At 38.1% G+C, this 132,006-nt stretch overlaps 7 protein-coding genes across 12 annotated transcripts; 5 read left to right on the top strand and 2 right to left on the bottom strand.

The window, feature by feature from the left end:
- The first annotated feature begins 3,093 nt into the window (after positions 1 to 3,093).
- On the top strand, positions 3,094 to 5,545 carry LOC106089649 (uncharacterized). The gene has a single exon (XM_013255571.2). The coding sequence runs from the start codon at positions 4,296 to 4,298 to the stop codon at positions 4,809 to 4,811; it is 516 nt and encodes a 171-aa protein (XP_013111025.1). The 5' UTR covers positions 3,094 to 4,295; the 3' UTR covers positions 4,812 to 5,545.
- A 3,630-nt stretch (positions 5,546 to 9,175) lies between these two features.
- On the bottom strand, positions 9,176 to 13,209 carry LOC106089653 (regulator of telomere elongation helicase 1 homolog). Of its 2 annotated transcripts, XM_013255576.2 has the most exons (10): positions 13,123 to 13,209; positions 12,793 to 13,055; positions 11,808 to 12,724; positions 11,418 to 11,740; positions 11,152 to 11,358; positions 10,679 to 11,093; positions 10,365 to 10,613; positions 10,155 to 10,303; positions 9,658 to 10,090; positions 9,176 to 9,583 (listed from the first exon to the last, which is right to left on the bottom strand). In XM_013255576.2, exons 2-10 carry the CDS (start codon positions 12,923 to 12,925, stop codon positions 9,374 to 9,376), a joined length of 3,036 nt encoding a protein of 1,011 aa, XP_013111030.1. In that variant the 5' UTR covers positions 12,926 to 13,055; positions 13,123 to 13,209; the 3' UTR covers positions 9,176 to 9,373. The 2 variants fall into 2 exon arrangements, with proteins under 2 accessions (XP_013111030.1, XP_059223655.1); XM_059367672.1 differs by lacking the exon at positions 13,123 to 13,209 and having other exon boundaries at positions 12,793 to 13,056.
- LOC106089654 (DNA replication complex GINS protein PSF1) lies at positions 13,170 to 14,143 on the top strand. Its single transcript, XM_013255577.2, has 3 exons — positions 13,170 to 13,459; positions 13,526 to 13,590; positions 13,660 to 14,143. The coding sequence occupies exons 1-3, from the start codon at positions 13,370 to 13,372 to the stop codon at positions 14,105 to 14,107; spliced, it is 603 nt and encodes a 200-aa protein (XP_013111031.1). The 5' UTR covers positions 13,170 to 13,369; the 3' UTR covers positions 14,108 to 14,143.
- A 3,280-nt stretch (positions 14,144 to 17,423) lies between these two features.
- Positions 17,424 to 37,205, top strand: LOC106089652 (integrator complex subunit 6). Of its 2 annotated transcripts, none has more exons than XM_013255575.2 (2): positions 17,424 to 17,663; positions 32,960 to 37,205. In XM_013255575.2, exon 2 carries the CDS (start codon positions 33,349 to 33,351, stop codon positions 36,778 to 36,780), a length of 3,432 nt encoding a protein of 1,143 aa, XP_013111029.2. In that variant the 5' UTR covers positions 17,424 to 17,663; positions 32,960 to 33,348; the 3' UTR covers positions 36,781 to 37,205. The 2 variants fall into 2 exon arrangements, with proteins under 2 accessions (XP_013111029.2, XP_013111028.2); XM_013255574.2 differs by lacking the exon at positions 17,424 to 17,663 and adding an exon at positions 17,675 to 18,183.
- Positions 37,206 to 66,530: 29,325 nt separating this feature from the next.
- LOC106089656 (heat shock protein beta-1) lies at positions 66,531 to 118,455 on the top strand. 3 transcript variants are annotated; one of them, XM_013255579.2, is made up of 6 exons: positions 66,531 to 66,615; positions 68,626 to 68,939; positions 101,827 to 101,853; positions 109,332 to 109,407; positions 114,710 to 114,805; positions 117,626 to 118,455. In XM_013255579.2, the coding sequence occupies exons 2-6, from the start codon at positions 68,761 to 68,763 to the stop codon at positions 117,818 to 117,820; spliced, it is 573 nt and encodes a 190-aa protein (XP_013111033.1). In that variant the 5' UTR covers positions 66,531 to 66,615; positions 68,626 to 68,760; the 3' UTR covers positions 117,821 to 118,455. The 3 variants fall into 3 exon arrangements, with proteins under 3 accessions (XP_013111033.1, XP_013111035.1, XP_013111034.1); XM_013255580.2 differs by having other exon boundaries at positions 66,568 to 66,668; XM_013255581.2 differs by lacking the exon at positions 101,827 to 101,853.
- Positions 118,456 to 124,039: 5,584 nt separating this feature from the next.
- LOC106089650 (protein lin-52 homolog) lies at positions 124,040 to 125,837 on the bottom strand. 2 transcript variants are annotated; one of them, XM_013255572.2, is made up of 4 exons: positions 125,741 to 125,837; positions 124,940 to 125,032; positions 124,406 to 124,510; positions 124,040 to 124,317 (listed from the first exon to the last, which is right to left on the bottom strand). In XM_013255572.2, the coding sequence occupies exons 2-4, from the start codon at positions 125,025 to 125,027 to the stop codon at positions 124,172 to 124,174; spliced, it is 339 nt and encodes a 112-aa protein (XP_013111026.1). In that variant the 5' UTR covers positions 125,028 to 125,032; positions 125,741 to 125,837; the 3' UTR covers positions 124,040 to 124,171. The 2 variants fall into 2 exon arrangements, with proteins under 2 accessions (XP_013111026.1, XP_013111027.1); XM_013255573.2 differs by having other exon boundaries at positions 125,730 to 125,834.
- Positions 125,838 to 126,599: 762 nt separating this feature from the next.
- LOC106093350 (N-acylneuraminate-9-phosphatase) lies at positions 126,600 to 131,773 on the top strand. The gene is made up of 2 exons (XM_059367868.1): positions 126,600 to 126,943; positions 130,433 to 131,773. Exons 1-2 carry the CDS (start codon positions 126,812 to 126,814, stop codon positions 131,234 to 131,236), a joined length of 936 nt encoding a protein of 311 aa, XP_059223851.1. The 5' UTR covers positions 126,600 to 126,811; the 3' UTR covers positions 131,237 to 131,773.
- The last annotated feature ends 233 nt before the right edge of the window (positions 131,774 to 132,006 follow it).

Here is a 132,006-nt window from a genome sequence, read left to right as displayed (position 1 = left end):
AGGATCGCCACATCCACATGAAGATGTGGTTACAACAACAACAACCAAGTGGCTTTAATTTGACAAAGTCTAGGCTAATCTAGGTCCCTCCTTCACCTCCGCGGTGGACACTGACCTCCAATTTCCCTATAGGAACTTTAAAAAGTGCTTGAGCGTTCGGGCCAGTAATCCACCCATATAGGTTTAAGTGTAGGTTGAATGGGCAACTCACCATGAAAAGGTAAGTTCACTACGAGCCCAGTCTGACACAACCATTGGTCCTACTCGTCTACGAATACATGATCACGTGTGTAGGGTTTAATCACGTTTCCCCGTCGATACCATCTCGTTTTATGCACGAACCTGGGGAGACTTCCAGAGATATATCTGTAAGATCGAAGAAAAATTGCATCTCTAAGATGGAAAGCCTGTGCCACTTCAGACCCGGACATGAGCAGAGCAAATGCTTGATCTTTTCCTCTTCATCACTACCACGACAGCTTCCGCAGTAATCATTATGCGAGATTCCCATTTGCGAGACCGTACACTAATTTCAGCAGTCTCACCAACATACCGAAATTGAGTGCGAATCCCTAAGATCTTTTCTCGAATCAGTCTGTCCTCCACATCTAAATTCATGGTCGTATCCTCTTTCCTTCAGCACTCACCCTTGTAGAAAAGAACAAATAGTTAAAAAAAAAGTAAGGAGACGCCTCACAGTGTTGCCTCTTTATACATTCGTTGGCCAAAAATACAATTAACATAGAGCTCTAAAATTTTGCACAGATGTATATTTGAGTGTAATCTAGAAAAAACTGAAGTATGATCCAAATCGGTCTATGTTATTGTTGTTGTAGCAGTGTGTTGTACACTAAGTCGGCAGCCCTTGCCTATTAAAGAATCCATCGGACCAATCCGGTACGAACAACCGGGTGCCATGGGATTGCCCAATCGGTCTATATCCTGACATGCAAATTGCAAATTTTTAAGGAACAGGGGCAAACTCCACACATATCAATGAGTGCAGTCTGATTCAAGTTTAAGCTCAATGGTAAGAGTTATCCGTTTGGAGAGAAGTTTTACATGGCATGGTACCTCACAAATGTTGCCAGCATGAGGAGGGGAAAACCACCTCTGAAAATTTTTTCTGATGGTCTTGCAAAGATTCGAACTCAGGCGTTGAGCATCATAGGCGGACATGCTAACCTCTGCACTACGGTGGCCTCCACCCGACATAGCTCCCATATAAACCGATCTTCCGATTTGACTTCTTCAGCTCCTGCATATGGCAATTATTATCCGATTTGGCTGAAATTTTTCATGATGGCCCCTGTTCATGCATTCGTTGGGCAAAAATAGTTAGAGTCAACATAGAGCTCTAAAATTTTGCTCATATGTATATTTGAGTGTAATAGAGAAAAAACTGAAGTATGGTCCAAATTGGTCTATATCCTGACATAGCTCCCATATAAACCGATCTCCCGATTTGAATTCTTGAGCTTCTGGAGAACGCAATTATTATCAGATTTAGCTAAAATTTTTCATGGGGAACTCTGTTATGAGCCTCAACAACTAAAGGATGATTTTTTTGAGGTTAGGATTTTCATGCATTAGTATTTGACAGATCACGTGGGATTTCAGACATGGTGTCAAAGAGAAAGATGCTCAGTATGCTTTGACATTTCATCATGAATAGACTTACTAACGAGCAACGCTTGCAAATCATTGAATTTTATTACCAAAATCAGTGTTCGGTTCGAAATGTGTTCATTCACCGTAACGTTGCGTCCAACAGCATCTTTGAAAAAATACGGTCCAATGATTCCACCAGCGTACAAACCACACCAAACAGTGCATTTTTCGGGATGCATGGGCAGTTCTTGAACGGCTTCTGGTTGCTCTTCACTCCAAATGCGACAATTTTGCTTATTTACGTAGCCATTCAACCAGAAATGAGCCTCATCGCTGAACAAAATTTGTCAAAATTTGAACACATTTCGAACCGAACACTGATTTTGGTAATAAAATTCAATGATTTGCAAGCGTTGCTCGTTAGTAAGTCTATTCATGATGAAATGTCAAAGCATACTGAGCATCTTTCTCTTTGACACCATGTCTGAAATCCCACGTGATCTGTCAAATACTAATGCATGAAAATCCTAACCTCAAAAAAATCACCCTTTACAAGAAGTATTCTCCATTAACGCAAACCGATACATATATATTACGAGGAACCTTTGGCCCTCCAGAGGGTACAATTATTATCCGTTTTGCACAATGACTTCTGCTGTGACTCTAAAAAACTCTGCCAAGTATGATCCAATTCGGTAAATAACCTGATGTAGCCCCCTTATAAACCAATCTCTTGATTTTAGTTTTCAATCATACAGAAGGCATTTACTTTAACGTACAACTTTATCCCTGAATTGTGTTTTCCGTTTCACTGACTTCCGGAGTTTATGTTACGTTTTGGGCTTTGGTGTATTCAGAGAACTATAGTAGAATTTTCCGGCGAACAAGTTTGTAGACTGTTCCGAATTGTTTAAATTCCTTTTTAAAGGCGTTATTAACAATAATTTCGTGGATAGTTCGCATAGTTTTTAACCCTCTTTCTAAAAAAGGAGAAAAGAAAATTTAAATTCTCAAAATACATCGGTTTTGGGGGGTTTTCCATGATTTTTATACCCTCCACCATAGGATGGGGGCATACTAAATTCGGCATTCTGTTTGTAATACCTCGAAATATCCGTCTGAGACATCATAAAGTGTATATATTCTTGATCGTCATGTCATTTTAAGTCGATCTAGCCATGCCCGTCCGTCTGTCTGGAGCTTCTATAGGGCGCAGTTCTCGCCGGATTTGGCTGTAATTTTTCACGTGGTGTTTTGGTATCACTTCCAACAACTTTGATAAGTATGGTTTAAATCGGTCCATAACCTGATAGAGCTGCCATATAAACCGATCAGGGGTCTTGACTTCTTCAGCTTTTAGAGCGCGCAATTCTTATCCGATTTGGCTCTAATTTTGCACATGGTGTTTTGGTATCACTTCCAACAACTGAGCCGAGTACCATTCAAATCGGTTCATAATCTGGTATAGCTGCCATATAAACCTATCTTGGATCCTGATTTCTTGAGCCGCTGCAGGGCGCAATTCTCATCCGATTTGGAAGAAGATGTTTTGTTATGACTTTCAATAACTGTGCTAAGTATGGAGCAAATCGGTGCATAAATTGATATAGCTGCCATATAAACCGATCTGGGATCTTGACTTCTTGAGCATCTAGATGGCGCAATTCTCGTCCGATTCGGCAGAAATTTCGTACAACGGCTTCTTCCATGACTTTCAACATGGTCTGAATCGATCAATAGCTTTATACAGCCCCCATATAAACCTATCTTCCGATTTTGTTTCTTGAGCCCCTACAAGGAGTAATTCTTATCCGAATGAACTGAAATGTTACACAATGACTTTTACAATGTTCAGCATTCATTTATGGTCCGAATCGGACTATTACTTGGTATAGCTTCAGTAGCATAACAGTTCTTATTCAATATTCGTTGTTTGCCTAAAAAGAGATACCGCGCATAGAACTCGACAGATCCGATCCATGGTGGTATGGTATATAAGATTCGCCCCGGCCGACCTTAGCACGCTCTTACTTGTTTTCCTTCTTTTATTTATATTTAGAAGAAAAGAAAATTTAAATTCTCAAAATACCTCGGTTTTTGAGGGGTTTTCCATGATTTTTCTATGTACCTCTTTCTTTACATATCACTCATGCATAGTGTGTGACAAAACGCTGTAACACTGTGCATTCTCTTAAAAAATGAGAATGCTTTTTGACAAAATGCACCTCCAACATGACAAAAGGGCCAACGAACATCATTGTTACATAGAATGTGAAAGTGAAAGGTAGTGTTCCACTCAAGTTGTAGTAGTATCCCATAAAGTTTTACCTCAAATTCGGATAACAGGAAAAATCTATCATCATTGCACACACGTCCTGGACAAATTTATCAATACCACCGCATTATTATAACTTAAAAAAAAGAGAGAGCCAACGGAAAAAATTAGAAAGGAAACAAAAATTGCCTTAAAAGACAAAGACGACAAACCAACACAGCAACCTCACCGTGCAACCTGACCTAACCTTGGCCTAGGCATAAAAAGCACACACACACGCCAAACAACAACAATCATATAAAACCCTATAACCTTGAATTTTTTTTCATTCAATTGCAATCAACGAACGACAAGCAAACAAGCAAGAGCATCAAATTCTTGTGAGCTCCATAAAAAGTGAAACAATAAAATGACTGAGGAAACAAATTGCTTACGGCCCGCAACTGGTGGTGTTCCCGTTCCCGGTGGAGGAGGTGAATATGTTTGGACTCATCGTGAACCCCTATTGCATTTACAAAAATATACACCGTTCTTTCGCCTAATTGATTTTGTCGAAAAAACTCGAACCAAACGTTTCTATGAACCTGCTGAGCGTTTCGAAATCCTAATGTCAGCCTGCATCTTAAGGCATCCAGCACCGTTTTGTCAAAATCGCCGCTTCCCCGATGACTATTGGGCCAATTTGTCTGTGGGCGCTGTGGCCGATGCGTTTGATCGACTTATTGCCTCCTTGGATATACCCAGTCCACAGTTGTTGTCCCAAATGAACGCCCAGGATTGGGATACTTGGAAAAAGAAATTCGATATTGCCATGACAGATATAAGACGATTGTCGTATTGCTCGGATTTGGATAAATTGGCTGATATTGGTATTTACAATCGCGCTACATTTGAGCAACGCTTTAATATGCAATGGCGTGAGTAGGGCAGGGGGGAAATTAAGCAAGGAGGATGAAGGGCACGAGGATTAATTGAATATTATTTATGCTGTTGTCCCATATGTGGGTCAAGTTTAAGAGAAGATGGTGCTGACATAGTAATAGATATAAAGAGAATGTTTATAATGGATTAAAAAACAACAACAAGAGAGAACAAGAGAGAAACAGAGACAGAGAAAACGGAAGTATGTTGCTTACACATTGTTGTCATAGCCTGCCTATGTGTGTGTGTGTGTGTGTGCATGTGTCTTACATAGGTCTGCAATACACAATACTCTGCAACTGCAAAGCTGTCATTTTATAATTGCATTCCTTATTTCTACACATAATAAAGGGCAATGGCTTTTAACATTTTAACAAACTTTTACATGTTTCGTAAATTTTAACTTTCTTCCCCAAAATAAACATACAAATCTACTATACACACGAACGATACGTATTAACATATATTAATAAGAAGATATTATTTTAAATTATTATAAAATGAATATAAACAATACCTACTAAATGATTGTATATCACACTAATCTAATATAATGCTGAAATGGTGGGTCCAAGGTAGGTTTTGGACTAATTAAAGTGGTTCTTCATGATTGATATTTTGATCAAATAAAATAAAAATAGCTTTAAACCTGTTAGTATTAAACATAAATGTTAATCATTATCAATATTGTACATAGACGCATATACATAGAAAAAAATAAATACAAATGCTATGTCTACAAGTGCTAAACGAATTAAATAACAACAATAAATACTATATGAGTTATAAGAAGCAATTTTTGGTTAGTTTTTCTATAAAAAAAAATCGTTATCTTTAGACACCATTTGATGAAAAATAATTTTTTTAAAAAAATTTGTTGAAATTTTGAAGAATTCTCTGAAATTTGGTTTTAGAAAAAAAATAAAGGAATATTTATTTTTAGAGAAAATTTCGTTGAATTATGTATTTAGAGAAAGTTTCACAGAAATGTTGTGTTCACATTAAACTATTTAAATGTTTATGTTTGGAGAAAATTTTATAAAAATTTCAATCAGGGTATATTTCATATAATTTTATACACAATTTGTCTTAACTTTTGAAATTTCGTTTTGAAAAAAATGTTATTGAATTTTTGACTTTATAGCAGTGGAGGGCAAATTCACACACACTGGCACATATTTGTGTACGTTTACTACAGAACAAGCTTACGGACTTGGAAATATTACGCACACTAGCACAAGTGTTCAACGCTGCTTCATAGCAAATTTCAGGAAAATTTTGACTTCAGGAAAAATTTCATAGAAATTTTAACTTTGGGGAAAATTTCATAGAAATTTTAACTTTAGCGAAAATTTCATAAAAATTTTAACTTTAGCGAAAATTTCATTAAAATTTTAACTTTAGCGAAAATTTCATAAAAATTTTAACTTTAGCGAAAATTTCATAGAAACTTTCATGGCAAATTGCATTGAAATTTAGACTTTGGGGAAAATTTCATAGAAATTTTGTCTTTGGGGAAAATTTCATAGAAATTTCATGTTTAGGGAAAATTTCATAGAAATTTTGTCTTTAGGCGAAATTTTATAGAAATTGTGTCTTTGGGGAATATTTCATAGAAATTTGGTCTTTAGGGAAAATTTCATAGAAATTTTGTCTTTTGGGAAAATTTCATAGAAATTTTGTCTTAAGGAAAATTTCATAGAAATTTTAACTTTCGGGAAAATTTTATAAAAATTTTAACCTTAGGAAAAAATTCAAAGAAATTTTGTCTTAAGAAAAAGAATTATAAAAATTTTGTTTTTAGGGAAAATTTCATACACTTTTTTTGGGGAAATTTGCATGTAAATTTTGTCTTTAGGGAAAATTTCATAGAAATTTTGTCTTTAGCGAAAATTTTATAGAAATTTTGTCTTTAGGGAAAATTTCATAGAAATGTTGTCTTTAGGGAATATTTCATAGAAATTTTGTCTTTAGGGAATATTTCATAGAAATTTTGTCTTTAGGGAATATTTCATTGAAATTTTGTCTTTAGGAAAAATTTCATAGAAATTTTGTCTTTAGGGAAAATTTCATAGAAATTTTGTCTTTAGGGAAAATTTCATAGAAATTTTGTCTTTAGGGAAAATTTCATAGAAATTTTGTCTTTAGGGAAAATTTCATAGAAATTTTGTCTTTAGGGAAAATTTCATAGAAATTTTGTCTTTAGGGAAAATTTCATAGAAATTTTGTCTTTAGGGAAAATTTCATAGAAATTTTGTCTTTAGGGAAAATTTCATATTTTGTCTTTAGGAAAAATTTCATAGAAATTTTGTCTTTAGGAAAAATTTCATAGAAATTTTGTCTTTAGGAAAAATTTCATAGAAATTTTGTCATTAGGAAAAATTTCATAGAAATTTTGTCTTTAGGAAAAATTTCATAGAAATTTTGTCTTTAGGAAAAATTTCATAGAAATTTTGTCTTTAGGAAAAATTTCATAGAAATTTTGTCTTTAGGAAAAATTTCATAGAAATTTTGTCTGTAGGAAAAATTTTATAGATTTCATAGAAAATTTCGTAGAAATTTTGTCTTTAAGGAATATTTCCCTTTAATTGTCTTTTTAAGAGACCAAATTTCTTGAATATTTACTAAAATTTTGTGTGGAGAAAGCATCACTGATTGGCGCAGATAGTGTTCCTGTGCTAACGTCTTGGTTGTTGTTGTAGCAGTTTGTTGTGTTCTATCTTTCGTCTGCTTAATTCTGTTGAGTGCTGAGTCGGGTGGGTCTGGTTGTGGGTCTGTAGAAGTTGAGGCGGCTGCATCTGCCGGAACGTAATTGAGCCAGAACTACTCTGATTTGCCGGGGGAGATCAATTTCTTCAGGTGCAATGGGAGGCGGTCATTCTCCGAGGACTACATTCACCCGGTAGCTATTTACCACATCTGCTACCGTGTCTCCATTAATGTTGTCTATGCCTGCTTGATATGCCGCTTGATCTAGAGGTTCTCTCTTGTAGCGCTGAACCTGACGCTCTAGATCATGTAGATCTACCTTAAGGCTTCTGGGCGGTGGATATCTATCAACAGGATGATGATTTGGATGGCCCCTGCGATAACAGTCCAAAAGGTATTGCTTAGACAGCATGTAACTATGTCTTCGCACTGATAGGATCTTTGTCTCCTGATGGAGGTGGTCTACATGAGAACTGAGGAGGCAGCCCATCGCAGTTCGGAGGGCGGCATTCTGACAGATCTGAAAATTATTCCATTGCGTGCCACAAAGCTGACGAGACCACAATGGCGCTGCATAACTTACCACAGACCAGTCAATTGCTTTGTACGTGGTCAACAAGGTTTCTTTGTCTGCACCCCAAGTGCTGCCGGCAAGTGACTTGAGGACCTTGTTTCTACTTTATAGCACTTTGACTTTATTGCAAATTCCTGTGGCATGTGGGAAGAATGTGTAAGAGCTGTCAAATGTGACGCCAAGTATTTTGGGATACTTGATGGTCGGAATCATTTCTCCATCGACCATCACAGTCAGCTCGGTATTCACCTCATGCGTATTTGTAGTGAACAATGTGGCTGAAGATTTGGTGGCAGATACCTTCAGATTTCTTGCAGCGAAATATGAGGCAAGTTCGTTGAGGTAGACGTTCAACCTATCGCAGATGGCAACAATGGGTGGGGGACCTGATGCCATGATCGTACAATCGTCCACATATGTCCCTGTTTCACTCTATGGTGCTTCGACTTCTTATTCCTAAAATCCGCACAATGTTTCAGGCTTGGCTGGAGAACGTATTGGTAATGTCCTCAAATAGTTTGTCGAATGCGTTCAATTGAAGCGTGGGATGATTGAAGACACGGCAAATGCGTGCGGTGATGGCATACAAAGCAGTTGATGTGATGTGCAGTCTTCGAAATCCATGTTGATGCTCGGCGAATAGAAATTCTCCTACGAGGCTCGGGAGGAGAAATGCCTCAAGCGTCTTTGCTACTGGTGAGAGAAGGGAACCTAACCCAGCCTGCACAGCGCAAAGTCTTCCAAGACACAGAGCCCCGACGGTACACGACCAGTCTCCTTAACCTGTCTCTGGACACTCCTACCCTTGCTGATGTGTGGAATCACACGGTATCTATCCGTCCATTTACCAAGCCAATCCTTCTCGACCGATTACTAGATCACTGTGGACGCGCCCCATCCAAGTAACAGAGTTGCTCAACAGAACCAGTAAGGAAATAAAAGTTGATCTGTACAAGTCTGCGACCAAAATTTGCATATAGATTTCTTTCAAATGTTATAACTTTACCCTTTATTAATAATAAAAATGACTTTGTATACCGTACCTATGTGTACATTTTAAATGTGCCTTATTCTCGTTTATAAAATTGTTTTTACTATTTTTTCGCTTTTATTTTACATTATCTGTAAGGATATGTCGTTTACCTAAATCTTAAGATTAGAAGCTTATAAAATAACATTGAAAGTTCATTGAGCTGGCGGATGATGGATTCTATATTAACAAACACATACAAGTTATAAAAACAAAAACAAAAAACACAAAGTTGAGAAAATTAACGATGCTGCTATGAATGGAATGCAAGACGTTCATCAAATTTTGAACGGTGTTCAGTTTTCAGAAAACGTTTCATGCCCCTCAACAGATACATTGAGCTGGGTTTAGCCAATAATCGAAATAATATATTTAACAAAGCTTCTATGTTATCATCACGTTTGTATGCAACCAGTCCGGCAGTGAATGCACTAAAATCCGAAGGCGGCAACAAACCACGTAGCTGTGCCATATCCCAAAAAGAAATACTCATTAGAGAATAACAACAAAGGTGAAGCAATTGTTACCACTACTTACCACTTTTAAAAGTTCCATTCTATCTTCGGGAGCCTTCTTATTATCTTCATCACATGTTGTTAGTTGAGCTTTATGACCAAAGGAAAAAGCATTTATTTTGGAAGTGGTAGAAGCCGAAAGTTGCGATGACACCAAGCTTGAGGTATTATCAATTAGCTTATATTTTTTCTTTTTGCTAAGATCATTCTGAAACGCGCTGCTGGATGAGGAGGACATTTGACTTGAAGTTGGACTTCTTTCACGCTTGTGAATTTTAACCAAGCCTCCACTACTGCTGCTAGATGAAGAATTAAAGTCTATTGCTGATACATCAGAGTCCAGGCGACTCATAAAATCCATAGCACTGGGTAATTTGCCACTATTTGACCGACCAGCAGCCGCTGCATAATCGTTTGGAGACCAAGAGACTATTGAGTTAGTCTTTTCAATTTTGCTGCAAAAAAAAATATTCCAAATTGATTGTTTTGCGTAAAAAGTTTTTTAAATTTAATATTTACATGGCTTGAGTATGGGCATTTTGAAATTTATTTTTAGCTGCCAGCACTTCTTTGGGGTCGGCGAATAGTTTACTGCGTACGGGCTCTTCCACAATTTCACAACTGTCTTGTACTAGAGTTTCAATGCAGCGCTCTTTTGGTTTCGGCATCTGTCGCAGCAAACATTACAAATGGCTAATAATTTATTTATAATAATATTTCAATACACACCGTTTTGTCTGCGTTTCTAAAGAAATCCCTCAACTCCTTAACCACTGGACCAAATGCTGTATTTTTCGGTTGATTTCCCAAAATATCTCTTATCCATTTGGATAGTTGTTGTATTTGCGATGACTGTTGAAAACGCACATCGCACAACAATATAGCACCATAGTCATTGCGGTGACGTATTACACGACCAATTGCCTGATTGACAGCCCTGGTGGCATCTAAAGAATACCAGGCTTGGCCAGATAAAAGCTATGTGTGCGAAGTATGGTAATTTCAATGGATAAGATTGATGATAAGATTGGTGTTTTACAAACCTCATTTTCTTTTGTACGGTTATCCTCCAAATATTTCTTTTTCAATATAACTTTTGGATCTTTTAAGGGGGGGAATGGTAATCCAGTTATAATAACAGCGCGACCATTACGATCCGCAAAATCCAAACCTTCTGAGACTTTGCCACGACAAACAGCCATAAAACAAGCTCCTTTTGAATCCTTTATACTTTGATAGAACTGTTCCATAGTGTTGGTAAAATCATCTTTACTTCTTGGTTCAACGTAAATAGGTTTATGCCGTGAAATATCCGACCATAAACCAGAAGCTTGCCATGAGTTGACGCATTGATTAAGCATGGGATAGGAGGGAAAGAATACCAGCAAACCATCGGGAACTAATCGGGAAACATTTAAAATGGTCGATCCCAAAGAGCTTATATACTTTGGATTATCTCTATCAATATAAAGGAACATATTATAAGCATACACATCATATAATCGTTATTATATACCTATTTTGATAGTTCGATATAAGCTGCTCTCGGTCGGGTCCAGAGCCTATGATTTTCACATATACCTGTGAAGAAGATACAATATGCGGATTTTCAAGACGCTGTGCTACCGGAATGGCCAACTCGGCAATCAGGGGTTTCAATGGGGCCAAGGTTCCACTTGTTAAAATAACACTACGCACATTGGTATTCAGCAATTGCTCCATTCTAAAGAAAAAAAAAACAAAAAATCGTTATATACTAACATGTGTTTTTTTTTAACATACCCAAATCCCGGATTAAAGCACCAGTAATTTATTATTTTCCCTGCCTTGGATGAACTGCTGGCATTTCCCTTCGATAGCCAACCAGACTGATTAGCACCCCTGCTGTTGTGTTGTTTTACTTCTTCAATTTGCACATGTACCTTAAAGCTGCGATATACCTTTTGTAAACTATCTTCCTTGTTTATGAACACGACTGTGAATAGGTCGCTTAATTTTTGATAAGAACCTCCTTTTCGGGCCATACTATTCTGTGATTCAACAGCCATAAACTGAATTAATTTATCCAAAAGCGCTACAATCGCCTTTGAAGAACCATAGGAGATCTAAAAAGAATCGTAAACAAATTTTCTGTAAGCATATACAGCCAAACATATAAACACATCTACTTGCATTCGCTTTTCCTAGCAAATCAAATATGTATGATGCAGGAAAGGTAGCACCCTCCTGCTTATTCTCAACCAGTATATCATCAAAAGCCTTTTCAAGTTCCAGCAACATTTCCTTAAGCAACGCCAAATCATCTATTGTAAAATCTTTTGGTTCGTCTCCTGCTGAATCGAGCATATCCCCGCCGCTCATAGCCTTCATGACGTGAGTTGTATCTTCAATGGCCATTGCCACATCAGATGATTTTATTTGCACAGAAGCAGATTCCTCACAAATCTTTTCAATATTATGAGCTTCATCCAGAATGCAAATGGCATTATTCAATTCAATCTTGTTTGCCTTACGAGCCGTAGGATCTAACAAATAATTATAGGGCATAAATACAATATCCGCATCATCAACTAGTTCCTTTGCAGCAAAGTAGGGACACATTTTAAGTTTCTGGCCTACTTTTACCAGATCCTCAATATCCATGACGGTGGGACCACGAAATTCTGGGTCATCCTTTCGGGATTCAACGCGATGGTGAAAGGAACACGTTCGTGTTTGCACACGCAGCTTGCACATTTGAGTTTTGTTTGCATTTCCTAGTTCTCTCATCACTTCTGGATGTATGCATAATTGGTCTCTAGATCCCAGAACCACTGCCCGCATATAAGAATAAGAGGTTCTTTTTAATTCTTGCATGGCCTGCGTTAGCTGTGAATGTGTACGTGAGGCGTATATAATCTTTGGAAGGCCCCAGTTACCACCTTTGCCTTTCGAACGAGCAATCATTTCCAAATGTTCCGCCAACAAAGGATTATCCTTTAAGTCATGGGGTGAAGGGGTTACTCGTTGAATTTGGTTTTTCATTTCCTCCTTGCGGGATTGCAACCAGGCCAGCGATGAGCACAGCAGACTTAGTGTTTTACCAGTTCCTAGAACATAGTATTTAATTTCACAACCTAATTCCAAGAGGCTTTAAAGCTATTGTTTGCATACATACCAGTAGGTGACTCCAATACTCCATTTGTTCCATCACGCAGGCATATAATCACCTTCTCCATATATGCCCTTTGAACTTCATATGGTTCGAATGGAAAGTGTACCGGCACACCGGCTATAATTGTTTCAGGCATTCTATACTATGTTCAAGTAAGCAAAAGAAAAATATTGTATGCCGCCAAAACTTTTCCACTTTTCGTGTTTCTATTGTTGTGAAGTTTTGTCATTTCGTCAGCTAAATGCACACCTGATGTGGTATTTACACTGAATGATGAAAATGCTTTATAAAAGGTTTTAAGATACAAGCCAATTAAATTAATATATCATTTACCGTTAATTACTTTGATACAAATAATTAGATTTAATTTGTGTAATAAAAAGCAAATAGGCTGTTTATATTTTTAAATAAATGTATTTTGAATACGCCCATGTTCAACACCACGTCTAAACGCACCACTTGCAATTCTTGCCATGTACTCAAAAACAGCTGATATAAATCTTGGCGCCAAAAAAAAGTAAACATCAACAAACACATTAGCCAGAAGGCAGTAAGAAGTTGTGCAAAATTCAACAATAGTATGAGCAAATCAAATAAAATGTTTGCCGATAAGGCATTTGAATTGATAAAAGACTTGGAAAGGTCTTCGCAGACAATACCCCCATTCGATGTAAGTATGACGTTGTTTTATTGCAAAATGATTCCACTGATATCCCATTTTTTAATAAATGCCAAGGATGATGGTGTGCGGCAAGTTTTGGAAGAAATCAAAGCAATATTTGATGAGAATTGTGCACAGGCGTAAGTTGGTAAATCTAGAGAAATACTGTTTCAAAAGACTTACAAATATGTCCTCTCAATGTCTTTTAGAGCAAATTATTCAACTTCAGGTGATCGAACACTGTGGCCTCTTTTGAATTTTCGGCATGCAGCTCTTCAACGAAATAAACGATGCCTTCTCACCTACTTGCACCAACGTTTGCAGCGCATCAAGGCCTTACGTTGGGAGTTTGGCCCCATTATCCCACCAGATATCAAAACAAATCTGTGCGAACCAGAAGTAACATTCTTTAACAAATACTCCAAATCTTTAGCATCATACATGCGTTCAATTGGTGATGGTCAAGGTATTGACCTAACAGGCGATCTGAGGCCTCCAAAATCATTGTACATAGAGGTGCGATGTGTTGAAGATTTTGGCAAATTTGAATTAGAAGATGGTGAAGTCATATATCTGAAAAAGAACAGTCAACATTATTTGCCACGTTCACAGGTTGAGACGTTGGTGCGCCAAGGTATTCTTCAGCATATTGTTTAGTTATATATACAATAAATGTTAGTTTTTTTTATAAATAATAACAGATAACTATAATTTATTAGTTTACGTAAAAGAAAGCAAGTATCCGGTTGATATTATAAAACTTCAACCTTTTATACTTTGATTTGAACATCATAGGATGCATTCTTCAGCGGATGCTGGTCAAGCATTACCACTCCTCAAAGAGATGGCATCTGACCGAATACCAGAAACTTCTGCGAATTTTGGTTCAAGCGATAACTTGTGAACCAGTTCTGGGTATTTATGATATAAACAAAGGCCAAGAACTGCGCAGAGATGGACTGATCCAGGTCGAGAAGGCGATTCGGAGAGGAAATACCGTGAATATGAACAAAGCCGATTTAAAAAGGTGGTCTCACGCGAACAGCTGTTAACATCCGGCCAGGTTTGACGGTATTAAGATGTAAATTTTTTGTTTGCATTGTCTTTGTTGCCATCTTTCTCACACATTCTCTGTCCATGTACGCACAGGTATACACGCACGCACACAAATTTCTTTGTGTGTGTTGGCAAAACGTCGATCAGCTTAATGGCAAGATGACAAATTGCACCATATGTTGTACAAATGAGACCACCATTCATTTTTTCGCCATGGCATATGAATTGGAGTTTCTTGCGCTTGTGGAAGCGAGTGATCGATACAGAATTATCTACTTGGAAAAAATTTTACTGTTTCCACTGATTGCTCTGATATTTCGAACATAAAAACCATGACACCGATGGTTCGACATATGTCGCGTTGGTTGTTAAACTTTGTCTAATATGATTTTAACTCTTGCCATCGTCCAGGAAGTCTCATGATGCTTGTCGACGCGATGAGTAGAGCTCCCGTGGAAGAAGAAGCAGATCAAGAAGATGTAATAGCGCCCGGCACGGGATAGCTGTGTGCACCATACAAGCTGGAACTTTGGGGTCCGATCTGTATAGTGTTCATTGTTATCACGAGAAGCTTAACACCACCGTTTTTAGATTTTGGAAAAATAATCAGCTGTATTTTCCAGACTGACATTTAGATTAATTGCAAAATCAAAACAAAAATTGTACTCAGCTGTTCGCATGACCTCACTTTATAAGTGCATCCTGTGTTCTGACAAAGAAAAGAGTCCGTCGGATATCGCAATAATTTAATAGGCATTTTGCTGTGAATGATGTCAGTACTAGGCTTAACGGAGAATCGTCTTAACCTAGCGCTCCCATACAATTTTTTATATTTTTTCTTTATTATAAACACACGGTACAATTGTTTAAATTACAAAAATTTTGCTTTTGAACCTTTATCCCACTTGCTTATACTTTGGCACATAGCACCAACCATGACATAATTACCAGGTAGTGTGCCGTAAACAGCTGAGTACAAATTTTTTCTCGCGATGTCACTATCTGTCAAGGATTTTTGGTAGTGTGTGTGTATTATAGCTAAGAACTATGACACACAAACAACGAAAAATGGCGCGAACTAGTAACATACTCAAAATCAGAGTTGCAGTGATCACTGATTTTGACAGATAGTGCACTCAATATTTTGTTGTAGGACAACTGACACTACCTGTAAATGAATGTATCTTGGATACAACCCTGTGGCGATGGCGGCACAAATTCCTACTAGGCTGCCAAATTTTTGAACACTACCTAATTTATATTTTAGATTTTATTTGCATTGTCATGTGTAGCAGCCACAAAATCAAAAGATTTATAATTATAAACGCGTAAAGCATAAATTAAAACAATTAAAGTGTGAAAAAAGGAACCAAGTGTGAACAAATTTTAAAATTTAGAAGAAAGCGTAAACAAAGAATGAATGTAAAAAGAAAACAAGTTGACATCCTCAATGCCAAGAACTGCCAAAAATTGTATGTCGGCTGATCGCTTGGCTTAACCTTATTCAGTGAATTCTGAATTTAATTGTGTTGAAGCAGAGTATTCTATTCAGTTTTCGGAATTGTTGCAAAAAACTTTAACATATTTTTTTTTAAACATAATTACATGCCATTTTTATACTAACTGAATCTTACATGCATATTACTACAGGATTAATTGTTATTAAGTGCTCCTTTTAAGCCATTAGCTTAAAGAAGGCATTTATTTATTTCACATATTTTTACTTTATACGTTTTTTATGGAATTTGACAGTTCACGAATACACTACCTTGGTACAATTAGAAGGTAAAGTCATAAGTCCAGCTGATCAAATTTGCCAATTTCAGAGCTGTATCCAAATCCCACTATAACGTCAAATGTACTTTTTTTAGACTTTTTTTCTAAACCAAGCTAATAGTAACAGCTGATAACTGACAGAAGAAAGAATGCAATTACAGAGTCACAAGCCGTTAAAAAAATTTGTCAACGCCGATTATATGAAAAACCCGCAATTACTTTTTGGGCAACCCAATAAAACCAAAAACAAATCCTGTCTTTTTGGGGAATTAAGTGACATGCACAAGCGTACACGATTATACATGAATGTGCATATCACACACATCAATATACAATTCTTGAAAACAGTTGCATATTTTGGTACTTTTATCGATTATTCAGTCAAGAAATCGGGTTCATTTGGGATTTAAAAATAAATCCTGCAAACATTGTTTTAATGTTTGTATGATATAACCTACAAAAAAAAAAAAAACAGGATTAACCATTTAAATAAAAAAAAAATGGAAACGTAACTTAAATCCAAAAAAAGCGATTAAAACCCCGTTTACATTGCTTAATAAATCCGGATTTAAGGCTCTCGTAACCTGATTTTATAAAAGAAAATCAGATGATCGTGGCATTAAATCCGGAGTTAAAGAGCACTGTTAACTGTGTTTTATTTTTGTATGGTAAAACTTGCAAAAGAACACAGGATTGAAAAAGCCAAAAATACGGTTTTAGTGGCCAATGAAAACATACTTTTATGGCTTTTTCGAGATTTAAATGGTAAAGCCTGTGGTTATTGCAGTCTGGCCATATAAAATTAACTCAGCTTGATGACAAGATGGCGGATTGCACCATATGATTAGTGGTTGTTGTACCAATGAGATCACCATTAATGGTTTCGCCATGGAGTGTTTCCTAAAAATCGATAATTTTTTCAAATAATTACGATGGTATGCTGGCATCAACCTATAATGTATTTTTCGTAAATTATTTTCATAAAAACTCAGGTAGGTTTCCGATTCCTAAAAAAAAAATCGATAACAATGGTCGTTGATAATTGATTTCAAATCGATTGCTACGATTTTCGGACCAATTCATCGACAACAATTGTCAAACTCTTGGCAATGTCATGTTCATTCTCAAAAACAGCAAAACAGCGAGGTTGGATGGAGGTTTCAACGGAAAAAGTGATTAAAAGTTAAAGTGAACAATAAGTGATTTGATTTTGAAAAAAATACAAGAGAGAAGAGAAGTGTTTAATAAGCAAGCAAGCAACAACGACGTTGGCGGAGCCCGCAGCAGAATAAACACAATTTCAACTCGGGAACAAAAACAAAAAGAGAAAATTTTGCGTTCTCGGTGCGCTACTCTCCGATTAGTGATAAAAATATTTGTTGTAAGCACAAAAGAAAAAAAAAACAATTTATACAATTCTTTTTTTTTTATTTTTTTACACCATTCTGTGAGCGTATGAGCAAAAGAGTATATTCGACGACGTCGTGATATTGGTTGTTACTTGTATTTGTTGTTGTATAGACTTACTTTTGGTGAGCTGGTTGGTTCGTCCGTCGATTTATTTTGGATGACGATACGAAGTGATGGTGATGATGGTGCGAAGAAGAATGAGCTTCATTGAGTGTGTGTGTGTGTTATGTGCTTGCTATTTGGTTTTGTGAGTAAAAATGTGTTGAATTACTAAACCAACAGCAACAACAACAGCATTGAGTACATTCATGTGGAGCATTGCATTATTATGAGAAATATTCAATTTAAAGAAAATAAAAAAGCACACCAAAGAGAATGACAACAACGAAGACGACCGCAAGAATACAGAGCAAGCAAACCAAGAACCCAAACACAATCAAATTTGTTAGCTTCAGCGGCTTTGGATCTTAAGTGTATCTTACCCCCGCTCGGTAAGTGTTTGTGGGGTTTCCTTGTAGATCGCACACACAGGAATTAAATGGCAAACCATTTTGGGCGGCTTTTAAAAATTAAGGGCTTCAAATTCAAAACAAAAGATACTTGTTAGGAAATAATGTCATTTGTTATTGTGAAAGTTTAATATATTTGTGTAAATTTTATATTCTGCTTAATAACAAATGTTGCCTTTCTTTTGCCGACGGTGTCGTTGACAATTCTAGTTGTGGGCATAACGAAATGAGTGAATTTGACTGGTGCTAACACTCCTTATTTGAGAACAGAAGAGATAATAAAGCTGCGGCAGCGAAAATAAATACGTAGAGTTGGCGTTCATATTGAGGTGTGCGTTTGACAGTTGGTATTTGATTACGATTTAAACACATTGCTGTCGTCGCAATTTTTTAGCGAAAGAACTCCAAGATAATTTTGTTGTTGTTCTTGTTCCCCCACTTTTTCATATGGTGCATTTTGTGAGAAGACTGAACTCGGCGCATCAGTTTTTCTTTCACAGAATTGAGGATGCATTTCTTTTCTGGATGCAACAGCTTTTCTGCGATTATACCGATACAACCAAGGCAATTTAAAAACACATGTCGCTTTTTAAGCCTGAATATGATACAAAATTATGGAACAAAGTTACCCATCAAAAAACGTTTACTACCATAAGTCAACAAATACCTTAGCTACGCTGAGCAACATGTTTATCTATAAACACCCAATTCTGCTTCACCGCCGTCATCAAAAATAATTATTGACGTCTAAAATATTTCGCGGACCACCACAAAACTCAAAGCATTAATCTACCTACCTACCTACCCACCTGCTCACCGATGGTGCAATATTATTTTCTCTTTTTGTTTACATATTTTAATTTCGCTTTCAAATCTTAACGGTGCATACATGGGTTCTTTTAATTCTGAAAATAGTATAGGCTTTTTTCTTCACTTTCGTCTTTTTAATGCGTTGATGTCACAAAGGTTCTCTGCCGCGCTCTCTTGGCAAATACAATTTTATTTATTATCAATTCAAATTTATTTGTGTTACTCGTTCAACCATTTTTTTTTTGCCTTGTTTTCTGTTGTGTTTACAAAACGCAAAATACTCTAATTTAGAGAGCTTCCACGGGATTGTGCGAATGTGTGTGCATATTTCACGTTCTCGCAGTAGTGAATTTGTTTAACCTTGCCAGAGTTGCCATTATTATGTTTTATTAATCCCCATTGATGGGAGTAGTGGCTCAACTAAGGCAATGTGTTTCTCAAGCAAGCGAATGGTATTAGAAAATAAAACATGTTTTCATAGAATTGAAATATTTAAATTTTTATGTAAAAATCGAATAATGAAGAATTTTATTTTTTTTTTGTATATATTCGCCTTTGCAATATACGTAATTGTTATGACATTGATGTCATAGAACTTAGGCGCCTCCAAAGTATTGGATAAGACTGGGTTCGCATGCTGGCGAGAACCCAGGCGTTCAACTGGCTATTTTTGTGAAGTAGGTATTCAGCTGTACAAAACTTCTTTACTAAGAGATGTTGCTCTGCGACACGTCGTTCAAACTAGGCATTACAAATGAGGAGAAGAATCCCAGATGTTCATTTAAGAAATGTTCATAGGCCAATTGGCAATTTTAACTCGTAAAGCACACAATAAGCCGATTACTGGGTTAGGTTGTTATTGTAACCACATATGCATGTAGACGTGGCGATCCTCGCCAAGCTCCTGTTGGTGAGCAAGGTCGTTCCGATCGCTGCGGGAAATTGGGCCAATTTGCAATTTTAACTCGTTGAGCGCACAAAAAGCCGATTACTGACTTAGGTTTTCGTTGTATTCACATTTGCATGTGGAGGTGGCGATCCTCGTCAAGCTTCTGTTGGTGAGCAAGGTCGTTCCGATCGCTGCAGAAACGTGATATCCATTGGTTACTTAAAGGCTCCAAAAAACTCGCCTTGTCATATTGAGCATCATATGCACTCAGTATTTAATCAAGAGCTGTTGCCGCCCTGCCTCTCACTGAGACACTCACTGCACTTGATACAGCTTGTGACTCTGTAATTGCATTCTTTCTTCTGTCAGTTATCAGCTGTAACTTTTAGCTTGCTTTAGAAAAAAAATGTAAAAAAGTATATTTGATTAAAGTTCATTCTTATTAAAAAGGCATTTACTTTCTTTTAAAAAATCCGCAATTACTTTTTGGGCAACCCAATACATTGGGGCGACAGCCCTTGCCGATGAATGACTTCAGAGACCCACACGACTCATACCCAGAGGGATCTGGGTATGAGTCGTGTGGGTCTGGCTGGTTAGGTTAATAGGTGACGTGTGGTCCCTGTTTACAATCGGGATATACATCTTGCACGTCAGCAATCCTTGCTCTGAAGTAGTTGAGGCGGCTGCATCTGTCGGAACGTAATTGAGCCAGAACTACTCTGGTTTGCCGGGGAGGTCAATTTCTCCAGGTGTAACGGGAGGCGGTCGTTCTCCAAGAAATATATTCACCCAGTGGCTATTTATCGCATCTGCTACCGTGTCTGCATGAAAGTTGTCTAGACCCGCTTTATATGCCGCTTGATCTAGAGGTTCTCTGTTGTAGCGCTGTACCTCACGCTATAGATCATGTAGATCTACCTTAAGGCAAGATGATGATATGGATGGTCTCTGCCATAACAGCTCAAAAGGTATTGCTAAAACAGCATGTAATTATGTATTCGCACTGGTAGGATCTTTGTCCCTGATGGGGGTGGTCCACGTGAGAACTAAGGAGACAGCCCTTCACAGTTCGAAGGTCGGCATTCTGACAGATTTGAAAATTATTCCACTGCGTGTCACAGAGCTGATGAGACCACACTGGCGCTGCATAACTTACAACAGACCGGCCAATTGCTTTGTACGTGGTCAACAAGGTTTCTTTGTCAGCACTCCATGTGCTGCCAGCAAGTGACTTGAGGACCTTGTTTCTACTTTTGACTTTATCGCAAATTGCTGTGGCATGTGGGGAGAATGTGTAAGAGCTGTAAAATGCGACGCCAAGTATTTTAAGATACTTGATGGTCGGAATCATTTCTCCATCGACCATTACAGTCACAAACCGGCCAATTGTTTTGAACGTGGTCAACTAGGTTTCTTTGTAAGCATCCCAAGTGCTACCGGCAAGTGACTTGAGGACCATGTTTCTACTTTTGACTTTATCGCAAATTGCTGTGGCATGTGGGGAGATTGTTTAGGAGCTGCCAAATGTGAGTCCAAGTATTTTGGAACACTTCATGGTTCCAAATCATTTCTTCATCGACCATCACTTTCTGCTCAGTATTCACCTCACGTGTATTTGTGGTGAACTATGTGACTGAAGATTTTGTGGCAGGAGGATAGGTAGAGGATAGAATAGGTAAAGATTAAATAGTACCGGAGATATCACCCCGCCTTGGGAAACTCTCTGTTTCACTCTACGGTGCTTCGACTTCTTATCCCTAAATTTCACAAATGACTGGCGACCACACAGATAGTTCGCGGCCCAGCGTTTCATGCCTGACTGGAACGATGTATTAGCGATGTCCTCAAAAAGTTTGGCATGTCTGGCCGTGTCGAACGCCTTCAATGGGTCCAGTGCCACCAGGGTCGTCCTATCACATGGCCTGGACTGATTTAAGCCAAGGCAAATGTGTGCGGTTATGGTATGCAAAGCTGTTGTGTGCTATGTAGTCTTCGAAATCCGTGCTGATGCTTGGAATGGAATGGAAGTTCTCCTACGAGACCAGGGAAGAGTAATGCCTCAAGCGTCTTGGCTACTGGTGAGAGAATGGAGATTGGTCTGTACGACTCCCCTAAATTAGGCTCTTTTCCAGGCTTTAGTAGTGGGATCACTCTGCCCATTTTTCAGGCATCGGGAACTATTAGAGTGTTCAAAGACAGGTTGAAGACAGTAGTAAGGTACTCAATTCCAGGTAGATCCAGATTCTTCAGCATCAGATTTGGCGCAACGGATGACATTCGTAACTTCGCCCACGGTAAATTGTGATGGCTGTCCATCGGCTCGGAAACCGCGGATACGACGAATGGCTCTCCTCCTTGCCTGTCACTCTCGGGATGCACAATAAATTGACGGTTGAACAACCAGGCACATCTCTTCGGATCAGTCACGGTTATTTCGCCAAAAGTGATTGTGGTCCTGTCTTCCTGTCTACGGGCTTCGAGAGGGACTTAACAGTAGACCCCAGCTTACCTAAACCGGTGCCTAAGTTACATTGCTTCAATTGTTCCAGCCACAAATTCCGCTCATGTTCGTTGACTACCCTGTTTATTTCCAGATTCAGCTCACTGATTCTATGGCTAGTGGGATCCGGTACCGTAAAAGACATTTTCCATTGTTAGGGTCAGATCGTTTTCTATATTTTATATAAATGTACCACATGAAATATTGATTATAAATATTTAAGAAATTGGCCATATGTTTTTACATCGTTGACGGTACATAAACAATGTTTGTATATTTTATAATTCTTTCCCCTTTTCAACTTATGGGTTTTGACACACATACACATCTTTAGATGTCTGTTGTTTATCTACTATTCACTGAGTTCTAGCATGTGTATGCGAAATTTTTTGAATGCTCTTAATAGAAGTTTTCTAGCATAATTACTTAATTATAGTGATATAGAAAAATACTGTATCAAAGCACATTTGTACAAAGACCTTAAAACTTAAGGACCAAGATAAAACATTTAATTGGGCACACTTCCAATTGGCGCTGGTCAAAATGGTCAAAAAAGGCACTTTTATATTCCAAGTTTAAAAATTCATTTGTATATGATAAGGTCGGCACTGATTCCTGATTCACATTAAAAACCCTATGTTTTTCACGATCGATTTTTAAACACTCAATGGCTTTTTAATAATAAATGTTTTTTTTTTTTGGTTTAAAATCGATTATCTAAAAAAGTAATCGAACTTAGTACCAGCCTTTGCAATTAAAATTGTGTTTATCGATCAGAGAGTGCCAATGTAGTACGTCGGAAAAATTTGAGTGTGTTATACGATCATAAGGGATGGTTCATTTTAAGCGATTGTCAAAATCGTAATATAGGTACGACAAATTCCAACAAACCATAGGTCTAAAACAGTAATGGGCGCATTAACATAGTTGAAAATATTAAATTGTGTTTGTATAAGTGCCAGTAAAACCTGAAAAATCAAATAAGTAGCTCTCTAAAATAACCGACCTCTCTCTCGACCGAACTTAGCCACCACGAAGTTGCTTGAACTGTATGTGTTCTATTCTTCGTGTCCCGCCCATGGGCATAGGAAACACGGGTGAGTGTTGTTACCCAAAACAGAAGCTCGATTTTGATGTAAGACCCCCTTGGTCTAAAATTTATTGTAGATAACGTTTTAAACAACTGCTGGGTTTGTTTTTTTGCCCTTACAAATTGATCCACCTTAATTAGCATACCCTTTTCTCTCTCATCCCAGATGTATTCATATGAAGTTGTCAAGTAGAAATCATTTATTTTAAACAGATGTCTTTTTATCAATGGTATCGGCGTAACTTTTTTTATTGTATGTAGTAATGGAAGAGGCCATCGTAGCGCAGAGGTTAGACCAGCAGAAAAAAAATTTTCACCGGTGGTTTTCCCCTCCTAATGCTGGCGACATTTGTGAGGTACCTTACATGGCAAAACTTCTCTATAAAGAGGTGTCGCAGTGCGGCTCGCCGTTCGGACTCGGCTATAAAAAGGAGGCCCCTTATCATTGAGCTTAAACTTGAATCGGACTGCACTCATTGATATGTGAGAAGTTTGCCCCTGTTCCTTAGTGGAATGTTCAAGGGCAAAATTTGCATTTGCATGTAGTAATGTTAAAAAGTCACCGTAGCGAAGAGGTTAGTACGTACGCCTATGATGATGAAACACCCCGGGTTCGAATCATAGCGAGAACAATAGAAAAAAAAATTCAGCGGTAGTTATCCCCTCCTAATGCTGGCAACATTTATGAGGCACTATGCCATAAATAATGCCATAAAAAGATGATGCAACATTGAGTTTAAACTTGAATCGAACAGTACAAATTGATATGTAAGAAGAAGTTTGTTAGGAGTGTTCAATGCAAATTTGGATGTAAACAGGGAATAACTATAGGTACTTAACGTGCAAGACAATCATATTTAAATAAATGTTTAAAACAGTTTTCTGTTTAAAATTGCTGGCAAATAATTCATATTTTTCGAGAAGACCAGCCCCAGATCGTCGGTAAAAATTACCGTTCTCCAGTTACTTGGCTTAATGTTACCTCGGATCGATCACTGGCCCTCTGGTCGGTTATTGACCCCATTAGATGTTTTTGAATCTCTTTAACGGTAATGGAGGGAATTTCAGATTTAAACGATTTGTAGCCGACCTTACAGTGCAGGGAGCTAAAATTATGTGATCCCAGATACTCGCCTGACAAGGTCAAATCAAACAAGAAGTTTCTTAAGCTTGCTATATTCTGCCATTATCTTCAAGTTCAGCGTCTTAAGCTCGGTTGCCAGATTTTTTTGAGACAGATGCCTAAAATTCCAAACAAATTTTCCCATAAAATCCCCAATTAAAATGTTTTTGCCCTAAGAAAGTACCATAGTATTGTGTACAGCTTTCCGAATTGCTGCCAAAAACTTTAACAAAATATCATTATTTTTTAAACAAAATTTCATGCAATTTTTTATACTAACTCAATTTTACATTCACATTACACTAGGATTAATTGTTCTTAAGTGCTCCTTTTAAGCCCTTAGCGTAAAAAAGGCATTTCATTCTTTGACGTGAAAGACGTGAAGAAAAACAAGTAAAAAGGCGTTAAGTTCGGCCCGGCCAAACTTAACGCCTCGGCATACATATATACCTCGGGTATATATATAAACCACATTTCGGCATAATCCAATGAAAAATGCATTATTTATGCCCCCATAGCAGCTTTATCGAAATATGGGCTGATCTGAACCATATACGACACCGATGTCGAAAAGCCTACCTTAAGTCACTGTGTCAAATTTCAGCGAAATTGGATTATAAAAGTGCATTCTATGGGATCCAGACTTTAAATCGAGAGATCGGTCTATACACAAATTTGAACCAATCACTGTCCCAAAATTTGACGAAATCGTACAATAAATGCGCCAAATTGAAAAAGAATATTGAAGGGCCTAACACAACTTACTGTCCCAAATTGCGGACAAATCGGTCTATAAATGGGCCTTTTATGGGCCCAAGACCTTACATCGAGGGATCGGTCTATATGGCAACTATATCCAAATCTAGACCGATCTGAGCCAAAGAATCTGCGCAAAGTTTCAGCTCAACATCTCTATTTTTAAAGACTGTAGCTTGATTTCAACAGACAGACGGGCGGACATGGCTAGATCGTCTAAGATTTTTACACTGATCAAGAATATATATACTTTATAGGGTCGGAAATGAATATTTCGATGTGTTGCAAACGGAATGACAATATGAGTATACCCCCATCCTTCGGAGGTGGGTATAAAAATACTGATAATTTTTTTTTTTTTTTATAAAAAATTTTGTTTTATACCCACAATCAAAGGATTAGTGTATATTAATTTTGCCAATGTAAGTAATAAAGAACACTACGTGCAAAATTTCAGCCGATAACAATGTGGCTTACAGGGGCTCAAGATGTCAAATCGGGAGATAGTTTTATTCGGTTTGTATGGGTGCTTTAATATGAGGTTATAATATTTGGCATGTTTCTAAGGGCTTAGCCATCTCTATCCATTTGCACATCACACAAAATTTCAAGGAAATAGCTTCATTCGTTCGACCACTATCGTGATTTCGACGGGGGGGTCACACATCAATATTTCACACATCCTATGGTGGTGGGTATAGAAAGTTATCCCTGTATTTGGATGTCGCGACATTGGACGATCTGAAATTGCAACATTTCCAGCTTTAGTACGATTGATTTCATTGGGCGATCAGTTGAGTTGGTAACGGGCAATTTTGTAATGGAAATGTCCATTTCTGAATTGAATTGTACACATTTTTGCAATTAACTTAGTAGCAGAACATTCAAAACACTGATATCGAATGAAGCTGAAAGAAATTTTACACTATACTAATTTTTATTTCTTCTGGCAGCGCAACTATAGTTGAGTTGCCATCCATAATCGACCTCTAAGCCTATGCTTCCTAATGGACTAAAGCCTACAGCGGTCAAAAAAAGTATTCATCATTAGCAAAATTGATAATAAATTCACTTATTTTGGGTAATTGAAGAAAATTTAAAGTAAACAAATAATGCAGTTTTATGCAATAGTTTATTTTTCGTAATATGTTTTAAAATAAATTCAAAAAATAAATTTAATTAGCGCAAAAAATGCAATTTTATATAATAACACCAAAAACAGAACAAAAAAAGTATTCATCATTGATGTGCTATCATCAAAGTCAAATTCAAATATTATTTGGGAATCCCCCTTTTCTGTTTTATTTAGTAAAGGAGGCTTTGCCCTTGACAGCAAATATTTAATTTCATTCAAAATATAGTTTTTGTCAAAATGGGTCGTAAGCAAAACGAGGTTTCTGATGAGGTAAAAGTTTTGATAATAAAACACCACAGGAATGGTTTAACTCAAAAAACTATCAGTGAAATATTAAATAGACCACGATCTACTATACAATCCATCATTAGAAAGAGGACAGAAACGAAAACTGTTGACAATAAACCAAGATCTGGTCGACCAAAAGCACTTTCAGTTGGAGATGTGCGTTGGCTAGTGCGGCAAGTTCAGAAAACTCCGAAGACAAATGCGACCATTCTTCGTAAAAACACTATGGAATATTTAGGGAAGGAAGTTACTACACAAACAATTCGAAATACACTCAAAAGGCATAGTTACAGAGGAAGAACTGCACGTAAGAAGCCCTTTATAAATAAAATAAACCGAGTGAAAAGGCTAAACTTCGCAAAAATGTATGTAAAACAGCCCGAATCATTTTGGAAAACAGTCATTTTTGCAGACGAGAGCAAGTTTAATCTCTTTGGGTGCGATGGAAAGGTCATAGTGTACAGAAAACCAAATACAGAGCTTGAAGAACGAAACACAGTTGCTACTGTAAAACATGGTGGAGGTGGTTTAATGGTTTGGGGGTGTATGGCGGCTTCAGGAGCGGGAAATCTTGAAATTATTAATGGAGTAATGGATCATAAGTATTACATTGACATTTTAAAGAGGAATTTAAAAGATAGTGCTGTAAAACTTGGGCTTGGTAATAACTTTCAATATTATCAAGATAATGACCCCAAACATTCTGCTTTAAATACCAAGATGTGGATGCTGTATAACTGCCCCAAAGTCATTAAAACTCCTCCTCAAAGTCCCGACTTGAACCCAATTGAACATCTTTGGGAACATCTCGAACGCAAATTGAGAACGCGCAATTTTCGAGCAAGAGTCAAATGCAACAGGTGATAATGGAGGAATGGACTAATATAGACCAAAATATAACCGCTAAATTAGTCCAATCGATGTCAAACCATTTAAAAGAAGTTATAAGACGCGGTGGTCGAATAACAAAGTATTAATTTTTTTAAATTATGTTATTTATTTTTTTGTTTTTTTGCAATGATGAATACTTTTTTTGTTTAATTTTTTGTGTTCAGCTGTAAAATGGCCCTTTTTGTTCCAATAAATACTATTTTTTTCTTTAAAAACAATGAAATTGTGTACATATATATCACACAAGCACTACTGCATCATTAGTTTAATATGTTTTTATTCCAATTGTCTTTTGTAGACTTATTAAAAAAAAAACATTGAATGATGAATACTTTTTTTGACCGCTGTATGTCTATCGTATTCATTTATAATTTCTCCTCTCGGTTTCTATACGCTTCTACATTAAACATATGCTTTCAATTGAATCATACCTAATTCAAGGGTACTGGCCAGCACTAAACATAAGGAAAATTCGTATACTCAAGAAGCCATACTGATGGAATTTACCCCAGAAAATCCCGGATTTTTATTTTGGAAAAAATTGTTCCCCAATCACGAAAAATATCCACTGTTTGTGGCAGTTTCCCCTAATCTGGCAACACTGTTCTCAATGTCATCCAGGATAGGTGACTTCGCTTGTAGTGACTCAAATATTGGGTGACCTACAAGAACCGGGCTTGGTTTTTCAAGCGGAAGATAGAATAGTGATTGGACATTTAGATAGACTTGTTTCGGACGGACAGGTCGGACAAACACAATGTTCGTTATCCTGCAAAAGTAATCGCTCTTGGCTGATCCGAAGAGATGTCAGGTTATTCAACCTTCAATCTATTGAGCATCCTGAGAATGACGGCAAGGAGGAGATCCATTTGTCGCATTCATGACCTCCGAGCGGAGTTACATATGTCATCCGCAGCGCCAAGACATCCAGGTTTATAAAGAAACCTTGTTGACTACATACAAATCAATTGGCCGGTCAGTGTTAAACTATGCAAGACTGGTGTGACCTGAGCGACACGCAGTAGATAAACTTTCATATCTGTTAGAATGACGGCGTACGTACTGCGATAGGCTGTCTCCTCAGTTCTGATGTAAACAACATTCATCAGGAGACAAAGATCCTTACCGTGTGAAGGCAAAACTACTTGCTGTCTAAACAGTATACACCGAAGTCATTAACCGGTGCAGAACAATCCAATTGCTGACATAGATGTAAGATCCAAACCCTCTTTAATCTAACCGAAGCAGTACCTACTTGACTGCTATCCCAAAAACCATCTTTTGGATAGGCACCCATTGCCCAGAGATATCTGGGTGGATCAATCCCATGGTAGCCGGTTGTACGCACCGGAATGATCCGATGGAACTCTTCATCGGCAAGGGCTGCCGCATCAGTGTACGTGTTCGCTTTTTTTTCGTCATGGGAGAGGCACATCCCGGAGTGCCTTCTCCGCATGTTTCTGGTCCGTGCCGGGATTGAAAAGAACCCCGGATCCTGGTTCGGTTCGGTTTGCCAGAACCTCCTCCATCATCGGTCGGTGTCGGTGAGGTCTAACCGGTGCATGAAAGGGGTACATCCCCGATCGTGCTCTGGGCTCAGTTCATTACGGGAGTATAGTCTTACTGGATATGTTGCAACGTGTACATACCGCCGGTTGGTAACTGTGTCCCAATTAATGGCCATGCTTACAACCCCGACTAAGTGGGTTACTATCTGGTTACTATAATCGTCTGGTTCTAGGGGTCTTTAATGCGCATCACACTTCATGGCATTCTTCCCTAGCTAACGACCAGCGTGGCATAGCTGTGGCAGAGCAGATTGAAGGCTCTACGTTTTGCACGGTGAATGAGGATGTCCCCACTAGGATCCCTGTGGACGCACCCCATCTTAGTGGCAGATTTCCTGGGTCTTGACACTCAACGGCAGATCAAGCAGACGAAAGATAGAACACAACAAACTGCTACAAGAACAACAACAATTGATTAATATCCGAATCCTTTTTATACCCTCCACGATAGGATGGGGGTATACTAATTTCGTCATTCTGTTTGTAACTACTCGAAATATTCGTCTGAGACCCCATAAAGCATATATATTCTTGATCGTCGCGACATTTTATGTCGATCTAGCCATGTCCGTCCGTCCGTCCGTCTGTCTGTCGAAAGCACGCTAACTTCCGAAGGAGTAAAGCTAGCCGCTTGAAATTTTGCACAAATACTTCTTATTAGTGTAGGTCGTTTGGTATTGTAAATGGGCCATATCGGTCCATGTTTTGATATAGCTGCCATATAAATCGATCTTGGGTCTTGACTTCTTGAGCCTCTAGAGGGCGCAATTTTTATCCGATTTGGCTGAAATTTTGCTTGACGTCTTTTATTCTTACTTTCAACAACTGTGTCAAATAAGGTTGAAATCAGTTCATAACCTGATATAGCTGCCATATAAACTGATCTGGGATCTTGACTTCTTGAGCCTCTAGAGGTCGCAATTATTATCCGATTTTTGCACGACAGATTCTCTCATGACCATCAACATACGTGTGTATTATGGTCTAAATCGGTCTATAGCCCGATACAGCTCCCATATAAATCGATCTCTCTATTTTACTTCTTGAGCCCCCAAAGGGCGTAATTCTTATTCGAATTGGCTGACATTTTGCACAGGTCTTCAACATATAATTTAATTGTGGTCCAAACCGGACCATATATTGATATCGCTCTAATAGCAGAGCAAATCTTTTCTTATATCCTTTTTTTGCCTAAGAAGAGATGCCGGGAAAAGAACTCGACAAATGCGATCCATGGCGGAGGGTATATAAGATTCGGCCCTGCCGAACTTGTTTGAACCTTACCTAACCGAATCACTACTTGACTGCTGTCCCAAAAATCATCTTTTGGATAGGCATCCATAGCCAAGAAAAATCTAACGAGTAGTCTCGCAAATACGGTAGCCGAAACGATGAAGGGCTATCAAGTGATTGTCTGCCACCTATTGCATCTGGGGAGAATAACATCCCTTGGCAAACGTGAATAGTTCTGGTTCAATTGCGTTCCAGTAGTCGCCTCAACTGCTACAGAGCTAGCATTGTTGTTGTTGTCGTCGTAACCACATTTTCATGTGGAGGTGGCGATCCTCGTCAAGCTCATGCAGGTTAGCAAGCTCGTTCCAAACCGAAGGACTGATCGCCGTGGGAACAGGGTGGTTATTTAATGGCGCCAATAACCCGCCTTGTCATATCGAGCATAATAGGCACTCAGTATTTGTGCAAGAGCCGGTGCCGCCCGGCCTCTCACTGAGACTCCCCACTCAATACTGCTGATTGTTCGCAACTGCAGTTGCAGCTACTACGTCTGGAGCAATTTGTGAACGCGCTCGATAGCTACAAGCTAAGCCTCACGTGATAAAGATGAACCCGCACAAATCGGATCTCAAAGTAACAGTCTATGTGACTTGACCTTCTTTGGTGAATCCTGCTACAAACAATAGAATATTAATAGGCACGGGGTTGCGTAATACCCTGACTTGTCGCCTCTGGCAGGAGAGTGTTGGAAATTGTTAATTGGGTTGCCTAAAAAGTAATTGCGGATTTAAAAAAAAAATTACATGCATTTTTAATAAAACTTAGAATGAACTTTAATCAAATATATAATTGTCATTTTGTTCGATAACCTTTTGCCATCTTCCTGGCAAATTCGGTATTCCACGCTCATAGAACTTCTGGCCTTTATCTGCAAAAAACTGAACCAAGTGCGATTTTATAGCCTCATCATTGTCGAAAGTTTTACCATTTAAGGAGTTCTGCAAAGATCGAAATAAATGGTAGTCTGATGGTGCAAGGTCAGGGCTATAGGGTGGATGCATCAAAAGTTCCCAGCCAAGCTCACTCAGATGTGTGCGGTCTAGCATTGTCCTGATGGAATATGACACCTTTACGATTGACCAATTCTGGTCGCTTCTCCTTGATGGCTGTATTCAATTTGTCCAATTGTTGACAGTAAACATCCGAATTAATCGTTTGGTTCCTTGGAAGCAGCTCAAAATATACCACACCCTTCCAATACCACCAAACAGACAGCATAACCTTCTTTTGGTGGATATCAGCCTTTAAAGTGGTTTGAGCTGGTTCACCATGCTTGGACCATGATCGTTTTCGACTAACGTTGTTGTAAACAATCCATTTTTCATCTCCAGTTATGATTCGTTTTAAAAACGGATAGAATTCATTGCGTTTAAGGTGCATATCACAAGCGTTGATTCGGTTTGTCAAATGAATTGCTTTCAATACATGTGGTACCCATATTAAAATTGACGCCAAACAAACAAATGTAAACAAAATTTCGCGCACTTTTTTTCTAAAGCTAGCTAAAAGTAACAGCTGATAACTGACAGAAGAAAGAATGCAATTACAGAGTCACAAGCCGTTGAAAAAATTTGTCAACGCCGACTATATTACTACAATACTATTGGGTTGCCCAAATTATAATTGCGGATTTTTTAAAAGATAGTAAATGCATTTTTAATAAAACTTAGAATGAACTTTAATCAAATATACTTTTTTTACACTTTTTTTCTAAAGCAAGCTAAAAGTAACAGCCGATAACTGACAGAAGAAAGAATGCAATTAACGAGTCACAAACTGTGAAAAATTTGTCAACGCCGACTATATGAAAAATCCGCAATTACTTTTTGGGCAACCCAATATATTACCGACAATTACTTTTTGGGCAACCCAATACATATCGAGGAAAGTCTCCTTGCATCACTCCTGTCACAATATTATTATTAATATGAAGGTTTTTTTATCTTGTAAAATTTCTTCTTATCAAAAAAGTCTTTATCGATAGTAATACAAATATTACATTGTCATTAAAAGTGGATGCCTATGCCCTCTACAAATGCATGCAGCACTAAGCAAAATAAATATATTTTTTATTTAGATATATGAGATAAATATACTCGTTTTAAGTTAACGTCCATTATCACTATCAATTTATGGGATAATTTTGAAATGCTCACCAGATAAAAACTTCTAATTGTTATACCGCGCTTAAAACTCTTTATCCATCAATGGAACAACAACAATAAAGGTCCCAATTCCAATGCCAATGAAAGAAATTCTTGGGCAAATTTAAGTTTCATTTTGGACTTGGATTCGTAAAGGCAGTGGAAAAATTCAAAATTATTAAAAAACAAAAGTGTATTAAAACATATCAAACCAATTTTCATTAATTGTGTCTTTCTCTCTCCATTTTTTTTTCTCTTACATTTTCAGATGAATTTCAATTTATTTTTATATTTGAGAAAAGAAATGTTTTCCAAACGGCGAAATGAGAAAAAAATGAAAGGGGCGTTGTAAACAACGCTCTCTTTATCGTTAAAACTACTTTGGAATTACTATGCGATAAAACAAAAAACGGAATACAGTAAAAAGTCATTCCTTTTTTAAAGTTCGTTGATTTTCTGACACACAAAAATCATAGACTGAAATTGTAAGGAGCAGACAAGGATAAGGCAAAACGTAGTGCTACGAGCTACGACGCTTAAATACATACAAATATACAAAAAGAAAAGATTTATAGAAAAAAGTGCGAGTGCGGCTCTTAAGTGCATGTGTTTCTAGGGGAAAACTACGGAAAACTCATTGCTGTTGAAAAGTGAAAAATGACAATTATACTTTTCTTGGTCGACACTTCGTCGTCTATGTGCCAAAAAGCCTACGTTAATGGCGTCCAAAAAACCTACTTGGATATCGCCAAGGGAGCCGTGGAAACTTTTCTCAAATATCGTCAGCGCACACAAGACTGTCTGGGTGATCGTTACATGCTGCTGACATTTGAGGAGCCGCCTGCCAATGTAAAGGCCGGCTGGAAGGAGAATCATGCCACATTCATGAATGAACTGAAGAATCTACAAAGTACGGGTCTTACATCGATGGGGGAATCCCTGAAAAACGCCTTTGATTTGTTAAATTTGAATCGTATGCAATCTGGTATTGATACATATGGCCAGGGTAGGTGCCCCTTTTACTTGGAGCCCTCTGTGATAATAGTCATAACGGATGGTGGCCGTTATTCCAATCGTAATGTGGTGCACCAGGACATTATTTTACCCCTTAACACCCAAATACCGGGAACAAAGTTCACCAAGGAACCCTTTCGCTGGGACCAACGTTTGTTTTCTTTAGTGCTGCGCATGTCTGGCAATAGAATGGATGAACGGGTGGAAGGAAAGGTGCCCCATGATGATTCGCCCATTGAGAGGATGTGTGAGGTAACCGGCGGGCGTTCATATCGTGTGAGATCTCACTATGTGCTCAACCAATGTATTGAAAGCTTAGTGCAAAAAGTACAACCTGGTGTGGTGTTACAGTTCGAACCCCTAATTCCTAAAGATCCAAATAATATGACAAACGAAGCACTACAAGATTTAATTTTTCAGCCATTGAAAAAAATGATCTATGTACAAAAGCATATTAGCCAAAAAACCTTCCCCATAGGCTATTGGCCTCTGCCCGAACCATATTGGCCAGATCCCAAGGCACCGACTCTGCCACCCCGTGATGCTCATCCCAAGTTGAAAATAGTAACACCGGCCGTGGAGGAGCCTCAGACAGTGCATAACTTTCCTGTGGACAAGTATGAGATAGAAGCCAGCCCCCTGACCTTGCAGATTCTGCAGAAACGTGAAATGAAGAAATGTTGGCAAGTCATTATCTCGAATGGCATGCATGGCTTTGAATTGCCATTTGGGTATCTCAAGGCCTCATCCACTACATCACAGGTGCATCTTTATGTCTTGGCCTATAATTATCCGGCCCTCTTACCATTGCTGCACGATTTAATTCACAAATACAATATGAGCCCACCAAATGATTTAATGTACAAATTTAATGCGTACGTTCGATCCATTCCTCCCTACTATTGTCCATTCTTGCGGAAGGCATTACTTAACATCTCTGTGCCTTATCCCCTGCTGCAGTTCCTGTTACCGGACAATGTGGATAATTATCTCTCACCAAATATAGCAAATCAATTGAAGCATATAAAGAACACAGCCAAACAAGATCAAGAGAACCTATGCATGAAGGTATACAAGCAATTGAAGCAGCCGAAACCGCCCTATCGTCAGGTGGAAACGGCCAAGTTAAATACTGGTGTGCCACTGCGCAGGGATCTGGTGCGCCATCCATTGCTGCGTGACACTTTTGCCAAACTTCACTCAGAAATCGAGCCGCTAGAAAACTACACTGTAGTCGTGCCCCAATTGACGCGACAACAATCGGCCAAATCATATCGCAACCCCTTCGATATACCAAGAAGGGATATCATTGAGGAAATCGCCCGAATGCGTGAGGCCTTTATGAGACCTCAACCCGCCAGTCTAGTGGCCAAAGATTCTGGTCACTGTTTGCCTATAGCTGAAATGGGCAATTACCAGGAGTATTTGAAGAATAAAGATAATCCCTTGCGCGAAATTGAACCGACAAATGTACGGCAACATATGTTTGGCAATCCCTATAAGAAGGATAAGCATATGGTTATGGTTGATGAAGCTGATTTGAGTGATGTGGCGCCCATGAAAGGTGGAAATGGCGCAGGTCCTTCTGGGGGGCCTGGTGTTAGTGGCATAGGTGGTCCTCCGGGCGGCAAGAAGCTAGACTCTTCGAGAGCCCGAAAACGTAAGGCTGGTCCCATACGCATGGATTTTGTTTTTAGGCGCACATCGACAGACTCAAGGCCACGCACCCCCACTCCTTCGATATCATCGTCTAGTATTTCTTCGAGCACATCTTCAGTATCTTCCCTCTCCGATTTAGAGTCCATAGACTCGGATTCGGATACCTCTTCGATATCTTCGGGCATGTCTGATGATGGAGATCCTGATCGTTTGGTTGTTGCATTTCCCGATTTCACCGACGAGGAGGCCACAGAAACCGAATTCACATTCAACGGTTACGTGGTTGATTTCATTAATGGTGTGGGAGTTGAAAATAGCTGTGATAATCCTAGTAACGATGTCTTGAGCCCAACGGTCTCGAATCTTAATGCCAGCGGACTAACTTCAAATTTGCCCATGGTCAATGGGCAAATAACACCGCCAATGAGTCCACATCATCCATTGATGCAGCCGCCGCCACATCAGTCACCTGCTCCCACAACCAATCCCTATATGACGAATTACGCATCTTTGGGACCACATGAACCTAGTACACCTCCACCTCCGACACTATTAGGCCCGCCAACGCACTTAGCTATCAATGCAATGCTTCATGGCACTGCCTCGCCCCTAAATGGTAATATTTACAGTACACCCAGTAATCTGCCAATCGCTAGTAATGGTGGGCCATTAATAGTGAATAATGCGGGAACATCAGTATCAGCAGCACCTACAAGTCCAGTTACAAATCCATATCAACACCAAAGCCCAGCGCCGCTACAACAGTTGACATCCGTGGTCCACCATGCTGCACTAACACCGCCATCCCCATCCCAGCCTGCTCATCACTTACACGACATCAACGATGCTCAAGAAATTTCCAGAATATTACAACAATGCCACAATGGCAGCATTAACTCTTCGGTGACATCGTCGTCCTCATCATCGGCTACCACAACAATCTCATCCGAGACCACGAACGCCGCAGATTGTGCCTCCAAATCCGATCCTGAGACGGCGCTTATGCCTCCGCCCTCAATGCCTTTGGGCTCAAGTAGCTTCGATTCCCTTAAAAGGGAAAGTGGCAACACCAGCACCACAACTACCATAACTTCACTAACATTCTCAAATCATGTCAATCATTCTTCGTCAGCACCTGCGACGGCGGCGCCCACTCCGCTAACCGATGAGCAAAGAGAACAAGCACGTAAACACAATATGGATTTGAGGGCGCAAGTATTTCGCGATATTCGTAAACCGGGACGCAACTATTCCCAACTACTTGAACATTTGAATCTAATCAAAGGCGATGCGGATATGAAATCAAATTTCATACAAATGTGCATTTCGGAATCGCTGCGATTCCGACGCAAGCAAATGGTCAATAGCATACAGGAGTGGTGGGATAAAAAACAACAAGTACAGGCAACTAGTTAACAATTACTGTAATACTAGATAGCGAAGATTTATAATTAAAAAAAAAAATGAATACTGAAACAAAGGACCATGTCGTCAAATTGGAATCAAACGAATCATTATTTCTTCTATTGTTTTTAGTGTGTTCTTTTCATTCGGAGTTTTCTGTTTCATCTTCTAGTTTTATGAGGCCCCTACTCTGTAAAGGCCCACCATCTTGCAAAGGAGCAAGGGTCTGATTTAGTTGGAAATATGTATTGTAAATAATTGCAGGCCTGTAGTTTCTTGGAATACCCATACATACACATTGAGAGCAGGGGAATAGTATTAATACGGCTTCAAAGCAATGTATGCGAGAGTAGTTTTTAATTTTGTTATTTCTTTACTGATCACTATTTAGTTTTTCTTCTTCTTCTTTTCAATAAAGAGTTAATCAAAGAACCATAGATCCTTTGAAATGTATTTTTTTTTTGTTAAGTTAGTGTGTGTTAAATGCTATGATTGTATGGTTGTACCAAAGGCGTTTATAGTATGGAAATTTTTCTCTTAAATTTAAAGGGTGCAGTAAAAGGTACTTTATATTTTGTACTAGCGGGACCGGGCCCGCTCCGCTGCGCCTTCTTTTACTTTATATGGAACAAATATTTCCTTGAAATGAAATTATTTTCGACAATTAAAGAGCTTTTAGTGAAATACCATGCTACGAAAATAGTATATCGCTTAATAATATCTGAATCCCATATGATCTTTATTGGTCTACGAACTTAAGTTTGGATGTAAGGTGTGTACTCCATTCTTAAAATACTTTATTTCAGCCCGACATTCTCATGATGTCTGATTTAGGGGTGTTTTCGGGGATGAGGTGGTCCTCCAGATACTTGGCGCTGAAAAAATATCAGCATCGTGCTCTCATTCAAACCCCATATTGCCATTGGTTTAGGGAAGTTTACACGATGAGGCGTCCCCCAAACACATGGCCCCAATATAGGTTATCAAATTCGTTTTCTAGTCTCAAATACCTTTCATTTGAGCCACATATTGGCATGGTCGAAAAATTTTTACCCTTTGGGGGGTGTTTTTGGGAAGGAGTGATGCCCTAAATACATGGTCCTAAATTTGGATATCAAATTCGTATTCTACTCCCAAATACCTTTATTTGATTCCCATATTGCGATGGGGATTTTGGGGAAGGAGTTGACCCCCAGAAAATAGGTCCCGAAGTGGGTATCAATTATTGCTCTGCCCCCCACAAAACCTTTCATTTAAGCTCCACATTGACATGGTCGGTAAATATGCCCGATTTAGGGGTGTTTTGCGGATTGGGGTGGTCCCCCAAATATTAAGCTCGGAAAATATATCAGCAACGTGCTCTATTCTCATATATCTATGTATATATCATTGAACTCCATATTGCCATTGGCCTCAAAATTGGATATCAAATTCGTCTTCTAATCTCATTTAAACTCCTTATTGCAAAAGTCAGCAAATATGTCAGGTTTGGGGTATTGGCTCCAAAAATTATAAATATTAAGTTCCACTCTCTTTAAGACCCAAATTATCTTGGTGAGCAAATACGTCCTATTTAGGGATTGTTATGGTAGTTGGACGTCCCCTACACAGTTGGTCCCTAATGTTGATATCAGATACGTGGTCTACTCCCAAATACCTTTAATTTGAGCCCCTTATTTCCATAGTCTGCTAACATGGCCGGCTTGGAGGGTGTTTTGGGGGTGAGTTGGCCTTGAAAATATATATCGCATTCGAGTTCCACTCTAAAAACCCTCTTATTTGAGCCTCATATTGCAATAGTCAGCAAATACTTACTATTTGGGTGGTGTTGTGGGGGTGGCGTGGCCCCATAGACACTTTTCTCGAATATTGATATCAGATTTGTGCTTTACTCCCAAATACCTTTCATTTGAGCCCCATATTGCTATGGTCGTAAATTTGTCCCCTTTGGGGGATGTTTTGGGGAGAGGCGGCCCCCAAACACTTGGTCCCATATTTGGATATCAGATTCTAATTTTTCACTCAAATACCTTTTGTTTAAGCCCCATATTCCCATGGTCAGTAAATAAGTCCAGTTTGGGGGGTATTTTGGGGAAGGGGTGGACCCCCAGAAACGTGGCCCCGCATTTGAATATCAGATTCGTATTCTACTCGCAAATACCTTTCATTTGAGTCCCATATTGCCATGGTCGGTAAATATATCCGATTTAGGGGTGTTTTGGGGGTTGGTGTGGTCCCCCAAACACTTGGTCCGACAATTGGATATCAGATACGTTTTCTCATCCTAAATACCTTTTATTTGAGTCCCATATTGTCGGGATTGGTCTACATATATGTTTGGTAGGTTTAAGGGAGGGGCGGCCCCCCTAGGTACCCCATCCGAAATTGGATACAAAATTTTTGTTTTTAGGGTACTATATGAGAGCACACAAAATTTCGCTTAAATCGCACCACCCATCTCCGAGATCTGGCGTTTCCGAAAATTAGGGTAAGGGGGAGGGTCCGCCCCCCTTTAGATATCAAAAAATGTAGTACCCACGGGATCATTATGCACCATCTGTGAAAATTTCAAGAAAACCGGTTCAGCCGTTTCTGAGTCTATAAGGAAGACACAAACAAACCTACAAACAAACACAAAGTGATTTTTATATATAAGATATACAGTGGCACAGAAAAGTCTACATGTCCCACGGAAAAAAACACGTTTTAGAAAACAAATTTTTTGAACAAGAAGTCTTTCTGTCAAATATCTTTTATTGCTCAAATTTTTTACCATGGTTCCCAGTATTGTAATTAGCTAAAATTAAAAAGGGTAGAATCAAGGCGAATTTAATAAGGTGGTCGCATCGGCGAATTGCTAAAGCAAATCACCTTTTTTGGGAATTTGATTGGTCAAAATTTGTAAACACGGCGAAGAAAATTCTATTCGCCCTGACATTTTAAATTTTCGGCAAATTTGCTTCGACCCATCAGAGCAAGAAGAGAGAAGTTTATGAATTTTTGAGTGTCAAGCTAGAAATAACAAATTTAAAAATGTTCAAAATTCCAATTAGCTCCAGAGGCTTTACCCACAAAACCACCAAGATGGCAGGTTTAAATAGCAGATAGCCGTAGATAGCCACCAAGTGAATGCTGATGTTGATAGGCGGGATAATTAAAGTAAACCAACAATTGGCTCAAATAGGAAGATTGTGATTAGAGCACAATCACCACAAGGAAGGGTTTTATATCCACTCTTTTAGACCTTCGATATCTGTGGGATATTCAGGACATTTGAAAAAGACGGTCAAAGTTTGTGACTACGAGAATGACGTTGTCATCATGGTGTGTGCCCGTTCAGAGTGCATACAGTATGCTGCCAAAATTGGTCAACGGGCTTGACGTTAACTCCCGAAAGATCAAGTTGGTACTATTCACCAATACTAGGTAACTTGGTATATTCAGAGCACCTCTCCAGATGTGATTGAACTGACGCTCTCACTACTGAAAGTCCTAAAAAACCATTGCAATGTCAGGACTTTGACCTTGCGCTGTCCACATGTCGGACTTAAGCTTGATTTGTGGGGATGAGGAGGAGTTACAGAGAGTTGAGCACCTATTGTGGGACTGCCCTGAAATTGCGAGAGTAGGTACAGTATTATGGCTACACCAACACCTATAATCCTGTGTAAATTGTCTCCGTGCAATAAATCTTTCACCATTCGTGACTATTATGCAATAGCTTAAAATGGCATATTGGAGGGAAGTTTTCCAGACCGCCTGGCCATGTTGTTATGCATATTGGCTCCGTATCTTCTTCATTCTAATGACTGCCATTGTATGAGGTAAATTTTATCAATGTTCTTCTGCTATATAATTTTTTGATATCGGGAGGGGGGCGGACCCTCCCCCTTACCCCAAAAGTACTACCCAAAAATAAAAGTGGACCAATCGAGACAATATGGGATTCAAATGAAAGGTATTCAAGAGTAAAGTACGAATTATAAAATAATAAAAGTTGGGTCCAAGTAACTGGGTTTATTTGACGATCATGACGGTATGGGATTCAAATAAAAGGTATTCGGGAGTAGATTACAAATATGGTCAGAAAAAAGAAATATGCTTAATAATTTGTTGATATCGGAAGGGGGCGCACCCTCCCCCAAAATACCCTTACCCCAAAAATACCAACCAAAATCACAAGTGGACCGATAAAGACAATATGGATATCGAATGAAAGGTATTGAAGAGTTGACTACGAATATGGTATTAAAAATTGTGTCCAAGTACCCAGGAAGTCGGCCTAACCCCAAAAGGTCTAAAAACAGATAAATTGGTTGTCCATATCAATATGGGGCTTAAATGACGGGTATTCGGGAGTAGATTACGAATCTGGTATAAAAAATTAGATCGAAGTGTAGGGGGTCACCCACCCCTAAAAACTCCCCATATGGGAATTTGTTTGTTCCGTAGAATCAACATATAGGTTACAAATTTTGAGATATCGGATGGTGGCTGACCCTCCCCCTTACACCAAAAACGCCACCCAAAACCAAAAGAGGACTGATGGGCACAATATGGGTATGAAGTGAAAGGAATTGGAGACTAGAAAATGAATATCATATAAAATTTTGGGTCCAAGTACCCAGCGGTCCGCCCCAACCCAAAAACTCCTTTAAACAGAAATATTCGACGTTCCTATCAATATGGGACTCAAATGAAAAAGCATCCGGCAGTAGATTACAAATATGGCATAAAAAATTAGGTCCAAGTAATGGGAGGTCACCTCACCCCCAAATCGGCATATCAGCCGACCATGGCTATATTGGATTCAAATTAAAGATATTTGGGAGTAGATTAAAAATATGACATTAACATATGTGTTCAAGTCAAGGTGGCTCTTTTCCTCCTAAAAATACCTCGAATAGATTAATTGACCCATTATGGCAATATGGGACTCAAATGAAAGGTATTTGAGATTGGAAAACGAATTTGATATCCAATTTTGGGGGTATGATCTTAATCACCCCTTAAACTGAACTTTTTTTCGGACTAGCAATATGGAGCTCAAATCAACGGTATTTGGAAGTAAAGAACGAATTTGATATCTATTTTCAGGGCAAAGAGCCGGTGGCCTCCCCAGCCACAAAACACCCCCAAAACGGTTCATACTTACCGACCATGACAAAATGGGATTCAAAGTAAAGGGATTTAAGAGTGGACATGAATTTGATATCCATATTTGAGTCGAAATATCTCCCCTTAAAATCACTTCTCATTACCCTAATTTTAAAAATACCCTTTCTCGGAGATTGGTAATGCGATTGTTTGAAATTTTTTGCACTCTTACAATCACCAAAAAAGACATGGTTGGGGACGGATGCCGCAGGGACAGCCCAAAACCCGTCAAATGGATATATAGACCAATCGCGACAATATAGAGCCATGGGTTTGGGGAGCCGCCCAACCCCAAAATACCTCCCTATTATATAAAAGCTATTTGGTTTGGAAATTTATTGATTTTCGGGAAATTTATATTCATTTTCGGGGCAAAACAGCTGGGGTCCACCCCACCTTCAAACACAACTTATTTACCGATCATGCCATTATGGGACTCATACGAAATGTTCCTGAAAGTAGAGCACGAATCTTATTTTTACTTTGACCACCCTAAATCCGAAATATTTACCAATACGGTAATATCGGGCTCAAAAGAAAGGCATTTGGGAGTGGAGTAAAAATTTGCTCAGAAACCGAGCAGGGGCAAACTTTTCATACATCAATGAGCGCTTTCCGATTCAAGATGAGTTTATCAACGATAAAGGGGCCTTTTTTTCTAGCCGAGTCCGTACGGTGTGCCGCAGTGCGACACCTCTTTGGGAAAATTTTGTACATGATCAGGCCTTTTTTTCTAGCCGAGTCCGTACGGTGTGCCGCAGTGCGACACCTCTTTGGGAAAATTTTGTACATGATCATGCATGGTATGACGAAGTGTCCCCACCCCAAATAGATATAAAAGAGTTAAAGAAGGCGCAGCGGAGCGGGCCCTGTTCAGCTAGTTAATAATAAAGGTTAATTGGGTAGCCCATCGAGAAAAGGTGGTCAGTCTAACCTGTTGTGAAAAAAGTCGAAAAAAGTCGCTGTCGTATCCGCTAATCCATGTTATCACTATGTCGTGAAACTGAGGTCTATTCACGCATTCCACGCACTTCGACCTCACAGTACTATAGCCCAAGGCTTTGAAGGCCACTGATTTCGACCCGACACGCGATGAGCGATCTGAGCTTCAATTCGTTTGGTGTTAATCGTCATTACGAGAAGCTTAGCTGAGAGCTACCTGTAACTAGCCTTCCAGAATTTCTTTTGCGTCTATCGTTATGGCACATTGCTCTCCCCGAAATGTTGTGTGTGTCGCAGTAAAGTCTCAATCCAGTCCCTGTCTTCTGAAACCCTCCTCAGTCCGCCCACCGCATCCATAGTGTCCAGAAGGGAAACTTGGCCGTATTCTGTCTTCCCGTGCGGCTCAGGGCGGTGACTGTGGACCCATATCCTCGTTGTTAAATGCCCTCTCAATATTCGAGAAGGCCGCTATTGCGTACTCTTTTAGTTGGAGAGACGTCTCAACTTCAAGCATCAATGCGTGAAGGGCCGTCTTCTTCGACGTCAGATCTCTCTCACCTTCAAGTCTATTTTTTGTTAAAAAAAATTGTTTTGTTTGAAATGTCAAATGCTACATTTGATGATAAGCCTAATTGCCTCTTTACATTTACGATACATTTGATTGGGTTGCCCAAAAAGTAATTGCGGATTTTTTAAAAGATAGTAAATGCATTTTTAATAAAACTTAGAATGAACTTTAATCAAATATACTTTTTTTACACTTTTTTTCTAAAGCAAGCTAAAAGTAACAGCTGATAACTGACAGAAGAAAGAATGCAATTACAGAGTCACAAGCTGTGAAAAAATTTGTCAACACCGACTATATGAAAAATCCGTAATTACTTTTTGGGCAACCCAATACATTTACACTACATTTACGAGATCATAACCAGGCCTTTATCCTAACAACTTTACTGTCAGTTTGTGTAACTGCTATTTATGAAAAGGTATGCAGACTTATCTGTGGGGTAGCGATGTAGAGTTAAAAAATATATCAATGGTGGTGGACTGAACCAAATTAAAGGGGTTTTTTTTATTTGCTTATAGATTTTTGAGATCTAGGTGTAAATGTAGTTCATTTGCATTTGGAGTACATTTACATCTACTACAAATATTTACCAAAAAATTTTGAAATTCAAAACTTTACATACAATAGTTTTTTTATTTAGAGTACGAACTACTAATGTATGCAGCAACATTTAACTAGAATTTGCTTTATTGACTTGAAAATCAATAATTTTCGTAAATTAATGCTAATTGCTTGTTACAACATAAGGGAGAGTTGGACGCAAGTCTCAATGTACTACATTGTCAAGTTGAGTAATGGGCCTCATTCACAAAAAAGAAATACAATTAAAATTTAAAAAAAATATTTTTAAATTTGAAATGAAAGAAATAAACCTTGCAATTATTTATTCACTTAAAAAAGACCTCAGTTGTTTCCAATATAAATTATTTTTTATTGATTTTCATTGCTTTTTTCGATTTATACAAATGTAAATTTGTTATTTTTTTTTTTCTTTTTATAAAATCCACAACAACACAAAATATAATAATGTTTATATTAGAAGTAATCTTTACAAAATATGATTTAAGCAAAGAAACAAATACTTGAAGTAATAGTTATATTGATGAAAAAAAAAAACAAAAACATAATTCTTAAACTTATATATAGATTTTTAGTAGAGTTTTTAACATTAAGGTTTGAAAAATATAAAATATTTAAATAAATGATTTGCTAATTTAGAAAAACTCTGTGAAGAAAGAGCATTTGTTACAAAAAAAAAACGAAAACATTATACACTTGCATAAACAATTGTAGTTTAATTTTGATGGAGATTTTTAAGCACATATACAAATATTATTCAACGGCGTTTTTATTGTTGCTAAGTTTAAATTTTTCATATATTGGACTTTTTTTTAATTTTGAAATCTCTTCAAAATTATATACAGGCATGTTCCGGTTTCCCTAAAAAAAACAAAAAAATGTTCTCTGCATTATTTCTTGCAAACCTTGTCATGATGCTTCAACGAATATTTTAAACATATTTCTATCGAATAAGAAGAAATTCAAAATTCTCTAAAACTTTAACAAGTAAGAGCGTGCTAAGTTTGGCCGGGCCTAATCTTATTGGGTTACCCAAAAAGTAATTGCGGATTTTTCATATAGTCGGTGTTGACAAATTTTTTCACAGCTTGTGACTCTGTAATTGCATTCTTTCTTCTGTCAGTTATCAGCTGTTACTTTTAGCTTGCTTTAGAAAAAAAGTGTAAAAAAAGTATATTTGATTAAAGTTCATTCTAAGTTTTATTAAAAATGCATTTACTTTCTTTTAAAAAATTCGCAATTACTTTTTGGGCAACCCAATATGTACCCTCTACAATGGATCGCATTTGTCGAGTTTTTTGCGCGGTATCTCTTTTTAGGCAAATAAAGAATAATGGATAAGAATTGTTATGCTATATCAAGTTATGGACTGATTCAGACCATAAACGTAATAAATGTTGAAGACCATAGTAGACCATAGCAAGCTAAAAGTAACAGCTGATAACTGAGAGAAGAAAGAATGCAATTACAGAGTCACAAGCTGTGAAAAAATTTGTCAACGCCGCCTATATGAAAAATCCGCAATTACTTTTTGGGCAACCCAATATATCAGGTTATTAATTACTGAAAGAAAGCAAGAAGGAGGTCAGTGTAGCTATGCTTTCATAACGAGCTCACTTATGTAAAATCGGTGCGGCTAGTGATAGCATGTGTAGGGCAGGCGGGAAAGATGATGAGACGTTGGAGCATTTCCTTTGTTATTGCCCGGCTTTCGTGTCTAACAGATACCGGCACTTAGGTGGAGACACAATACCAGACATGAACCAACTCAGGGGAGTGGTATTGAAAACAATTACGGATTTTATAAGTAGCACGGAATTCCCAACTTAAAATTTCCTTTTTAGGGGTTAGTTTATAGTTTTTAGAGCGCACAACAAGTCGATTACTGGCTTAGGTGTATGTCCATAGTGGCATGGGGCGAATTAATATCGGCACCCTCTTTTCAACCTAACCTAACTTAACCATATCAGGTTATGTACCGATTTGAGCCATAATTGGCACAGTTGTTGAAAATCATAATGAAACAACTCATAAAAAATGTCAGCCAAATCCGATAAGAATTGCGTCCTTTAGTGGGATCTCAGTCAAGGGATCAAGAAGTCAAGATCCCAGATCGGTTTATATGGCAGCTATATCAAAGCATGGACCGATTTGGCCCATTTAGAATCCCAACCGACCTACACCAATAAGAAGTATTTGTGCAAAATTTCAAGTGGGTAGCTTTACTCCTTCAAAAGTTAGCGTGCTTTCGACAGTCAGACGGATGGACGGACATGGCTAGATCGACTTAAAATTTCATGACGATCAAGAATATATATATACTCCTCCTATGGTGGAGGGTATAAAAATCAGGAGAACGATTTATATAGAAGCAATATCAATGCACAGATCAAATAAAACCAATGTTAATAAAGACAGTTGGAAGTCATGAGAGAAATCATTGTACAAAATGTTAGTCTAATCGGATGAAAATTGCGCCCTCTATAGGCGTAATGTATCTTAAAAGATACATTCAGTGTCGGATTGCTTATATTTGTTTAGTTTTGCAAAAAATTTAACTTTTCCGATAGTATCCTTCGGGAGGATTTCAATCGATATTCAGCCAAAACATTAAATATCGATAGTATCGATTGTGCCATCGATATTAGGATTTGAACCCTGGCATTCAGTGTCATAGACGGACATGCTAACCTCTGCGCTACGGTGGCCTCCTCGATATTTTGCCAACTCTAATAAAACCGATCTCCTGATTAGACTTTTTGAGCTTCTAGAGGACGCAATTCTTATCCGATTTGCCTGAATTTTTTTGCACTTATCGTATTGGTATGACTTCCAACAACTGTGCCAGGTATGGCACAACCTGATATAGCTGCTAAATAAGCCCTGATATAGCTGTCAAATAATAATATAACCTGTTATAGCTGCCAAATAAACCCATATTGGGTCATGACTTCTTGAGCTACTAGAGGACGCAATTATTATCCGATTTGGCTGAAATTGTGCATGAAGTGTTTTGTTCTAACTTCTAACAACCAGGCCTGAGACGCTGGGTCGCGAATTATCTGTGTGGTCGCTAGTTATTTGTGGAATTTAGTCGAAGCAACGTAGAGTGAAACAGGGGGTTCCCCAAGGTGGGGTGATATCTCCGGCACTGTTTAACCTCTATGTATCCTCCATTCCACCCCCTCCAGACGGCATAGAGATCGTATCATATGCGGACGATTGTATGATCATGGCATCCAGGCCCACCACTCATTGTTGACATCTGCGATAGGTTAAACGTCTACCTCAACGATTTTGTCTCATATTTCGCTGCAAGAATTCTGAAGATATCTACCACCAAATCTTCAGTCACATTGTTCACTACAAATACGCGTGAGGTGAATACTGAGCTGACTGTGATGGACGATAGAGAAATGATACAGACCCAGATACCTGTGGAACCACCCCATCTTAGTCGCAGAGTTCCTGGGTCTTGATACTCAACTCAATCAAGCAGACGAAAGATAGAACACAACAAACTGCTTCAACAACAACTTCTAACAACTGTGCCAAGGATGGCCCAAATCGGTTCATAATCTGATATAGCTCCAATATAAATATTGGGTTGCCCAAAAAGTAATTGCGGATGTTTTTAAAAGAAAGTAAATGCATTTTTAATAAAACTTAGAATGAACTTTAATCAAATATACTTTTTTTACACTTTTTTTCTAAAGCAAGCTAAAAGTAACAGCTGATAACTGACAGAAGAAAGAATGCAATGACAGAGTCACAAGCTGTGAAGAAATTTGTCAACGCCGACTATATGAAAAATCCGCAATTACTTTTTGGGCAACCCAATAATAATAGGGAGATTGCTATTAGACTTCTTTAGCTGCTAGAGGGCGCAATTTTTTTTGTTTTGTTTTTATAGATGCCATATAAACGGATCTCTCAATTTGAATTTCTGAGCCTCTTGAGGGCGCAATTATTACTCAATTTGCCTAAAATTTTGGGGGTGATATTTTTTTATGACTTGATCAATTACTTTATATAACACATACACGAGGGATGCTTTTTATATTTCGGGATTAGAGAAAATAAAAATAAATAATTATCATAGAAAATCGCTTTATTGTTTTTTAAAATATTCCCCATTAAGATTCAGGATTCACTAATAGAAGGCAGGATTCACTAATAGAAGGTTAGGTCACATGCAAAACACAAAGTGGATAGGCCCCATAAACATCATTAAGGATGTCAAATCTGACGATTGAAAATGTCATCATATAGGAGAAAACGTAAACAAAGAATGAATGTAAAAAGAGAACAAGTTGACATCCTCAATGCCAAGTACTGCCAAATATTAAAAAAAAGTATATCGGCTGATCGCTTGGCTTAACCTTATTCAGTGAATCCTGAATAGAAGGTTAGGTCACTTGCGAAAACATAAAGTGGATAGGCCCCATGAACATCATTAAGGATGGCAAATCTGCCGATTGAAAATGTCATCAAATAGAAGAAAACGTAATGAATGAATAATGTAAGAAGGTAACAAGTTGACATCCTCAATGCCAAGTACTGCCAAATATTAAAAAAAATTCGGTGAATCCTGATTAAGATTTATACACTTTTTTCCATGCATTTGAACCAATTGTCGAAGCACTTTTGCCACTCTGATTGAGGTATCTCCAAAACATGCATTCTGATCGCATCAACCGCTTCTTCAGGTGTCGAAAAACGTTGACCTCTCATTGATCTCATATCTTGATATAGCCCCCATATAGACCGATCCGCCTAATTGGGGTCTTAGGCCCATTAAAGCCACATTTATTATCCGATTAAGCTGTAATTTGGGACGGTGAGTTGTGTTAGGCCCTTCGACGTCCATCTGCAATTTGGCTCAGATCGGTCCAGACTTGGATATAGCTGCCATATAGACCAATCTCGCGATTTAAGGTCTTGGGCCCATAAAAGGCGCATTTATTATCCGATTTCGCCGAATTTTGGGAAGGAGTTGTGATAGGCCCTTCGATAGCCCTCTTCAATTTGGTATATGGTTCAGATCGGTCTATATTTGGATATGGCTACAAAAAAGACCAATATTTTGTTCTACAAAATTAAACAATGACTTGTACTTATTAGACCTCTCAATAACCGTTTCGAATTTGGTCCAAATCGGAACATATTTCGATAAAGCTGCTATGGGGGCATAAATTATGCATTTTTCACGGGATTATGACGAAATGTGGTTTGCATATATACCCGAGGTGGTGGGTATCCAAAGTTCGGCCCGGCCGAACTTAACGCCTTTTTACTTGTTTGATGGTCAAATGTTCATAAAATATTGAATGTATGCTGGTCCCACTAATGCCTAATGTTGTCTCAATCAACGATAGGTCACATGATGACCTTGCAGTTGGCGCACAGCATCAATGGTTTTTGGAACAACAACTGATTGTGGACGGCCTCGGAAGAATTCACCATACCATCGATAAGTACTGGTCCTTGATGGAGCTTCATCGCCAAATATTGAATTAAGTTCATCGATGCACTGTTGTTGAGTCGAAAGTTGAAAAAATAATCGCATGAAAATGTTCACGATTTAATTCCTTTTTTTGGGCGAGATGAATCTTTTAAGTTACTGTAAACAACACAAATAGCGCTCGTATGTCAAAACGTTCTGAGTACGTATAACCTCAAAAATGTCACGCTTTACGATAGAGTTATCAGTAGGCAGATTGCAACGCAAGGGTTGCCCAATCTCGAAATATAAAAGGTAACCCTTGTATATATTTGAAAAGAACTTGACAAATGCGATCCATGGTGGAGGGTATATAAAATTCGGCCCGGCCTAACTTTACACGCTTTTACATTTTTTATTTAAGTTTAAGTTTGAAATGGCTTGAGGTTCCCATTTTATAGAAAATAAAGAATAGAAACCGGAACATGCATAGGTAGTAATAAATTTGGATTTCTTTTCAGATATACCCGCTTGGATCTGTTGGAATTGTATTTTTATATCTTTCAGTTCTCGGAATGCGCCGACATCATGTATGTTTATGCTTTCTATTTTATTTCAGTTTTACAATGGTGGCTGTTTTACAATATTTAAATGGTAAAGTTTGGTTTATGTGTAGCAGTTAATGGGGTCGTTTGGGGAAGTCAACCTCACCACCTGTTGGTGAGAACATCTTCGGAGAGGCTTTGCTTTTCTACTGGTCGCATACCGACGATTAGACCTCACTTTCTTAAGGATACATTAAGGGAAGGAATTAAGGGAGCAATGTAATGTGCTGTTTGAGTAATGTTGGGTGCTTGACTGAATGAGCCAAATATGTGGTAAACTGGAAAGTAAATCTCTATTCTTAGGTGTGAAGGCCAAAGTGCAGTTAACGGGGAAAATCGCAAAAAAAATTAAAACGTGCTTCGAGGCACCCAAATGTCCCTGGCACCTCCTATGTTCAATGACACTGGCTATAGGGAATATGGTATTCCAATTAAAAGAACACGTAGAACACGAATACCCTTCTTGGGTATTGGCTGAACGTTCGCAACCTTCCGATGCGCCGGGAAGACTCCCGCACGGTAGGTAAGGTTGAAAAGGTTGCGTAATGGACGAGCAAGCGTCGAAGAACACTTGCGCAAGATAAGTGTTGATGGCACCTCCTAAGTTAAATGACACTGGCTATAGGGAATATGGTATTCAAATTAAAGAAACACGTAGAAGACGAATATGACAGAAAAAAGTAAACAAAATCCACTCCAGTGTTTGGCAATGGGCCTTTCAATATTAAGAGCCCTATTTTAACCCACCCAAGTGAAATTGTAGCCAATATGATAATCAAAATAAAAGAAATGTTGCATAGTACACGAATACAAAAAACAGTGCAACACCAAAATTAGAGCCCTATTTTGGGAAGAATTTTTAAAAATGTAAAATGATGTAGTGTTTATTGACATTTGTCTTAAATCTCTGGGTGTCAAAGTGAGTGGGAAAAACATTAGCCGGAAGACGATTCCACATACGAACGGTTCGGGCGAAATAAGAATTCTCTCTATAATGCATTGTGCGGTCCGCTGGCCAATCAATTACAAGCTGGTGTGAGTTCCTCGAATGTCTAGTATCTCTGACCAACATCCGCCTTCTGCGTCCTCGTCGTCAGACTATGTGACCCCCCGACCTCTCCCGTGCGGCAATATAGGCAACGGCAGCATCCCAGCCCCAATATTGCCAGGCCAGTGCCGAGAAGTGCATCATTTTTGCAACTAAATGCTCCTTTTATAGGCTCATTATACAATATCGGGAGATCGGTATATATGGCAGCTATATCCAAATATGGTCCGATCTGTACCACATAATGGGTAGGGGTCTACCAGAACACACTGGCAAATTTCATCGAATTCGGGTAATAAATTGATCTTTTATGGCCTCGTACTCTATGTCGGTAGATGGGGTGGTCGGTCTATAGGGCAGCTATATCAAAATATAGTCCGATCTGAACCGCAGAAGTGTGTAGGGGTCAACTTGAACTCATTGTGCCAAATTTCATCGAAATCGGATGACCAATTTATTGCCTCAAGACTTTAAGTCTAAAGATCGGTGTATATAGCGGCTATATATAAATAAAATCGGGTTTTATGAGATCAGAAGGTCAGGTTTATATACAAAGAATACATAATCATGCAAAATTAAAAATACCCAAAAACGGTATTTATAGGGTATGTACCCAATAAATACCCAAGCGTTGGGTATTTACCCGGTAGAAACCCATCTCTATCCATACGGAGTAGCTCCAATGACAGTCGCGGACAATCAGCGGTATCGAGAGGAGAGTCTTAATGAGAGTCCGGGCGGCACCGGCTCTTGCACAAATACTGAGTGCCTACGATGCTCGATATGACAAGGTGAGTTATTGGCCCCTTTAAATAACCAATGACCATCCTGTTCCCACCAATGGCCATCCTGTTCTTTGGATCGCCACCTCCACAAGAAAATGTGGTTACAATAATAACATCAACAACAACAACATTATATAAATGTATGTATGCCGGTTTTTGGTTTTTTTTTTCTGGATAGGCCGGCTTCTCAGACAATATATTTGTACTCTATTTTCAATGATATGTTATTTGAATACCATATTGTCTCGATCCATTTTATTGGTTTTTGGGGGTTATTTGATGTGGGGTAACTCTCACACACTTGGTCCCTTATTTATATACCAAATTCATAATTTATTCCCGAATACCTTTCAATTAAGTCCCGTATTACCATGTTCGGTTCAGCCCCACTGAGACTTTTTATATAAGTTTCACATTCTTCTCTCAAATACTTTTCATTTGAGCCTCATATTGTCCCAGTTTGTCCCAATATTCCTTTAGCCATTTTGAAGTTTGAGTTTGTTTGTCATATCATACGAGTTTAAGAATTTTTAATTGGGTATGCAATAAATTAATATTCGCTTTGCATTATTTTTACACAGGTATGTAAAAAACTTTTAAGGCATTTAGACCAAAATAAATAGAAGGAATTGAAATACAAACAGAAATATTTAGATAGATTTTTTATTAAATTAATTTAATTTAATAATATTTTAAAATAACTGATTAACTGATTTTATGTGTTAGCAATATTTTTGTTGTTGTTGTATCAGTGTGTTGTATACTGTGGGGAGGACTCCACCAGATCAGCAACGAATAGTTATGGTGTTGTTTAATTTTAATAGCTCCTAAAAATATGCTTTAAAATTTAATTAAAATTAATTGATACAATTTGAAATCCCTGTACAATTCTGAATTCATTATTAAATTGATAAATTGTTCTGTTGAAAGAATTTTTATCTTTGTGAGGCTTATGTCTCCGCTTAGGGAATTTTAAATGGGTTTGACTTGTTTAGAATATGTTTAGACAACAAAATGTATTTTTTTTGATGCATAAAAAATCTGGGTTTATTTAAAATTGTTTGGCTGTTTGCACCGGTCATGCGACTAGCTGCAAAAAGGTCATGCATTGGAAGTAAACACTACGATCATTCTGTCAAAATTCAATAGAGAAAGTAACCATAAAGCTAATCTTTGACTTTGGTTTAAACACTTATAAACAGGACACAGAAGACCAACCACACCTTTGGCGACTAGTTTCTTCGTCAAATTCGATGGTAGGAGTACGTATATACTCAACAAAACAACATCGGGCTTATAGCATTAAAATCCCCGGCACGGGATAGCTGTGTGCACCACACACGATGGAACTTTGAGGTCCGATCTTAACGGTGTTCTTTGCTGTCACGAGGAGCCTAGCTGCGGATAGTGGAATGCCCTTTACGGAGTAGCTGCAACGGCAGTCGCGGACAATATCGAGTGGAGAGTCTCAGTGAGAGGTCCGGTGGCAGCGGCTCTTGCACAAATACTGAGTGCCTATGATGCTCGATATGACAAGGCGAGTTAATGGCGCCTTTAAATAACCAATGTCCACTCTGTTCCCGCGGCGATCGGTCCATTTGGGCCGGAACGAGCTTGCTCACCTACAGAAGCTTGACGAGGATCGCCACCTCCACATGAAAATGTGGAAACAACAACAGCAGCATTAAAATCCGGGCTACTTTTTTATCTTAAAGTTAAGATTCGGACAATACAAATAAAGTCGGCAAATGTTGCTGTTTAACAGAAAATGGTAAACTTTGATTGGGTTTTAGTAGCAATCTGCCAACAGATTTTCTTAGACATTTTAGTCCATTATGATACCAAAGGAACAAAAGATTGAATATGCCTTCAACTTCCTACCCTTGAGTCCTGTTTTATAGTTTCCTCTTTCTTTAAGTATTCACAGCTTCTGCAAAAATCTTTACTTGCAACCTTTATCTCGGTGAAATAGCTAATATACCGCTAAAGGCATACCCTCAGAGTTCAGTTTCCCAGATATATTTAAGGTAGTTTCTAGTCTTGAAAGCTCTTCTGTGTTCATACACAAACAGCTTTTTGAAAAGGCTAAAAATCTGGGGATAATTTTCAGCAACTCTCTTACATGGTCCGATGATAATATTTCCACTACTGGAAAAATATTTGGAATGCTAAGGACTCTGTACTAAACACAATCGTTTACGCCAAAACACATGCATATCCTGCTGGCTAAATCGTATTTACTTTCTGTACTCTGCTATGGAAATAAACTGTTTAGTAAACGTGACTTTAAGAGCACTAAACGACTGAAAACGTTCTCCTGAGTTTTTTATTATCAGGCACGGGATAACTATAAGCACCACACAGTAGAGCTGGCAAAATATCGATGGCACTATCGATATTTAATATTTTGACTAGGTTAGGTTAGGTTGAAAAGAGGGTTCAGATATTAATCCGCCCCATGCCACTATGGACATACACCTAAGCCAGTAATCGGCTTGTTGTGCGCTCTAAAAACTATAAAGTAACATCTAAAAAGAAAATTTTAAGCTAGGAATTTCGTGCTACTTACAAAATCCTTAATTGTTTTCAATACCACTCCCCTAAGTTGGTTCAAGTCTGGTATTGTGTCTCCACCTAAGTGCCGGTATCTGTTAGACGGGAAAGCCGAGCAATGACAAAGGAAATGTTCCCATGTCTCATCATCTTCCCCACATGCTATCACTTGCCGCACCGATTTTGCATAAGTGAGCTGGTGTCCTGTTATGACACCAGAAGCTATACTGACCTCCTTCTTACTTCCTTTCAGTAATAGACTCGTCCTCTCACGATCCGGATCCCCCCATAGGATTTTCGCCGTCCTACTGACTGTTTCGCTGTTCCACAGCGTTTGTCGTCCACGCCCTCAAATCGGACTAAGTGGACCCGAAAGGCTTCGGGTTAAACAAAGTTTATTGACGGCAGTTTTCTGGCCCTCGCTGCCAAATCGTCTGCCCTTTCATTTCCCCTTACTCCGTTATGGCCCGGCACCCAAAAGATGCGGATTTTGCCACACTCAGAGAAGGTGCAAGACTGTTCGTGACCCTCTTAGTTATAATTGCCCTTATGGTAATTTTACTATCCGTAAAGATATTCACACTCGACGTCCTCGCGTTTGTGCCACACCACCTCACGCATGCCATGATCGCCCGGATCTCTTCCTGCAGGACCGTATTATGGTCAGGCAGTCTAAAACAGAGCTCGGTCCCTGGGGCCCTCTCTGTCAGTCTGTCCCTCAGGCTCTCTCTGTCCCCTAGCTTTGATCCATCCGTGTAACATGATCTTCCAGAAGGCAATACTAGGGTTCCGTCAGTCCAAGATTGTGCCGCTGACAGCAGTGCCTCGTACTCGACCTCAAGTATCGTCCCGGTATCCGATCGGAAACCTCTTCTCTTCCTTCCAGGTTTCCTATCGTCGCCTCGATTATACCGCGATGGTATGAGCTGCTCCCATTCTCCCATCGCCTTGAGTTTCATAGCCGCAGTGGCTGCCTCACATTTAACCTGTATGCCAATGGGTCGGATATCTAGAATAGTCTCCAGTGCCCTAGTGGGCGTGGTCCCTATCGCTCCGCCTATGCCAAGACAACATGTTCTCTGAACCTGTTGTATGGTCCTTATGTTGCACTTATTAAGTATTGAACTAATCACGCTCCTGTAGAGCCAGTGGACTATCCTCGGATTCAGGTCCTATTTCGAGCCTACGAGCCCGTCTACAAAGTGCCCAACATCTGTGAGCCTTCTTAGTACGCTCCTAAATGTGACACTTTCAATTCAGTTTACTGGCTAAGATCACACCTAAGTATTTGACCTTGTCAGATATCGAAATCGTCTTATTGAGGAAACGTGATGCGTTAAATTGGCCCACCTTCGTCTTCCTCGTGAACAGGCATATTTCAGTCTTCTCTGGGTTAACATTAAGACCTCTGGGTTTAGCCCAGTCATATGCCATATGCAAGACCCTTTCGGCCCTTCTGCATAGCTGTTTCTGATCCTTACCCCTAAGAAGTATTATAACATCGTCTGCATAGCAGACAAGTTCAAATCCCTCCTCAGTCAGCATCACCCAAGGAGGTGGCGATAAAATGCTCCCGTGGCGTGCCCTGTGCCACATTCTCCCTTATATTTATGTCATGGGACCCGCAATTTATCCACCTGGCTTTACTTTGTCGAAAGTTATTGTGCTTTTGAAAGACAGACGGACGGACATGTCTAATTCGACTAAGAATGTCAAGACGATCAAGAATATATATACTTTGTTGGATCTCATATCAATATTTCGATATGTTACAAAAGGAAAGTCGAAATTAGTATATCCTAATTCTGTGGTCTGTGATATAATAAAAACTCATTAAAATAAAAATATTAACAAGTCCCTTGAATGATTTGGATATAGCTCCCATACAAACCGATCTCCCGATTTGACTTCTTGAGCCCTTTCAAGCCGCCCTTTTTTGGCCGATTTGTCTGAAATTTTACATGTAGTGTTTTGTTATGACTTCCAACATCTGTGTTAAGTACGGTCGAAATCGGTCTATAACCTGGTATAGCTCCCATGTAAACCGATCTCCCAATTTAATTTCTTGAGCCCCTGGAAGCCACAGTTTTTATCCGATTTGTCCGAAATTTTGCATATAGTGTTCTTTAATGATTTTTAACAACTGCGTCAAGTACGGTTTCAATCGGTCTATAACCTAATATAGCTCCCATATAAACCGATCTCCCGATTTGACTTCTTGAGCCCCTGGAATCAAAAAATTTTGTCCGATTTGGCTGAAATTTTGCACGCTATGTTATGTTTTAACTTTCAACATCTGTTCGGTGTAAATCTGTCTATAACCTGATATAGCTCCCACATAAACCGATCTTCCGATTTGTCTTCTTGAGCCCCTGGAAGCCTTAATTTCCATCCAATTTGGCTGAAATTTTGCACATAGAATTCTGTTATGTTTCTTACAAACTATGCTAAGTACGGTTCAAATCGGCCAAGAATATGATATAGCTCCCATATAAACCGATCTCCCGATTTAACTTCTTGAGCCCTTACAAGCCGCGATTTTTATCCGATTTGGCTAAAATTTTGCATATAGTGTTCTGTTATGATTCTCAACAACTGCACCAAGTACGGTCTAATTCGGTATTTAACTAGATATATCTCAGAATCCATGGTGGAGGCAAGATTCGACGCGGCCGATATTAGCATGCTCTTACTTGTTTAAATTTATATAAGCTATATCAAGGTCAGCTTAGGACTCAAGAAGTCAAATCAGGAGATCGACTTATATAGCGGCTATATCAAGTATAGACTGATTTGGACCATACTGGGCATAGTTGTTGGAAGTCATACCAAAAAGACATCTAGAGGCTTAAGAAGTTTAATGAGGAGATGGGTTTATATGGCAGCTATATTAGGATATGGACTGATTTAGACCATACTTGACACAGTTGTTGGATGTCATATCAAAACGATATGTACAAAATTAAAGCCAAATCGGATTAGAATTGCGCTCTTTATGAGCTCAAGAAGTCAAGACCCAAGATTGGTTTAAATGGCAGCTATAATAAACCATGAACCGATTTGGCCCATTTACAATCCCAACCTGCCAACATCAATAAGAAGTATTTTTGCAAAATTTCAAGCGCCTAGATTTACTTCTTCTAAAGTTTGCGTGCTTTCGACAGACGGACGGACATGGTTAGATCGACTTAAAATGTCATGACGATCTAGAATATATTTATATACTTTATGGAGCCTTTTTCGAGGTGTTACAAATGGAATGACGAAATTAGTATACCCCCATCCTATGGGGGAGGGTATAAAAAAGTATCAAAGCATTACTCATTAGACTCATTGATTTAAAACATAACTTAGAATAATTGATTGACATCATTTGACACCCCCTCTAAGCAAGGCTACTTGGGCAGTCGCTTTGTTTAAAAATAATATTTTTCATAGAATTTTTGTTTTCTCATTTCTTTGTTTATAACTTTCTGTGAATGCTGCTAATCATCTCATTGGCTTAGCTAGTTTACCTTGTACGGCATTACAATATTGAAATCGTAAATTTTGCTTGTACATTTCAAAATATTATTTACCTGTTGGAAACGTTTTCTCTCGTTAATGAGTTGATCAATTTAAGATTCATATTCTATTTATATATCGGTCATCAGTATTTCGATTGTAGGTGTCATTTTTGTAGGCATTTCACAAAGAATTGTTTATAAACAAAATGATTGGTTTGTGACACAAAACAAAAAAACATGCACAGTGTTTAGAGAATTGGATTTTATGAAATCTGGCGTAATATACGTATACGAAATGGCACAGGCATACCTCCAGTTCAAATAAATATGACAATCTGTTAAAAAATAATATATGTTGATATTCGATTGAAGCCGTTACTAAGATATCTCCGAAACAATCCCTGACAATCTGATTGAGTTTATACCTCACTGACAGAATCGAGTCAAAGTAGCATGATCCCTGAAAATGTAAGACCCCATAAAGTATATATATTCTTGATTGTCATTCAGTATTCACTTATAGAAGGTTAGGTCACTTGCGAAAACATCAAGCGAATAGGTCTTATGAACATCATTAAGGATGTCAAATCTGCCGATTGAAAATGTCATCAAATAGGAGAAAACGTAAACAAAGAATGAATGTAAAAAGAGAACAAGTTGACATCCTCAATGACAAGTAGAGCCAAAAATTAAAAAAATTGTATGTCGGCTGATCGTTTGGCTTAACCTTATTCAGTGAATCCTGATATTAATGTAGGTCGTTGGGGATTGTCGCCCGTCGCAGTTCGAAGGGCGATCTCAATATTATTCCACTGCGTATCACTGAGCTGACGAGTCCACACTGGCGCTGCATAACTTACCACAGACCGACCAATTGCTTTGTACGTGGTCAACAAGGTTTCTTTGTCAGGATAGGTAGAGGTTAAACAGTGCCGGAGATATGACCCCGCCTTGAAGAACTCGCTGTTCATGGTGCTTCCAATTCTTATCCCTAATTTCCACAAATCGCTGGCGACCACACAAATAATTCGAGACACAGCGTTTCAGGCCTGGCTAGAGGGACATATTGGCTATGTCCTCAAATAGTTTTGCATGGCTGACCGTGTCGAATGCCTTCGATAGGTCCAGTGCCACGAGGACCGTCCTATCACATGGCCTGGGCTGATTGAAGCCACGGAAGATGTGTGCGGTGATGGCATGCAAAGCAGTTGTTGTGCTATGCAGTCTTCGAAATCCATGCTGATGCTCGAATGGAAATTCTCCTACGACGCTCGGGAGAAATAATGCCTCAAGCGTCTTGGTACGACTTCCTCGTAGTAAATGGATCTTTTATAGCCTAATGCTGCCCTTAGACCGAAAACCTAAGCTATATCCAAATATAGTCCGATCTGATCCGCACATCACAGAAATGATTGGGGGTCTACCAGAACTCACTGTGCCAAATTTCATCGAAATCGGATGAAAAATTACCAATCGGTCTATATAGCGGCTATATATAACTAAAATCCGATTTTATGAGATTAGAAGACCAGGATTATATACAAAGAATACGAAATCATCAAACATTTTTTTATACACAAGATATCTGCAAAATTATAAATACCCAGCTTTTGTATATAAATGGGTAAATACCCGGGTATTTACCCAGTTTACCGGGTAAATACCTTTTGGGTATTTACCCATCGCCCATCTCTACGGATACACCGAATGGCTCTCCTCCTTGCCCTGTCACCCTCGGTGTGCACAATAAATTGACGATTGAACAACCTGGCGGATCAGTCACGGTTAATTCGCAAAAGTGACAGGTCCTGTCATCCCGTCTACCGGAGTTCGAGAGTGACTTAACAATAGAAAACAGCTTGCCCAAACCGGTGCCTAAGTTAAATTGCTCTAAGTGTTGCAGCCACAAATTCCGCTTATGTTCCTTGACTTCCATGTTTATTTCCAGATTCAGCTCGCTGATCACGCTCGTCTGCGACTACCATGCCTGCGCTGGGAAATTGGGACGCACTTGGGGTATTCGACCGGCGGGTATGAAGCGAGCGGCTGCTGCGTTAATGATGTCTCGGAATTTCCTCTCGGCAACTATCACAGGCGAGGGGGTGTCAGTTCACTGAAGCGGTGATTGGTATACTCTCTGAAGCCAATCGGCCTTCTTCTGATGGGGAGGTGGTCTGGTTCCCAAGAAATGACGGCTTGCCAGGATACGTCACTCAGGAGATTAGGCGATGCAATGAAAATGTCTGGCTAGCTGCTACACCTCCTCGTAATCTTAGTGGAGGTATCCTCATTCACCGTGCAAAACGTGGAGCTTTCAATCTGCCTACTTATGTCGGGCTTGTAAACTTGGCCATTAATAAGAACACAGCTACCAACCGGCGGTATGCACACGTTGTATAGCTCATCTCGGCCCAGTCCCAGACGTAACTCCTATCCCGCACATGCGCAGACGAGATGGGTCTATACTGCACGGAATGATGTATGACGAAGGCCAATCCACCGCATCCATTCCTTGAGCACATTGTATCCGTGAATCTGTGCAAGCCGCAGGAGTTGGTCAGCTTTGTCTCCTGGATCGCTGCAACCAATATGTTCTTGCGACTCATATAATTCACAATCTCGTCGATCAATTTCAAAATGATACACTTCCCGGCACTAGCCTGGATATATTGGGACTTGGATACAGCTGTTGGGTATATTGCCGAACGGAAGAGGTCGGGGGGATCAAATAGTCCGACGACGCGGAAGCAGAAGACGACGCGGACGCATAAGGCGACGAGGCCGCAGAAGGCGACGAGGCCGCAGAAGGCGACGAGGCCGCAGAAGGCGACGAGGACGCAGAAGGCGACGACGACGACGCTTGTGACTCACTGCTGTCTATGTTCGCACAGCACCTTGCAGTATGTCTATACTCTCATAGTGATGTAAGGCCAGAGCAAGATCGGAAATGTACCCACTTCAAGCACCGGTTACACCACACCGACCGATGATGGAGGCGGTTCTGACAAGCCGAACAGAGTCAGGTCCGGGGTTCTTTTCAATCCCGGCACGGATCAGATGTGTGCGGAGAAGGCACTCCGGGATGTGTCTCTCCCATGACGAACAGACGGCGGCCCTTGCCGACGAAGAATTCCATCGAGTCAATCCGGTGCATACAACCGGCAGCCATAGGATTGCTGGCTTCTACCGAATCTGCAGTGCTTAACGACGGAAGAAAAAAAATATTGAGACTACTCTTTGCAAGAATACAGGCTCTGTGTCTCCAGTTCCCCGTACCCTTGAGTAGTTTAAATCCCGGAATTCTTAGTCCACGAACCATTCCTCTACACACCCATGTTTCCTGAATAAGAACCACGTCAAATTCCCCTGCCATCAGGAGGACCTTTAGTGCCGCCGATCTGCAGAAACCGGACCATAGTCAGGATTCAAAACTTCCACCACTTTTGCTTTGGCCTCGTCTTCTGATTTCGCCAGGAGTTCATGCTCACGAGATTCGTTAGAACTTGCCATGATAAGTTTCCGTACGTATCCAGGGACAGGTAAGAAAGAAGTGAAACCACTCTTCCTCAGGACATTGGACACTTGTGAACTATTCCTCCTTAGATGCTTCACTGACTGCTGCTGTCGATGTACTTTTTGAGTGCTTCTCCGCGGGCGAACACCTTGAGCCCAGTTTAACCGGATGACCCACCCACATAGGGGTTGTCGGGCCACGTTTTGATGCCTTCCCCTCCTGTCTCGGTCGTAGCAGGGGCATTTTCAGTCTCCTGCAATCCGCCAGACTTTAGCGGTGTGGTCGATAGTTCCTCAGGCAAGTGATTAGCAACAACTGTTGAATCGTCTCCTGATTCCCTAACCCAACCGCTTCAACAGACCTTCAGTTTCAACTTGTTGAATCCGTAGTAGATGACTCCTTTGGACTTTTTGACAGCCGGAGTTTAGTACGGATACTGCATGTCTCCGGTCACCATAAGCCTCATCCAATCTTCCAGTCGGTGGTTGAAAGATTTGGATTACATTCCTTTAATGTTCCAAGTATGGATTCAGGATTTGAGGGAATCCTTGGTATCAAAACATGCGATATTGGTCGAGAAGGAATGTCTTCCTTCTTGACTAAATCTAATGCTGAACCTGGCCAGATCTCATCAATCTTTTTTAGCGCTCAACGATATATTTGAATTGAGCGTTGATCGCCGAAGGCAATTAGTTTGTATCGGCCTCGATACCAGCCTGCATCGTCACAAACTGGAGGAGACCCACAAAAATTCCGCAAGCACATTGGAGTATACTGATGACAGTCCATTGACTGTCCCACTCCAATTATTCTTAGGTATGCAGCCCTGTTCTTCTCCCTTGTCGACAACTGCCATCACCAAACTGTCCCTAGCGACATTAGCAAAGGTTCTTGGACCCATCATCGAATGACCGCAGCCTTTTGGCTGACTGTTTCCGGTACAGTTTTTGGGGGTAGCCTGTGCAGCGAATTCTCAAGCCCAATTAGGGAATCTCTCTCCCTATCAGTGAGAGTCTTAGGATCATTCGCACCAAGCCTCTCAATAAACCTGAGAGCGATGCGTCTTCTATTATTCCAACATCTTAAAGAGCGTGTTGGTTTGCCGGGGAAGGCCGATGGCCTAGGCGGAGATATCCGCTAGGATATCTCCTCTAAAAACAAAAATTCAAAGTGTTTCGAAAAAAATTTGGATAAAACTTGATCTAGATACAAATATCACGAAAATTTTTATAGTTTTAATAACATTTTCTCTGGAGAAGGAATTTCAACACAAATTTTCCCAAAGACCAAATTTCAATGATTTCCCCTAAAGAAAAAAGTTCTACGAAGTTTTTTCAGATTCAAAATTTAAGTTAAAATTTTGCCCAAATGTCAAATTTTCTCAAAGGTCAATAATTTAATGACATTTCCTTTATAGGCTACTTATCACTGAAACCTGGAATCTTCGTATATGTCATTTGTTTCGTTTTCATCCACTGTTGGTGGATTTGGAATCTCCTATGAAATTCCATTGATTTCGAGAGACACCGACATGATAATGACGTATTAATGTCTCATCATGTGGCGCAGCATAAAAGAATACGTTTATTAAAAATCATCACGTATTGGCTACCTACATACACCCACGCTAAGATTATTTGATCTTGTTTTCGTTTTTGTCAAGTGTTACTCATTTCACATTATTATGATTTTTTACAATGTTTTTTGTCTCATTGTTTTTTCCTTGAATTTATTTGTTGGTTCAAAAAGTACATTATTCGGTCACTATGGAAGAAATTCAAGTTTAAGGCCATTGCTTAATTTTTAATTACAAATAATAATATAAAATAAAAACACCACCCACATATTTAAGAAACGACAAACATAATCGGTGAGCAGTCATTCTATTAAAATTTGATTTTTGCTTAAATTTTTTGGATTATTTGGCTACATTTTATTTCTATGGAAAATTTTGTAAAGGTGTTATTGCTACGGAAATTTTTTCACAATTTTATTTTTTAAATAAAATTTGGTCAAAATTATATTTCAATAGAATTTCTTTTCTTTGAGATTCCCCTGCAGTGCAAATAGACAACATTTTAGAGCAATTATATTCTAATAGAAAATGTTATCAACATTTTACTTCTATAGAACACTAGCCGAACCGGGCCCGCTCCGCTGCGCCTTTTTTAACTCTCTAATTTCTAACCCAACCCTAGGTCCTTAAAGACGGGATAAACCATATGCTAAGCAACAGGTGGATAAATTGTGTGTCCCATGGCAGAAATATAAGGGAGAAATTGGCACAGGGCACGGCACAGGAGGGCATTTTAACGCCACTCTTATGGGTGACCACCATAAATGACCTATTACGGATGCTGCCTGAGGAGGGATTTCAACCCGTCTGCTACACAGACGATGTTATAATACCTCCAAGGGGTAAGGATCCGAACGAGCTCTGCATAAGGGTCTTACATATGGCATATGACTGGGCTAAACCCAGAGGTCTCAATGTTAACCCAGAGAAGACTGAAATATGCCTGTTCACGAGGAAGACGAAGGTGGGCCAATTTAACGCACCACGTTTCCTCAAAAAGACGATTTCGATATCTGACAAGGTCAAATACTTAGGTGTGATCTTGGACAGTAAACTGAATTGAAAGTGTCACATTTAGGAGCGTACTAAGAAGGCTCACAGATGTTGGGCACTATGTAGACGGGCCGTTGGCTCTACAGGAGCGTGATTAGACCAATACTTACTTACGCCTCAGTAGTTTGGTAGACTGCTTTGTAGAAAAAGTGGAACATAAGGTTCAGAGAACCTGTTGTCGTGGCATAGACTATTCTAAATATCCGACCCATTGACATACAGATTAAGTGTGGGCAGCCACTGCAGCTATGAGACTAAAGGCGATGGGATAAAGGATTGAAGATGGAAACAGCTCATATATCGAGGCGACGATAGGAAACCTGGAAGAAAGGGAAGAGGTTTCCGATCGGATACCTGAGATGAACATTGAGGTCGAGTGCGAGGTCACCGGCACAGTCTTGGATTGACGGAAGTATTGTCAACTGGAAGATCACGTGATATTCCAGATAGTATTGCCACCTGGAAGATTACGTTGCACGGATGAATCAAAGCTAGAGGCCTGAGTGGGCCTGGGGTTCTACATTGAGAAAAGGGAATGAGAACTGAGACTGCCTGACCATAATACGGTCCTGCAAGCGGAGATCCGGTCGATCACGGAATGCGTGAGGTGGTATGGGCCATAAGGGCAATAAAAACCAGGACGGTAAGGTCACGAACAGTCTTGCAGTGTAAGAAGGAGATTAACACCTTCTCTGAGGATGGCAAAATCCACATCGTTTGGGTGCCGGGCCATAACGGAGTAAGGAGAAATGAAAGGGCAGGTGATTTGGCGGTGAAGGACAGAGACTGCCGTCCATAAACTTGGTTAACCCGAAGCCATTTGGGTCGACGCAGTTCGACTTAAGGGAGTGGGCGACGAATGCGCATGCAACTTTGTGGAACATCGAAACGGTCGGTAGGACGCAAAAATCCTATGGGGCGATCCAGATCGTGAGAAGACGAAGCTATTACTACTGAAAGGAACTAAGAAGGAGGTCGGTATAACTATTGGTATCATAACTGGTCACATAGGACTACGAGCTCACAATGTGTAGGGTATGCTGGGAAGATAATGAGACGTTGGGGCATTTCCTATGTCATTGCCCAGTTTTCGCGTCTAACAGATACCTGCACATAAGTTTCAGATGGTATATATGGGGTTCGGACTCTGTAGGGTTTATATCAAAGTAATTACAATGTAATGGGACTCTATCTTGATATAACCCTACAGAGAACGAACTCCGAACTCAATCTCATGGCAGCCTGTTGTACGTACCGGATTGACCCGATGAACTACTTCATCAGCAAGGGCTGCCGCCTCAGTGTACAACGCACTGCAACAACACCATATTTATCTAAAGATTACGTTTAAAGTTAAATTACATTATATTTGCGAAAAAATAACATTTATAACATTCTGCGCCTCGGTGCAGCTTTTATATATATTTTCCGAAGATTCATTCGGGTATTTCAATAATAATATAACTGGCGTTATAATTGTAAATGTATTCCCCTATGTAACTGATTCACTGATGATGAGGTTGCTGCTGATGATGGGTTTCTGTTTGCATGTGTCCTTGTCAGCTGGAAATGTGAGCAAGCTCGTTCCGGTCCTGTACGGCGTCAAGTTATTGACGCCTTATTTAAAGGCGTCAATAACTTGCCTTGCCATGGACATGCTGAACGATAAATTTGTATTCTAACATTGGTTCTCCAGATCGTCTAAAGTGGCTTTATTTGTTGTGCTGTTTGACTCCCACACAATACAACTATGCGTCAGCATGACTGCTATAACTGCTAGAATTTCAAATGAGACTTTGGTGATGGCAAAATTTTCATTGGCCTTTTTTCAAGCACTAGTACGATTTTTATCTCTCATTTACATAACTAATAAAAAATTTGTGTTGGTTCATTTACCAGTCCAGCGGATTCGCTAGCTTATGGATAAATTACACGCTCTTCCCGCTAACGTTAACGTAATCAGCACTGGAACACATCTGAAATAATCAAATATCAACAAAACAAACCAAATAAATCATTTTAATTTTATATAAATGTTTCTCGGAGTTCATAAATGTGATTTTATTAAAATCCTTAAACAATTTTGCCCTTCTAAAACGTTTAATCATTGAATAGATATGTTGCGTATACCATGTGTTTTAACAAACGGCGAAAGGATTAGCTGCTTAGCTATTAGGAGATAGAAATTTTCTCCTTACAAACTAAGCGAGAAAATTCGGTTAGTGGGGAAATAACCAACTTTATCGAAATATTTGCTTGCTGTGCTTATACATTATTTTGCACAAATGATAATTGCACTATGGCATGAGTAATATATATATATATATTCATTATTGTGATTATTGGCAAAAATTGGCTTATTGTACATTTACAGTTGAGTACCAAATTGTGTACTCTGAAAATGCCAACACTGACAAAGCACTCACAGCACATGCTGTCAAATAAAAGTAAAATGACCGGGTTCTTGTTGAGTTTAATCATAATCGTGTGAAACGTCGCAACAAACGTACTACAAAAAGTAAACTTGTGATTTTTTTTTTTTAATTTTGTCGAGATTCATAGATTATTCAAGTGAATTAGTGATTGAATTGTTAATTTGTGAAGTGAAATTGAGGCATGGTCGTACTTTTGTAAATTTATTCAACTAAAAAAGCTGGAATTGCACTTGGTTGAGGTTATAGAAAAAAATCAGACAACTAACAATATTTTTGCTAATTCCTTCCAATTGTGAAAATCAGAAACCAATTTTATTTGACTAAACTTGTATTCTGCAATGTTTAAGTGCTATAGGAAAAAAGGAATGACAATAAATCTTGTCATTTGAATAAGCTTTGCGTTCTTAGTGGAAAGTGCTGCCATTATTCAATGGTTCTTATTTATAAAGTGCTACAATTGCCGGTCACGGCAAGTTCCGTAAGAGCATTTAGGTTTTTTAAACTGTGTTTTGTTTTAGAAAACTAAAAATTACGAGTAGAATTTCAACGTGAGAAACTAATTTCATCCTTTCAAAAGGCTTTTAAAAATTGTGTTATTTTTTTATTGAATTTGGCTATAAAACTCGAGCCATACAACGAAGTGCACTACCCTTCTAGTGCAATAAGGATAGTTTTAACATTACTATGTGCATTTCTAGAGAAACCCCTGGTAAATGTATTTTCTCTCAACAAGCTGAAGTCAGAGCATGGTTTAGGTTAGGTTTAAGTGACAGTCAGCCATCAGACTCACTTCGACGTTTTCGTCCATTGTGATACCACAGGAACAGAAGTAGGATGATGCCTGCTAGTTCCTACCGTTGAAACATCCAGATCGCTTTAAAAAGCACAATAACTTGCCAATGTTCACATCCTTGGCGATCAGACAGGTTCTCAAAGAAATGAGAACCTAAAGTGGAACTCCTTCTAACTGCTGGTGCGGGACACACACACAGAAGGTGTTCTATAGTCTCTTCTTCCTCGATGTCCCTACAGCTTCTGGAAAAGTCGTTGCAGGCAACCTTCCTCCTTCCGTTTAGTTTGGAACCAATGAGAAAGCTCCCTTAACGGGTGCTCTGAGGATTCTTGCGATAGTCCTCCACAAACATATTGTAATCTGCCGGGAGTACAAATATCACCGGTATAAAATCCAAATATAAATAACGAGTGCCTCCGGACCTGCTGCCATCGGACTTTTCGGCCAAAGAATTGTCATCACGTTCAAAATCCTTGCGATATCTCTTGATATTCTTGACCAGCAAATCCTTGCGTGACAGGCAACTCATAGAGATTGGGGAAGTGATTGTCATTCATGCGATACCACTGTCCACACTGAAAATGTTGCGTCACTCCGGCTCAATAAAAATTCCAACCATCATCGGCACTGACCTAGCTCCAGACTCGTTTTTCAAAATTATTCACCAGCACTGATTTTATCTAAGTCGGTGCAGAAGCAGACCTTCATGCGTTCATGGGCCATATTGTTGTTGACTCCCTTAACGGCAGTGGTCGCTGCAATTTGGGTAGCCACAATGTCCAGAGGCATAAGATGTAGCATTAAATTCAGTGCATCAGATGGTGTCATCCTCAGAGCGGCTGTGATGCACAAACAAGCCATATTTTGGATACTTAAGTCAGAGCATACTTAGCATGAAGACTTTCTCATTTCAATGAGTTCTATTCGATTTTAAAGATCAATGTTAGGATTTCCATACGTTGAGTCGGATGGGGTGCCAATAAGACACGCACCACTTAGTGCAAAAGTTTCTCACAAATGGGAATAATCATCCTCAATTTCTTTTTCTGATGTTTCATCTCAAGATTCGCATTTCCGGCTACAAAAGCTCTTGGAGAGTTGAACTAAAAATACAATTAGATTTTTTTTTCAAGAAAAAGCCCACCTTTACTATATTAGCAATAGTTTTGAAATTTCTAAAGAAAGATTTGACAACTACATTGGGTAAAATTACGGCCATTTCTTTTTCGCTTCACCTAATTAATGAATGTGTATCATTAACAAAACTTATTAATTAACCTAATGGAATTATTGCTTACAGTATCAATTAATCTAGAAAAGAACAACAAAATCGGATTTTAAAAAACCGAGAAGAGATTTGAAAGCAGCAGCGAACAAAAAAAAACTTTTGTGAAATTCTATATACAGTGTGTGATTTTTAACAACAAATACAACAATGGCCGATGCAAACAAGCGTAATATTCCCATCAAATTGGGCGATTTCAGCGTCATCGATACAGAATTCAGCAGTATTAGAGAGCGTTTCGATTCCGAAATGCGCAAAATGGAAGAGGAAATGGCCAAATTCCGTCATGAATTGATGAATCGTGAGGCCAATTTCTTTGAAAGCACCAGGTGAGTTCATCGTCTCAAGTTCTATGCTATTTCTTTTATAGAAAATAATAAAGTAAAGAGAAAACACTGGAAGAAAGTCTTTTGGCAAAATAACGGCTAAGTTAAGCTTTGATAATTCCAATTACAAAGCAACCGGATTTATTTCGAAATAACATACCTACCTATGTCTAGTTAGAATTTCTATGTATTTTTTTATTTGTGGTTTGGTGGCATTTCTTTTCATGATTTATGGTGGTTTCGTTGTTTTGAACTTTTCCCACACACAGCAAAGAAGAGCCAGCCAGCTATCAACCAGTCTTAGTGCTCGCAGTTATTGGTCTCGTTTTTGTTGTTAACAATGGCAGACAAGGTAGTAGTGTCTTTTTTCTATATTCCACTGCTTTCGTCAAAGGTAGTCAACCGGCAAACCAAACATCTTAGTGGGGGAAACATTTTTCTGTGTAGGTATTATTGTTGATAGCGTTTTTCGAGGGAAATGTGCATTGCCAAAGCGACAGCAGCTTTATGATAACAACATTTTCATCTAAAATAATTTATGGAAGTATGGATATAAATACAAGAAAATATCTATGGCAAAACTGTTACAGTAAGCGGCAAGGGAACTAAAATTTAGAAATTTTTGTAGGTATATAACGAACATTTTAAACAACCATATATATGAAGATGTTGTTGTGGGTGTAAGCTTCCAGCGATCTAAAGGCAAATTATTCGAGATAAGCACCAAAGGGTAACGTATGACTGATGATCTCAAATTGAAGGCTATAATCCCTCTATGTTGCAAGAGACTTATTGTGCAACAGCTTTGAAGACATCGGGCAAACTGACTCAGCGGAAGTTAACAATTGTAAAACTTTTTAAAGCCTAGATTGCTTTATTAATCGCTTGTTTAAGGGGATAATTATGAGATAGAGCTGGCAAACTATCGATAATCGCAACATTTGATATTTTCGATAGTTTTAATAATAAATATCGATAGTATCGACGCTATTATTAATTTCCCATCACCTATATTTCAAACAAAAATGAGAATTAAAAATCAGGAGATGGATATATATATATATAGAAGCAACATCAATCCACAGACCAAATAAAACCAAGGTTAATAAAATCATTTGGAAGTACTATAGGGGTCTATCGCTTTTGGACACTCTGTATAGACTAATTACGGGTATTTTTCCAAGTAGGTTTGATAGTTGGGTAAGCCATAAGGGTGTGATGAACGAATTCCAGGCTGGATTTCAAAAAGGTTACTCGACCGTGGATAATATTATTACTCTAACAAACCTGTTACACATTAATTTCAACATAAGAAGAAAAACTTATGCATTTTTTGTCGATTTTTCGGTCGCATTCGATAGGATTCCGCGTAACTCTTTATTCTACAAGCTAACTGCCATGGGTATCTCATGGGTAAGGATACTTCAATATAAGTAAAGTGTGGGACGGTCGTCTTTTATCGGATAGTTTCGTGGTGACTCTGGGAATCAGACAAGGTTGCCTGTTGCGCCTCCTACTGTTCTCACTATTTTTGAACGACATGCCACAAGAACTGCCGTCCGGTTTGATTATTGAGGATATGGAAATCAAGCTGCTTATGTACGCTGACGACATAGTCCTGTTGGCCGAATCTCCTTTACATCTGCAGAACATGATAGATGCTTTCCAAAATTATTACTCGAAATGGGGTCTGGAGGTAAATCTAACTAAATCTAAGATTATGATTTTCAAGAGGGGCACCCGCATCGACAGAGATCAGCAATGGTCATATGGATCTCATCCCATAGAGCTAGTTAATGAATATAAGTATCTTGGGATTACCCTCACCTATAATATGTCATTCAAGAAACATCTTGATAATAATAAAGGCATATAAGTAAGCAATAAATGCCACGTGGGCACGATATTTAACTACAGAATTCAATTTTCGAAGAAGAAGAAAATTTTCTATACGGCAGCAAAGTCGATTTTATTCTACGTTGCTCAGATCTGGGGGTTTCGAATGTTATGAACAAGCGGAGAAACTTTGAGGATTTTTTATTAAGAAGATCCTATTTCTACCTAATAATACCCCAAATTATATGGTTCATCTTGAGACTGGCCTCCCCAGTATGTATTCTGCAACACTTAAAATGGACTGCAATTATAGGGCAAAAGTACTCTCGATGCCTCAGGGTAGGCTCCCCCGAATAGTGGCCAAGAAGATTATTGATACTGGGACATTATGGGTTAGAAAACAGAGGGACTTATCTTCGGATCTAGGGATTGTCATGGACTCCAGCCTTAGAGGCCTAGAGCTAGCTGCATTGCATAAGTCCGTATTAGAGGGTTTAATTTTACGTGAACATTCATTATGGACGGAGAGGGCTACACAGTCTCAATTCCATGACGTATATCCAAATCTCCAATATAACATTCCATCATATTTTGTGGATATGAACTCATTCAAGACGATGAGTTTGATATTTCGAGGCAGAGGTGGTCTACCCAATATTAATGCAAGAGCGTTTAGAAATAATACAGACGGCATTTGTACAATAGGCAACTTGGATGAGTCGGAAAACACTTACCACTTCCCAGCCATCTGTCTAATTTTTGCCCATGAAAGAATAATTTGTTTTGGTAAAAATGTACTCACAACCAATGAGTGTTATGAAATTCTTAACGGTAAAGACTTAAAGACTTAATACAATTACATAAATATTTAACAACTTGTTTGAAGTACAGAAGTTTGATATAAAATGAACTTTCTCCATTAATAATTAATCGAATAATTGAACTTATAAATGCAAATGCAACATTGTCATCTATCAAATACAAAGCCAATCTGACACACAACATGAAGATGTGATTGTTTGTGTATTTTGTTTTTGTACAACACAAACAATCGTTTTTTATCAAATCTAAGGCGTCACAACATGGCGATTGTGAATGAATGGCACTTCAAAATGTAGGCAGGGTTGTTAAGTCCTCTCCTATGCTATTTTGGTGAATATAAATATACCAACCATTTTTAGACTTGCGAAGCTGCATTTGCCTTTGCTTTTGTTTCATTATTGTGATTGTATCAAGTCTGTCATGATCAAAAAAAAAAAAAAAAAAAAAAAACACTATATGCCCCAAATGCAGAAGCATCTCCGCATCGCCTACCTTTTCTTTCTCTTAGATATTTAAATAAAGAAAACATTTCTAATCCACTACTATGCTGATTTATTAGAGAAAAACTCAACAGCATAGCAAATAAATGTGTGGTTTAATACGGTAAAATGCTTTCCTTAACAAAAGACCTCCTACATGGCCATCTACCATTTTGAAGAGAAACCCATACGTTTTACTTCATTACGATGGAGAATGGCAACAGAAAAATAAAATTTTGAAGAAAAAAAAGCTCATCTAAACAAGAAAATCTAAAGATAACAAAACATACAGAAAAAAGCAGGAAAATTCGGCCATAAAAAATGCGCCAACCCGCCAACATTATTTCACTTCACAGATCCACACTAGTATGTGTGTATGCGAGTATGTGCATACAAGATCATTCCACTCACTCGTAGGCGAGCAATGAGTTGGTTTCTTATACATCTGCCCAAGTAGTACAATATGCCAGAAATAAGAACCAAAATCCAAATAACCAAATTTGTATTATATAGATATGTATGTATGTACTCTTAAATTTGTATTATTTATACTTTCTACAGCACATTAGGTATACATTCATACATAGGATGCGCGTATTAATGCACAGATAACTACCCAAAAGGTCTACCAAATATACTCGAATTTCATTTTAACATCAAACAATGAAAGACATGCAATAACGATTGTATTTTAAGATGTATTTATTATATATTATATATACGCACATCTTTGACGGGGATGGGTATGATAGGTGTATATACTACACACATATGTGCTAAGACAATGAAATTTGATGATTAAGAAAAAAAAAATACTAAAGAAACAAAAATTAACACCATTGATTGATGAGTTTGTACCAGATTCTTTAAAATACATATTCAGTAATTAGAGTGTAATTAGCAAAGCCTTCAAAAGTAAATATAACCGGTCATTTTGTAACTTTTTAGGGTTTCTGTTCAACTTTTTGTAAGCAGTATTATGACCTAACAGCGATATCACAGGGGTTTATTTCAAGCCAATTGGCTTGAAACATGATTTGATCCAGTAAAACTTTTTATCAATATCCACGCAGAATATTTAAGGTACTTCTTCTTCAGAACACAAAGCTTTTCTGGCCATAATTTAGAATTATACCTTAATGGATGTCAAGCTCCTGTAGGTAAGTAAGCTCGTTCCGTTCCAAAGGACCGATCGCCTTGGAAACAGAGTGGCTATTGGTTATTTAAAGGCGCCAATAACTCACCTTGTCATATCGAGCATCATTGGCACTTAGTATTTGTGCAAGAGCCGGTGCCGCTCCGCCTCTCACTGAGACTCTCCGCTCAATACCGCTGATGGTCCGCGACTGCCATTGCAGCTACTCCGTATGAAGCATTCCACTATCCGCAACCTGTGGACGCCCCCGGTAGCTCGCAGCTAAGCTTCTCGCAACAACAATGAATACCACAGGGATTGGACCTCAATGTTCCAGCCTTTGTGGTGCTCACAACTATCCCGTACCGGGAACGAGTGCTTAATCATCTGTATTGGTAATTTTGTTTGCTGCAACCATTGTCTAAACAATATTTTTCTGCTCACAATTCGCCATGTGAGATTTAAACAAAATCCATCAATATTTCAATACTTTTGAAAATGTTAAGTAAATATTTGCTTAACAACATCCATGGAGATGAGTGCTCATATAGGTATAAGTGTATTTGCAAAATTATCATATTCACTAAGCAAATAAATTTAGAGTTTATTTAAAAAAAAAACATGCAAATTTTTGAATTTCGATTGACATGGAGCAGACGGAGATAACAAAATCTTAACATATTAATGGGCAATCAATATTTAAAAAGGATTATGGTTTCCCTATGGAAACAAAAAATCTGAACCTTTGTATTTGCCTAGATTAGGGTAGCTAAGGTTGAGTTGAAATCCGGATTATAATCTGCACCATGCCACTATGCTTGTACACCTAAACCAACCATTGGCTTGTTACTACCGAAAAGTAGCCTCGAGATATTTATGTCGGGAATTTTGGTGCTACTTACAATATCCCTTAATCCTTCTTCATTCTACATCACTAAATTGGTCCAAGTTTGGTACTGTATTCCAGTGACAAAGTCTGTTGGCCGGCATTGACATAGTAAATGCTCCAATGTCTCCTGTCACTTGCCGCACCAATTTTGCCTAAGTGTGTTTTCAAAAATGAAACCGAAACCCATACAAACTACTTAGACCAATACTTACTTACGCCTCAGTAGTTTGGTGAACTGCTATAGAGAAAAAGTGCAACATAAGGACCATACAACAGGTTCAGAGTGCATGTTGTCTTGGCTTAGGCGGAGCGATGAGGTCCAAGCCCATTAGGGCACTGGAGACGTTTCCTCAGCAAAACGATTACGGTATCTGACAAGGTCAAATACTTAGGAGTGATCTTGGATAGGCAACTTAAATGGAAGTGTCACATTCATGAGCATACAGAGAAGACTCACAGATGTTGGGCACTATGTAGACGGGCCGTAGGCTCGAAATGGGGCCTGAATCCGAGGATAGTCCACTGGCTCTATAGCAGCGTGATTAGACCGATACTTACCTGTACCTAAGTAGTTAGGTGGACTGCGATAGAGAAAAAGTGCAACGTTAGGGCAATACAGCAGGTTCAGAGAACATATTGTCTTGTCATAGGCAGAGCGATGAGGACCACGCATCCTAGGGGACTGGAGACTATGCTAGATATCCGACCCATAGACATACAGATTAAGTGTGAGGCAGCCACTTAAGGCGATGGGAGAATGGATTGGGGATGGGAGCAGCTCATACCATCGCGGTTTAATCGAGGCGACGATAGGGAACCCGGAAGGAAGGGATAACTGGGATGAACCTTGAAGGCGACAAAATGTCGATGGCACTATCGATATTAATTTTTTTGGATGAATAACTATTGATATTTTTCCGATGGATACTTTCGCAAAAGTAAAATTTTTTGCAAAACTAAACAAAAATAAGCAATCCGACACTGATTGTATCCTTTAAGAAACATTGCGCCTATAGAGGGCGCAATTTGGATATAAGTGCCATATAGACCGATCTCTCGATTCAAGGTTTTGGACCCATAAAAGACGTATTTATTGTCCGATTTCGCCGAAATTTGGGACAGTGAATTGTGTTAGGCCCTTCAACATCTCTTTTCAATTTGGCTCCGACCGGTCCAGATTTGGATATAGCTGCCACATAGACCGATCTCTCCATATGAGGATTTGGGCCTTTAAAAGGTGTATTTATTGTCCGATTTCGCCGAAATTTGGGACAGTGAGTTGCGTTAGGCCCTTCAACATCCTGGCCCAGGTCGGTCTAACTTTGGATATAGCTGCCATATAGACCGATCTATCGATTTAAGGTTTTGGGCACATAAAAGTCGCATTTATTGTCCGATTTCGCCGAAATTTGGGACAGTGAATTGTCCTTCATTGCCCTTCAACATCCCTAATCAATTTGGCTCAGATCTTTTCAGAATTGGATATAGTTGTCATATAGACCAATTTAAAGTCTTGGCCCCATAAAAGGCACATTTATAATCCGATTTCGCTGAAATTTGACACAGTTACTTATGTTAGGCTTTTCGACATCTGTGTCGTATATGGTTCAGATCAGTCTGCATTTGGATATGGCTACCAAAAAAGACCAATATTTTGTTCTACAAAATTGAACAATGACTTGTACTTATTAGATCAATCAATATCCGTGTCAAATGTGGTCCAAATCAGACCATATTTCGATAAAGCTGCTATGGGGGCATACATTATGCAATTTTCACCGGATTATGACGAAAGGTGGTTTACATATATACCCGAGGTGGTGGGTATGCAAAGTTCGGCCCGGCCGAACTTAACGCCTTTTCACTTGTTACTTCTCCTTTTTGGTTTGAATATAGATGATGGGAAATTAGGGGAGGTTAGCTTGTCCGCTATGGCGCTGAACGCCCGGGTTCGAATCCTGGCGAGACCATCAGAAAAAATGTTCAGCGGTGGCTTTCCCCTCCTAATGCTGGCAACATTTGTGAGATAATATGCCATGTAAAACTTCTCTCCAAAGAGGTGTCGCACTGCGGCACGCCGTTCGGAGGCCCTTATCATTGAGCTTAAACTTGAACTGCGCTCATTGATAGGTGAGAAGTTTGCCCCTGTTCCTTAGTGGAATGTTCATGGGCAAAATTTATTTGTTTGTTGTTTGTATCGATATTTATTATTAAAACTATCGAAATATCGAATGTTACGATTATCGATAGTTTGCCAGCTCTATATATATGGGGGGACCACCACATAGCACTGATAAAAAAAAATCCTTTTGTATACTCCATGGTTTTGAGTAGAAAATTCCTAAGGCTTTACCGTGTAATAAAGATAAGCCCTCCACAATGTCTTTGCTTCCAAATTTTAATAATAATTTAAAAATTTTCTCGTTATATAAAGTCATGCTCTTGGAATGTTGATTGGTCAAAAGCAAACAATTTTACATATAAAACTCATGGCGCCATAGATAAAAATCTAAAAATTTACTGATTCCAACTCTATCGCATTATTTGCCTTCAATCAATGCTAATCTCGATATTTTTCAAATTTAATCTATTAGCTTCATAAAATGTATTTCTTGCATTCTTAAGAGATTGGTTCCAAAGAAATTTCTTGGTCAAGACATATTTTTTTTGCATATTTTCTATAAACCTCTAAAACGTTTCCTATTAATCATCAATCCTCCCAAGCAACCATTAATTCAACACAAAAAAATAGTTTAAATTGTTTTCCTTATCCCCAATAACAACCAATTGAAAAGAACACATGTAGTTATACGGCAAGTGCGCCAAAAGTCTAAAAATGTTTCTAGCCAAATTATAAAAAAAGAGCTTTTTATAATGACGTTGCCTAGCAAAAAACACACAACAAAGCAAATTTATTGATTAGATTAGGTTTGTTTTCCCCGCGATTTTTTCCTTCACCTTCTTCTTTTCATATCAAAATAGTAGAAAACTTCTTTGGTAGATTTTAAATTACGCACAGTCACGAAATGTTTATGCTTTCACATGCTTTTGGTGTTTTTGCATTTCTTGGAATGTTGGCCAAGTTTTGCTTTTGACTTTCTGGTAATCGTTAAATATCAAAGTTTAGCTGGCCCTAAGCAAATCTCCTTCTGCTACTGCTACGGTTGGTTTATTCTTTTCATGTTCATAGTTGATTCATTCAGGTTTTTGCACTAAGTTTATAGGTCACCTCTAGCCCTTATGTATAGGGATGATACACATGCGTGAATGATGATTTAAAAAAAAGTCCTTTTTGTATAGCATGGCATGAATTTAGTTTTAGAAATGCTTTTTGTAGATAGTTATTAATTATTACCCAACCTAATGAATGAAAGCAGTTGATAGGAAATGTGTGTCATCGCCCAAAGAAGTAGTAGGCCTTTCGTATGCATATACGTAAATGTTTATGCTACCAATACGACATGTATGTATGCTAGATATATACATACATGCATGCCGCTTCCATTGCTAAAATATTATAAAACAAAACTATAAGTTAAAGTTCTGATATGCATGTCAAAGAATTTAGCAATGAATATGACTGAAATATTGCTAATTACTGAAATTTAAGTCAATAGGACTCACCGAAGACATTTTTATACCCTCCACCATAGGATGGGGGTATACTCATTTCGTCATTCTGTTTTTAACTCCTCGAAATATTCGTCTAACACCTCACAAATGATATATATATTCTTGATCGCCATGGCATTTAAAGTCGATCAAGCCATGTCCCTCAGTCTGTTCGTCCGTCCGTCTGTCACGCCAACTTTCGAAGGAGTAAAGCAAGCCGCTTGAAATTTTGCCCAAATACTTCTAAAAAGTGTAGATCAATTGGGATTGTAAATGGGCCATATCGGTTCATATTATGATATAGCTGCCATATAAAACGATCTTGAATCTTGACTTCTAGAGCCACTAGAGGGCGCAATTCCTATCCGATTTGGCTGAATTGCATACGTGAGGTGTTTTGTTATGATTTCCAACAACTGTGTAAATTATGGTTCAAATCGGTCCATAACCTGATATAGCTGCCATATAAACCGATATTGAATCTTGACTTCTTGATCCTCTGGAGGGCGTAATTATTATCCGATTTGGCTGAAATTTTGTACAAGGGCTTCTCCCTCTAACATACATGTCAAATATGGTCTGATTCGGTCTATAGCCTGATAAAGCTCCCCTATAAACCGATCTCCCTATTTTACTTATTGAGCCTCTAGAGGGCCGATATAGCTGCCATATAAACCGATCTTAAATCTTGACTTCTTGAGCCTCTAGCGGGCGTAATTATTATCCGATTTGGCTGAAATTTTGTACAAGGGCTTCTTCCTCTAACATACATGTCAAATATGGTCTAGTTCGGTTTATAGTCTGATAAAGCTCCCCTATAAACCGATCTCCCTATTTTAGTTATTGAGCCTCTAGAGGGCGCAATCTTATTCGATTTGGCTGAAATTTTACACATAGACTTCTACTGTGGTCTTCAACATTCAATTAGCATAGCAATTCTTTTCTTTTATCCTTTGTTTGTCTAAAAAGAGATACCGGGAAAGAACTCTACAAATGCGATCCATAGTGGAGGGTATATAAGATTCGGCCCTGCTAAAACTTTTGATTTTGAAAACAGCTCTTATTGTACTAGGAGTATTTCGTATCAATTCTAGCTTCGGCACAAAGATGAAAGCATCAGTAAATCTGGCAATATTTGTTAGGTCTTCTTCAGCCATGTAAAAGTTGTGTGGCTTGGCAGCACACCATAAGGGCGCGGCTATAAAAAGGCGGTCATTTATTATTCATATAAAATTTTAATGGATCAGTACTTATTAATATTAGCGAGGATTTTCTTTAACCAGTCATTACATGTCTTCACAGATATCCAGAATGAGGAGTGGGTCAAATAGTTTGAGAGATTGTAACCAAGACTATAGAGGATCATCCAATATTCTGTCACCATTTGCAATGTGGACTGGTCCTTTAGGGACCTATAACTGGCAACTTTGTTGTGCCCACATCTCTCCAGGACCAGGGACAGGATAATTAGGATATGAAATCTTCTCCCTTTGGTATCTCTTTGCTCCCAATTTTCATAATCGAGTTGTTCGCTAGGGAATCACAAATATATTAGCAGAAACTATTCATATTAATGAAACCATTTTTTGAATATTCAAAAAGTGAACATTTCTTTCCCTAACATATATATGGTACTTCTGGGTCAATCGGTGAAAAAGTGTCTATGTCTAAATACAGTCCGATAAGATCCATCTATAAGTTTAACACACCTCAAATCCACAAAATGTTGGATACACCATATTTTTGCCCAAACACCCTATTTTAAACAAAAGACTGACAGAGGGCTTGAAATTCTGTGCCGAACACAAATATATATTAGATTGAAATCAATATTAGAAGGACTGAAATCACAATTTTATGCATTGACTTTCGTGAAGAAAATGATTTAATAATTCAAATTTAGTAGGTTTTGGTTTCTGCTTACGTATTATTGCGTTTTTTTTTTGTTGTCACACTTAAATATCCCATTTTCATTCAACTCTTCAATTCTATTTGTATAAAATTGACCTTGTTTGTTTTTTTTTTTATATGGTGGACTCAACCTCATGGTCTGTTTTGTATTAGGTCATTAGTTCTGTTTTTATCCAATTCACAGTTTATATTGAATGGTAGCCTTTCACATGACTCATATGAAATTGTGAGACGAGACGTTTAATGCTATGAAGTCATGGTTGTTGGTATGACGACGGCAAGTGGCCAACGGCATTTGGTGTGAAGTATTTTGTCTGCTTCCTATTTAATATTCAAACACTCAAAGTTTTAGTGATGATGACTATGAGGAGGATGATTGTTTTGGTTAGTAGGATAGGGTTGAGCCTTTTATTAAATACAAATTAAATTTGATGATTAGACAATAATCGTTTTCAGCCTTGGTGAGATTTCTATGACTGTTTAAAGTATAAATAAATACAATATCAATTATATGTTATAATAGATGCTATATTTAATAATATTCTAAAATAATATGAAATATTTTCAAATCATAAGTGTTTAAAAAATTTTTATTGAAACTATTCTAGGAAAAGAAGAAAAATCTCGAAAACTAAAGAAGAAAGAATAAAACCAAAAAGATTATTTTGAAAAATATTGTGTAAAACATTGTATCATTGAGAAATTGAATGGAACAATACTCATTAACTCATTACTCATGCTAACCTCTGCCATCGTAGCGCTGAGGTTAGCATATCCGCCTATGACGCTGAACGCCTGGGTTGGAATCCTGGCGAGACCATCAGGAAAAATGGCCCTGTTCCTTAGTGAAATGTTCATGGGCAAAATTTGCAATTTGCAATACTCATTAGTATGATCGAAAACTCGCCTATTCCTTAATAGGACTTTCGTGAGAAAGTTCGTGACATGAACGCTACTTATAATGTTGTAATTAACGCTACCTATAACGTTGTATATTGAGGACTAGGTTTAGTTAAGTTGTATTGCCAGTCTGCAAAGAGACTCACTTCATATTTAAGTCCTTACCACAGTAAAGGAAGTTGGGTTCGAGTTTCCACAATTGAACGCTGATCGCTTTATAACCCCGAGTATGTTGCGAATGTTTACATACGTCAATTCAGACAAGCCCTCAAAGAAATAGAAACCTAAAGAAGAACTACTTAACCTAATCTAAGGAAGAACTACTTCTGCAAACAGACTCACATCATATTTAAGTCCTTTGTGATAACATAGGAAAGGAAGTAGACTTCTAGTTTCCACAATTAAACCAACCACTCTTAAAAACCCCAAATAAGTTGCGAATGTTCTCAAAGAAATAAGAACCTAAAGAAGAATTACTTCTTAAAAGTTCTTACAAAGAACAGGTTACTGTTATTGTTGTAGCAGTTTATTGTGTTTAACCTTACGTCTGCTCAATTCTGTTGAGTGTCCAGACCCAGGAACTCTGCGACGTAGATGGGGTGCGTCCACAGGGATCTGGGTCTGAGTCGAGTGGGTCGGGCTGGACTGTTAAACAGGTGACGTGTATCATGCGGTCCCTGGTTATAATCGGGACATACATCTTGCACATCGGCATTAATCCTTGCTCTGTAGGAGTTGAAGCGGTTGCATCTGCCAAAACGTAACTGAGCCAGAACTACTCTGGTTTGCCGGGCGAAGTCAATTTCTTCGGGTGCAATGGAAGGGGGTCGTTCTCCAAGGACTACATTCACCCGGTAGCAATTTACCGCATCTGCTACAGTGTTTTGAAACAGTAAAACAAGTATTATTCTATTTTTTCCACTCCGTCGACTTAAAAAGCTTCTCTAGAAATCGTTATTTACTACTTTTAGTCTATCAGCAAGTTTTCCAATCAGACAATGGCCTATCTTCAAGTTTAGATTGGCCACATAATCTAGCAGCGATCACACCCCCAATGCGTGACCATCTGCGTTTCTTTGCCCTTTGGGCCTTATCTCGAAGAATTAGTTTACTTGTCGCTAGAGATATACCGACTGATTCCAGAATGTCCACAAATATCGTCGGCATTAGCGGAAGATGGACCAATGACCGTGACTGAATTTTTTTATTATTCGTACTCACAGGCGTTCGTTACCTAATTATATTTTTTCGTCTCACCTAACATTCCAAAAATAATTCCTATTTTTTTCACTATCTTTTAAAGATCTCCCATTGTCATTCCATAAATAGGAAGTCGTATAACTTAATTGAAGCAATGCTAATGACCACTAGATTTACAATGGACTTAATTTTTTACGCCAAAACTTTTTTATTCCTTGCTTTTGCTATCTATCTTAAGGTGTATATATTGTTGTAGTCAAAAGCAAAAGAAAACGACCTGTATATCTTTTCTGAGAATATAAAATTTTTAAAAAACCAATGCACGTTTTATCTATACAGCTGATAAGAAATGGTCGCACTTTGGTAATAGCGTTTTTTGTTTTTAACCCGCTGTAGGTAAGAAGTATTAAATTGTATAGTAGGTGTTTGTTAGCTTTGACAACAAGCGAGTTTCATTCAATATAGAATGAATTTTTAAGTTAATTTATTTTTTAACTAATAAATGACACTAAACATATCATATATTCATAATTTTTATTGCAATTGGTATTGGCTTTACCATTTACATTTCAAAAATAATTATATAACTGTTGCCTCGGCTCCGTTTCAAATGGTCCATTCGTAAGGTCCTGGGTTTAAGTGACAGTCTACCATTCGGATGGTTCCGAAGGGGGGATGACACAGGCTCCTGCGTACCACTTTTTCGGACATTTCCGCCTGCATGTTAAAATCGTTTCTGGCTTGTCCACATAGACCACCGACTTCATTTAACCCTTCAAAAATATGCATCGGCGAGTCTTGTACGGCATGCGTCTGTTCTTCACCTCCTTCCATTTAGCCAAATAAAAAGGGTCGTAACTTCAACAGGCTCAACTTTTTTACCCATCATAAGAACTCATTTAAAGATCTTTTTTTTTCTTTGGGCCTATGACGCTGAACGCCTGGATTCGAATCTTGGCGAGACCATCAGAAAAAATGTTCAGCGGTGGTTTTCCCCTCCTAATGCTGGCAACATTTGTGAGGTACTATGCCATGTAAAACTCTTCTCCAAAGAGATGTCACACTACGGCACGCCGTTCGGACTCGGCTATAAAAAGGAGGCCCCTTATTATTGTGCTTAAACTTGAATCGGACTGCACTCATTGATTTGTGAGATGTTTGTCCCTGTTCCTTAGTGAAATGTTCATGGGCAAAATTTGCATTTTGCATAATGTCAGATATCCCGTGCAATGTAGATTAACTGTTTTTTGACAAAAAGTACAGTATAACCATATCCGATAAAATGGTATTACATGCCTGGTAATAGAACGTACCTAGTCTCCCTGCTGACAATGTAGGCTTTTGGGTTACACCCCTAGAGTCCGGATATTTATGCAAAATGAAAACTTTGTCATTTTTTATTTGTCAAATAAGGTGGTCATTTTGATTTTGCCTTAAAATTCCTTAAACCCTAACAAACTAGGACTAGACATATCGATAAGTTTGCCGCTATATATGCCCTATGTTTTATTGTTTTATATTCAAATTTATTTGGGTAATATAACTTATAATATATTATACATATGTATGTAGATAATTATTTATTGCATTAACCATTCCATCTCCCAGCAACAACAAATTTAAATGGTAGACACCCACTAGACTTAACAACTCGTAGCCTGTCATTGGCATTTGATAAGCAAATATATGTGCATACATATACTAATGTGTAGTTGTTTGTGTAATACTTGTAAATTCTAGATAGTACAACAGTAGGGCATTAAAGAGACAAAACTGTTGTAAACACATACACATACATGCAAGCACAAGTATTTGTTTATATTTTACACAGCATGGTCATTAAAAAAAATTGCCCCACAAGACATTAAAAATGGGAACATATACAAAATGTACATGCGTAGGCTGCTTAATAACATTTTTAATGACGTGTAGAATTTCTTCACTACTCATTGGCAGATACAGGTTCGGCGGCAATAATGAAGATCATGTTGATTTTAAGACTTGATTCTTTGATTTTAAGGTTGTATTTGTATCGCACATTCGTCAAAGATTTTTTGGGAAAAAAAGTAAAGGAAATTTTTACCACATACACACACATTACGAAATTAAGGTGCACCGTTTCTTCGTATGAAAAGTGGAGGAAGTAAGCTAAGCAAGAAGTTTCAAAGCAAAGTTACAAATTGACAAATAGAAAATAATGCTCTTATGAAAATGCTCATACACAGGATTCACTAATAGAAGGTTAGGTCACTTGCGAAAACATAAAGTGGATAGGCCCCATGAACATCATTAAGGATGTCAAATCTGCCGATTGGAAATGCCATCAAATAGGAGAAAACGTAAACAATGAATGAAAGTAAAAAGAGAACAAGTTGACATCCTAAATGCCAAGTACTGCCAAAAATTGAAAAAAATGTATGTCGGCTGATTGTTTGACTGAACCTTATTCAAGGAATCCTGGCTCATACATAAAAATTATCTTTTTTTTATCAGGTTTCACTAATAGAACGTTAGGTCACTTGCGAAAACAAAGTGGATAGGCCCCATGAACATTATTAAGGATGTTAAATCTGACGTTTGAAAATGTCATCAAATAGGAGAAAACGTAAATAAAGAATGAATATAAAATGAGAACAAATTGTCATCGTCAATTCCAAGTAGTGCCAATAATTGATCGCTTGGCTTAACTTTATTCAGTGAATCCTGCTTTTTTACTAATCATTATGTATGTGTGCGAGTAGGTTGTAATTCACAGATTTTTCAAAAACGTTTTCTCTTTAAGCTAAAGCCTAATCTTTAAGATTGTTGTGGGTTGATATGTATTCATAAAATTATTCTTACAACCTACTTGTCACCATTACCGGACAGTCACTTTATTAGCTCGCTTGATCAAAAGCTCTTAAAAGGTGACTTAATTATAGAATATAATATAAATTTACAGTATATGAAGAACCGATTAACATTTTCTAATCGAATTTGTAATGCCGCCCTCGTAGAAGTGGACTTTTACCAGAGTTCGCCGACGACAAACGCCAGCCAACCTCGCCAAGAAGACATCCATCCCACTTTATGCGGTAAAATCAACAACAAACACAAAATATAGACGGTCAGCAGCCACCACCATCCTCCGTTTCTCTCACTGCGCTTGGCTATGGCTACGATGGGCTGTGATAATAACGTAGTGATGATGTCATGCTTGATTGGTATAAAAATAAACATTCGAATAAACATTGAGTCGGAACAGCAGCACCACCTCTGCTATGACTGTTATTGTTGGCAACTGAGGCGGCAGCGAAAATTCAAATGAAAGCAAGTAAAAAAAAATTGTGCTGGGAACTTATGAAGACAATGACAGAGACGTATAGAAAAGGAGAGATGAGAAGAGAGAAATGAATGCGCTATATCGAACCGACCTGACAATAATGGCAAACACAATTTCGAACGATTATCTTCGAGAAAGATGACAAAAATGATGCTGGTCGTTGGACCTTCCCCTTTTCTTATTGAGAGAAAAGCGGTTATACGGATTAGAAGGAAGGAAAAGTACAATGCGCCAGTGATTTCAAGAGCAGATAACACGGCAATTAGGAATATGAGCAGAGTTTTCGAGATAAAAACTGTATCTAATGGACTAGAATATTCTATTGAATGAAAGTTTTAGTTTTTAATTATTTGAACCTTTTTTTGCTGTTTCCCTCACCTTTTGCCTTGAATATTACTCTAAATCGGCAGAAAAACGAGTTACAAGCTGTATAATGAAATCTTCCGTTATTATGGTTCAATTTTGTACAATAGCTTAGTTCAGCGCATCTACCGCCGAAGAATGCGGGTATATTCATTATGCCCAACACCACCATTGTGGTACAGGGTATTATAAGTTTGTGCATTTGCTTGCAACGCTAAGAAGGAAAAAATCACTTTCTGATTCGATTTAGCCATGTCCGTCTGTGAGTCCATGTATTCTTGTAATCAAAGTGCAGGTCGTATTTGTTGTCCAATCATCACGAAATTTTACACATATCACTTTTTGGCCCAAGGACGAACGCTATTGATTATGGTAAAAATCGGTCCAGATTTAGATATAGCTCCCATATATATGTATCGCCCGATTTGCCCTTAAATGGCCTTAGTAGCTAAAATTTTCAACCGATCTGCACAAAATTTGGCATGGATTGTTTTGATCTTAACGTATGTGCAAGATTTCATCAAAATCTTATCAGATTTATATATAGCTCCCATATATATATATCGCCCGATTTGCCCTTAAATGACCGTAGTAGCTACGATTTTCAACCGATCTGCACAAAATTTGGCATGGATTGTTTTGTTACTGATTTTAACATATCCGCACGATTTCTTCAAAATCGGATCAGATTTAGATATAGCTCCCATACATATGTATCGCCCGATTTGCACTCAAATGGCCGTAGTAGCTAAAATTTTCAATCAATCTGCACAAAACTTTGCATGATTTATTTTGTTTCTAATCTTAACGTATGTGCAAGATTTCATAAAAATCGGTTCAGGTTAAGATATAGCTCCCATACATATGTATCGCCCGATTTGCACTCAAATGGCCGTAGTAGCTAAAACTTTCAACCGATCTGCACAAAACTTGGCACGGATTGTTTTTTAACTGATCTTAACATACTTGCAAGATTTCATCAAAATCGGTTCAGATTTGGATATAGCTCCCCCATCTATATGTATCTCCAGATTTACACTTGTAAGGCTGTAATAAATACAATTTGTAACCGATCTGCACAAAATTTGGCACGAATTGTTTTGATACTGATCTTAACATATCTGCGAGATCTCATCAAAATCGGTCCAAACTTGGATGCAGCACCCATACATATTCATCGCCAGATTCGCACGTATATGACCGTAGCAACAACAATTTTCAAACGATCTGTTTGAAAGTCGATTCAGATATATATATAGCTCCCACATAAATATATATTTATACATTGCCTGGATTAATAATTGTAGGGTAAGTGTGAAAACTATTTACACCTGCCATCTTGGTAGTTTTGTGGGTAAAGCATCTGGAATTAGTGGGAATTTTGAACAGTTTTTAATTTGTTTTTTCTTGCTTGACACTCAAATATTATTAAAATTTTTTCATCTTGCTCTGATGGGTCGGAGCAAATTTTGCGTAAATTTTAAATGTCACGGCGAATCGAATTTTCTTTGTCCTGTTTACAAATTTTGACATATCAAGTTCCAAAAAAGAAGCTTTGTTGTAGCAATTCGCCGATGCGGCCACCTTATAAATACGCTTAGTATTGCTTTGGTTTGTTCATTTTCTTTCCTTCAAATTTAAGTCATTCTCTTGTTTGGAATTTTTTATTTATAAATTCTCTGTATATATATGGACAAATGTACATGCGTAAATATTGCTTTTCTTGCATAAATTCTACAACATTTGCTCTTAATTCTATTTTTCTGAAGCACCGCCATTTGGATTTTGTAAAACATTGTTTTGTTCTACATAAAGACGAACAAAAGTATATTTACATACAAACACATGTATATATTTATTCACTTGAAAAATCAATAGGTATTTTGTTTAGATTCAAAGTCAAATTTGATTGCAATTATAAATATTGAAATACAAATTGAATGATATCATCGGCATTTAAATAAACACAAATCACACCAGTAAGCAAGTGTTTGTCTTTTTGATCGTTGGCGATTCTAATTTTTCATTTCATCCCAACTAAAAAAAAACCCAAAGTAATACATAATAGATTATTGTGAAAATTGTTTGATTTTGCATTATTTATGCTAGAAATAAATTATAAATTCATATACATACATTTATCTTTATGACTACTGATGAAGAAACTTAAATGAGGTGTCAAAAATTGTTATTGGTTTCTGTGCTAACCCAATACTTTTTAAGAATAATATTTACCTCGAAAAAAAATTTAAGTAAGGAACTCTGTGCTAATAATTCTTTTCATCAGGAGATACAAGTTGCCTATAGTGGAACCTATCTCGTTGGGTGGAGAGAATGTTCCATTTACAGAAAGCGCAAAATACCTGGGTGTTTTCCCGGACAGGAAATTGAACTTCAAATCCAACATTTTGGAAAGAGCAAGAAAGGCCACTCTTGCCCTATACACCTGCAAGAGAGGCATAGACAAAAGTTGGGGATTTAGAACGCGTGTCATGCATTGGGTATATACTGCAGTTGTCATAGCTACAATGCTATATGGTGTGGTGGTCTGGTGGACGACGCTTCAAAAATCCATCTACTGCTCAATACTTAACCGTATCCAAAGGATGGCTTCTTTGTGCATCACAGCCGCACTGAGAACGACACTGATGCACTGAATTTAATGCTTCATCTTATGCCTCTGGACATTGTGGCTAACCAAATTGCAGCGACTACTGCCGTGAGGTTAAGGGAGCATTCTCATTGGTCATGTGGCGTCTAGGGACACTGTGTTTTATCCTTGATACAATATCCGATGTTCCAGGCAGTGTGGATTACACCCTACCTGAGCTGCTTTATGATAAATATTACTGTTACACTATTGCTGATAGAACCGATTGGAACTACTATATCCGTGGTAAAAGAAGTTACATAGACTTCTATACGGATGGTTTCAAACTAAACGACCAGGTGGGCTTTGGGGTGTACTCTAAAGATCTAGAACTGGTCATATCGAAGAGGTTACCCGACCACTGCAGTAGGTATCAAGCAGAGATCCTTGCAATTAAAGAAGTAATGGAATGGCTAAGGTATAATGTCATTACGACGATTGGCATAAATATCTTCTCAGAAAGCCAGGCAGCCATTTAATCCCTGGGGAACGTTTTTCTGAACACAAAAACCGCCGTGGACTGTCGCAGATCTCTCAACAAGATGGCTGAGCAGTTCAAAATTCACCTGTTCTGGGTGCCGGGCCACAGAGATATCCCAGGGAATTCTAAAGCAAACGAGCTTGCTAGGAACTACCTTACACATTCCAGGGACAGAGGTATATGTGGGTATGCCTCTAGCCACATGTAAGCTAAGTTTTCAGCGCCAGATACGAAGGACAACGAATGATAGATGGTTACAAAGAGGGGGCTGTAAGCATTCCAAAACTATGTGGCCTAATCTAGACTTGAAGAGGTCTACTACTTTGCTGTCATTGGCTAGAACAAACGTCTCAGTCATTGTGTCCGTCATGACAGTTCACTGTCTAATCGGAAAACATGCTGACAGACTGAAGGTTCTCAGCAACGACTTTTGCAGAAGCTGTGAGGACATAGAAGAAGAAGAGACTACAGAACACCTTCTGTGTGTGTGTGTCCCGCACAAGCAGTTGAAAGGAATTACACCTTAGGCTCTCATTTCTTTGAGAACCTGTCTGATTAAGCGGATGTGAACATTCGCAAGTTATTGGGCTTTTTAAAGCGATCCGGATGGTTCAACGATAGGAACTAGAAGGCATTTTCCTTCTTCTGTTTCTGTGATATCACAATGGACGAAAACGTCTAAGTCAGTCTGATGTCAGACTGCCACTTAAACCTAACCTAACTTTGTACTACTTACAAAATCCCTAATTGTTTTCCATACCACTCCCCTAAGTTGGTTCATGTCTGGTATCGTGTCCCCACCTAAATACCGCTACCCATTACATCATAAACCTTTCAAGCCTTCATTTTTTCAGGAGTAAGCTGAATGTTCGTACATGAGGTACGTTAATACCTTCCAACAGCTACACAAAATCCAACCTAAGTAAATCCATTTATGTATGAAGCCGCCATATAAACCCCATTTTACTTCTTGATCTCCCAGAAGCCTAAATTTTTGCACAATTTAGAAAATTTGCAATAGCATTTTTCCTTGAAAAATTTCAATAAATCTTGATCTTAAGGCCTGTACGCAGCTCTTAGGAAATTTAGTTTCCATAAGAATTGCATCCTAACCGAAAATCTCGGTTTGCTTTGTGTTATAGGGCGACATTGCATGCATTCATGATTTTTTTTTTTTTTAAATTTAATGAAAAGCAATGATTTGATCATTGTTTCACCATTTAAGTGATTTAATAATTTTAAAAATTGCGTACTTTATCAGCCAAATAAACGATTGTTAGGTATTTTGCCACAATGTGTTTGCTAACGAAAATTTCCTTGTTTTCCTTGTGTTTGCTAACAAAAATTTCCTTAGAGCTGCGTACGGGGCTTTCAGAGAAGATTTCCCCCTTATTCCGGTTGGCGATGGCGTAGTCGAATGTCGAAATTTTTACAAAATGGTATTACAGTTGTTGAAGACGAAAATTCCTTTATATATTTGGTATCACGTAAGTCGAATTGGACTGTCATATTTGACGAAAACGATCTATATATAAGTTAATTGCATTCTAAATTTCATCGGGGCTGTTTCTATAAAGTAGAGGAACGGCTGGAACTAGTTCCATCTCTTCCCTTCTTATAGTTCCATAGTTCCTTTTTCTGCATTCGCGCTTCGATTCATTTTCTTTTCAGCATCAAGACTTAATACTTGTTTAAAACAAAGTGCAAAAAATTAATTTTAAATTCAATTACATATACAGTCGGAATGTTTGTATCTATATGTACAATTAAAAACACTAATTTTAAAGTTCAAAACAAAATTCAAAGCTCTTTTTTTGTTTTGTATAAAGGAATCAAAAAAGGGGATCGCAAATGAAAAAGGAGCTATGGAACTAAGAAAAGGAACTAGTTCCTTTTGTGGAACGGAACTAAAAGGAGCGATCACTAAAAGGAACTAAAATGCCCACCTCTACTCGAAAGAATATGGAACCTTCTTTTAGATATTTTTTTTTATTTACAACAATATTGTTCTATTATCAAATTGTCGAAGGCGAAAAAGTTACAGAATACCACGAAATGTGATATTCGCTTTCGACTACGACTGCTCTCGATTTTCGCCTTCGACAACGGGAATAAGGGTGATTGTAACTCTATTTATACCGAACTTTCGCTTTTAGAGAACTTAAAAATAATGAGAAAATTTCAGAAACATTTTGCTGTTGGAGAACATTTCGTTGTAATTCTGCTTTTCGACATCTACAGATCTCAAGCCTTCCGCAATGGATCTTTTAGTCCACCTTAAAACCCGCTCTTTAATGAAATCGACATAAAAACAAATTTCGTGATGTGATGTCATGTTGAATTAGCCGCAATTCCATGTTGGTGGGTGTACAAAATTTGGCTGGATCGTTTTAATTGTTGTAAATAAATTTAAAATTTCATAAAAAATATGGTGACTTTATTTAATCGATTTGTAATTCTATTTTAAAAATCTCTTAATGCTATGCCAATTTCATATTTTTTGTTCCTTACCATTTATGGTCATGTATGGTTTGAACATTTGTTTTTCTTTGTAAAACGAGATAAATTAAAATGTAAACCCATTCATGTATGTATTTAGAATATTCAATTGCATTGGCATAGATCAACTCTTACAAATTGTATTGTTTACAAACATATGCCACTGATTGTATTGTACTGAAATACATGACTAAACTAATAATTTCAGTTAATAAATAATAATAAAGTGAACAATTTCCATATATTTTGTCATTTTCTATTACACTGACAGTTACCCCTTAATACTCCCCGATATGCAAAGTTCATATAACAAATATCCATATAACACTTTGTGCATATTTATCAGACCAAATAAAGCTTGAAGTAAATGCGTTGGTGAGCATTAATCCCCGGCTACCCGCATAGTTTTTTTTTTATCACACTCCACAAGTACATAGACTCGATGAAATCAAACAAGCGAATGACAGAGCATTACACCATATGAACTTGAAATTTCTTCAAGTCTCACTTCACCCACTCTTACCCAGACACCATATATGATATATGGAAATAATAATCAAATATTCGTTTAACGTGCTATTGAGAGTAAGTGCTAAATATTCAAGACCTTCGCAAGTCAAAACAGATAACTTCCTACATTTTGTTTTTGTTTTAAATGTTCCATCAAACATAAGTTTCTTAAAAGAATTGGTTATGATGAAAATTTAATTTTTATTAAAAAAAAGAAAACAGAAGAGTTTAAGAATTATAATTTAATCTTAGAGGATTTGCATTGGCATACTTCAATTATTCAATTAATCGGTTATTAGGGTTATAAAAACGTATTAATAACACGATATCCAAAACAGCATGACCACATACAATTAATAAGTTTCATTAGAGAATAGAAGATATTGATATTTATTTATCCGTATGAGCAGGCTAATTGCTATAGATTAGAATGGAATGTTGTGTATTAAGTCATGGAGCTTATTTGCTACCATTGCATAGAACGTTTAGAGAAGTGTAGGAGATTATGAGCATCGCGAAAACATTCATATATCGAAATGAAACCAAAATGTATGCTTGAAAACCTCATTCAGTTTTAGTACCCAAGTTATACTCATGGAATTTCGGAACCATATACTTAGGTTATGAGAAAATGCAAGTGTCGGTGATAATATGGCAAGGACATGTATGCTTAATACAATAGATTTCTAGTTTATATAGACTTTAACAAAAATATTAAAACAATAGCAAAGCAAGCATGACCACATACAGTTAATTCAAGGAAAGAAAAATGTTATTAATGACTTTGTCATAACATTTATAAAAATAAAATTTTTAAATACGTCCCAATGAAACTTTTCATAACATTTATGAAAACGTTTCATAAATCTCAATTCAATTAAAAATTTCATAATATATATGAAAATCAAAGTTGTCACAACATTTATGAAAAGCCGTCAATACTTCCAACAGATGCACAAAACCATGTGTAGTACGGAAGAATTGTAATTTGGCTCGAAATCGTTATGAAACCCTCCGATCAATATTTTTATTCATTCATTCATACTGAATCTTCCGTATTTTTTTTTTTAATTTAACGCGAACTTGGCTTTTTTATAATCGTCGCGTGTCTCATAATCCAACCTAACCATACTTCCACTTATAATTTAAAGTTTTTATGGCAAACAGCTGACATTGTTTAGATATTTCTTTCACACTTTGGAAAACTATGCCGTTAATTAAATTAAATTATTTTGGCAAACACATTGAATATATAAGATATGTAAATCAATTAAACAACGTTAGACAGCAACGCTCAACATTATTCAGTGGGAATTCTAACCACAAAAAAAAAAAAAAAAACAAAAATATCAGATGAGAAATATTTGATTTATGAGCTCATTAATTCGCTGCGAATTGGTGACAACAATCATGTTTTTAGCGATAGTGATGACGACGATAATGATGGTGATGTTGACGATGATGAGCACTGAAAATATTTCTTCACAAAAGTAAGATACAGGGCAAATATTGTACACTTCAACAGCCTACATAGATAATGATGTCATGAGTTACGTACGCAATAGGTTTGTCTACTACAAAGAGGGGGAGGGTAGCTTTAATTCTTCTTATCACTATGTTGTGGTATATAGGAAATTTGAGCGTTGTTTTATTGAAAGAACAAACGCACATGGTTATTTGTAAAAATGTTTGTTTATGACACAATAAACAAATGGAATTAAATAAATACTAGTAAGATGTAGGGTATAACAATAAACTGATAACGTTCATAAAGGTATAATGAACTTTTTGTCATTTCAAAAGTACCTGTACATATGTATACCTAATAAAAAATGAATGATGCGGATTAAAAGTTAGTATGTGCTAAGAATTACTGATATTTGTTTATAACAACTTCTTTAATTGAAACGTTTGCATGAAGGTTAGGTTTATGTGGAAGTCTGCTATCAGACTCAGACGTTTTCGTCCATTGTGATACAACAGGAACAAAAGATGGAAAATGCCTTCTAGTTTCTACCGTTGAACCACCCAGATCGCTTTAAAAAGCCCAATAACTTGCGAAAGTTCACATCCTTAGTGATCAGACAGGTTCTCAGAGAAATGAGAACCTAAAGTGGAACTCCTTCTAACTGCTAGTGCGGGACACACACACCGAAGGTGTTTTATATTATCTTCTTCCTCGATGTCCCTACAGCTTCTGCAAAAGTCGTTGCAGGCAACCTTCAGTCTGTCAGCATGATTTCCGATTAGACAATAACCTGTCATGACGTACACAATGACTGAGACGTCTGTTCTAACCAATCACAGCAAAGCGGTAGACCTCTTCAAGTCAAGTCTTCAAGGCCACATAGTTATGGAATGCTTATAGCCCCCTCTTTGTGACCATCTTTCATTCATTGCCCTGGTCCTGAAAACTTAGCTTACATGTCGCTGGAGGCATGCCCACAGATTCCAGTGTCTCTGGCGTGTGTAAGGTAGTTCCTAGTCTCGCAAGCTAGTCCGCTTTAGAATTCCCCAGGATATCTCTGTGGCCCGGCACCCAGAATAGGTGAATTTTGAACTGTCCAGCCATCTCGTTGAGAGATCTGCGACAGTCGAGGGCAGTTTTTGTATTCAGAAATACGTTCTCCAGGGATTTAATGGCTGCCTGGCTTTCTGAGAAGATATTTATGTCAATCGTCACAATGACATTACATCTTAGCCATTCCACCACTTCCTTAATTGCAAGAATCTCTGCTTGATACACACTGCAGTGGTCGGGTAACTTCTTCGATATGACCAGTTCTAGATCTTTAGAGTACACCCCAAAGCGCACCTGGTCGTTTAGTTTATAACCATCCGTATGTAACTTCTGTAACCAGGGATATCGTAGTTCCAATCGGTACTATCAGCACTAGGTTGTAATCCACACTGCCTGGAACATCGGATATTATATCAAGGATTACACAGTGTCCATAGCCGCCACATGATCAATGAGAAAGCTCCCTTAACCTCACCGCAGTGTTCGCTGCAATTTGTTTAGCCACAATGTGGAGATGCATAAGATGTAGCATTAAATTCAGTGCATCAGATGGTGTCGTCCTCAGTGTGGCTGTGATGCACAAACAGCCATCCTTTGGATCCGGTTAAGTATTGAGCAGTAGGTGGATTTTTTAAGCACCGTCCACTAGACCATAACACCATATAGCATAATAGGTGTGACAGCTGCAATATATACTCAATGCATGACACGCGGTCTAAATCCCCAACTTTTGCCAATGGCTCTCTTGCAGGTGTATAGGGTAAGAGTGGCCTTTCTTGCCCTTTCTAAAATGTTGAATTTGAAGTTCAATTTGCTGTCCAGCAAAACACCCAGATATTTTGCGCTTTCTGTAAATGGAAAAATCTTTCCACCCAAGGTGACAGGTTCCATTGTAACCAACTTGTATCTCCTGCTGAAAAGAAATATTTACTTCTGTCTTGCACGGATTTATACCTAGACCACTTTCGGTAGCCCACTTTGCTGTTGCACGTAGAGCTTCCTGAAGTATATCTCTTAGAGTGCTGGGAAACTTTCCCCTAACCGCAATTGCCACTTCATCAGCATACGGGACCATTTTTACGCCTTTTTCTTACAGAGACAATAATATATTGTTAATGGATATATTCCAAAGTAGAGAAGACAGTACACCTCCTTGAGGAGTTCCTCGCTGATCCATCTTTTTAGATCCACAGATCACAAGCCTGCCATAATGCATCTTTTAGTGAATGAGTTATTAATAAACTTTCTTACAGTAGAGTTAATGCCTAGAAACTCCAACGTCTTCATGATTGACGTCAGTTTTACATTATTGAAAGCACCTTCAAAGTCAAAAAATGATACCATTGTATATTCCTTGAGAGCGCCTTTACGCCTTTTTCTTCCAGAGACAATAATATTTTGTTAATGGCTATATTCCAAAGTAGAGGAGAGGTGTTCCTCTGCTGATCCATCTTTTTAGATCCACAGATCCCAAGCCTGCCATTATGCATCTTTTAGTGAGTAAGTTATTAATAGACTTTCTTGCGGTAGAGTTGATGCCTAGAAACTCCAACTCCTTCATGATTGACGTCGGTTTTACATTATTGAAAGCACCTTCAATGTCAAGAAATGCCACCATTGTATATTCCTCGAGAGCGAGAGAACCCTCTATGTAGCCGACTAGGTCGTGAAGGGCTGTTTCAGTGGATTTGCCTTTACTATATGCATGCTGCTGCCGTGACAGACGATCTCCAGGGATCTTTGCCCTAATATACATTTCTATAAACCTCTCAAGGCCGGGCCGAACTTTGAATACCCACCACCTCGGCTATATATGTAAACCCCCTTTCGTCACAATCCGTTCAAAATTGGATAACAAATGCAGCCAAATTCGGCACGGACATTGAGTGGTCTAATAAATATAAGTCACGGTTGAATGTTGTATTTCAGCATAAAGGATGACAGACTAAAAGGACGAAAATCTTTTGCCTTCGTGTGGTAGGGTTTTCCTGCTTTCGGAATGAAATTTTGCAAGAAAAATATATAAGATTAGTGTTGTGGATGGCAACCCTGCCACACAAAACGATTGTTAACATTCTTTGATCTGTTACTTTAATATAGACTTACAGGCAGAACGGTAGATACGCACATACATACTTACATATTCATATTTCTGCATGTATGTCTGTTGTTCTTTTGCTGCTGCTTTGGCGTACACACACACACGTACAAACATACTGGTCTTCTACTTACACAAATCTAATTAGATTTGTTTATGTACTTTGTCGATACATGTCATGGCGTTATTGTTTGTACATTGTGCGTTTGTTAGCAGAGCAGAAGATGAACATAACCATAGGTTATGGACACTCTTATTCTGCGTTCAAGTCAAGTACAAGTGCACCAGTTAAGCTCTCCTCAACTTTGTTATTTTGATTTTAATAAATATAGTTTTATAACGTTTTATAAAACATTCTGTGTCTTTACTCAAAAGCTAGGGACGCAACAGTGGCGACGAGGATTTAAAGTGATTCTTAAACGATTTTCAAGTGTTTTTTTGACGACGTCAGTCTTTTTCATACAAAAAAAAAAAAAAAAAAAAAAAAAAAAAAAAACAATTTTTTTTTCTCAAATTGTACAACAACGTACTAACAAAAAAAAATGGAAGAACAACTATTGCAATCTATTTTGGCGCAACAAGCCAGGTTGTTGGAGCAGTTGGTGGCAATCGCAAAGCCATCCGGAGGGGCAAGTACAAGCAGTGATGGTGTTATGGATATGCTGTCCAAGTGCATAAAAGAGTTTGTATATAATCCGGAGGCAAACCAAACGTTCGAGAATTGGTACGCACGCTATGATCATCTTTTCGGCGAAGATGCAAATAAACTCGCTGACGCCGAAAAAGTGAAATTGGTGTTGCGGAAGCTGGAACCGGAGGTTTTTGACAAATATGCCGACTATTTGCTACCAAAAGTGCCTCGAGACTTGAACTTTGAGACAACAGTGTCCACTCTCAAAACACTGTTTGGAAGAAGAGAGTCACTTTTCAGTTCACGGGTCGCATGTATGCAGTTTACAAAGACAACACAAATGGACTTCTTCACATATGGTGCCATGGTAAACCGAAATTGTGACAATTTCGAATTTGGCAAACTGACGGAGAATCAATTTAAGTGCTTGATGTTTCTGCGAGGACTTCAAGCACCAGAAGATGCTGATGTTAGAGCCCGCCTATTGCACTTTCTAGAAGGAAACACTGAAGACACGGTTACCATTGACAAAATGGTGTCAGAGGTAAATCGTATGCTCAGCTTGAGGAAAGATGCCGCCGTGGTAGAACAAAATGTCGTCCATGCAGTCAAACGCAATCACAAACAGCACAAAGTTAAGCAGCAGAGCAGCGCAGCACCCAGTGAAAAACCGCGACGTCCATGTTGGCAGTGTGGCGAAATGCACTTCGCTAAAAACTGCAGCTACAGCAAACACTTGTGTGAGCAGTGTGGCATCGTAGGTCACAAAGAAGGCTACTGTTCTTGTTTCGCTGCAACATCAAAACAGCGCAGCGAGAAGAAAAGCAAAAAGAAGCAGTATAGCAAAGCGCAAGTAAGTGTTACTGCAGTTAGAAATGTTGCTGCAAATAGAAAGCACGTCAGCGTCAAAATTAATGGCGTCAAGCAGCGCTTGCAGTTCGACACTGGTGCAGACATAACAATAATTTCGCGCCGAATGTGGATGCAAATAAACAAGCCAACGCTACTGAAACCAGCTCATATTGCCAGAGACGCATCAGACCATGTACTGAACCTTTTGGGCCAGTGTGAAGTGGAGTTTGAATTTAAAGGCAAGTCAATTAAAGCAACAATTTTTGTGACCCCAAACAACAAGTTGAACGTTATGGGTACTGACCTAATGGACAAACTTGGTATCTGGAGCTTGCCTATCGACACAATTTGCAACACAATTTCAACGTCGGAAATCGAAAATATCAAAAGCAAATATCCATCGATATTTTCCACACAACCTGGACACTGCTCAACTTTCAAGGTCAATTTGAAAATCAAACAAGACTCACAACCCGTCTTCAAACCAAAACGACCCGTCGCTTATGCCGCTTTACAACAAGTAGATGAGGAACTCCAACGCCTGGAGCAGGCAAATATCATCACACCTGTAAGTTACTCCAGATGGGCAGCACCTATTGTTGTTGTAAAGAGGTCAAACGGTAAAGTTCGCATATGTGGTGATTATTCCACTGGATTGAATGAGTGTATGGAACCTCACACCTACCCATTGCCGTTACCTGATGACATTTTTATCAACTTCAACAATTGCCAATTTTTCACACAAATTGATTTGACGGATGCTTACATGCAACTGGAAGTCGATGATGCCACCAAAGAGATTCTCACCATCAACACGCACCGAGGTCTCTACACATTCAACCGACTTGCACCAGGGATCAAATCCGCACCAGGGGCATTCCAACAGGCAATTGACACAATTTTATCTGGAGTTAAGTTTGCACATCCCTATCTTGATGACGTCATCATTGCAACGCCATCAAAAGAGGAAAATCAACACGCAGTCGATGAAGTTTTCCAGCGGTTCCAAAGGTATAATCTTACCATAAACATTAATAAGTGTTCATTTTTTTCCCGTAGTTGCACCTATCTTGGATATAAGGTCGATGGCACTGGAATTCGTCCTGACCCTTTGAAGATTTCCGCCATTTTGAAAATGCCAGCCCCAACAAATGTTTCAGAGCTTCGATCTTTCCTGGGTGCAGTAAACTACTACGGGAAATTCATACGGAAAATGCGCAACTTAAGAGCACCAATGGACGACTTGCTAAAAGTGGACCGTGAATGGAAGTGGAGTAAGGCCTGTGAAGACTCCTTCCAGGAATTCAAAAACATCCTGGGTTCCCAACTGATGCTGACTCATTATGACCCAAGACTCCCAATCAAAGTTGCAGCAGATGCATCGAATGTAGGCATTGGCGCCTATATTTGCCACGTTTTCCCCGATGGTGGCGAGAAGGCCGTGTATCATGTGTCACGTTCTTTGACACCAGCAGAGCGGAATTATTCGCAAATCGAGAAGGAGGGTTTAGCCTTGGTTTTTGCCGTAAGCAAATTTCACAAAATGCTGTATGGTCGTCGTTTCAAGCTTGGAACCGATCATAAACCGTTATTAGCGATTTTTGGAAGCAAAAAGGGTATAGCAACGCACACAGCCAGTCGACTACAACGTTGGGCTTTAACTTTAATGTCCTACGACTTTGAGTTGAGCTATACCCCAACACAGAAATTTGGTTGCGCAGATATTTTATCCAGGCTAATCAACAAAAACGAAAAACCCGAAGAAGACGTCGTGATTGCATGTGCTCAAATGGAAGCTGAGATCAAATATATTGTTCAGGACAATATCACAGCATTGCCCATCACACACAATATGATCCGCTCAGCTACATCAAATGATAATACGCTTCAAAACATCGTCAAGTATCTACAAAATTCCTGGCCAGACACGAAGACCCCCGAAGAGCTTGTTTTTTTCCAACGCCGTGAAGGTTTGTCAGCATGTGATGGTTGTGTTCTATACCAAGATAGAATGGTCATCCCCAAGACTCTGCGGCAGCGTATACTAAAACAACTACACAAAGGACACCAAGGTATTGTTCGCACGAAATCATTGGCACGAAGCTACGTGTACTGGCCGAATATTGACAAGGATATAGAAGACATAATCAAAAGATGCGATGTATGTGCCTCAACAGCTAAATCACCACCACGAACAACACTGCATTCGTGGCCCATTGCTACAAGACCCATGCGACGCATTCATATTGATTTCGCTGGTCCAGTGAATCAGTCAACATATCTTTTGATCATTGATGCCTTCTCCAAGTACCCTGAAGTCTACCCAATGAAGTCGATGACGTCGTCATCAACAATAGAGTGTCTCAGGGACTATTGTTCCAAATTTGGGTTCCCAGAATCATTGGTGAGTGATAATGGTACTCAATTTACTTCACAAGAGTTTGTTTTGTTTTGTAGTGAAAACGGCATTGAGCATATTCGCACCGCCCCATTCCACCCGCAATCAAATGGTCAAGTTGAGCGTTTTGTTGACACTTTTAAACGTGCTTTAAAGAAACACCAAAACAGTCTCAAAGGCATACGAGAATTTCTCCTCTACTACAGAGCAACCGACAACAATAACACACCTGGAGGTAAATCTCCTTCAGAACTTTTCCTGGGGAGGAAAGTGAGAATAAATTTAGATTTGCTGTTTAAGCCCAAAGAAGACGTACTCCTGCGCAATGATAAGATGGAAGCGCAATACAATCGGAAGTTCAATACAAAATCCAGACACTTTGCAATTGGTGCTGAAGTCTATGCAAAGGTGTACAAACACAACAAATTCTTCTGGGCACCTGCAATAGTCAAGAAGCAAATTGGTAAAGTGAACTATGAAGTGGAAATAAAGGTGTTCCCTTATTTCAAGATGATGAAATCGCATGCAAATCAGCTTCGTACGCGACACAACGACACATCAACAAGCAATACCCCTTGGTTTGACATGTTTGAGATATGTCCACCGCCTCGCAATACACGTCCATCATCTGAAATAGCATCAACATCTACATCTACTCTTGACCCACCGGCATCAACTTTGCAACGGCCAAGTGAATCTTCCAGTGACCCTTCAACACCTACACAACCTTCACCTACACACCCTTCAACATCAGTCCGTCGTTCCAGCCGTGTCAGACGTGCACCTCAACGTTTCAGGGACTACACATCCTAAAAGGGGAGATGTTGTGGATGGCAACCCTGCCACACAAAACGATTGTTAACATTCTTTGATCTGTTACTTTAATATAGACTTACAGGCAGAACGGTAGATACGCACATACATACTTACATATTCATATTTCTGCATGTATGTCTGTTGTTCTTTTGCTGCTGCTTTGGCGTACACACACACACGTACAAACATACTGGTCTTCTACTTACACAAATCTAATTAGATTTGTTTATGTACTTTGTCGATACATGTCATGGCGTTATTGTTTGTACATTGTGCGTTTGTTAGCAGAGCAGAAGATGAACATAACCATAGGTTATGGACACTCTTATTCTGCGTTCAAGTCAAGTACAAGTGCACCAGTTAAGCTCTCCTCAACTTTGTTATTTTGATTTTAATAAATATAGTTTTATAACGTTTTATAAAACATTCTGTGTCTTTACTCAAAAGCTAGGGACGCAACAATTAGACAAAGATAGGGCTTTGAAGATTCCGCTTAGAAAATAATAATTGTATTAAAATCAATCCTAGCCGTTATTTTGCCAAAACACAATAAATATATATTTATTATAATATTATTTAACTCTTATACTTTATCAAAATATCATATAATATTTCTTATATTGTCTGTATGTGTTTTATATTAAATATAATTGTTGTATTTCTTCTTTCCTTTCCTAATATTCTTAACCCGACATACGCTTTGTTCTAAAATAAAACTTAAAAATTCTCCGCCGCTGCGCTATACAATATATATGCAAATTACATATTCTAAATGGACTCATTTTGTATATTTCGATACAAAACAAATTTTGGCTGCTTTACAAAACGAAACAAAAAAAAAAATAATAATAACTACATATAAACTATAAATGCATTTTCGGTGTTATTGAAACAACAAATGTAATAATTTCGAAACCCCTACCTCACAAAACATCCAAAAAATTTATATAATGCTTAAAATGCAGTACAACAAAAAAGACAACAACAACCAGGTATTGTTATAGAGAAATACTATTGCTAAGGCGAACATTATTTCAATGTAAACAAATTTTTAATTTGTAGATACGCACCATATAATCCCACACTCTTTTTTGTTTTCTTCAAAATGTTGAAATTTCTGTTAAATGTTGCATGGGAGAAGAAAAACTAAACTAAAAACAATTTTATCATTTATTTTACGGATTATTTTTATTTTTTTTTTTTAAATAAGTCATATTTAAAGAGATCATGCATTGTTAAGAGGGGTGAAACTGCTTGGTATTGGTTGGTATTGAGTATTTTTGTTCAATGTTAACTTTCATATTGAAAAAAAGTCAAAAACAAAAAATTCCTCAACACAAATCAATTTATAATAACTCAAAACTAGACGTAAAAAACTGTTAAAAAAATTAAATGCAGTGGGACCCATTAAGACTACTTTAATCGAACGAATGACTTTCGTTCGCATGTTAACAGCTGGTTTCTTACAATAAATTCAGCTGGTTTAGCATGCCAAACAAATGAATGTCTTTTATCCTAATGTGGAAAGGGAGTGAAGATAAACTTAGTTATACCAATATTATTACGTTCAACTTTTTGTAAAATGTTATACTGCTATATTGTAGTAAGTTTACTGGCTTTAAAAATTTAGAAATAAATTAAAACAAGTAAAAAGGCATTAAGTTCGGCCAGGCCGAACTTTGAATACTCACCACCTCGGGTATATATGTAAAGCCCCTTTCGTCACAATCCGGTGAAAATTGGATAACTAATGCAGCCAAATTCGGCAAGAACATTAAGAGGTCTAATAAATATAAGTCACGGTTAATTTTCGTATTTCAAATTTCAACAAATTCGGTTAATAAATAAAGCTTCAATGAGCTTCAGACCCTTAATCGAAATATCGGTCTATATAACAGCTATATCTAAAAACAGTCAGATCTTTACCATATTTGGATCAGATGGTGGGTGGCCTTAAACTACTTATAGTTTCAAATTTCCGCGAAATCGGATAAAAAATAAAGCTTTTATGGGCTTCAGAGCCTATATCGGGAAATGCGTCTGTATGGCAGCTATATCTAAACATAGTCCGATCCGAAACATATTTGGGAAGGATGTCGGGAGACCTAAAACTTTTCATTGTTTCAAATTTCATCGAAATCGGATAAAAAATAAATTTTTAATGGGCTTCAGACCCTTTACCGGCAGATCGGTATATATGGCAGCTATATCTAAATATAGTCCGACTTTAACCATTTTATGCTCGGATATCGGGAGGCTCAAAACAACTCACTGTTTGAAATTTTAGCGAAATCGGGTAATAAATAAACCTTCAGACCCTATATTGGCAGATCGGTCTATATGGCAGATGATCTGAGCCATATTTGGATCCTATTTTGGGAGGCATAAAACTACTCACGGTTTCAAATTTCAGCGGGGACTATGCCCAGATAACTATATAATCAAGCAAAAATAATATGCATTGCGCCTATAGAGGACGAAATTTTCATCTGATTAGGCTAACATTTTGTACAATGATTTCTCTCATGATCTAACTGGCTTTATTAATCTTAGTTTTATTTGGTCTGTGCATTGATACTGCTTCTATATAAAACGATCCCCTGAGAAGATGAGAAAATAACGATGATATCGATATTTATTATTAAAACTATCGAAAATGTTGCGTTTATCGATAGTTTGCCAGCTCTATTTTATAGGCCTGAGACCTTAAATCGGGAGATCGGTCAATATGGGGGCTATATTAAGAGATTGACCGATTTAAGCCACATCTAATACGGATTTCGAGAATCTTAATACAAACTATTGTTGCGAATTTTTAGCGAAATCGAGTAATTAATGTAGCTTTTATGAGCCTAAAACCCTACATTGCGAAATCAGTCTATGTGGAGTCTATATTAAGATATGAACCGATTTGAACCATTTTCAACACGGAAGTCGGGGAACTTAATACAAATCATTGTGCCAAATTTCAACGAAATCTGGTAATAAATGGGGTTATTTTGGACCTATGACCTTAAATTGGGAACTTGGTCTATATGAGACCGAACTGAGCCATATTCAGCACGGATGTCGGAAATCTTAACACAAGTTATTGTCCCAGTTTTCAGTCAAATCGGCTATTAAATACGGCTTTTCTTAGCATAATATCCTAAATTGGGGATCGATCTATATAGGGGCTATATTAAGATATAGTCCGGTAATAAATACAGTTTTTATGAGCCTAAAACCCTAAATTACGAAATTGGTCTATTTGGGGTCTATATTAAGATATAAACTGATTTAAACCATATTCATCAAAATCGGGTAAATTTCATCAAAATCGGGTAATAAATGGGGTTTTTGGGCCTACGACTTTAAATTGGGAACTTGGTCTATATGGGGGCTATATAAAGCCAGAGGCCCAACTGAACCATATTCAGCACGTATGTCGTGGATCTTTATACAAATTATTGTCCCAAATTTCAGTTGATTCGGGTAATAAATACGGCTTTTATGAGCATAAAATCCTCAATTGGGAGATTGGTCCGATATAGCCTATCTTCGAACTTAACTTGTCTATTGACAGAAAAAAGAAACAGTGCAAAGTTGCAACTCAATATCTTAAGACTATACCGTGATCAATCCCATGGCAGCCGGTTGTACGTACCGGATTGACCCGATGAATTCCTTCACATCGGCGAGGGCTGCCGCCTCAGTGTACCATACACTGCTACTACAACAACTATACCGTGATTTCAATAGACAGACGGACGGACTGAAACTGATAGATCATCTAAGATTTTTAGGAGGACCAAGAATATGTAGACTTAATAGAGTCGAAAATGAATATTTCGATGTGTTGCAAACGGAATGACAATATTCCCCCCCGACTATAACTAGGTGGCTCTATCTACACTCCCTAGACTGATATAGCCTTAGGGTTTTTTATGTTTATTTCATTTCATGTTTCAAGCGTTTGCAAAAATTACAGATTTTTTGGACAAACATCATTAACCAATTCATTACAAACATAGGATATATTCCACTAAGAAAGATCCTTAAAAATTTCGCACATTTTTCAATTTAAGTTTTAAATTTCAAAAAAAAAAAATTTTTGTTCTTTATAAATGTTTATTTGCCAGCAGATACTCAGCATTTTAAAATATGTCTCTCTCTCATCATATGCATATTTTTAGGATATGACAAACGGTCAGCCTACCAAAATCATTTCACAAACTCGATCACATGCATATTACCACTACACTTAACAAATTTAACATGTTTCAATAATCTTTTTTAATTTTATGTTTTTTTATACAATACATACTACATATATATCTTAAAAAAATTTCCATTTCATTCTATTCGGGGTTTTCATACAATATATACACCTGTCACAATTAACTGGGGGAGGAGATGTATTCTTAAATTTTTTAGACCATGTGCCAAGGTGTGTGTTGTAGTAGTATGCGTTGGCTTGTTAATGTGGCGCAGAATAATGGCACTGGTATTTGGTTTTACTCCCACGGCATTCTTCATGAATGATGATGTCTCTGAATGACCAGAAACATGTCTGTCACATTTGACAGTTTAACTCATCGTGATGAGATGATGAAAATGAACATTCCAATAACATCATAAACATTTTCTCTAAATTAAAAAAAAAATTTTTCTTTGTTCAATTTTTTTTTTCAATACTTAATATTTTTTTAGTTAAACAATTACAAAAAAAACTCACCTACACATGGGAGTTGTCAAATCAGCATAACTGGGTCATTTGCCTTGACTACAAGCATTTCAGTAGTCTAGATTTTGTACTGCTCGACATCTTTGGCTAATCTTTATGGGATTTTGATTGATTTATTTGTCGATTGTATCTCTTCTTCATTTTACATATAGCACGTAGAGGGGATCCACATAGCAAATGATGACATTTTGTGTCAAAATAGAATATTCTTAGAAAATCTAAAATTATCAGGGCCTAAGACATCAGTCTTTGTAATAAGGGTTATATGTACATACATATATAACCAGCGAGGAAACGCAAAAGTCGGGCGATGCCAACTATGTAATACCCTACACCTACCCTACAATCATAAATTCGGGTAATATTTAAATATATATGTATATGAGAGCTGTATCTAAATCTGAACCGACTTTCAAATAGAACATTTAATTGTTGTAACTGCGGCCATATACGTGCGAATCCGGCGATAAATATGTATGGGTGCTACATTTAAACCGATTTTGATGAAATCTCGCAGATATGTTTAGATCAGTAACAAAACAATCCGGGCCAAATTTTGTGCAGATCGCTTGAAAATTTGAGTCACTACGGCCATTTAAGTGTAAATCGGGCGATACATATATATGGGAGCTATATCTAAATCTGAACCGATTTTGATGAAATCTTGCAGATATGTTAAGATCGGTAACAAAGCAGTCCGTGCCAAATTTTGTGCAAATGAATTGAAAATTGTAGCTACTACGGCCATTTAAGTGCAAATCGGGCGATACATATATATGGGAACTATATCTAAACTTAAACCGATTTTGATGAAATATCGCAGATATGTTAAAATCAAAAACAAAACAGTCCGTGTCAAATTCTGTGCAGATCGGTTGAAAGTTTTAGCTACTACGGCCATTTAAGTGAAAATCGGGCGATACATATATATGGGAGTATATTTAAATCTGAACGGATTTTGATGAAATCTTGCCAAATTTTGTGCAGATCGGTTAAAAATTGTAGTTACTACGACCATTTATGTGCAAGTCGGGCGATACATATATATGGGAGCTATATCTAGATCTGAACCAATTTTTGCCAAATTCGTCCTTGGGCCAAAAATGTGTTATGTGCAAAATTTGGTGAAGATTGGACAACAAATACGACCTGCACTTTGATTACAAGAATACATGGACTCACAGACGGACATGGCTAAATCGAATCAGAAAGTGATTCTGAGTCGATCGGTATACTTATCAATGGGTCTAGCTCTTCTCCTTCTTATCGTTGCAAACAAATGTACAAACTTATAATACCCTGTACCACAGTGGTGGTGTAGGGTATCAAAATTATACATGTTTTATATTCACATATTTCGTCTATTTCATATATTTCGCCAATTTTGGGATATATCACATTTTTATACCCTTCACCACAGGATGGGGGTATACTAATTTCGTCATTCTGTTTGTAACACCTCGAAATATGCGTCTGAGACCCCATAAACTATATATATTCTTGATCTTCATGTCATTTTAAGTCGATCTAGCAATGTCCGTCCGTCTGCCTGTCGGAACCACGCTAACTTTCGAAGGATTAAAGCTAGGCGCTTGAAATTTTGCACAAATACTTTTTATTAGTGTAGGTCGGTTGGGATTGTAAATGGGCCAAATCGGTCCATGTTGTGATATAGCTGCCATATAAACCGATCTTGGACCATGACTTCTTGAGCCTCTAGAGCGCGCAATACTCATCCGATTTGGCTGAAGTTTTGAATGAGGTGTTTTGTTATGACTTCCAATAACTGTGCTAAGTACGGCGCAAATCGGTCCATGTTTTGATATAGCTGCCATATAAACCGATCTTAGATCTTGACTTCTTGAGCCAATAGAGCGCGCAATTCTCATCCGATTTGGCTGAAATTTTAAATGAGGTGTTTTGTTATGACTTCCAATAACTGTGCTAAGTACGGCGCAAATCGGTCCATGTTTTGATATAGCTGCCATATAAACCGATCTGGGATCTTGACTCCTTGAGCCTCTAGAGGGCGAAATACTCATCCGATTTGGCTGAAATTTTGCATGAGGTGTTTTGTTATGACTTGCAATAACTGTGCTAAGTATGGCGCAAATCAGTCCATAACCTGATATAGCTGCTATATAAACCGATCTGGGATCTTGACTTCTTGAGCCTCTAGAGGACGCAATTCTAATCCGATTTGGCTGAAATTTTGTACAACGGCTTCTCTCATGACCTTCAACATACGTATCTAATATGGTCTGAATCGATTTATAGCTTAATACAGCTCCCATATAAACTGATCTCCCGATTTTGCTTCTTGAGCCCCTACAAGGCGCAATTCTTATCCGAATGAACTGAAATATTACACAATGACTTTTACAATGTTAAGCATTCATTTCTGGTCTAAATCGGACTATAACTTGATATAGCTCCTATAGCATAAAAGTTCTTATTCAATAGTCTTTGCCTAGAAAGAGATAGCACGCATAGAACTCGACAAATGGGGAGTATATAAGATTCGGCCCGGTCGAACTTGGCTCGCTTTTACATGTTTAGGATTCAATAGCAACTTTTAAAATCGCTTCTGGTAGTTGTTGAACTTCCTATAAACGCCCTTTAATTCCAAAATAAAATTATGCACAATTAATCGCAAAAAATATTTCATTTAAAATTGCCCTCTTTTACGCAAATATGATATTAGAATGAATTTGAATAAATGTTTAGTGACACCAAATGCTAATGGAATAGAATATTGTAAGACACCCAATGAAGGTTCGTCACTTTTTCTCTACTCACATCAGTAGTACCAGCATAGGTGCCAAATATTTTTTCATTTATTTCTTCAGTGTCCATTAGTCAGTGTTAGAATGGAGGGCGGGTAAATGCTGACGTACAATTGTGTCAAGATGTTCACACGTTTTCAAAATGATTTAAAAAAATATGCTTAAGCAGACGCGCGCAAACATTGTACACAAATGAATACAGAAAAGAATTGTTATGTTTCATATGCATGGCAAGAAATCACAACGGTTGTCTTGATTTTTGGATCCAAATATATATTCCCCTTTGTGACAGCTTAATTTTTGTTTCAAAGAATTCAACACGTCCTCATGTCGTCTTTATGGCAACAGCTGTCTAAGGCGTCTGTGCTGTGCTCCCCCAAAAAAAATACTTAGATACTCTTAGAGCGTCTATATTTAACTCGTACTTCCGTTGAAGGAGAAACACAAAGTGAGGATATCATCTTGAGATTGTTTGCTTAGTATCCTAAATTGTCTATTTTTAGCTAGCCCTTTTCATAGGATCCATATTAAAATGGGGGATGTTTTCTTGCTAACCAATTTCCCCTTCGAAAGTGAAGGAAAAGTCACAGTTTTGTCTTAAACTCCCATCATTTCTAAAGTAGAACTCTTGGAGTAAATATCTAATTTTCGAAAAGACGAACATCTAAGTTTGTTTTGAATAGTTTGAAATTGTTAAAAAATATATATTTTTTGTTGTTGCGACATCTTTAAGTGTTATTTAACAATTTTTGTTCATTATGAGTTCTTTTACACGTTCATATCAAACACATACTAAAACTCACACACGCACCTATAGGTAAAACGATCAATGGCTAAAACTTTGTTTTAATGTTTAATAAATTTATATTTTTTTTTTATAATTTATATAATTAAATGTTTTCTTGTATTCTTTTTTTTAAATGTGTTTAATAATTATTTTTTGTTTATTTTCTTTTAGCCAATCAACAAACTCTGCCCTCTCCTCCAGACCTAAACAAAACTACATTTCCGATATCAGTTCCCCATTGATTCAGGTAAGAGATATAAAAACCCTTATCAAGTCAAATTAAAATGTTGTTAGAAAAACAAGGCAATAAACTGAACTAAATGTATACCTAAATTCAACTACACTTTGATGAACTTAGCCTTGCAAGTCGAATTGCAAAGAAAATCTCCGATCATTGAGCTCGTCTCGAAAGAGAAACAAACAAAAAATTTAAATTATTAAATTATGACAAAAAATTTCTATAAAAAGGTATTGTTGCAGGACTCACTAATAGAAGGTTATGTCACTGGTTTTCCCGATTTGGCTTGCAAAAAAATGGAAAGTCCCAATGAAAATTGGGTTCAGTAAGTAATCTACCATCAAACTCACTTAGACGTTTTCGTTCATTGTGATACCACAGAAACAGGAGAATGAAAATGCCTTTTAGTTTCAACCGTTGTACTATTCAGGTTGCCTAAAAAAGCTCAACAACTTACGAAAGTTCAGATCCTAGCGGATGTGACAAGTTCTCAGTCAAAGAAATGACTGCCACTGAGGGACACACAACACATCAGATGTTCCATAGTGTCTTCTTCCTCGACGTTAGCATGTTTTCCAATTAAGCATAGGCCTTTCATGACGAACATGGCGCGGATAGATAAAAAAATGGCGCGGATAGATGAAACAGGTGGCAAAAATCAAAATGTCCATGTGCGCCAACGAAATTTTTGTAAAACTTTGCAACTATTTCAAAAATGCCACCCAAAGAAATGTCAGATTTTTAGTTTAGAAAATATGACCGTTCAAAGTGAAACTATTTTCGATTTTCAAAGAAACACACAATTTTTAAGAAATTTGGTCTGATTTCCAGTGAAATATCTCGAAAACTAGATAAGGGTTTGGAGAGATAATTTCCTATTCTTACTGAGGAACGCGTATCAGCAAGTGTCATACTGCAGAGTGTTATTATTTTTGCAGGGATACCAAACTCAGACATGGCTTGAGATACCTTTGAACGTAAAGGAGTATCGATGGCGGCTTTGTAGTCAACAAAGGGATGGTAGGTGTTGATTTGTCCTTCTCTGGTCTTTTACAGGATTTGGCGCAGTGTGAATATCTGGCCCAGGGTGAATTTACCACGTCTAACGCCGAATTGATAGAGTCAAATTATCTCATTGACTTAGGTTTTAATCTTTCACACGGTACGCTCGAAGTATCTTGTATGCGATGGGGGGAGACTTATTCCTCTGTAGTTAGCACATTCCGTCTTGTCTGCTTTCTTGTGTACGGGACATAGTATGCTGAGGTTCCAATCATCGGGTATGCGTTCTTCCAGCCAGATTGCATGCATACGCCTTATCAGCGTGTCGCCTCCGGTCTTAAATAGTTCAGCGGGTAACCCGTCGGCTACTGTTGCCTTGTTCATGTGCGCCAACGAAATTGTTATAAAACTTTCAAACGATTTCAAAAATGCCACCCAAAGATATGTCCGATTTTTAGTTTAGAAAATATAACCGTTCAAAGGGAAACTATTTTCGATTTTCAAAGAAACACAATTTTTAAGTAAATTGGTAAAATTTCAAGTGAAATATCTCGAAAACTAGATAAGGGCTTGCCATTTTTTTCTATTTATGGGTATAGTTAATAGTTGGTTTTTCAAATAATAATAATAATGATTTCTTTGAGATTCTACAGGTAAATCACTATTTAACAAGTAAAAGCGTGTTAAGTTCCGCCGGACCGAATCTTATATACCCTCCTCCATGGATCTCATTTTCAAGTTCTTAAAATAACCGTTTTCAAATGAAAAAAACACCAGCCATAGAAAAACACAACCTCCAAAATTTCAGGCAAATCGAGTAATAATTTCCCTCTCCGGAGGCTCAAAACGTCAATATGACAGCTATATCAGGCTATATACCGATTTAGACCATACTTGGAGCAGTCGTTTGAAGTCATACCAAAACGACATATGCAAAATTTCAACCATATTGGATAAGAATGGCGCCATCTAAAAGCCCATGAAGTCTAATCGGGAGATCAGTTTATATGGCACCTATATAAGGCTATTGACTGATTTAGACCATATTTAGGAAGGTTGTTGGAAATTATAATAAAAAACTTCATTCAAAATTTCGCAAATCAATAAGAATTGCGCCCTCTAGAAGCTAGGAGGCCACCGTAGCGCAGAGGTTAGCATGTCCACTTATGACGCTGAACGCCTGGGTTCGAATCCTGGCGAGACCATCATAAAACATTTTCAGCGGTGGCTTTCCCCTCCTAATGCTGGCAACATTTGTGAGGTAACATGCCATGTAAACCTTTTCTCTGAAGAGGTGTCGCACTGCGGCACGCCGTTCGGACTTGGCTATAAAAAGGAGGCCCCTTATCATTGAGCTTAATCTTGAATCGGACTGCACTCATTGATAGGTGAGAAGTTTGCCCCTGTTCCTTAGTGGAATGTTCATGGGCAAAATTTGCAATTTGGAAATAAGCTCAAGAAGTCAAGGCCCAAGATCGGTTTATATGGCAGCTTTTTCAGGTTATCAACCGATTTTCACCACACTTAGCACAGTTGCTGAAAGTCATAATCCAAAATTTCAGCCAAATCCGTTAGGAATTACGCCCTCTAAAGGCCCAAGAAGTCTAATTGGGAGATCGGTTTATTATGCGGCTATATCATGTTATGGACTGATTTAGGCTATACTTGGCACAGTTGTTGAAAGTCATACCAGAAACCTTCATGCAAAATTTCGGCAAAATCGGATAAGAATTGCTTCCCCTAGAAGCTCTAGACGCCAAGACACAAGGTCGGTTATATGGCATCTATATCAGGTTATGAACCGATTTAGACCATACTTGGCACAGTTGTCGAAAGTGATACCAAAACAGCCAAATCGGATAATAATTGTGCCCTCTAGAAGCTCAAGAAGTCAAGATCGCTTTATATGGCAGCTATATCACGTTATGAACCGATTTTGAACCATACTTAGCACAGTTGTTGGAAGTCATAACAAAACATGTCATGCCAAATTTCAGCCAAATCCGATAGGAATGGCGCTCTCTAGAGGCTTAAGAAGTCAAGATCCAAGTTCGGTTTATATGGCAGCTATATCAGGTTATGGAATGATTTGAACCATACTTAGTACAGTTGTTGGAAGTCATAATTAAACACGTCATGCCGAATTTCAGCCAAATCGGATAGGACATGCGCCATCTATTGCCTCAAGAAGTCAAGACCCAAGATCGGTTTATTTGGCAGCTATGTCAAAACATGGACCGATTTGGCCCATTTACAATACCAACTGACCTTTACTAATAAAAAGTATTTGTGCAAAATTTCAAGCGCCTAGCTTTACTCCTTCGAACTTTAGCGTGCTTTCGACAGACGGGCGGACGGAAGGACATGGCTAGATCGACTTAAATGTGAGAAGTTTGCCCCAGTCATTTGCCTGCATTTTTTTTTTTAATTGTGTGAGCCATACTTGGGTAAAATTTCATTCGATTGGGATGAGCAAACGTATTTTGTTTTAGTTCAGTGATGGGCACACTACCACTATTGAAAAGACCAAACTGTGTTTGTGTGAGTATCATCAAACATCAACGAAATGAAATAGCCCTGCAAACATTTTCTATCATACGAGTCACTAAATCTGCAATCAAGGAATTGGAAAACCATCTCAGGTGATATTACTTTTTTGTCTATCTGTTGTCTCGGTACGGGAGAAAACGTGCCATTTGGCGATATATCCCAACGAGAAACTAAAAAGGAGCTACAAAAAGTTAAAAGTTCGACCAAGTGCGTCATTAAAAAAAGAGTAAATTCTCTTTTTTTCATGTTTTTTTCGGCTATTAGGTCAAAGATTATTTTTATTTTTTCATTTTTCTTTTCTTGTCGATCTTAGGTTAGGTTTAGGCGGCAGTCTGCCATCAGACTCACTTAGACGTTTTCATCCATTGTTATACCACAGGAACAGAAGAAGGAAGATGCCTTCTAGTTCCTACCGTAGAACCATCCAGATCGCTTTAAAAAGCCCAGTAACTTGCGAATGTTCACATCCGCTAAATTAGACACGTTCTAAAAGAAATGAGAACCTAAAGTGGAACTCCTTCTAACTGCTAGTGCGGGACACACACACAGAAGGTGTTCTATAGTCTCTTCTTTCTCGATGTCCCTACAGCTTCTGCAAAAGTCGTTGCTGGCAACCTTCAGTCTGTCACCATGTTTTCCGATTAGACTTGTCGATCATAATGATCGAACATTTTTTTGAAATTATTCAACCCGACTGGGATTGAATGGGATTGAAGGTGTTCTATAGTCTCTTCTTCCTCGATGTTCCTACAACTTCTGCAAAAGTCGTTGCTGGCAATCTTCAGTCTGTCAGCATGTTTTCCGATTAGACTTGTTGTCTTAATGATCGAAATTTGTTTTGAAATTATTCAACCCGACTGGCTTGAATAATTTCACCTCCAGATAACGAGGCGTAAGCTCTTCCTCTGTACTTCACGCCTTACTTGATTACAGAAGGCTAAGCAAACATACATTCACCTATGTATACGGATTTTTGAGTTAACATCACAAGCAACAACAAGAAGTATATTTTTAGATTTATTCCAATAACAGTCGATGATATGAAACTATTTGGTGAAACATGAATGGTAGAATGCCGTTAGTTATGTATTTTGTTGTTTTAAATCATGAAATATCTACAAACTATCTTCAAAAAGTATCTTAAAAATGTCCCTTCAGAGAGGGAGTGAGAAATTAACTCCCAAATGTTTGGAGGGCGCTTTGAAATAGAGTCAGCTGAACGAAGCAATACAAAGTTTTTTACACTGTATGTGTGCGTCTGTTTTTTTTTGCCTTCTTAGGCATTAAAAGTTTGTTTATGCTATTTATTCTGCATATATTGGCTTATCTATTTCGCCATCTCATATGTTTGCCATCAATTTCAAAGATATTTAAAGAACATTGAAAACTGAAAATTGACTTTGAAAACAGATTAAGCAGATCATAAAAATCAATTAGACTGTATAAACACAGAGCCAATATACGAGTACATACAAATACATTAATTTTTTCCAAAGAATATGTGCATGATGTGATTAAAATTAAATCCACGCCCACACTATGTCAATGCCACATTTTCCCGGATAAAGATTTCTATCATGCTTTGTTATTCACCACACTACCTTTAATCTTTTTTGTTTAATCACGAATTTAAATAGACATTGTGCACATACATATATGTATAAATCATCGATATGCATTATGAAATTAGCTGTTTCCTAAGAATATTGCTAATAAAGATAAAAAACACTAATTATTGTTGAATTACTTGTCTTTTCAGGAGGATGGTGACAATAAAGTTTTGAAATTGCGCTTTGATGTCAGCCAGTATGCCCCCGAAGAAATTGTTGTCAAGACTGTTGATCAGAAATTATTGGTAAGTACTTCTGACAGATTGCTACACTAATGGGGAAAATATTTACAAAATATATTTTACTTGGAGTTCTTACCAATAACATAATGTACCATGGCGAAACAATTAAAGGTGGTCTCATTTGTACAACAACCACAAATCATATGGTGCAATCCGCCATCTTGTCATCAAGCGGATCGACGTTTTGCCAACACACACAAAGACCGTATTAAGGTCAGGCAGTCTAAAACAGATCTCAGTCCCTGTGTTCTCAATGTAAACCCCCAGGCCCACTCTGTCCTCTAGCTTTGAGCCATTCGTGTAACATGATCTCTCAGATAACAATACTAGGGTTCCGTCAATACAAAACTGTGCCGACGGCAGCAGTGCCTCGCACTCGACTTTAAGGTACATCTCAGGTATCCGATCGGAAACCTCTTCCCTTCCTTCTAGGTTTTCTATCGTGGCCTCGATTATACCACGATGGTATGAGATGCTCCCATCCTCAATCCATTCTTCCATCGCCTTAAGTCTCATAGCCGCACTGGCTGCCTCACACTTAATCTGTATGTCAATTAGTCGGATATCTAGAAGAGTCTTCAGTGCCCTAGTGGGCGCTACGTCTATGCCAAGACAACTTGTTCTCTGAACCTGTTGTATGGTCGTTATGTTGCACTTTTTCTCCATACCAGTCCACCAAACTACTGAGGCGTAAGTAAGTAAGTAAGTATTGCTCTTATCACGCTCCTGTAGTGCCAGTGGACTATCCTCGGATTCAGGCCCCATTTCAAGCCTACATAGTGCCCAACATCTGTGAGCCTTCTCAGTACGCTCCTGAATGTGCCACTTTCAATTTAGTTTCCTGTCTAAGATCACACCTAAGTATTTGGCCTTGTCAGATATCGAAATCGTCTTATTGAGGTAACGTGGTGCGTTAAATTGGCTCACCTTCGTCTTCCTCGTGAACAGACATATGTCTTCTCTGGGTTAACATTGAGACCTCTGGGTCTAGCCCAGTCATATGCCATATGCAAGACCCTATCGGTCCTCCTGCATAGCTCTTTCGGATCCTTACGCCTCAGAAGTGTTATAACAACGTCTGCATAGCAGACGGGTTCAAATCCCTCCTCAGTCAGCATCCGTAATAGGTCAATTATGTTGGTCACCCACAGGAGGTGGCGATAAAATGCCCCCCTGTGGTGTGCCTTGTGCCACTTTCTCCCTTATATTTATGCCATGGGACCTGTTCCTTTGCATATGGTTTATCCAGTCTCTAAGGACCGGGTCCACCCGGTACTGTTCTAAAGATTGGATCAGTGTGTCGGTCGGCACGTTGTTAAAAGCTCCGTCCTGGCAGTATGCATTGACATCGATCTGCACAACCTCGTGCAGGGCAGTCTTCACCGACTTTTTTCCCTTGACATGGGAATGCTGTTTGCTTTCATTCGGTTGCGATGACTGTTTCATTGACACCGTTGCTGTCTGAATCCGAGTCAGAAACACCACTTTTACTTAAAGGTTGGGGACGAACTGACGACTGGTTGTGCGCTTGAAGCATTACTCTTGCCTACATGTGCCAAGGCACCCACACCTATATGCTTCCAAGTACCCAGAGGGTCCGCCAAACCCCAAAACTCCTCTAAACTGATGTATTCGAAGTTTATATCAATATGGGACTTAAATGAAAAGTATTAGGCAGTAGATTACAAAAAGATATTAGAGAGTTATAGAAGGCGCAGCGGAGCGAGCCCAGTTCGGCTAGTCGGATAATAGTTACAGCTTTTAGGGGCTCAAGAAATCCATCGCAATCAATTTTCCAGATGTTAGAAACGGAATGAGAATATTAGTGTACCCCCATCCTATGGTGGTGGGTGTAAACAAATCGTACTCATATAATTGTGAAGAGTGCGAAAGCATTCGTGAAATATTAAATTTCCCTAGAGACATATGAAATCCAATTTTCGTTGTCTGGTTGTCAAAAAACAACCTATATATAAATCAATGAGTCATTCCCTAAAGAGCAATCTATGATGTAGCGTATGCGTCGGTTATTTTCCTGCCCCCAATTCTATTCGAATTTGTTGTTACTAGAAAAATTGAATTTTGTTGGTTTCATCATCACATCATCTTATTGCCACCCGACCCGGTCCATCCATGCACACACACACATCATTTGCACATACATAAGAGAGTATATGGAGATAATCTAATATTATAAATCTCTCAAACAAATTGCTTTTCTTTTTCTTCTTCGCTTCGTGAAATTTCGAGAAACATTTGTTTGTTTTTCGATCAAATTGAAAATTGCCAACGTCAACAGAGAAAAAGAGAGAGTGAGAGAGCGAGAGAGAGAGAGAGAGAGAGAAAGAATGGTAGAAACAGCTTAGGATGTCAAGGCGGCGAATTTTGTATGCCAAATTTATGGTTATTAATAAAATTTGCATTAAGCCAAAAGAAAAGGCAAATAGCTTATACAAAGCACTTGACAACTTGTATGGTACATTCCACTTTGTTAGCACTTTTACAATATCTCTCTTTAGCTGCTTGCCCTCCCCCACACATATGCAAATTCCAATATACAATTTTGATTGTTTTTACAAACCGCAAAAAATGCTAGTCATAAGGCCAAAATAAAATCGTGATATTTTCAAAATTGGTATGACTGTTATTGAAAGAAAGAAAAAACCGAAAAAAACAACCAGTGATCATTATAACGATCAACACCATGAACAGCCCCCACGCTAAATACATTTATGAAGCGTTTATTATCAACACATTTTTTTTAATTACATTAAAATTTGTGATTTGCTTGGTTTGACTGATTTTTTTTGTTTTATTTTACAGGTACATGCTAAGCATGAAGAGAAATCCGACACAAAGAGCATCTACAGGGAATACAATCGTGAGTTCTTGTTGCCTAAGGGTGTAAATCCTGAATCGATTCGTTCGTCCCTCAGCAAGGATGGTGTACTCACTGTTGACGCTCCTTTGCCGGCTCTTGCTGCTGGTGAAACTATGATTCCCATTGCCCACAAGTAAATAGTTAACAGACCACCCCCTCATCCCGGCAGTCTGAGATTGTGGCGTTAAATGATCAAACACCACCACCACCACCATCAACAGATGAATCAATACTAAGTTATTAACACTGCTACTAAGCCAGGCCACATCTACACAAAAAACCCCTAAACAAAATAACCTATCCCTTCTTTTAGTAGAGGACTATCATCGTTTTTGTTTTAGGCAACTTTAATATCCCCTCCCAAACCCATTGTGCTCTTTCCCACTTCATGATTTTTTATAATGCTTTTGATGTTTGAAAGAGTTTAAGAGAACGCGTAAATGTGTATTTTTTTAAATAAATTATTTTGTTTATAACTATTTTTTATATAACATTTATAATTTCTTTTCCAATTTATTGATTAGTAATCTAGATTTTATTAATATTTGTTTTTTTTTTTTTAATTTTAATTTATATCAACAAATCAACTCGTATTCTCCAATAAATAAATTGGTTAATTATTTTTTATGTGTATCTTTAATAATTTATGAATGCTGAAAACAATATCAATTGTATGTTAAAATAAAATATTCTTACAGTTTTTGCGCTGCGCAAGCCTATACAATTGGAAGAAAAATTAATAAAAATTTGATACTCAAACCAATACCAAGGATGTTTATTGTATGTTATTTATAACAGTGGGCCAAAGGTTGTCCCATCCAATGTACTTCTTTTTTTTGGTGTAACAGCTAGTAATCTCAAGATTGGTTTATGTTCGAGCTATATCAAATAATGCAAATGCAAATTTGCTCTTGAAAATTCTATTAAGGAACAGCGGGAATTTCTTCTTATCAATGAGTGCTATTGTGAATTATGCATTTCTTTTATCAAAGAGAATTTATTGATGTTTAAGAACGCAAATGTTTTAATAGATCATAATTTATAAAAAAAAATTGCATTAAAATGTTTATAAAAGTGGTATAACATCCATTAAATACGAGATTAAATTTCATTTGATTCGAAAGCGCACTCGTTCACGTAATACGACCCCAGTTCGAACGGCTTACCGCAGAGCGACACAACTTTAGTTTACACAGGTTGTTGAAGCGACATCTGTACTTCAACAACAGACTTTTCACCACATCGGCTTTGTATTTACTTCATCTCTCTCGCAAAAGGTGGCAACGACACAGCTGTGGAAAACGGCCATCTGATCGACATCACTCGTCTGGATCACGTCCGTCTATCAACTTCAACAAAAAAGTTTTAAGTAAAATTAAAAAAGTGTGTGTTTCTTTCTTAATTTTTGGAACTGGAACATAAACACAGCTAACCACCATTAAAGTACCCAGCACCGAGAGAGGATAACCCCGCCACCAGGAGGGGTTAACCACTGGTGAACATTTTTTTGATGTTCTCGCCGGGATTTGTATTCAAGCTTTCAGCGTCAAAGGCGGACATGATAACCTCTGAGCTACGGTGGCTATCTCACTACTAAATTCCTCATTAAAATTCCATTAAGGAACAGCGGATACTTCTCTCATATCATTGAGTGCAGTCCGCTTAAAGTTTAAGCTCAACAATAAGGGGTCTCCTTTTTTATGCCGAGTCCGAACGGCGTACCGCTTAGCGAGACGACTTGGCAGAGAAGATTTAACATGGCACGATACCTCACAATTGTAGCCAGCATTAGTAGGGGATAACCACGACCGTAAATTTTTTTGATATTCACGCCAGGATTGGAACCCAGACGTGCGGCATCATAGCCGGACATGCTCACCTCTGGGCCACGGTGGCCTCCAACAATGGATCCAATAAATCAAATTTTTGAGCAATAGCCCTTCGCCTATGTGCGTTCACGATAATTTGTTATAGGTGGCAAGTTCAGCAGGGATAACTACCAAACCTTGATTTTATTTGTAAATAATAACACCACTTGGATATTTAAAGCTAAAATTTTCTCTTTAGGCTGGTACTGTATTCGTTTTTCACTTTTCTTAAACGCTACAAAAATTTTAATGATGACATAATACTTTTTTGAACATTTTTTCATAAGTAATGAGGCAATGTACTACTAAATTCAGTATTTTTTTTTTTTTTTTTTTGCTTCAAAATCGATTATCTTAAAAGTTATCATGAAAACATTTCGCTTTAAGCGAATATAGTACCACCCTTTAATTGCCAAACTAAACATTTCGCTCGCTTCCACGCACACTTTTGCTTCCATCATTGCGAATTTGCACATATTTGACCTATACTTGTGCGAATCTTGTACAGTCTACTAAGACAAACAATTCACAATAATTAACAATTGTGACATGTGCTGTGTTTTATTTTAGTATAGGATAGAGAAACCGCGAAGAACAAAAATAAAACGCAAAAAAATTTCCACAGCAAATCTGTTTGTTTGGCATGAGGTGGCAACGCCATGTGCCAACCTGTTAAAATATAAAAATTTATAAATAAAATTTGCAAACAAGTAATTTTACGTATAATTGGTTTTACTATTAGTTTGCCATTCACAATGGAGGTATTTCTACAGGTGGCCACACTTATTTGTAAGACACATACAATGGCAATCCTGACGACAGTTGTTCTACATAGATCTCATATTCATACAAACTGCATTGCACTGCACTGTATAGTACTGAAATAAAACACAGCTTGTGATAAAGAAGAGGAAGAGTTAAGAGAATTTAGTTTGTGGTGCTGTAACAAAATTAGTTTAAAGAAAAGAAAACAAATATAAAAGATGACAAAAAGAAATATCAATGTTTTAAATGGCTTATAAAAATAAAAATAAATGAAGATTTTTTAGAGTAACTAGTTTGTGAAAGTGTTTTCTGAAAAAATAATTTCTTGTGAAGCCAAGATAGTGAACTTGAAAGAGCTTTGTTTATACGGATCTTCCAGATGTTCTCTACTCAGAGTCAAGTGATTGTATTTCAACTATGTAGGTGAGTCGTCTATGGAATTTTTAAGGAATACAATTTTTTTTGTCCAATAGGGCTGGTATTCAGTTCCTATTTTCAAACTCCATTTAAAAAAACCCTATAGGCTAAAATAGCATATGAAATAAATAAATGAGCACCTTATTTTGTTAGCTGAAATATCGTTAGTTTTAAATCTCTGCAATCGACGATAGGAAACCCGGAAGGAATAAGACAATTGCCATTTGGAAGATCATGTTACACGGATGGATCAAAGCAAGAGTACAGAGTGGGTTTAGGGGTCTACGTTGAGAACCCAGGGACTAATATCTGTTTTAGACTACCTGACCATAATACGGTCCTCCAGGCGGATATACGGGCGGTCAAGGAATATGTGAGGTGGTGTGGTGTTAACGTGTGGACGTCAAGTATGAATATCTTTACGGACAGTAAACAGGTCATAAGGGCAATAACAACCTGGACGGTAAGATCATGAACAGTCTTGGAATGTCGGAAGGAGATTAACGCCTTCTCTGAGGATGGCACGATCCGCATCGTTTGGTTGCCAAGCCATCGCGGAGAACTGGGAATGAGAAAGCAGACGATTTGGCAGTTAAGGTCTGACAACTGCCGTCAATAAACATGGTTAACCCGAAGCCTTTCGGGTCGACGCAGTCCATGTTAAAGGCGTGGGCGACGAATGCGCATTCAACACTGTGGAACAGCGAAAGGATCTGTAGGACGGCGAAAATCCTATAGAGATCCTGATCTTGAAAAGAAGAGGCTACTACAGAAAGAAAGTAAGAAGGATGTCCGTATAGTTCTCGGTATCATAACGGGATACATAGGATTACTAGCTCAATTATGTAGAATCGGTGCGGCAAGTAAGTAAGTAGCACGAAATTCTTAACTTAGATTGTCTTTTTCGAGGTAGCTTTTTTAGTATTAAGGGGCGGTTTAATATCCGCACCCTCTTTTCAACCCAATTCTGCGACTGGATGTTTTACGTCCAACTGAAAGCGATTGAGGCCGCTCTATCTGCTAATACGTAGTTTAGACTGTTCTTTGACACGGTTGCACCTCATTGAAATACGAGCGGAGAGGCCGGGTGGTACCGGATCTTGCACAAATACAGAGTACATATAATGCTCGATATGACAATGCGGATTATTGGCGCCTTTAAAAAACCAATGACCACGCTGTTCCCGCGACGATCGGTCTTTTGGATTGGAACGAGCTTGCTTTCCTGTCTAAGATAACTCCTAAGTATTTGACCGTGCAAGATATCGAAATCGTTTCGTTGAATAAACGTGGCGCGTCAGTATGGCCCACTTTTGTTTTCCTCGTGAAAAGACAGATTTCAATCTTCTCTGGGATGACATCCCTCGTCGTATGCCATCTCCAAGACCCATTCGGTCTCTGCATGCTGATGCAGATTCCTATCCCTTAGAAGTATTATAACATTCTGCGTAACAGACGAGTTCAAATCACTCCTCAGCCAGGCTCCGTAATAAGTCACTGAGACACTTTCTTCATTTTCTTTATGTCATGTTTACCAAAACAACTAAAGATATTTGCGGAGATATTGAAGATCAGGGATTTCGCTCGGCATGCTGTCTGCAGTGTCGCTCCCATAGAGGAGGATGTTATTGCACGGCCCCATTAAGAGCCTGCGCATGCTCGGAAGAGGCCAACATATATTTGTCATTAATCGACTGATTTGCGCTGTAATCCTCGCGGCCTTTGTTGTCACTTGTTGCCGGATTTACTCTGCATAGGTCAGTTTTGTATCCAGTCGGATCCCTAGATATTTGACCGATCTCTTGGTCTTGACCAGTATGTCGTCTATGCCCTTATCCACTTCCTCTGGGATACTTTTTCTCGTTAGAAGAATCAAATCCGTCCTAGCATATCTAGAAAGGTGCCGTCTGGCAATTTTGTTCCCAGCATTCCAAAGATCAGGTCCAAATATGGAGCATTGCGTCGCTCCTGATGTGACCTAATATTCCCTCGTTCCATGCTGAGAATTATAGATAAGTACCTTTTATGCATTTATTTATATGTCGCTCCAGCTTTTGTCTATTCCATACCTCCAAAAACACCCTCAAATAGGAACCGGTTAAACATTCTTAGAAGAAATTCAGTTCTCTTTTCAGCTATCTATCTAAGTAAAAAATCAATTCTCACTATATTTAGGGCATATCGGTCTAAAATTGTACCACCTTATAAGAGAAAACCGGACGACACATATATTTGGAGTTATATCCTAATCTAATACGATTTTATCAAGACGTAGTGGCATTGGTAGAAGAAAATATTCAGTAAAAATTTCAAGTGTCGTAAAAGAATCATAAGAGCTAAATTTTGTAAGGATCGTAGGTCAAATAACCACATAATTGTAATGTAAAACAAATACTACGGACTAATATATATATATATATATGGGCCCAGATCTTGCGCACTATGCAGAAATGGTGCCTGAATCCGAGAATAGTCCACTGGCTCTACAGGAGCGTGATTAGACCAATACTTACTTACGCCTCAGTAGTTTGGTGGACTGCTATGGAGAAAAAGTGCAACATAAGGACCATACAACAGAGGACTGCCGTCAATAAACTTGGTTATCCCAAAGCTTTTCGGGTCGACGCAGTTCGATTTAAGGGAGTGGGCGACGAATGCGCATGAAACATTGCGGAACACCTAAACGGTCGATAGGACGGCGGAAATCCTATGGGGGATCCAGATCGTGAGAAGACGAGGCTATTACTGAAGGTAAGTAAAAAGGTGGTCAGTATAGCTATTGGTATCATAACGGTACACATAGGACTACGAGCTCACATATGTAAAATCGGTGCGACAAGTGATATCATGTGTAGGGCATGCGGGGAAGATGATGAGACGTTGGAGCATTACCTTTGTCATTGCCCGACTTTCGCGTCTAATAGATACCGGCACTTAGGTGGGGACACAACACCAGACATGAACCAACTTAGGGGAGTGGCGTTGAAAACAATTAAGGACTTTATAGTTTCTAGAGGGCACAACAAGCCGATTACTGGCTTAGGTGTATGTTCATAGTGGCATGGGCGGATTAATATCTGCACCCTCTTTTCAACCTAACCTATTTATGCAAACTTTGAAGACAAAAAATGATTTATCAAGTTGAATATATAGAAAATTATTGTGTATATGTACCTTGTTTACAAATTTATGTATATTTGAGTTAAATGGAATAAAGTTTACTTTGGAATCCAGCTTAACACCTCTTATATCCTTTAAAATTAAAATACATATTTGCTTTTAATTATATCTTACTTAATGTATTTTCCATATATTTAACAATTTGCAAAAATTCTTTAAGATCTAAATTTCTAGAATGGTTTTTTTTTTTCATTTTTATAGTATAAACATTAATTCTATTCGGAATACTACTTATATTTAATAAGAAAGAATTTTTGTTCAATTCTTTTTCTTGGCATTATTAAATATTCCTAAATATTTTCCGCGTGTCATCTCTTTAGCTTCACTTACTCCCAATTGATAGGCTTCGTCATAGATTTTCTTAATTTCCATAATCAGAGCATTTGGCGATAGTTGGCTGAGTTCTGTAAATATATGAGAAATATACACATGTATTATACACATGTACAAAAAGAGTAAATAGAATACATTTTAGTGAAAAAGAAAACTTACGTAGCATCGCTGTGGTGTCTTCTTGAGAAAGACCCCGCGACCATTCAGGAGCTGGTGTTCTAATGGGTGTATTACTCATCGCAATGAAATCTGTTATACCTGGAACTTGAAAAAGACATTGCATATTTTTATAAGTTTGCTTAATAAGATTTTTATTAAAATACTTAAAAAAGGAAAAACGGTGTTAAACGGTTGAACGTCTATTTTATTTGTGGTTCAAATGAAAATCAGTTTTGACAAACGTCAGAGAACTTCAACTCTAAGAGAGGTTAATAGAACCGTTTAAAGCAATAACAAAGGAAAATAATTAGCAAATAATAGTATTCATGTAAATCATTACTTACTACTACTACTGATCTAATTTACTAAAGAAAATTGCGCGAGTCACCAAAACATGAATTAGTCAGTGATTTCATCTGAGAACATAAAACTTATAAACTAAAGCGGAAAATACCTTAGCTTTTTTAAACCCTCTTCGAACAAGAACGCTTTTATGATATTGTAAAACGCGTAAAGGTTTTCCATGTAACTTACTTTTCTCTGGCCACAAATCTGGTGAAGCTCTGTCCAATTTCTCTAGCGATAACAAGCCTTCTTCATCCTGTTCCTCGTCCTTAATCATTGAATCTATAATATACAAAGTAAGCTGAATAAAAATCCAAAATTGTTGAAACTTCTAAAAAATAACCCATATTTCCCTAAAATCCCTACACACATTCCTATCTCTTAAAATAATAATAACATCGTCTACGTAGCAGATTCCTCCTCAGTTAGGATCCGTTGTTATTTATGGTTTTTGTTGTAGGAGTATGTTGTACACAGAGGCGGCAGCCCTTGCCGATGATGGACTCCATCAGCTAAATTCGGTACGATGGGATTCATTTATGGTTGTTGCAGCAGTGTGTTGTACACTGGGGCGGCAGCCCCTGCCGATGAAAGGTTTCATCGGGTCAATCCGGTACGTACAAAGGGTCTGCCATGGGATTTATGATGGTAACCCATATGAATAGTGATGAAGCGTCTCCTGTGCCCTGTGCCACTTTCTCCCTAATATTTATGTCATGAGACCCACCATTTATCCACTTGTTCCTAAGCATATGGTTTATCCACTCTCTAAGGACCCGATCCATCCAGTACTTAGACTACTAAGGATTGGATCAGTGTGTTGCTCCTCACATTGTTCAAAGCCCCCTCAATGTCAATGGCATTGGGATTCTTCATCTTATATGGATTCTATCAATTCGCTGCTTGTGGCTAACACACTGCATTGCAGATAAACCCAGCAGCCTAAAATTTATTAACATTGAAAATTTACAATACAAACCGCAAAATCACCTTAAAAAACTTTAAAAACTACTTTCTTGGACAACCGACCAAAAATTTTTTTAATTTTTGTTTTGGTTCTTAGCTTCCTTTCATTCACGGGAATGGCTAGTTGAAGCCGAATGATATCAATTCCAGTGAATGCGTTATTATACTCTCGATACCCTATATATAATCTATTATCGATTATTTGACCGAGATGGTATCGAATTACTGTTACCTAAATAAAAGCGTACAAAATGCTTTGTCTGACTTATACATACACTCGAAGTTCTCTATAACGTATCGTGACCAATGGTTGCCCAACAATAAAGAAATCCACGATACAACCCTGTGATGTTAGTTCGAATTTCTGTACACTTCCTAGTTGACGTTCTAGTTTTCATTTGCAATATCATGTATAGAAGGCACAAAATCATAGATTTTAAATTTGAAATGTGAAAAAAGTAAACAAATTTAAAAAAATAAATAAAATCCAAACAAAGAATTTGACGATCTAGTGGGAATGAATACAACCAATATATACTCATTTACAGGTAGTGGCAGTTGCCCAACAACAAAATATTGAGTACACTATTTGTCAAAATCAGTGATTAGTGCAACTTTGAATTTGTGTATGTTACTAGTTCCCGCCACTTTTCGTTGCTTCTCTATCATGGTTCTTAATAATATAAAACACTCGCACTTCGCGAGAAAAAATTGTACTCAGCTGTTGACGGTACACTACCTGTAATTATGTCATGGATACAACTCTGGCATTGGAAAATTCCATCAGCTGGGCAAATGAGCCAACCTTCTTTAGTGAACCCTGCTCAGTACTTTCTTCTATAAATGTCGCACAGACTAAATTTCTCTTTCATTCTCTCTTTTAAAGCAGCCTGTTAGCCTATTAAACACGCAGCCGAAATTTTGCAATTTTGCGATTATTTTACATAACATAATTAAAGCAAGGTGTAAATAAATAAATAAACTAAAATTCAACCCATTTAAAATTTAAAGATAAACCATAAAAACGTTTGTAAATAGTTTTTAATTTACGCGAGTTTTATAAAAAAAATATCGAAAATATATTGTTAACAACTCATGGCCGCAATCGAGCAGAATATTAATAATGTTTATAATTATGGTGAATTGTCAGAAATAAAAGCCATCTTTTTTGATTTGGACAATACCTTAATACCCACCAGAACGGGAGATACAAAAGCCTGTCGCCAGGTAAGTGTTAAAAATTTTTACATTTCGACTTTGGGAATTTTCCATTACCGTAATGTAGTCGTGTTGGTTTTTTTTTTGAGGGGGTGGGTTGAAATGTGTGTTCACAAAAAAACCTGCGTGGGGTTTTACATGAGTTGTAAAAGTTACTTGATAACGGGCGTCGGTCGTATTTGCAGTCTGCGGCTCATTTTAATTATTCTCATTTATAACAGCAGTTTCCGCAAATTGCTTCGTATTCATTGATTAATTGGATGATGCATGCTTTTATTAGTTTCGTCGTATTAATTGTTAACAATAAGTTAGGGTTACCGCTACCTGCAAATACGCAAAGTACTACAGGGTATTGATTTTAAATACACGATTGACGGTTAACGGGGAAAATCGCGTAATGTACACAAGGCGAGTTATTGGCACCTTTAAATAACCAATGGGCACAATTTCCCGGCAGCGAACGGTCATTTGGACCGGAACGAGCTTGCTCACCTACAGGAGCTTGACGCAAAGGTGGGAACAACAAGTGAAATTGAACGGAATATGGTACTTAAATTGAAGACAATTTTGCGTAACCTACTGGAAGGGGGCATTTTAAAAAATTAGAGCCCCATTTTGCATAACCAAGTGATATGGCGCGGAATACTAGCAATTTAATAATTTATCATTGAAAAATAAAAATTTTCGCCTATTTTCAAAAAAAAATCGCTTGAATTTTTTTCTAAAGAGGGTAAAATGTCTCCAGACCCTGGAGTTCTGCAAATTGCTTCGTATTCATTGATTAATTGCATGATGCATGCTTTTTATCAGTTTCGTCGTATTAATTGTTAGCAATAAGTTAGGATTACCGCTAACTGCAAATAAGAAGTGTACTACAGGGTAATGATTTTAATATTAACAAATGACAGTTTACGGGAAGAATCGCGAAATGACCACAGGAACATGAATATGAAGTTCATTTTTAGGATTCGGACCTTCCCCCTTCAAGTGAAATTAAGTCGTGGATAAATTTAGAGTTGCTATGACAGGGCGAGTTATTGGCGCCTTTAAATAGCCAATGACCACCTTTTTCCCGCGGCGATAGGTCCTTTGGACCGCAACGAGTTTGCTCACCTACAGAAGCTTGACGAGCATCGCCAACTCCAAATGCAAAGGTGGCAAGTGAAATTGAACGGAATATGGGCAATATGGTACTCAATTAGAAGGAAGTTTAAAATAACAGGAAAAGTGTACCCGTAAGAGCTGTGTATAGGGTTTTCTAAATTGGGAGCCATTTCTTGGGTAGAATTTATTTTTATTAAAAAATCAAAAATTACACAAAAAAGTGCGTGCACACCTGCATTTCACGGGATAGATCGCAAAAAATCTAAATTTTTCCATATCCCCTAATTTTGACCCCAGGAACCCGAATATGAAGTCCGTTTTTGGGGCTCGGGCCCGTGGACCCCCATGGTGAAGTCGACACCATGATAAAGGGTAGAACTGATACAAGCAGCATGGCTTTGTTAACGGCAAGTCGATGATGACCTCCTGCATGAGATTATCAACAAAATAGGGTTATGCATTGACTTCGAGGGGACCGACACATCAAAACCTTAGACCAGTACAGGATGGACCGGGTCCTTATATACTGAATAAACCATACGCTAAGGAACAGGCGGATAAGTTGTGCGCCCTATGACATAAAGATATGGGAGAAAGAGGCACAGGGCATGGGTCACCACCAAAAATAGCCTGTTCAGAATCCTGACTGAGGAGGGATTTGCTAAGCAAAGGTTATAATATTTATTACTTCTAAGGGGTAGGTTGGTAAATCAGCTATGTAGGAAAGCGGAAAGGGTCTTGCAGATGGCATAAGATCATCTGCGGCTATGGGAGTATGGCTGGGGAATAGGAGCAGATCATATAATCGCGGTATAATACATGAGACGTTAGGAAACCGGTATGGAATGGATTATATCATAGCTGAGACGACAATTGAGGTTGAGCGCGAGGGTCTGTCAAAAGCATGGTCTTGGGGCGACAGAGCTCTGGTATTGCCAAATGGTAATTCAAGAGCGGAGTAAGGGAGAATGAAAGTGCCTACAACAATATCTTGTAAACTTGGTGAATCCCAAGCCTTTTGGGACGACGCAGTCTGAGCTAAGGGCTTGGGTGACGAAAGCGCATTTAGTACTATAATACGATGCAGTCTGTGCTAAGGGCTTGAGCGACGAATGCGCATTTAGTACAGTGAAACGGTCGGTAGGACGACGAAGATCCTATTGTGAATTCCGGATCGTAAGATAACAATGCTTATACTGAAAGGTATTAAGGAGGCCAGTACAGCTTTCAGTATCATCATAAGGGGACACACAGGACTACGGTCGCACTTATACAAAATATATATGGAAAGTGATGGCAGGTATAGTGCATGTGGCGAAGATGATTAGACTTGTCTACATTTCCTATGTCATTAACCTGATTTCGCGGCTATGATACTTCGGCACTAAGATGGGGACACAATACCAGAATTCAACCAACTTAATGGGGTGAAATGGAGACAAATTAAGAATATTATAAGTAGCAAGGCATTCCTTAGATTTTTCGAGGTTGCATTTTTAGAACGCAAAACAAGTCGATCTCTAGCTTAGGGGTGTACCCATAAAGGCATGGGGCAGATTAATATCCTCCCTTTTAACCTAACATAACCTAATTGCAGATTGCAAATTTTGCCCACGAACATTCCACTAAGGAACAGGGGCAAAATTCTCGCATACCAATGAGTGCAGAGCGATTCAAGTTTAAGCTCAATGAAAAGGGAATTCCTTTTATAGCCGAGTCCGAACGGTGTGCCGTTGTGCGACACCTCTTTGGAGAGAGGATTTACATGGCATAGTACCTCACAAATGTTGCCGGCAATAGGAGGGGAAAACCACCGCTGAAAATTTTTTTTGATGGTCCCACCAGGATTCGAACCCTGGCGTTCAGCGTCATAGGCATACATGCTAACCTCTGCGCTACGGTGCCCACATAACCTAATTACTCCACGAAAATTTTTGTCAAATGTAGTTGCATTATCATTGGAAGTCGCATGACAAACCATTTACCTATATTTTAAAGAATTAGGAATCATTCAAAAGCAAGGAAAATCAGTTCCGTATGAATTAAACCCCAGAGACGATTTTGTCTGTCTGAAGTGCTGTTTTGGACGCTATAAATAATATTTCTTGTTGCATCCATCATATTGTTACTGGTAAAGAAACCCCCATCCCCGAGCACATATGCTAATCAAATAAATTGTGTTTGCCTATAACTCCGTCATACTGTGATGTTTGGCACGTATGGTCGATCGAAAGTATATAGAAACCAATCTCAAACAATAGAAGTACAAATAACATATTTGGGCTTGTCAATACGTTTTTATTTACCTTTTTTAGTAGTGGAAAATTCCTTTAGTGAAATTCGTACCTACAATGCTAAAGTAATTACAATGCTCTTGTTTTCTACCATTTCCAGGTAACCGATATACTTCAGCAGAAATATGGTTTTACAAAAGATGAAGCTAATTATACCACACATAACTTCTTAAAATCGTTCCGCCGTTGTCCCGACGATTGTCAATCAACGTTAGATGCATGGCGACAACATTTATGGCGTGAATCATTGCCACCTAAATATAAAGAATTAGCAGATACCATTTATGGCATATGGCTGGAATTGCGTTATCATTATCTCGCCTTACCTGTGGAATATGTCAAATTGCTGCAACGATTGCGTCAGAAATATCTCCTTGCACTCATAACAAATGGTCCCTCTAATGCCCAATGGGAAAAGGTGCGCAGATTAAATGTACAGCAATATTTTGACTGCTTATTAGTTTCGGGCGACTTGCCATGGGAAAAACCAAATCCAAATATATTTTATGCTACCTGCAAATATTTGAATGTACAACCGGAGCACTGTTGCATGGTAGGCGATAAGTTAGAAAGTGATATCAAGGGAGGCAACTTAGCTGGTCTAGGTGCAACATTTTGGTTACCTCTAACTCTAGAAGAGATTGACGATTTACTACATAATCAGGCCGAAGGAGACGAACAAAATAAACCTACTTATATTTTAAGTAATTTAATGGAATTTTGTAACTATTTTAATGTAACAACAAACAAAGAAAGAGAACAGCAACAACAGCAGCAGCTACAGCAACATGTACCTGAGTATAAAAGCCAAAGCAAGAATATTCTTAATTGCCGAGGTCGTTCTTCGACTCCACCCGTTGAATTTTCAACAAGTGAAAGTGATAATAGCTCAGATAGTATATAAAAAAAATTAGTAGTATTATTACACACACACACACAAATAATTAAGTAAATTTTATAGTACATTACTATATTGTACACTAACTGAATATACATACATACATACATATTATCACTATTAAATATAATGCTATTGATCACCTTACATGCTTAGAACAGAACAACAACAACTGGCAAACTGATGGTACAACATATATATTCCTTGTCTTTTCATATATTTTTTTTTTTATTTATATATGTCAACTCAATGCACACGGTTGCAACGTCCTACTATGAGACTACTACGAATATAGTTTTTATGAAATGAAAATTACAAAAACAAACATTTTTTATTATAAAAACATTTTGTATGATCATCTTTTTATGTTGCCCACGAGCTTAATCGTTCAATTTCACCTATATGCATATTTCTCTTATTTTTTATAAAAACAAAAATCATTTTGTATCATTTTCTACGAATTTATATATACTTTAAATTAGAATCAAATATTAATGTGTTGTAATAGGAATGAAAATAAAATGTACAAAATAACAACCATAATTGCAGTTTTGTTGGACAAAAAGTTGAAAAAGGCTTTGTTGGTTGTTTAAGAAACTGAATGCGATACTTGATCGGGGACCTTTGCACTTGTACGTGGATTGTGTGAAGTTGAGGATTGCCCTCAGACTAAGTGAGTCAGGGACTATGTGGCATTGACTATGTGCCGGGCGGGTCCATCTTCGATGGCGGCGACCTGAAGGTTGTTTTCCCGTCGAGTCCAAAGCTCGGCCGGA

The sequence above is a fragment of the Stomoxys calcitrans genome, chromosome 4 (genome assembly GCF_963082655.1).
Source record: "Stomoxys calcitrans chromosome 4, idStoCalc2.1, whole genome shotgun sequence".
NCBI classification, from domain to species: domain Eukaryota; kingdom Metazoa; phylum Arthropoda; class Insecta; order Diptera; family Muscidae; genus Stomoxys; species Stomoxys calcitrans.
Note: the sequence above shows the minus strand (reverse complement) of the source record. Positions and strands in the feature narration are given on the sequence as shown.

Coding starts and splice junctions, on each gene's coding strand:
- LOC106093350 (XM_059367868.1), top strand. CDS start 126,812: ATGGCCGCAATCGAGCAGAATATTAATAATGTTTATAATTATGGTGAA. Junction 126,944..130,432: donor ATACAAAAGCCTGTCGCCAG/GTAAGTGTTAAA, acceptor TACCATTTCCAG/GTAACCGATATACTTCAGCA.
- LOC106089650 (XM_013255572.2), bottom strand. CDS start 125,027: ATGATTAAGGACGAGGAACAGGATGAAGAAGGCTTGTTATCGCTAGAG. Junction 124,511..124,939: donor AGATTTGTGGCCAGAGAAAA/GTAAGTTACATG, acceptor GTCTTTTTCAAG/TTCCAGGTATAACAGATTTC. Junction 124,318..124,405: donor AGACACCACAGCGATGCTAC/GTAAGTTTTCTT, acceptor ATATATTTACAG/AACTCAGCCAACTATCGCCA.
- LOC106089649 (XM_013255571.2), top strand. CDS start 4,296: ATGACTGAGGAAACAAATTGCTTACGGCCCGCAACTGGTGGTGTTCCC.
- LOC106089652 (XM_013255575.2), top strand. CDS start 33,349: ATGACAATTATACTTTTCTTGGTCGACACTTCGTCGTCTATGTGCCAA.
- LOC106089656 (XM_013255579.2), top strand. CDS start 68,761: ATGGCCGATGCAAACAAGCGTAATATTCCCATCAAATTGGGCGATTTC. Junction 109,408..114,709: donor TCAGTTCCCCATTGATTCAG/GTAAGAGATATA, acceptor TTGTCTTTTCAG/GAGGATGGTGACAATAAAGT. Junction 114,806..117,625: donor CTGTTGATCAGAAATTATTG/GTAAGTACTTCT, acceptor TTTATTTTACAG/GTACATGCTAAGCATGAAGA.
- LOC106089653 (XM_013255576.2), bottom strand. CDS start 12,925: ATGCCTGAAACAATTATAGCCGGTGTGCCGGTACACTTTCCATTCGAA. Junction 11,359..11,417: donor TGCTTTAATCCGGGATTTGG/GTATGTTAAAAA, acceptor TTTTTTCTTTAG/AATGGAGCAATTGCTGAATA. Junction 10,614..10,678: donor ACCGTACAAAAGAAAATGAG/GTTTGTAAAACA, acceptor TCGCACACATAG/CTTTTATCTGGCCAAGCCTG.
- LOC106089654 (XM_013255577.2), top strand. CDS start 13,370: ATGAGCAAATCAAATAAAATGTTTGCCGATAAGGCATTTGAATTGATA. Junction 13,460..13,525: donor AGACAATACCCCCATTCGAT/GTAAGTATGACG, acceptor ATAAATGCCAAG/GATGATGGTGTGCGGCAAGT. Junction 13,591..13,659: donor GATGAGAATTGTGCACAGGC/GTAAGTTGGTAA, acceptor AATGTCTTTTAG/AGCAAATTATTCAACTTCAG.